This window comes from Manis javanica, chromosome 13 (genome assembly GCF_040802235.1).
Source record: "Manis javanica isolate MJ-LG chromosome 13, MJ_LKY, whole genome shotgun sequence".
NCBI lineage: Eukaryota > Metazoa > Chordata > Mammalia > Pholidota > Manidae > Manis > Manis javanica.
In genome coordinates, this window is record NC_133168.1 from 8,448,557 (window position 1) to 8,592,735 (window position 144,179).

Here is a 144,179-nt window from a genome sequence, read left to right on the forward strand (position 1 = left end):
ATAGTCTGGCCCGGCCATGCAATCGGGAGTGGGATGGAGACCAAGTAGCTGCAGGTCCCAGCAGGAGGCAGATCCCAGCAGAAGGGGTTGCTCAGCTTCCTGAGTTCCCAGACAGCAGCCGGTACTAGGGCAGCAGCTGCCAGGTGGGGTCTCAGAGTTGGGGACGCTTAGCACAGGTATGTGGGGAGGGGCTAGCACCGGCCACCTGGTCCAGCTGAAGGGGCGTGGGCTCTGGGCGCCAGCGGAACTGGGGTCTGATCCTGGCTTTGCCACCAACTTGCTGTGTGCTGCTGGTCAAAGCTGCAGGTGCCTGACCTTTGAGTGGGGCTGACCCATCTGGCTCTGGCTGGTGTTAGGGGAGCCTGATGCTGGAACTTCAGATAAATTATATGATGCACGCAGAACAGCAGAGACACAAAGGAACCTTCTTCAATCTCTTCTGCCCCAGCTCAGGATTAGACCTGGGAGTGGGGCTGAGCTTGCAAGGGGAGAGCCCATGGTCCCAGCCAGGGGACCCACTGTGCTGAGGCTGAACGCCAGCCTGGGTATCCCACTGTTGGTAGGAATTTGAGAAAAATATAAATGACTTTTTCTTGCTTTCTTGTCTCGTGGCTTCTCTTTGGAAACTCCAGGACTTTGATCTGATCTGATCAACATCTGAGATGGTTAAAAAACAATGGGGGTGGGGTGGTCTGAAGAGCACCTGAAATTGGACTTGTGGAGAGAATTCCAAGATGCAGTGAAAATTCTTGCAGAGAAATAGAATTATGCATGTTTATTTGTGATGAACAGTGACTGTAATGGGGTATGTGGTGGGGACTTGATAATGTGGGGAGTCTAGTAACCATAATGTTGCTCATGTAACTGCACATCAATGATACCAAAATTAAAATAAATTATGCATATTTGTTGAGAGAGACAATAAAAACGTAAATATTATTGCTCATCTGACACATTGTTTCCAATTTTAGTTAAAGGCAGTCAGTATAGGCCTGTCGTTATACGTTTAGAACCTTTGGAAACAATCTTAAAAGATGTACTGAGGTCAATATTTTTTTCATTAGTTTATAAAATGACTACTACTGTAGCCCTTTCCACTAAAAGTTTCAGTTAAAAATTCCAGCTTTTCTATAGTCATGACATAATGCCCACTGTGATACTCAATGAAAATATAGAACTGATGCTAACTCCTTAAGACCCTCTTAACCTAGTGCTACCATCCTCTTAGCAGGCCCCTAATAAAGTGATGTTGAGCTGAACTGAATGATAAACAGCATTTTATTTTACAGGTTTATTGAAGTATAACTGATGTACAAAAACCTGCACCTATTCCATGTATTCAATTTGAGGAGTTTGGACATATATGTCCAGCTATGATGCCATAGCCACAGTCAAGGTCATACACACATCCACCACCTTCAGAAGTTTACTGCTAAACAACATTTTTCATGGAATGTGCTCCATGCAAAGAAAACCCAAAGAACACCGAGATTTACCAAACCTGATACAAATACTCACACAGAACATACATAAGATGGTGGTGGTGGTTTGGAGGTGAGCAAAGTTAAAATTCATACTACAAATGGTTTCTTATTTTACATAGTAAAAATGCCTTTCAAGAGAAAGTTCCTGGGTTGAATTAAAAATAAGGTTTAGGTTTGGGAAATTCCATCTTTACATCCCTCTTTAGGGACATGCTAGTTTCATGAACTAAGGAACATAGATACTTCCTTTTCTATTAAAGTCATTTTAAAAGAAGGTCGATTTTCCTGGAGGTGTCAGGGAACGTGTGGTTCTGGCCTCCCCAATTCTGCTGTGGACCTAAAACCTAAATTCCCAAGGCTGAGATTCTAGGCCCTTCTCCAGCTCACCCAGTGAAGAGCCTCAAACACACGGGGGGAGCAACAGTCGTGGACACGAAGCCCCGGGACAGTAGGTGTCCATGTTTCCGAGTCCCGTGGCCTCCAGCACTGGCCACTGTGGGAGCCGGGGTTCCTCTCTGCAGAGAACTCCATGTCTCTGTGGGTTCTCAGACCATGGGGAGAGATTCTAGTTTCAGAGCTCCCAGGGGGCAGAGGTCAGACCTCCATAAAAAGGTGATACACCCAGAAGAGACAATTCCTGAAATATAAGTCATGAAGTGGGTTATTTACTGTCCGGTCCTGAGAGTCAACCTGTCTTGCATTGCCCTGAAGTAGTCACTTACCAAGGCCGAGAACCACGCCACTGAACCTTTGAAGCCTCTTTTGTGGGTTCTGAAGAGCGACCTCAGTTCACCAGCAGGTGCATTTCACAGTCAGTACTGGAGGCCACGCACAGACCCAGTGTTAGCCATGAAGGCAAAGTGCATCAGTCTGAGCCTCTCTTTCGGCCAAGTAGTTGGCCATTGGGACAGAATAAGGTTCTCTATGCAGGGATGGAGTGTTTTAAATGACATCTACATTTCTAAAATTGTTTCAAACTATCCTATGTACAGAGAGAGACCCTAGAGCAGGTTATTAATCCAGCTCTCTCAGACCTGCCCTGCTTTTCTCCCAGCCCCACCTTGTGGATCCTGAGGCCCAGCTTTGCTGAGTTAGTCACTCTTCCCTTTGGACTCCTTGTGGTTATTTGCCTCCGTGCCTTTGCTGTGCTTCTCCTTCACCTGAAATTCTCCTCCCTCCATAAGCTGAACCCTATCTTTCCTTTAAGACCCTGCTACAGACTGAATATTTGTGAGGCCCCCAAATTCATATGTTGAAATCTAATCTGTGAGGAGGTGGGGCCTTTGAGAAGTGATGAGGTCATAGGCGGCATGAGTGTGATTAGTGACCTCATAAAAGAGGTTGGTCAGAGCTGGCTGGTCCTTCCCATGAGGATGCAGCCAGAAGATGGTCTCTGTCGGCCAGGAAGTGGGCTCTCACTGGACACCCAGTCTGCTGATGTCTTGATCTTGAACTTCTCAGCCCCCAGAACCGTGAGAAATAACTGTTTGTTGCTTATAAACCACCCAGTTTATGGAATCTTTGTGAGAGCGGCCCAGATGGACTAGGACAGAGCCTGCTCAAGTACTGACTCTCCGTGCAGACTTGTAGTGCAGGCTGCATGCCCCACCCACAGCCTCTCTGCCCCTCCGGAGGACCGACAGGCTGATGGGTGAGCGCTGGAGCTTCCTGCCCGCACTCTGGAGAGCATTCCCTGGTCACTGTCTGGGGTGTGGGCTGCCAGGCACGGGGAGTTAACACCCCAGAAGCTCCCCCCATCCTGAGAGGTGGGAGCTGTGGGATAAACCCTCCAGCGTCTTCCCCCATGCTGCGGGATTCTGAGGTGGGCCAGGTCACCAGAGCCTCCCCAGGTGCTCATGTGTCCTGCTCACCAAAGGGTCCTTTTTTGGTTTTGCTCCCTTTGCAGCCTCGGCTTCCATCCCTTGTGCTTCTGGAGATCTTCTCCCTCTGAAATAAGCTACTTGCCCTCAAATCCTTGTTTCAGGCCCTGCTTTTGGGGAAGCCCGCTCCCGACAACTTCCCCAATACTCCGAATGCTGGTAATGTCTCCCCATTCGGGAGGCACCTGCCACTCTACTTGTACTTCTCTCTGCATCTGTTATGTTTTATCTTAGAGAAATAATATTGGTGACCTATCTCCTCTATTATAGTATAAGCTTTTTGAGAGCAGGTTACCTGGTGAGTTCCTTTCTTTTCCACATTGCCTAATGCAGCACTTTTCCCAGAGTAAATTGTCAATATCTAGCTAACGAGTAGTGAATAAGTGAATGATGAATGAAGAAATGAATGACAAAGCGCCTTTCACTTTCTGCTTTGCCAGGGCAGGGTAGGCAGAACACATTCCAGATGCTTTGTATCCCCAGTCTTTGCATACAGGAGGAGTGGAAATGCCATTAGGGGTGTGAAAGAAAAGCATATTTCGTTGAAACAAAGCAATCCACAGAAGGGGCCAGAGTTTTCTACCAGACCCATGTCTAATCCACAGTGACTCGGTCCCAGGGTGTTTAAGAAGCCTGTGTGTTCTGCTGACCTTAGAGGCTGGTGGCAGCCAAACGCAGTTTGCTGGGACCTCGTAGCAACAGCCAACACAGTCTGTCAGGCTGGGCTCTGTCCCCGTCTCAGTGAATGCACCTCAGGACTGGCCAGCAGCAAGAGGGAGGCCCGCATCCCTGACAGCTGGCAGCTGCCCACGGATGGTAGGCAACCAGCTCACGGTGCAGCCTGCAAAACTCAGGGTGCTCTGAACCACTGAGGGGAATCCTTAAAACCCCTCTGATAGTGCCTTAGGGGCTGATCTCAGCCTGAAGAAACCGCTGGCGGGCTTGGGCTTGGCTGGACCCCCTGAGATGGTTGAGCGGGGGAGCCCAGAAAATTCTGTGAGTTTGGGACTGTTGAGGAGTCAGTGAGGCCCCAAGCCAAAATCTCAGCTGCTTGAAGTATTTTTATGCTGGTGACAGTGTTGCTACCCCAGGATCCAGGGTGACAGAAGAGGTGGCACCTACTTCCTGCCTCAAGGAAATTGCTTAGTGTGTCCCACACCAAAGATGAGGGGTGGCGGGAAGGGCACCAACATGTGCGAAGCGTAACCACTTGCAAGGAGTGTACTTGGAAGTTGAAATCACTGAGGGACAGTAGCAAAGGACAGATGGATCTCTGATGCTTGTCAGGCCTGGGCCCTGTGCAAGTTGCACGGCCACGTTTAGGCACAGCTACCTTGCTGTGACTGGATCAACAATGAGAAGGACAATTAGGAGGATGTGAGAGACGAGGTTTGGAAAGTGCCTGGGCTGGTTTGGGAGCACAGCAGAGACACACAGGAGCGTGTCGTTTCTGGTCACTTGTCAAGAGCAGCTCTAGGGGAGGCGCTTTTTCAGATTCTCCTCCCAGCCTGTCCCTGTCTCAGGCTTTCGGTGCCACCCCCTCCGCCTGCCCCTGGGCCTTTGCTTGCGCTGGTGGTGACTGGACTCTCCCAGCCCCGCCTGAGAGGCGCCTGGGGAAGCGAGGCTCTCAGGTGCATCCAGGTCGTCCGAGGGAGGCCCCTTAGCTGGGCTTGGGAGTTTAGTTTCCCAAAGTGGAAAAATTCAGCAGCGGTCCAGCAGATGGAGAGAGTGTTGTCCATTCCTGCCTTCGGAAAGGAAGCAGACAGAAATCCTTCGTTAAAAAACAGAGACAGGCCTCCCCTGTGAATGCCACACAACGCAGAAGAGACATGAAAGACGTCATCATTTTCAGTGTTAAAGAAGCATATAATCTAAGTATATACTAGATAACAGGGAAACAGAAATGTTGCTCAGATAATGAACTTTAACACTTTATTTTTGGGAGGCTGGGAACAATGAGGGGAAAGTAAAAACTGGTAAGCCAAACCTGTTTGTGAAAGAGAGAAAACAAGTTTTTAAAATCTCTTAAAACAGGTATGTGAGAACTCCCGTCACAGCTCTGTTTGAAACGTCAGTAGCTATAATTTCTATTACTTTATTGACTGATTTATCTACCCATCCTTTTTAAAGGATTCATGTTTCAGCAGAACAACAAAGGGCATTGATGTGTCTTTCTATAGATCTCTGCCAATTTATACTGAGGTAAAATACATTTTGATATAAAGGTAGTATTTACAGCTCTGTACACATCGATTGATGAAAAGTGTGCTTAGACTTGTGTATTTACTACCATACAGTTCCAGTCCAAATCACTGTGTTGACATTCCAAATACTCTTTTCTTACTTCTGGACAGTGGAATGACCTTATAATGCTTCCATGTAAGGAACTGAGGTGCCCAGAGAAAAACATTATCCCATGTTCTCCAGCCTTGTGTCTGTGAATTCAGCGGGTGCTTTAAGCTATCCAGCCCTCTGAGTGGGAGGTGTGAACCTGTTGTCGCCCTAGGGCTTCAGTTGGCCATGGTGGGGGGCTGCGAGGGGCTGGGTGGGCCCACAGATGGGCAGGGGCAGGGGAGACATTCCATTGGAAAGTCATCAGAGGGTCAGGCTGACAGGGGGGACACTTATGTCTCCACTGATGTTACAGAAGCAAAGATTAGTGTGGCCTCATAGAGGAGGAGGGGTGGAGGGTCCAATCTCATCACATGGTCCTTAAGCGTGGAGAACCTTTCCAGGCCATGACCAGAGGGCAGTGTGACTCAGAAAAATGGTTAGAATGCAGCCTCTCAGATACCTTGATTTTAACCCAGTAAGAGACTTCTGACCTACAAAGTTGTTAAGACAATGCGTTTGTGTTGTTCTGAGCCCCCAGTTCGCAGTGGTTTGTTACAGCAGCAGGAAGCTGACACAGCAGGAGAGAACCAGACCGACGACTGATCTCTGCCAGGGCGTCCACTTCTGGGATTCCTTAACCCAAACTGGCTTATTAAATACCTCCTCTGATAGGAATGATTCCCCATTCGCTGTCACATCCTTCCAGAAATGTGACAGCACAAAATATTTAAGTCATGACAGACTTAATGAGTTGCTTATCTTGGTTTTTATAAGCATTCTCTCATTGATCAAAGACAGCCTTTTTTTTTGTCTGTTCACTCAGAATAGTCCAGTTCAAACATACATCTCTTGAGATGAGTTCATATATGTATCTCTTGCTCACTGCCAGGGTTTTGTGCTTTAGGAAATTAACTTTTACATGTTAGCTTTTGGCTGCCAAGACAGGCTGTGGACATCTTAACAGACAAGACTTCAGTTAACGCTTACACAAAAATGTGCCTACTTGCTACCAAGAGCGAACCAGTCCTGGCTGGACGGGGCTCAGGACAGCTGATTCTGAGGGCCAGTTAGTGAGAGGACAGAACTCAGCTGCCAGGGGGCAGGAGGGCACCCTGATCCCAGCCTCACTATTCTGCAAACACCACAGGATTGCTCTTTGATGAGATCTCCCTTCCAAAGCAGCCATTAGGCAAACACCCGAAAATGATTGTTTTTAAGGATTAAAATGAGTATTTCCATTCAAAAGACTAAACCATTTTGAAAAGGTCATGGGCTCTTACTCCTTCCTAGAGTGTTCTTGCTTGCCCTGTTTTGCAGCTCAGAAAGGAAAAGAAAGTGCAGAGACGGAAAGGAATCCAGTTTCCAAAGATAAAAAATTAAATTTCCACTTTTTAGCAGGTGAGGCTCACAGCCACTGAATTACAAATCTTGTCAAACTGCTGTTGCCTGGACCACTTTTTACCTCAAAGCTTTCTGGAATTTAGATAAATCTAAGGCATACCGTTCCATTGTGTTTTATTCCATTCCACTGAATTAAATTCATGTTAGTTGAGCATCTATTATCATTCAGGCATTATATCAAGAGTTGAGAAAACAGTAAGATACAATTTTTATGATCAGAGGACCCGCTGTTGAGCAGGGGAAAAATGCTAACAAATTTCAGTTGAGGGGTTAATGCTCCATTAGGGGTAAATATAAAGTGTAGAGGGAGCAAAGGAGGAAGGGATTAATCAAGGAGGCAAAGAGGATATCCAGGAAGGCTTCCCGGAGGAGGTGATACTGTATTGGAATTTCAATTATGATTGGTATTTAACAAGCAGCAAGGGGGAAAGAGTTTTACAGGTGGAGGAAAGAGCTTTGCAGGTGCCTTTCCCCCACCTCCCACCTGTCTGAGTGGCTGACTGGAGCCCTTCAAGGGAGATTGGTGGCTGAAGGGTGGTAATTATATTGATCAGAGACTTTGTTTTCCAGAAGGGCCTGCTTGTGAGTCTTGCCACCAACTTCTTGTGTGACCTTTAAAAAGTTACTTAACCTTCTGAAGCCTCAGATTCCTTTTCAGTGAAATGGAGGTACTGACAGTGCCTATGTTATAAAGCTGTTCTGAGGATTAAAGGAGCTAAAGGCTTTGCACATTGCTTGGCGACTAGTAGGGTTATTTTTGTTGCTGCCTCCATGTGATCCTCCAGGCATCCGAGGGTCGCCCTTTCTATGACTACAAGTCTGGCTGGGTCACTCTCATGCCATGGCGATTAACCTCATTTTCTGCCAAGAGTCAGAGTTGATCGGGCATGAGCAGGGGTGCAACCAGATGGCACTTGTGCATGAAGCAGTGAAGGTGACAGGCAGAGCTGGCTATGTGGGCACGCGACCAGTGTCGCCGCACAGTGCCTCGCACTTGGTTCCTGCTGTCGCTGTCTTGGAATTCTTAATAGTTTCTGGATTTTTGAACAAGTGCGTTTTCATTTTGCACTAGACTCTGCAAGTCATGCATCAAAACGGGGTTGTCTTGAGGTGGCCTGTTCCTGCTGTGCCGAGCTCCCCCCTGCTCAGGTTCACACCCCTTCTTCAGGTCCTTCCTGGGGACGGGCTGTGGCATCTCTCCCTGTGGATCCCCCAGGTGTCCTGGTGCAGTGTCGAGGATGGCCTGCTGCTCTGGCCCTATTCTGGGGCCTTCACGAAGGGGAGTTCTGCACAGCCTCTGCCTCGGAGAAGCTCCCCTTCTAGAAGGTGGAGCTAAGTGCATACATATAAGTAACTACAGACTGATATAGCCATTGCTGGAAGCAGGATGTAGATGGTCTGGGAGCACAGGGAGGGTGTGCAGGGGTCACACATACCGATCATTTATAACCTTCATGAGTGGTCTCTTTCTTTAGGTTCTCTCCGCAGAAAGAGTCATGTTTTTCCTGATTTTATTTCCCTAATTGGGGGCACAGGGAAGGGAAGATTTGATGGTATGATTCTTAAAACTCAGAAAGTCCCCAAACTTTTGTAGACATGCTTGGACAGAAACCTTCTGCCCTGAGGTTGGACAGCAGGTTCCAGAAGCTCCGCCTCACCAGGTGGTGGGAACGGCTGCAGGTCACTCCACAGTCTGGCAAACAGGCTCCTGAAGCTGATGGGGCTTTCGTCCTAAGGTCCTTTAATGTATTTTCTGGTGACTTTTCTCTGGGTAATCTTATATTGTTTATAAGAAGTAGGTCTCTCTCTCCACTTGGAAATGCCTTGAGTGTGAACTTTGCTGGATGTGAAATGAGTCTGAGAAGGAATCTTCATTCAATCCTCTGTTACAAAATGTTTTCATTGGTCATCCAGAGATGATGTGGGGGAGATCTAGGCTATTTTTTTCCCCTTCTCACACAAAAGAAGTATAAACAAATGTCTAGCCTGGAAGGCAACTCCCAATGGTAGAACTTGTCTCTTCCTACTGAGCTCCATAAAGGCAGGCTCCTGACCTGCTGATCTTTGTCTCTGCTGTGCCCAGCACAGGGCCTGACACCTGACAAGTGCTCAAACACCAGCTGCTGAGATTGAGTGATATTATAGCGGGAGTGCCTGCTCTTTGGAATATGAGCACCTAAAAGCAATTTTGAAAAGTATAATGGAACTTCTACAGCTTCAGCTGCTGAAAAATAGCAAACTGTGGCAAACTCCTGGTCCATTCAGCGCCCTGGAGTGTATCTACTTCCGAATGCCAAGGTCACACCTCTTTGATGCCAAGCAATTGGATTAACTGATTCTGGCTCTCCCTGGATCAGCCCGGTGTGTGCAGCTCTTGTGCAGAGAGGTGCAGAGCCCAGCGCTCCAGTTTCTCTTCAGTCACATACAGGGAGGCCTGAGCCCCACCCCAGAATATTTCCCAGCTGGGTTAACTCCGTGTGCTGCATTACTCTATTTAACCATATACCCATTTCAAGCAGAAACAACACACCTGGGCTCACAGCCACGGCACGAATATGCACATATTTAATAGGGCACAGTGTTCTTTCTGCGCAGAATCCCACTTTAGGAGGTTGACATTGCTCCTTTGGCATCACCGGGAGCTGAGAGCCCCTCTCCACAGATGTCAGTCTGGCCTTTTGATTCCAGTCACGCTCTCCAGTAGTGGAGGAAAAGCATTTGAGGTGAGCAGGAGCTGAACTTCTGTTACTTATTTCCTTATGAGAAGATCTAGGGCTTCTCATAACACCCAGCATTGTTACTTGATGGGGAGAGAGGAAGAAAGAAATATCAAGTAAAACAGAAAATATTAAAATAGAATAACTTTGTAGTTGAAGATCTGAGGTCAGACTTTGGCCCTCGATGTCTTTTCTCGACGTTCGTGTAGGAATGGCAGCTTGCTGTTGATCTGCTGACCGCTGTCGCCATTATTGTTACTTACAACAGCCACGCAGCCCTCGGTACGTGCAAAGTGACTCACAATCATGCTTATGGTTTATGAAAGGGAAAAATAATTCTTTGGGGTGAATTGACTTTTTCATCTGGGGAACATTTGTCTCCTGATCTCCGGTTCACTTAACTCAAGCTTTGCAATTGAACACTTTGGTGAAAAGTAAAAGCCAGATAGTTTTTGTGGAACTTTTTTATCCTTTCATAACACTCTCCTTCCTGCAGTACTTGTAATGTCGGTAGTTATAATGAATTTAAATGAGGAAAAGAGAATAGGTTAGAAGAAAGAAGACTTCCCTTATGTTTGTTGAAGCGAATGTTGTCACCTCGGCTGCCGCGATCCAAACCCTGGCCGTGATCGCACCTTAGTGTAGGCGACTAGAATGGCTCAGTCTGTGTCCGCCGTCCACAGTTCAACACCCACAGTTCAGGGGTCCATAGAGGTGAACATGTCACCCCTTGCTTGACCTTGTAGATGGCTTTCCATTGTTACCTAGTGTCTGACACAATGGTAAACACAAAACAACGTTAGTTGGATTTGTTTGTTGAAATGCTCATTTACGATACCCCTAGGCCACTGGGAAAGAGGAAGGAGACTTTTCACTGATTACTAAGGAGTTGGAATTGTTATCCTTATGTTTATTGAACTTCTGTGTATCTCTGTGTGCATGTCTATGAACTCCTGTTAATGTCTCTTATCTATTTTTCTGAGGTGGTAGGTATACTTTTCTTTCTTGGTCTCAACATATACTATTTAAGCAATTTCTTGTACAATGTGATGGGCCAGCTCTTAGTTCTCTTGGACACACACACACACACACCCACACACCCACCTCTACCCACGATTATGCTCTGTACTTCTCTACATCTTCCACCCCTTATCCAGGCAAGGGCATCTTTATCTCATCTTGGGGGAGGGCACATGGGGGAAGCCTTGCTCTTATATTGCATCTGTCTGTCAGGACTGAGGTGTTTGAATCAAGAACTGACTCGTGTTTTCTACTTCATGCTGAGTCATTTCATCCTTGAGGTAATGACCACCACATCAGAAAGAGTAGGAGTAATAAGAAATGCTAGCAAAAAATCCTAATTATTCAGTATATGAGACAACTTTGGGGTGGTAGTGTATCCTGCAGTTTTACTTAAAATTACATTTGCACCAGTTTCCTGTCTCATTGTTTTTCTAAAACATGATTTTTAATGATGGCATCACTTGTTTAACTACCTTTCTATTTTTGGAATTCCTCATGTCTTAGTCTGTTAGGGCTCCTGCAGCAAAAGCCCACTGACTGAGCAGCAGAAATTCCTCGCTCACAGTCCTGGAGGCTGCGAGTCTGAGATCAGGATGCCCACATGGTCAGGGAGGGGCCTCTTTTTGGGTTGGAGACTTTCCATTGTAGCCTCAGCTGATAGAAGGAGGCTAGGGAACTATGCGGAGCGTCTGTTATTAAGCACCGATCGCATTCACGAGGGCTCCATCCTCAGGACCTAATCACCTCCCAATCCCACCTACTAAAACTATTGCTTTTGGGGGTCTGGATTTCAACGTATGAAGTCTGGGGACCATAGCACGTTGTTTGCAAGATTTTTTTTTTCACTTTCAAATAACTTGATGAAAAACATTGCACATAAGTCTTTGACTCTATTTCTCCTTATTTCCTTAATATGTGCTCCGAAAGAGAATGTACTGGGTCAAAGCACACAAACATTTAAAGGACTCTTGAGAGTTGTGTCCAAATTGCTCTCCAGCTAAGTTGTTCCAAGCACTCCAAACTGTGGCGTCTATTTATTGATACTGTCAGCAGCCTCACTATCCTGAGCGTCATCAGTTCTGGTATCTTTTCCATTTTGAGATTCCGATCTTTCTGTGTAGTTGTAAGCTGAGTGTCTTTATCTGTAGTGAGGTTGAATACCCTCCCCCAGAAGTGGGACTGGTGTGGATTTGTGAGGGAAGAGGGGAAGGACTTTGGTAGACGTGGGAAGGGATTACCACCTGTGCTCAGGAAGGCAGGTGGGAGTGGGGATGGGGATGAGGGATGGGAAAGCGAGAGCTAGGGCAGGCCGGGAGGGTGGGGGGCATCCCTGGGAGGAGGGCTGGAGTCAGGACCTTCAGGTGCCACCTGAACCTTCAACTACTCAGGAATCTTACTGTAGTCACACTCACTTTTATTTTGCTGCTACCATATTCAAAAAGAAAACCTCCCTCTTTTTTTTCTAAGTAGACTAGAAGACAGGGAAACTGTAAGGCTGACACAGAGCACATTCAAGTGGTACCCGTTTGCTGGCTAAGCAGTAGATCCGCACAAATTACGAGCATTTAGACATGTGTTAACCTACTAATTGAAGGTGGGGAGACACTGGATGGTGCACTTTCCCTCAGTGCCCTTGATCTTCCCCCTCCTGATTCCTGAAACACCAATTAACACCCTCAGTCAATACGGAAAACATATGGCGAGAATAAATACTACGCCATAAAGACTCTCACCCCTGCTCGCCACAGGACATTAACCCACCCATCCTGCACCCCTCAGGAGGTGGCAGCCGCAAATTGCAATGGAAAAGTTAACTATTTTCGTATTTAAGTTTCTATTTGAGAAAAAGATCCTTTGGCTGTCTAAGAACAATGTAAGAAAGTTTCATGTCTGTGTGTGTGTGTGTTGGGTCTTAGAGTCTGTCTCATTCTCATTCTCACATGTGATGATCTGGCCGTTTGGCTTTGGTATAAGGGCAGCTGCTTGCCAGGGTGGCTAGAGGAGTGATGTATTTGAAGAGGTCGTCCAAATGAAGTGTGAATTGCCTGCAGAGAGCATCGCCCCATTACCTCAGAAGTGACTGATGCCGGGGTTCTTGTTTGTGGAGTTGAAGAGTGAACTTAGCAAACACTCAAGGTAGGAGAGCCAGGGAGACTTTTACTGAGAGAGACAGTGAGAGGACAGAGGTCCTGGAGTGAGCCAGGAGGGGACAAGAGAGCCCGTGGTGGTGCGTTGTCTAGGGGTTTTATAGGCAGCCGAGGATTTTTGGGAACTGGATAAAAGGCTTAGGGGTGTGGACTTGTTAAGTGGTCCCTGAATATGAAAAATTAACAACACAAGAAATTTACTGCTCTGATTTCTCCCTGGGATACCAGGCATCTTGGTCTGGGAGCATATCAAAAGGCTGCCTGCCCAGCCCCCAAGGTGGGCTGAGGTATTGTCTGTTTGCTAAAGAGTAAGTCAAGAATCTTACTTCTTAAACTTCCTGGGTGTTAACATGCAATCTTATCTTTAAGGTGGAATCCTTCCTGCCTTTTACTATGCTGTCTACAGCTGGGTCTGCAGGCTATATTAGTTGCCCAGTTTGCAAAATCACCTCATCAGATCTGAAGGAGGAAAGACAGCACATAGGCCTGGGCCTTTAGCATGCTAAGGTGAATCTTATACATGATTACAAATGATTAGCATAATAAAAACATGTGCTATTCTTCTTTATCTGGGGAATATTAACTGATCTCACTGAAGAATGACCCTAGAGCTTCAGGTTTAACACAGAGTTTTGGTAGGGGGTTTCCTTGCATGTAGTTACATTGCTCTGACTGCAAATATCCTGCCCTGCTTTTTCCAGAGGCCCTCACCCTGCTCTAAGTCCAGGGTCCCTGTCTCATGACTCTGTTGTGGGAAGATGTGAGAAGTCCCACTGCCTGGAGCAGTTCATCATTTCATGTTCTTCCCTGTGTGGAGAGGTGGGGTACTCCAGCAGCGTGCTGGGGTGGACAGCAGAGCTGGCCCTTTGATCATGGGCTCTGTGGGCAGTGTTGTGTAGTCTGTGGTCCTTCCCTGTTCCATCCCGGGCCAACACCTCCCAGGCCTTTGGGACTTGGCCACCCCTGCTCTGCCTGCCTGTGGTAGGTGGAAGAATGGTCCACAGAGCCATCCAAGTCCTAATCTCTGGAACCTGTGAGTTTGTTCGGTTAAGTGGCAAAGGAAATCAAGGTTGAAGATGGAATTAAGATTGCTAATTAGTGGACCTTGTAATGGGAGGATTATACTGGATTACCCAGAACATTTCTAAGCCAGGCTAACTGGGTTGATGAGGAGATGGCAAAGCTACAGTGATGAGTCTTTGAGGCCTGAAACAATTTTCAACTCATAAGTGATACCTCTGTGGTTCTGCCTTAAATCATTAAGATCTACTGTCCACTTGAAATCCCCCTTGTGCTCTTGTTTGGCTGAGGCCTTTGCTCCAGCAGGTTGTGTTATTAGAAACATGAAAACTCTTGCAAAGAGGTTTTTGTCTTCAAAGCATTGTGCTGACTATAACCATGGAGTCATTCATTGACCTGCAAATGAACTTCCGGTTTCAGTGACAGGGGGCCTGAGGATACATATCTCCTGCTCAGGAAGGGCAAACCTTCTAGCTGAGGAACCAAGACAAGTTAAAAATAAAACAAAACAACTGAATCTATTACAAGGGAGAGCATTGGCCTTTCTCCCAGAGAGGTATTAAAAGGGGGAAAATGTGAGATCAGAGGGTCAGGGATTGAATGGATGTGTTGGGACATTGGAAACGGTCTTTAAACGGGACAGATCATCTACTGCGAAGGTTCCTCCTGCTCTGAAAGGAATTTAGTATTCAGGGCAAGTTCAGTCTGAGAAACAAAACTCTCAGTGCAAGCCACAGGCTCAGACCAGCATTTCCTCGTAGGGCCGGAAGAGCCAAACACATTTTAAAACACGGGTTTACACTTTTCAGATTTCACGATAATGATGCAAGTGTACAACAGCAGCACACTGCCCTGGAACAAAGGCGTGGTGCTATAAATATCCACGGCGAGAGTGTAAGGATGTGCTAAGGATGCGGACCATGGGACGGCAACTCCCCAGTGCTTAAACTTGAGGTGCTTTGTTGCCTAAGCTGAGTAATGAGCCAAGCAAGTATCTGTGAGTCATTCTACTTCCGTTTCCAAAACAGACTCACTGCCCTGATTTAAGAGGCATTAAAAGGGACGAAGTTGACATTTGCAAATATATTTAACTTAGTTGTCTTGGAGGCAGAGAACCCGTTAGGACAACTTTCACCTGCATTGTGGGTGGTCCAGGAGTTTGATCTCTTTATGCTTTCTTTCACTCAAATAAAAGCTTTGAAGTACCGTGCAATAATGAATACAGGAGCCGCCTGTTGTAATGGGCTGTATGAAAATGATTTGACTCTAGCAAGGGTCAACTCTTGTTTCCTGATGAAACCCTCACGCGCTGTAAAAAAGAGTATTTTGCCTCCCAGCAACCTAAGAGGAGAGTGTTAGCCATACATCCTGCTTCAGCCCAGGGAGGGGTATTTGCCATTGTAAGTTTCTCCCTTAAGCCCCTCATTCCATAGGGAATCTGGGCTGGAATGGTGGTCACGTTGGCCAGTGCAAGTGGACGTGACGTGATTTCCATGCATCGACCTCTGGGTGATTTTTATTTTGTTTTCAGTTGTAAATGAACTTTGTGACTGATAGTGGTGATTTTGACATGATGCTTTTTTTAAGGACTATTCCACTGATCAGGAAAACCAAAGTAAACTTGTAACAGTTTCTTGGATTGTATCATTCATAGATCACAGCCAGGTTTAGTTTGACTTTATCTGACACTTCAGAGCACATAAGAAAACAAATCTTGTGTCTGATCAGCTGAGAATCCCTTTGAGTTCTCTGCCCTGGCTTTTCAAATTGGACCGAAGAATCGGGAGCTCCATAGGCCCTGAAGTCCTATGTTTGCTGGGTCTTGGGACTCACAGTCAAGAGTGTGTGAAGTGGGGGAAACTCCTAGCCAGTCCTCGGGGGCTAGAACAAGGTTGTCAAGCATATTTGTGATCCCACCAAGGGAGATGATTTTCATTTTCTTCCTTCCCTGTTCCCTGCCACACTCCAGTCCTTCCCTATGTCCCAGGCTTGTGGCTGTGTGGCATTACTGTCTCAGAAGTGGAGATGGGTGCCTGGCAGCCAAGCCCTCATGCCTCCACATTTGTGCCCCCTTTCTCGGAGCCAGCTCTGTGTGGGATGCAGGACTTAGCCTGGGTGTTGCCAAATCCTTGCCAACCTTTTGTGAAACCCTTATGCAGTGGGATGGGTCATGAGCACCCACTGGATTTTGCATGTTCTGGGTGTGGTGAATTCTCTAGAGCTGGGGGCTGTGCTAAGAGGGTAGAAGCCAAGGGGTGGGCCTACGTAAGGCACCTTGCTGGGTGTTGGGGAGGCAGTGTCCTTACACCTTAGGGAGTGTGGCTGCAGACTTAAACAGGGAGGACTGGGATTCCAGCAGTGAGACGCTAGTATTTAATCAACTCCAGATAACCTCCTCTCAGACTGTCTTTCACTTCAGGAAAAATCAGCCTGTGGCCTGAAATCCATTCATGGTGCTTCTCTGATGAGAAAAAGAGTGACCTGGGAGGAGGGAGGTCTGTTTGGAGCACAAATAGCTATTATTACAATTTTAGATAACCCAGTCTCACAGAAGGGCATGCGATTGAAAGGACAGGTGATAAAATCTCAATATGAGTACAGCCTGAGACTACTACCCTCTTTCTTCCAGGGCTGATTGTCTCCCTGTGTTTGCTACCTAGCCCTGTAATTAGGTCGGCATTCAGAGAATACGAGGGAAGTTGGTATTCTTTTCAGAACCCCCCCAAATCCTTGCATTGCTGCATGAAACTTTTGGCTTCGGCTTTTCCCTGTTCATTAACCATGCCAAAATTTTTAATCTAACACCACTGTTAAAGAGTGGCAGGCTTCCAGGGAAATATATCAGCCAGGCTTATTAATTTCATGCCAAGTGCTGGAGGCGTGAATGTAGAGAACGCTGTTTGACTTTGGATAATAGGAATCAGGCAGCTTAAAGGCAGGGGATAGAGATCAGAAGCCCCGTGTCTCAGGAGGAGGAGCAGGTGCGGGCTTCAAGCAAGGCCTTCAGGCCCAGGGGGGCCGCCCATGCTTAAAACAATCTGCAGTGCATTTTTTTTTTTTTTTAATTTGGCGTGTGTCTCTCCCAGCTTAGCAGACCGCTGCTCCACAAAGAGGGGTAAACAGAGAAAGGGAAATTAAAAAGGGAAGTCCCCAGGTAGACAAAAACAAATTAGGGCAAACAAATTACACAGAGTCAACAAATAAACAAGAGAACATCTGTGAATATATTTTGTGGATTTTCTGATTCTGAATGCAACCTGAGAAATGGTAGAGGGGAGTGAGCGGTTCCATCTAGAGCGAAGTCTTGTTTGGACTGAATGAGCAACAGGAACATAAAAGGAGTGTGGCTGTAGCCTTAAGGGTACCTACCTGGAGGTCTGCCTCCTCAGCAGGGTGCTACGGGCGGAGGGCAGAAATGCCCCCGGGGGGTGTCTGAGCAGACCAACGTGGTAGCCCAACGTGGTCTCCTTGTTTTCTCAAATTTTCCCTCGAAGGGCAGTTGCTGCCATGGTGTCTGCTGACCTTCAGATACAAAGGGTTAGAGAAACGGAAGAGGTGGCAGGCCGCTCACATTAACAACGCAGCATTTCAACAGCCTATGTGGGTTCCCCTTAAACTCGCTTTCACATCCATTCCTAGTGGGCACACTTCACTCGTCCTACCACTAGATGCTGGCCAGGTGTGGACTGGGTACTGGGAAATATTTGAGCTGCTCCTTCTGGTAATTTGGTTGCCACAGACGCACGTTTCCTGGTGAGATGGGTTCAAGGTTTTAAAGGAAGTTCAGCATCTTGCATACAGTTAAACTAAAGGCAGAAACAGAATTACCAGCACTAAATTTAGGAACTGACTTGTCTTTATCTGGAAAGTTGGAACTGGTTTATACCATCTCCCATGGGTGCTGTCCTGGGAGAGCAGGCAATTATAATATGAGTGAAGAAATGATAAATATGTGGTTTATTCATTACATAAACTTAAATGATACTCATGTAATTTCTAAAACATCTCCTTTTAGATTTTTCTAAGCCTCATGAAGTATGTGGCTGTTTAGGATCTAAACTACTCTTTCAAATCTTATTGTTGTGCTAAATGCCCTATTTGCCTATCTTCTCTTTGCCTTCATCACGGAGGTGATAATAACCTACCAAAAACATTCAACAGGGTGGAAATTTTTTTTTTTGCAAATGCAAGAATGATATGAGCCTCCAATTCTCCCACTCCTCATTTGTATAATTTCGCTTTGTTGTTTATTCCTAAATGGGACACAGTGGATGAGCTGTGCATTAGGAGCATCATACTAGATTTTGGGGGGCAAGGGGAGTGGCCAAGGTGCTGGCATAGGAAGACCCTGAGCTCTCTCCTTCCCATGGATACAGCAAATCTACAGCTACACACGGGTCGGTTCCCTCTGAAAAAGAGCTGAAGTGCTCTTTACAACAAAGGATTAAAGGACCTTATGAGGATACTTAGGAGAGGAAGAGACCAGGTGCCACAAAAGTCCTACCCCTGGTGACCAACAGGAGGGAGAGCTCTGGCCTGACTAGTGCTTCTTGAGGAGGACTGAGGGGTTGGTGCCCTGGCCCCCAGGATCTGCACTGGAAAGATAAGCCCCTGGAATGTCTGGCTTGGAAAACCACCCAGGCTGATGTCCGGAGGTCCTCAAATGCTGTAGGAAACCGAGTCTTCTCTCAGAGGACTTGCATGTGGTCTTGTTCACTCGGGCCTAGTGAAAAAAATAGCCCTTTGAAAAGCACTGGATTATATGTGAGGAGGATTCCTTTGCTGACCTGGGGCATTGGCTGGAGGGATGGGGGACAGCTGAGATGCTCCCAGGAGACACAGGCACTGGTGGGGACTGCTGTCACGCTCCCCACATAGCCCGCTAGCACGGGCAGGCAGGCTCAGGTGCGGCACCCTCCCACTACCGTGCTGGGATAGGTGGGGCCACACAGCGACCGTGCTCTGTAGGACTGGAGCACGTGGGCAGTTGCTGCACTTCCCAGCTCCCTGGCAGGGAGAGGGATGGGGGAAAGTGTGAATGGGCATGGAGTTCTCCCATTCCATAGCCAGAGTTTGTGAGAGAGGGTGGTTGTGATACTCTCCCCCCTCATGGCCAGGGCTGGAGGTCAGGGAGTCAGTGCCTCCTGCTTCTAGCCTAATGCCAGCACATCTGCACAAACAGGGCATTTTGTGGCCTCTCTGGCTGCATTGCTCAAATCCTGCACTTGGGCAGACTAGACGTTTTCCTTACTGAGGCTGGAGAGCCTGTCTGCCTATTACACCCAGTAGCTGTCTTGTTACAACCAGTGGGTATGCGCCATCCACACAGGGGATGTCCCTTGATTGCCTGGCCCAGATAGGCAAGAGGGCTGGCATTCCAGAGCTCCCTGGGATCGTAACAATCAGAAAGACAGCTCTTAGCAGGGCACTGCCCACAGGGTGCTGTACAGACAGCCAACTGAAACATAACCTCAGTTTTTTTGTGCAAAAGGCCTATTTGATTAGCTTGGAGCTTTAGCCTGAGAGACAGTCTTCAGGTTCCCCACACATCTAGAGCTAAAGAGGTGCTCCCAGGGAACACAAGCTGGGAGACACCACCCATGCCCACCTCCTTGGTCTCGCTGCAGGTTGATGAGATTTCCCCAAAAGGAACTTGTATGCTCTTCTGGAGCCCTGATTTTTGCAGTTGTCTCTCAGGGGATACCTTCAGATCTCTGGATCTTGAGGCCAGCAGGGACTGTATATCTTTGCATACTTTAAAAGCTGCTGCCTAAGGGTCTGACTTCCAATCAGCCTGAACCTAGGTGCCAAGTGAAATTCCTCCCCCTGGGTCAACCATAGGTCTTGGCACGCCCTCAACAATGGGGACATATGAAGAACAATAAATTGGGTGGTTTAGAGAATCACAAAGGTTCAACAGACAACCAAGAGCTGGGGCAAGGTTGAATGGAAAGGATCGTCATGTACCCAAGGCACTCCTTCAAGACGGAGACAGGTAGCTCTTTTGCCTAATACGTAGAAACAAATACAGAGAGTCAAGCAAAATGAGGAAACAGAGAAGTGTGTTCCAAATGAAAGAATAAGATAAAACCTCTGAAAAAGACCTTGTTGATATAGAGATAGGTAATCTACCTAATAAAGAGTTCAAAATAATGGTCATAAAGATACTCACTGAACTTAGGAGAAGATGCATGAACACAGAACTTCAAGAAAGGGACAGAAAACATAAGAAAGTACCAAACAGAAGTCACAGAGCTAACGAATGCAATAACTGAACTGAAAAATACAGTAGAGAAGCCCAACAGCAGACTGGATGAAATAGGAGTATAGATTAGTGAGCTGGAAGATAAAGCAATAGAATTCACCAAGACGGAGGAGCAAAATGAATAAAAGAGTTTATAAAGAGTAAGATAACTTGAGGGGCCTCTGAGACAGCATCAAATGGAATAATACTTGCATTGTCGGGGTCCCAGAAGAAGAGAGTGAGAGAGAGGCAAAAACTTACTTGAAAAAATAATGGTTGGAAACTTAACTATCCTAGGGAAGGAAACAGACACCCAGATCTAGAAAGCCCATAGACCTCCAAATAAGATGAACACAAAGAGACCCATACCAAGACACATTATAATGAAAACCTTAAAAGAATCAAGAGAAAGAAATTGTTATGTCCAAAGGAAAATTCATAAAATCCATGAAGTTGTCTGCAGATTTCTCAGCAGAAATTTTGCAAGCTTGAAAGAGCGGCATGACATATTTAAAGTGCCAAAAGGAAAAAAAAAAAAAACTTCCAACCAAGAATACTCTACCTGGCAAGGTTATTGTTTAGATTTGAAAGAGAGAAAAAGGTTTTCAGACAAGCAAAAGCTAAAGGTATTCATCACTACCAAACTGAACTTACAAGAAATATTAAAGGGACTTCTTTAAGATGAAAGGAGATGGCACTAATTATAATAAGAAAAAAACATACAAAAATAAAAATTTTACTGGGTAAGATAAATATATAGTAAAGATAGTGGATTAAGCACTTATAAAGCTAGTAAGGAGGTCTAAAGGCAAAAGTATATTTAGAACTAATTAAGATATATATAAAAAATATACATAAAATGAAAATATATATAAAAAGTGATATCAAAAACAGTTTGGTGGGGGTGTTGTAAAAATGTAGAGTTATGGAATGTGTTCAAATTTAAGTTGCTAGCAACTTAAAATAGACTCATATATATAGGATGATATATGTGGACCTCATGGACCCACAAAGCAAAAACTTATAGCAAATACGCAAAAGAAAATGAGAAAGGAATCTGAACATAACAATAAATACAGTCATCAAGCCACAAGGGGAGAGAGAAAGAGAAGAAGAGGAAACACAAAACAGCCAGAAAACAATTACCAAAATGGCAATATGTACATACTTATCAATAATTACTATAAATGGACCAAATTCTCTAATCAAAAGATGTAGAATGACTCAATGGATAAAAAAAAGAAAATGAACCTTACCATTTGAAACAACATGGATGGAGCTAGAGGGTATTATGCTCAGTGAAATAAGCCAGGCAGAGAGAGACAAGTACCAAATGATTTCACCCATTTGTGGACTATAATGATGAAGCAAAACTGAAGGAGCAAAACAGCAGCAGATTCACAGACTCCCAAGAAGGAACTAGTGGTAACCAAAGGGGAAGGGTTGGGGAGGACAGGTGGGGAGGGAGGGAGAAGGGGATTGAGGGGTATTATGATTAGTACACATGGTGTGGGGGGTCATGGGAAGACAATGTAGCACAGAGAAGATGAGTAGTGACTCTGTGGCATCTTACTTCACTGATGGACAGTGACTGCAGTGGGGTACGGGGGGGACTTGGTGATATGGGCGAATGTAGTAACCACATTGTTTTCATGTGAAACCTTCATAAGAGTGTATATCAATGCTTTGCAAACATCTAAAAAAAAAGAGACGTATTTATATACTGACTATAAGAGACTCACTTCAGACCTAAAGACACACTGACAGACTAAAGACAGACTGAAAATGAAGAGATGGAAAAAGATATTCCATGCAAGTGGAAACGGAAAGAAATCTGGTTCAGCTATACTGTATCAGACAAAACAGACTTTAATACAAAAACTATAATAAAAGGCAAAGAGAAGCACTGCATGATGATGAAAGGGTCTATTAAGCAAGATGTAACATTTATAAATATAAATGCACCCAACACAGGAGCACCTAAATATATAAAGCAAATATTAACACACCTAAAGGGAGAAATTGACAACAATACAACACTAGTAGGGCATTTTAACGCCCCACTGACATCAGTGGATAGATCATCCAGACAGAAAATCAATAGGGAAACATTAGTCTTAAATGACACATTGGACAGAGGAACTTAATAGATATTTACGGAACATTCTTATCCAAAAGAGGCAGAATACACATTCTTCTCCAGTGCATATGGAACATTCTTCAGCATAGAACACATGTTCACAAAACAAGTCTCAATAAACTCAAGAAGGTTGAAATAATCTTTCCAACTGAAATGGTCTGAAACTAAAAACCAATTACAGGAAGAAAACTGGAAAAATTACAAATACATATAAATTAAACATGTTATTGAACAACTAGTGAGTCATAGAATAAATCAAAGGAGAAAAAAATACCTAGAGACAAGTGAAAACAGGAATATGACAGTATAAAATCTATGGGACGAAACAAAAGCAGTTCTAAAAGGGAAGTTTATAGCAGAATAGGTATACTTCAAGAAACAAGAGAAATCTCAAACAACTTAACTTCACACCTAAGCAAACTAGAAAAAGAACAAATGAAGTTCAAAGTTAGTAGAAGGAAGGAAATAAACATCAGAGCAGAAATAAGTGAAACAGACTAAAAAGACAATAGAGAAGATCAATGAAATGAGCTGGGTCTTTGAAAAAATAAGCAAAATCAACAAACCTTTGACTATACTCATCAAGAAAAAAGGGCTCAAATAAGAAATGAAAGAGAAGTTACAACTGATATCGCAAAAATAGAGAGGATCACAAGAGACTATTATGAACAATTATCCACCAACAATTTGGATAACCTAGAAGAAGTGCTTAAATTCCTAGAAACTTATCATCATCCAAGACTGAATAATAAAAAAAATAAAATCTGAATAGACTGATAACTAGAAAGGAAGTTGAATTAATGATAAAAAATCTTCCAACAAACAAGTCCAGGATAGAGGGCTTCACTGGCAAGTTCTACCAAACATTCAAAGATTTAATACCTATTCTTGTCAAACTTCCACAATATTGAAGAAGAGAGAAAGGTTACAAACACATTTTATGAGGTCAGCATTTCTAAAACTAGACAAAGATAATAATACCAAAAAAAAAAAGTTACAGGCCAATATCCTTGGTGAACATAGATGTAAAATCCTCCACAAAATATCGACGAACTAAATTCAGCATATCTTGAAAGGATCATACACAATCAAGTAAGATTTATTCCAGGGATTCAAGAATGGATCAACATCCATAAAGCAATGTAATCCACTACATTAACAAAGCAAAAATCATATGATCATCTCAATATATGCAGAAAAAGCATTTGACAAAATTCAACAGCATTTTTGAATTCAATAATAAATTGAATAAAGGGGATATATCTCTCAATAAAGTGGGGATAAAGGGGATATATCTCAACATAGTAAAGGCCATATATAAAAAATCTGAGCTAATATACTCCATGTTGAAAAGCTGAAAGTGTTTCATTTAATATCAGGAACAAGATGAGGATGCCCATCCCACCGCTTTTATTCAGCAAAGTATTGGAAATCCTAGCCACAGCAATTAGGCAAGAAGAAGAAATAAAAGCCATCCAAACTGGAAAGGAAGAAGTGAAACTGTCACTATTTGAAGATGACATGATACAATATATAGAAAACCCTAAAGACTCCACTACAACACTGTTAGAACATTTTTCCAAAGAAGACATATGGATGGCAAACAGCAGCAGAAAAAGATGGTCAACATCACTAATCAGCAAGGAAATAGAAATCAAGTAAGATAGCCCCATATACCTGTCAGTAAGGCTGTTATCAAAAGGACAAGAAATATCAGGTGTTGGTGAGGATATTGAAGAAAAGGGAACCCTCAAGCTCTGGTGGTGGGAATCTAAATTGGCAAAGCCACTATGGAAAACGGTGTGGAGGGTCCTCAAAAAATTAAAATATAGCTACCATATGACTGAGCAATTCCACTACTGGGTATCTATCCAAGGAAAATGACAACAGTAATTTGAAAAGGTACATGAACTCATATGTTCATTGCAGCATTATTTGCAATAGCCAAGATATGGAAACAACCTGTGTCCATAGATGGGAGAATGGATAAAGATATAGTATATATATACAATGGAATATTACTTAGTCATTAAAGAAAATGTGATATATTGCCATTTACAACAAAATGGATGGACCTTGAGGATATTAGGCTGTGTGAAAGAAGTCATACAAAGATAAATGCCACATGATTTTACGTATATGTGGAATCTAAAAAACAACACAAAATAAAGTCCAGACTGATAGACACAGAGGATGGAGTAATGGTTGGAGGAGATGAAATTGGTGAAGAAGATTAAGAAATATAAAGTTTCCCTTATAAAATAAATAAGTCATGGAGATATAAAGTACGGTGCGGGGAATACAGTCAATCACATTGTTTTAAGTTTTAAGGTGACAGATGGTAACTAGACTTATTGTAGTGGCTATCCTGCAATGTATATAAATGTCAAATCACTATGTTGTACACCTGAAACTAATATATGTCAACTATCCTTCAATAAAAAAAATTATACTAGATGTGGTCAATTTACAAACATAAAAATGGTACCACTATAGAGAGATAAGGGTGGGGAAAAAGAAAGGGGACATACAGCATGTATAGTGCGTGGGGGGCACGGGGAGGGCTGTGTAACACAGAGAAGACAAGTAGTGATTTTACAGCATCTTACTGATGGGCAGTGACTGTGAAGGGGTATGTGGGGTGGACTTGGTGAAGGGGGGAGCCTAGTAAACATAATGTCCTTCATGTAATTGTAGATTAATGATACCAAAAAAAAATGGTACCACTATATTAGAAACAGTTAAGTAGTCAGGATTTGGTCTATGAAATAAACAATGTAGGAATAATAGTAAGCAAAAAGTCAATATTATTCAACCATTCATAGGTTGATAGTGGGGATACCCAGGTACTTTTTCTAGCTGAGGTGGGCATGTTATGTGACCTTTGTTGAATTTTAGACTTGGGTGTGCACTCTGATTTGTAGACTGGGCATAGATGTATTTATTTCTTCCTAGTCTTTCATAAAAAGGAAACAAGTCCAGCCAGTCCCTATGAAATACTTTTAATTCTGGACAGAAATTGGTTATAAAAAATGTTAGCCTCCATTTATTATTAATTCTCAAGTCACAGGGCTGCAAGGGGCCTTGTGAGGTCAACCTATTCTTATCCAGTTTGTGGAGCTTGTTATTTGGAATCTTGGAGAAGTGCAGTGATGGATTATTCCAAATTCCTTTGTGTCAAGATATTAAGATGAGTTACCCAATTACTATCAAAGCCCCAGTAAAACCACACTGTAGGATGCGAGAAATCAATATCATCAAATATTTATTGGTTGTCCATTAGGTGCTTCATGTTTCATTTGTAACTATTTGCTATGATTTAGAGTTCAGGTCTGCAGGCTCTTAATTGCTAATTTCATAACTTTTCTTCCCATTCTGTAATTTTCCCTAGTCTAGATTTTCTTTTATGAGCTGAATATGTTCTCTGGAAACAACTTGTAAGAAATCCCAGTTTAATATCAGTTCTGGAGAAAAGGCATGGAGAAAAATTTGACTTCGTAAAACAAAATATTACTCAAAGGCTACTGCTACAGTAGACCTAAAAGGAAAAGCAATATATGGTTTGTAATATTGTTAGGGTTTCCCTACATGAGAAATCTAATTCTAAATTAACCTGTGGGATTCTTTGTCCAGTAAGTCCTATAGAAAATTATTTCACTGTAATGATGTTTTTTAAAACATAATTTTGAGTAGTGGTGGTGCCAAGTGTGCTCTGCTTGATGAAATGTCCAAACCAGCGCTTTGTACATGCTACATACTTTCCAAATTCCTTCAGGGCACTAGAGGTTATGGGGAGTGACATATTTAATATGAATCATAGTGTAATTATGGGGGGTCGATTTCCTGGGGTTTCAAACCACCTCAATGATTTTGGCAACCAGCATGTTTAGTACTTGTTTTTATCTAATTTTTCTGGAACCTTAGGTACTTGGGAACTTAAGTTATTTTATTCCATTATTCCAATTCTAAATTTACAAATTGGAGCCAGAGGGAACTAGTAATGGTCCTTTGTTAATGTGTAGAAATGCTTTGAAATCCTTGGAAGAATTGTGCTATGGAAATTCAAGGTGGTTATTAGTCTAATTAACCAAATAATTTAATGAACCAATTAGGTCTTGACTTTGTATTGCTTGTAGCCTATTAAAAAGTGATTATAACTCCTGCTTTCGATTAAGATTGAGTACCGAGTACCAGACCAACCTTCCTGCTAAGAGCAAGTATAAAAAGATGTTTGAAAGCAACAAAGGGAAATCAAGGCAGCCGAGATCTGACAGGCCAAAATCCCAAGGAGAAGAAAAATGTGTAATGAACCCTATGTCCACTATCAACTTTTCCATAGGGGGCATTTGCCAACTGAAGGATAGAGCATAGAGTCTGGACAGAAATCCTGTAGCAAGTGTGCTCACTGGGAGTCAGATCTTAGTGTTCAGGTGTCCCAAGGCAGCTGGGACTTGAGAAGTAAGATCCTAGAGGACAGGTTGCTATAGAATAATGAGCCGGGTATTCTGCCTACAATTTCTCCTTGAGTCATTTGTCACATCCTGGGGAGTACATGCTTGGAATAAGCAAGATAAACTAAGCAGAAAGTGGCTTCATAGAGCTACAACAGCCATTTAAAAGCTAAGCAGTGAGGGTTGTATCACAGCGCTAAGGAGACTGAAATTGAATTCAGGAAGAGGGGCTCTGGTGAGCAGCCAAGGCTTCCTGCTAGAACTCTGGACGGGCCAAGCCCCGCAACAAAGAGAGCCAGAGGCGGATTCACTCCTGGCCAGTGCAACGAGACAAGAAAATGAAACAGAAGACGTACATATTGTGTATGAAGAAATAAAACTTTTTTTGTTTGCAGATGATAGGATCGTGCACATAGAAGTTCTAAAAGAATCTACAAATGAACTATTAGAATTAATGATAGTTAATTTAGCAAGGCTGCTGTATACAACAGTCAATATATAGAAATCAATTGTATTTTTATATACAAGCCACACCAAATTAGAAAATGAGTTTGCAAAATGATGCAATTTTTACTAGCATCAAAAAATATTAAATAGGAAAAATCTAATATAGGTAAAGCCTGTACACAAAAAACTAGAAAATATTAGTGGCAGAAGGTAAAGATCTAAATAAATGGAGAACCATAACATGTTCATGGATTGGAAGGCTCAATTTTGAAAAGATGCCAGTTCTCCCAAAATTCATTTACAGGATGTAGACTTTTCAGATATCAAGACTTCTTATAAAGCCACAGTAATTAACACTGTTTCATTGGCCAGAGGACAAACAAGTTGACTAAAGGATAGAATAGAAAGTCCAGAAATGGACCCACATATATCGCTGGCCACTTGATTTTTGACAAAGATGTCACAGCAGTACAGTGCTGAAGGTTGTTTTTCTTTCTTCAATAAATGGTGTTGGATAAATTGGATATAAATATGGGGGGAATAGATTTTGTCCCTTATCTCACACTATTTATAAAAATAATTTCTTTGTGGATCAGAGAAACTTAAATATTTGAGAGCAGAACGTTGGAGAATGTATTTAAAACTTGGGGATATACGAAGATTCCTTGAATAGGACACAAAAGAGCTAACAATAAAATGAAAGATTGATAAACTGACTTCATTAAAATCAAGAGTCTCTTCTCATACCATTAAGGAGAGTGAAAAGACAAGCAACAGAGGGAGATATTTACATTAAACAGAGAAGATACTTACATCACAAATATCAGACAAGGGACTAGCCTCTAGAATTTATTTTTAAAACCCTACTCATTGATAAGAAAAGGCAAAAATCTAATTAAAAATGGACAGAAGGCTAAAACCAGCCCTTATCAAAAGGGAATATCTCAGTAGCCAGTAAACATACAAAAGAATACTCAACATCTATAACCATGAAAGAAAAGTGAATTAATATCACAAGGAATTATTGCCAACTGTCCATGAGAATGCTTAAAGTTTTGTAAGTTGCCCATACTAAGTGTTGTAGAAGATGTGGAGGGCTGGAACTTTTATGTATGGTTGGTGGGAGTGTAAATTGATAAACATCAGTTTGGGAAACTGGCAATATCCTCTAATGCTAAACATATGCATATCTGTTGCTGCAGCAATTCCAGTCCTGTGTACAAACCCAACAGAAATTGATAAATGCATGTTTCAAAAGACATGCTTAAGAATTTTATAGCAGCATTATTTATAACTACTAAAACTAGAAGCAATCCAGATGTCTATCATTAGTGGAATGGCTAAATAAATTGTGGTATATCCACACATTAGAATACTATACAGCAATATAAGTGAATGAATTGATGATATCTACTATAACATAGAATCATCTCATGGACATAATATGTAGCAAAGGAGCCAGACATAAAAAGTGCATGTGGTATGATTCCATTTATATAAAGTTCAAAACCAGGCAAAGCTCATCTATGGTAATAGAAGTCAGAAGTGTAGTTACATTTGACTGAGTTAATGGAAAGAGCTATGGATAGAAATACTAGTAACACCTTATACCTTGATTTGGATGCTAGTCACACAGGGTGTTCGGTTTGTAAAAACTCAGAGGTGTCATATTAAAATCTGTGCACATTGATGTAATTATGAATCAATCAAAATTTACAAAAATAATCACTATGCAGTAATGTGACAGACCATGAGTTGTTCTTCCCGGGTTGGAGAAGTACTTTCGTAGAGCTGCGTCATGTCAGGTTCCTAACTGCAGCCTTCTAAGAGTGGAGATTGTTCTCAGGTCCCTCCTATCCCTTGCTCAGTGGCATTTACCTGGGGATTAGACTGTGATGCTAAAAACAAGGGATGACTTTTTAAATTTAATCCAGTCAGGCTGATGAGTGAGTCTGGTTCAATGACATAGGGTTGTTTAAAGAATCCTGAGACAAAAACCACACTGGGATTAACAAACTCTTTTTATGACCTTCTTTCTGGAAGGAGGGGCTGAGGCTGAATTACCTTTTCTTTCGTTTGAACTTTAGAACAATTACTTCCAACCTGGCATCTTTTGGGGCAAAACAAAAGGAGATGTGGGTAAGGCGGAAGCTGGGAACGTGGGACTGTGGAGCACGGATGGGAAAGACCCAGAGAGCAGGATTCCGAGCGGCTTGGGAGGGAGGGAAAGCAAGTGTCAGAGGCCGAGAGTTGAGGGACAGCAGAGGAACCCGGAGTGAATCGCCGTGTGTGCATTTGGATATGCAAAGCGCCTAAGGGAGAGGAAAACAGGTGCAATAGGAATGCATTAATGGAATGAAAAATGAGGCTTGACCTATGAATAAATATTCGGAATAAAAGCATTTAAAAATGTACCTTGGTTTTAGGGCACTTGCTCTCTGTCTGGCAGCTAATTCAAAGTCTTCGCGGTCACACACATTCACGCGGGCTGTCGGCCTCGCATCGGCCTGAGACTCACCGACGGAGGGTCCCGGAGTCCGTGTGTCTCCTCCTCATTCTTTTTCTAGCCAAGGCTTATTATTTTTTTTAAACAACAGAGTCTGCCTCAATTGTATAAGGGCACACTGAATTTCTTCCATGCTTTGGAATAAAATCAACTTCAGAGCTGGGGAGGGTGGAATATGCAGCTGGGGGCAGGAGGCTCAGGAGATGGGAGTGGGGAGAATGGAGCCCGTGGGGGAGGGCCGGGCTTTGGGGGCCGTTACCCCCCGGCTCGGTATTTGGAAGTGTTAATGTGAGGTGAGTGCAAAGATGTGAGTGTCGGTTCCCCCTCTGGTGTGTCCCATGGGAGAAGGTCCTTTTTATGGCAATGCCTTGAAGATGCTGTTAATAATTTTTATTTTCTTCCCTGCTGTTATTTAGAAATGTCTCTTGTTGATATTATTAACAGTAATAACAAACACATGTATTAAATCATTAATGTTTACAATAACTCTGTGAAGTAGGAACTAGTAGCTCCATCTCACAGAAGAGGAGGCTGAATTACCGAGAGGTAAGTGACTTGTCCAGGGTCATCAGCTTGTAAGTGGTAGAGCTGGGATTTGAACCCTTGCTCTTAACCACTCTCCTGTTTCTTCATGAAGCATTCTGAGTTTATTTTGATAAACTATAGGCCAGGGATTCAGATGTGGTGTAAATAACCTAGCCACAGAATTTAGAAAGTTTAACTGTCTCCCTCCTATATTGTTGGATTGATTGGTCTATTCATTCATTCATTCATTCATTCATTCGATGAAACGAGAGCCCTCTCTGTGCCAGACATTATACTGGGTGCAGGGAATTTGGAGACATGTAAGAAAGGGAGCCCATCTATGTAGAAGAAGACATTTATTTATAATTACTTACTAAAAACAGTACATACACATGTGAATGAGAAGATAAGTGTAGCTTGCATTTGCATCATTGAGGAAAAGGCAAAGGAAATCCAGTAAGATTGCAGAGTTGACATTTGCCTAAGGCCTAGTAAGAGAACAAAACTGATCAAAAACAACTACTCAAGAGATACAGCTGCTTATCGTACAAACTGTACAGGGTGTATAGAATAAGAAGGGAAAAACTACCCTCCTCCCCGAGGTAGATATTAAAAGTTTAGTCTGTATTTTTCCAATTTTCTATGTATTTACTTAAACATACACATATACTAATACAGAGTTAGAACTAAAACAAAATGGATGCATATTACACTTCCTGTACATTGTTGCCCAACTTATTGATAATCTCTTAGGGACTTTCCCGTGTCATATCTTATGGGTCCCTCTCATTCTTTTAACTGTTGAGTAATAATTGATTAAATGGTTATGGCACAATTTATTTCTCATCATGCTCCTGATGGGCATTTATATTATTATTATTATTTTTTGCTATGATAAACAATGCTGCCATGAAAAGTCTGTGTGTACATATGTCATTGTCACTGTGGGTTTGGCCCACAGTGCGGATATATTATCGCCCTGATGTAGCGTTTCTGTAGTATATATGCTCACTTCTAAATTTGATATACATTGAAAGTGTAGCCCCCATTGAGGCTGTTCCAACTAATATTCCTTCCCTTAGTGGTGAGCACCCAACTTCTCACACACTTGTCCTTATTGGGTGTTAATAATCTCTTAGTATTTGGCCATTCTGATCATTAAAACTCATCCTTCATTATTTAAAATTTTTATTTTCCTGATCCTTCATATGTCTGGCCTTGTACCACCGTGGTTTATGCTTTCAGCTTTTAAATTGTTATTACTATTTGTTTCAGGATTTTGCTGTATAGAGTGTATTTTGTCTGTCTCCTTCAGGGATGTATAGCTCACCACCTGCTTGAAGTTTCACATTGCCTTTCTCTCTCTGTTTTTCAAAAACTTTCCTCTGTTAATATTTCATTCAGGATCAAGGAATTTAAAATTATGTTTTGCCCTGCTACGCTACCAAGTAAGGTGGGTTCTTGAGCATTAGTTTACCATATTCTCCGTTCTCTGCTACTTCTCACCACCTGCTACTCTCGTTTCTTCCTACTGACCTTGGGCATCCAGATTATTGTTGTTAAATTATTGTTCTTTTACTTTTCACATCCTCTCTTAAAAGAAAATTTCTAGATGCATGCATCTGATTTTGTATCCATGTATGCCTATTGTTTTTGCCTCTGAAACTTTTTATAATATTTATTGCTAATCTTTTTATACCATAGCTCCCATCTCTTAACTCTGATGGTCATTTATTTGATTAGAGTAGGTATCACACTAGAGTTATTCTGTATCTTACTTTTTAAAGGATACATTCTCCTTAACCCCTGCACTTCAAAAGAATTGCCAGGATGTGTTGAGATGTGGTTTTAAAACTTATTTTGGATAAACCATTGTGATCTCTTTCAGTTTGTACATTCAAATTTTTTTCAGTTCAGAATTTTTAAAAAATTATGTTTTTGTTTATTGCTTCTGGTCAAATTGTTCTAGTCTTCCACTGGGAATTCTTATAATTTGTAGGGTTGGTCTCATTGTCTGCCAGTTGTTTTTTCTCCTTACTCATGCTTTGATGAGGAGAGATTAATCTAGACTCAGTGTTTATTAACAGACATGTGGATTTTTATTATTCACATGTGCACTCACTGTTAACATCTTTTTTAAGGTCATAACTATGGTTACTATGCTCTTCTCCTAGCCTAATTCTTAGGTTTTCCATGTTTTTATTTTGGACACCTCAGATGTGCTGGAGTGGGACCATTTTTTACTTTCCAGTTCTGTGCTCCCTGACGAATCGAAAGCGGGAGTAAACAAAAACCTCCAAGGTCTCCAGCACCGTCTGTCTCTGGCTCAACCCACCTCATTTACATATGCAGAATAAACTTCCCAGGATGCTTTGCAGGACTCACCTGTTCTCTCCAGTTCCTGCCTTGTTTTCTGGAATTTGCTAACTCAGAATGGATGAGGAAAGATTTGGGAGGGGCAGAGTTTGGAATTAGTACTTTAAACTTCTACATTCCACAAAGATCCTGGCAATAAGCTATCTATAACTTAAATTTTTAGCTTTGGATATTATGAGCTCTCTGGTTCTCTCTTTTTTTTCCTTTTTTTCCTCTCACTCTTTCTCCCCCTCTTTCTCTGTCTTTCTAGCTAATTTAATGGTAACCTAAGAAGGGACAGTTAGCCAGATCCCATTTTCCCTGAATACATTTTTCACTGTTTCAACTCTAAGACACCTTAGCTGTTTCCTTTATGCCTTGGCACTTGGATAAAATTAGTTGTTGTTCTTTTTTTCCTGGCAAAGGCTTGTTGTCCCAAATCAGCACTGATCCCAGCGCTACTTGAACCTCAGAGGTGACTGTTCACTTTGTTTACCTCCCAGTTTAAAGCACCTTTGGGCAGGTACTTAGAGCAGCAGCTCCTCAGGTAGATAAGGGTGGAGCGACTTGGAGCTGGGGTTACCGGTGATGTGGCGTTCTAGGTGGAGGAAAGAAGCATGTGCAGTGGGAAGAAACTGGAAAGACATGGTGCATGTGGCAAGTGTTGAGTTATTGATGAGAGTCTTCTAGTCCTATGAATGCAGGTTTTATTATTATATCAATTCCATTATAACTTTTACAAGTCACCGAAACATTCTTCACTTTGCTCATATGTAAAATGGGGACACTAAGAATAGCTCATGTATATGATTTTGACACAGATTAAATGATATAGTGCATGCATGCTAAGTACTTAGCTCAGAGTAAGGGTCAATGACTGCTAGGTTCTGTTACTGTTCTTATTATCATTCATATTTAACTTTGACCTTAAATGCATTTAGAGCCATAGGTATGGTCAGAAGATGACCTGTGGTCAGAACCATAGGTGTGGTCAGACCGTGGGAAACCACCAAAAAGAGCAAGAACAGTGACATGATGAAATTTGTGTAGCACTGTCTGTCTGCCATGCTTTGAAGGGCAACTTGGGTGCAGACATTAGGGCAGGCAGTGTTGGGCTGGAGTGGGTACTATCAGCTTGTGTGAGCCAACTGTTAGGTTCTCAGGAATTTATTTTCCAAGTATGTTGTTGAATACATGTTCTTACATATTAAAGTATGGAAAGTTACAGTAAAATTGTATTAAAAACAAAGGCAATAAGTACCTAAAGCATATCACTTCCTGTTTTCCTGCATTTACTGTCACCTATGTTGTTGAGGTTACTTACATTTACTACATTGTATAATCTTGTTACATCCATGTAGTAGTGTCCTACTGAGCATCTCTTCCCAACATTGTCATCAGTGATGTCACTTCAGTAGCTTGAAGTGAGCCAGGGCGGGGAGCATTTATACCATGAAAATCAGCAGAGATTCTACAGATCAAAGCTTTTCCCACCCCCCGGAGAGCCAGTTGTTAAACCTTCACTAGCGCACCACTGGGCCAGAGAGACCCATTCAAAAGCTACTGAAGCAGTTCTGTAGAGAGATGAGTGCTTGAATCTTAGCACTTGGAGTGGAGAGGAGACGGATTTGAGAGGCACTTTAGTGTTAGAATCCGTAGGCTGCAGTAACTGACTGCATGTGGGAGAAAAGAAGATGGAGATTGAAGCCTGAAAAGGAGGTAGGCATCTGGCTTGAGGCTCTCTCCCTTGCTGCCTTTGATGAGGCAGGGTGCCACAGTGTAAACAGCCCCATGGGAAGGCCCACACGGCAGGGAACTGAAGGTGGCCTCTGGCTGGCAGCCAGTGAGGAACTGAGGCCCTCGGTCCAGCAGCCCAAAGAGTAGTAATTCTTGACAACAACCTTGTGAGCTTGGACATGATTCCTTTCCAGTCAGGCCTCCAGGTGAGACTCCAGCTCTGACTGGCACCTTGGTCGCAGTATCCTGAGAGACACTAAGTGTCCAAATTCCTGACCCACCAAAACCAGGAGATATTATTTGTGGGGTTTTGATCTGCTAAGTTGGTGGTAATTGTTCTGCAATTCAAGCCTTTACTTGCTTTGCCCTGAGGACCACCGTCCTGCCTTGGGAGTTGAGCTGGCTGGGCTGGCCCTCTAGACCCCTGAGTGGAGTTCCCCTGGGGAACCTGCTGTGGGGGGGTTGTCCCTTTGGGAGACAGGAGGCTAGGTCAGGGCCTGTCCTGCTCGCTCTGCATTTCCTTGGCGCACTGAATGAAGGCTTCAGGAGTCTGGAAAGTGGTCAGCATGGCCCTGCGGGGCAAGGCTGGAGAGGTGATACCTGATGTGGATCCGGCTCTGGCAGGCAGGGCCCAGCCACGGATCCACACCGGCCACGGGAAATTCTTCTCTGGTGGGGGAGCCACGAAGCTCCCTCTGTGCATAACCTCTAGGGGGGACTGGAATTAATTTCAGAAAAGCTTTGCTCATTTTCCAGAGGTGGGAAGGGCCCTTAAGACAAAACAGGTCATTTTTTACCATTATTGACATGAGAAAGACCACATCTGTTTTCTTGTTTTTGAGCAGAAGAACACCGAAAACATTTTCATAAAGACTTTGTTTATTTAAATTATGGGACATAGGGGAGCACAGAGGAGACACATTTTGAGATGATTCAGGTCATGAAAGGAGCTCTGAGAGGGATTTGGAAACTAACTTTGGGCAAATGTGTGGGTCAGCATCTTGCTCCTAGTCCTTCAGGCTGAAAAGAACTCCTTGCATTTTGACTTCGTGCCCCAGACATGGTATTTATGAAAGACCATGGCCAAGAGGGGTCTACGGAAGTCACTTATCTTCCCAGACTCCCATTTAAAAAACGGAAGTCTAATTGCCTATGGGGAATTAAAATAATAAATAATGTCATTTATTTTTAAACCAATTACCAGCATTCAAATGGCTGCTTCTGCAGGATGTCAAGATGAACCCCTCATTTAAACTGACCCTCTAATGACACACTCATTGAAATTTTGCTTGCCTGAAACAGGCTAATTATAAAGCAGCTTTTTTTTTTTTTGTTTAGAGTCGTTAATTTTTTCAACAAATATTTACTGTGTGGCTGCTTGGTGGCAGGTACTATTCTAGGCACTTTCTTCATTTTAGCTAGCGAGGGTGAAAAACAACAAAAAGACAATGTATTATACAATATGATAATATAATATGTTATCAAGAAAATATAAGTAACATACAATATGGCATTAATTTTATTGAATAAAATATTTTTATGAAATACAGTAAAATTAACATATTGGCAATAAAATTTAATACATTTAGTAACAATAGTGTAATTATAGTAATTACATAGCATAATGTCAGGTAGTGATTGATTCATAAATTCATAAGCAACACAAGACCTGAAAAGTTATTCCTTTGCAGCATCATGGTAAAATGGAAAAAAAAAGATAATTTACTCTTCAGAAAAATAAAGACTGTTAAATAAAGGTTCTTTCTTAAAGTAAAAAAAGGATGAAGAAATTTCTAAAGACATTGGTGCCCTGGTATAAGTAGGAATGCATGTGGCTGCACATGACAAGCGTGGCTTATGGTGGCTCACATAACAAAGGGCCAGGGAGGTAGGCAGCTTCTAGAGTTGGCTCAGCAGCTTGACAATGTCCGGGCAAGCTTTCCATCATACTTGTTGCCTCATAGCACAGAATGGCTGCACCAGCATCAGGTATTGCAACTCCCTCTCAAAGCAGAAAGATAGGGGGATGGGGCAAGGCTGATTATATTTACTTTTTTTTATCAGGAAACCAAAAGCTTTCCCAGGACTATCTCACTTCAGCAGATATCTGCAACATCTTCATGTACAGATTTGTGTCATCTGGCTATCTTTATTTAAACAAGAGCCTGGGAAAGTGCATACTTAACCATTCTGTATTCTATAGTGGGAAGGACTAAAGGAGCAAGAAATTGGGTATGGATGTCACAACAGTCAACAGGGGATGTCAGCTAAGTTAGGATCTTCCTCAAATGCATTGGCTTGTTCTCAAAGCTATTTTTATCTGCTATACTACAGTTTCCTCATATTGGGGAAAAACAGAAGTGGTTTTGGTAACAACCTCAAGGATGAATTATGTATTTATTTTAGTGAAGGGTTTTGGGAAAATGGATGAATCAAAATGATGGCATAAATTGAGAGCTTTTGGGTTAAAATGATCAACATGGTAGGGAATTGAAAATAATGTCTTGGCTACACGCTTAGGGTGAGGAAGTCATGGATTCATGGGATTGTAAGAAACAAAACAAAATTGCTACTTCTTGGCAGGTAGAGTGGTGGGAGGGATAATACTTTTAAGGGAAGTCCAAATATAGCAGAGGTAGTCCAAGTAAAACAATAGGTTGTAAATGACCCAGAAATCTGATATGGACTAGAGAATCCAGTATTGTGGGAACCAATAGGTTGAAAGGATCCTAATGTTAGATTGAAGCTGGGACTGTATGGATATTGACAGCTCACGGAAATAAAACAGGAGAGGAGCATGGGAAGATCACCTGCTTGAATACCAGGCCAGGAAGCATAGATGAAAAGGCAAAAAGCAAAAGGCACTAGAGGGTGTGCCGTTCACTTCCCATCTGCCTTTAGAAACAATGGAAGTGGGGCAAATCCATTATTGTTTTTGGTGGAGGTGGATCTATTCTGGTTCACTGCATGCTCATGGAACTAGTTTGAAGTAAACCTGACTCAATGGCAAGGTCTGACACATAGGGATGAGTCTGTCGTGTTTGCATAAGGATGATCTTTGTCATGCAGTTATCATCTTTACTGATTAGTTGCAGAAGCATCTGTCATGTTAAAGGAATTCCATCAAAACTCTATAGAGTGAGGTTTACAACTTGACATATAAGAATGGTGAACATTGATCAATGACTGGTATGCACAGATACATTGTTTGGGAAGCAGGTGCCTCCTTTGGCCAGATTACAGGTATCGGGCTCAGTTTATAAGGATGAAATATGACTATCATTAGGAAATTCAATCTCCAAGATTGAGAAGTAGAATTTTAGGGCACTTTTTAAAGTATTATTTTAAGGAATAAGTGTTCTGAAGTGTTAGAACAACTTTGGATACATTTGAGTATGACCGGAACCCATGTGACTTGCCTTGTATTTTAAGAAACAGTCCGGCAACCGTAGGAAAAAGTAATTTCAATCTTTGCTTTTATCTTTTGAAGGATTAAAGAGAGATTAAATTTATAATTTTTATACTCTTTATCAAGATATCCTTGAAAATTTATGAATCTCTAAATTTCTAAATCTTCCTCCATCATGATTTTCTCCAACACTCAGTATATTTTATTTTTCTGTCTTTCTCATTTCCTGAGTTCCTCAGAACATATTAGGCAGACAAACTTGTGTGCTTTTTCTTTTTTTTTACCACCATGAACTCCTTTCCTAGATTTTCTACAATATAGGAAAGGCCAGGGACTTTTAAGTTTACATCCCTCTGCCCCTGGAAATTTAGAATATTTCAAACCATATGGTATATAATGATGAGGAGGGGACACACTCAGAAATATTGCCTTAAGGCAGTGTCTTTTGGTGACTTTATATGTCAGAAAATCGTACAAGAGTCTTAAAAGATGTTCTAGCTTTGAACCATTTGGCAGAAGCAATCATGTCTTATACTGGTGAAATGGGGAAGGGGAGCAGGGAGAGGGGAGCAGAATTTGGTAGTTTATCAAGGTCAAGGCAAAAGAAAAAACACTTGGCTTTATTTACTTAATTTGAACAGGGAAAGATTAGTAATGAATTAGTAATTTTTTTCTAGTTTTTTTAAATTGAAGTGTTGTTAATATACAATCTTATGTTGGTTTCAAATGTACATCACAGTGGTTTAGTAGTCCCTGATATCAACTTATACTGTGATTGAGATTTATTGTGTCTCTTTATACCCCTCTCCCTCCCTGTACCTGTTCCACCCCCTCCCCCTTGGTAACCTCTAGTCACTTCTTGGTGTCTGTGAGTCTACTGCTGTTTTGTTACTGCTGTTTTGCTTTGTTTTTATATTCCATAAATAAGTGAGATCATATGGTATTTGTCTTTCTCTGCCTGGCTTATTTCACTGAGCATAGTACCCTCTAGATCCACCTATGTTGCTGCAAATGGCTTTTCTTTTTATGGCTGAATAATATTCCATTGTGCATATGTACCACCTCATCTTTATCCATTCATCTATTGATGGACACTTAGGCTGCTTCCATATCTTGGCTATTGTAAATAGTGCTGCAATAAACATAGGGGTGCATATATCTTTTTGAATCAGGGATTTTGTTTTCTTTGGGTAAATTCCTAGGTGTGGAATTCCTGGGTCAAATGGTATTTCTATTTCTAGTTTTTTGAGGAACCTCCATATTGCTTTCCACATGGTTGCACTAATTTACATTCCCACCAGCAGTGTAGGAGGGTTCCTATTTCTCTGCATCCTCGCCAGCATTTGTTGTTCCTTATCTTTTGGATAGTGGCATCCTAAATGGTGTGAGGTGATATCTCATTGTGGTTTTAATTTGCATTTCTTTGATGATTAGTAATGTGGAGCATCTTTTCACGTGCCTATTGGCCATTTGTGCTTCTTCTTTGGAGAACAAAGTTGGGGGAATTACTCTCCCTGTCTTTAAACTCTACTACAAAGCTACACTAATCAAAACAGTTTGGTACTGGCACAAGAACAGACTCATGGATACAGAATAGGGAGCCCAGATATAAACCCATTAATATATGGTCAATTAGTATATGATAAAGGAGCCATGAATATATAATGGAGAAAAGACTGCCTCTTGAACAGCTGGTGTTGGCAAAACTGGACAGCTACATGCAAGAGAATGAAACTGGATTACTGTCTAACTCCATACACTAAAGTAAACTTGAAATAGATCAAAGACCTGAATGTAAGTCATGAAACTATAAAACTCTCAGAAGAAAACATAGGCAAAACTCTCTTGAATATAAGCATGAATAATTTTTTCCTGGACACATCTCCTTGGACATGGGAAACAAAGTAAAAAACAAACAAGTGGGACTACATTAAACTAAAAAGTTTCTGTACAGCAAAGGACACCATCAGCAGAACAAAAAGACACCCTACAGTATGGGAGAATATATTTATAAATGACTCATTTGATAAGGGGTTAACATCCAAACTATATGAAGAACTCATACACCTCAACACCCAAGAAACAAATAACCCAATTAAGGAATGGGTGAAGGAACGGAATTATTAGTTTTAATAGGGGATTGGAGCAATGAGCGATTACCTAATGTACAGAGAACCTAATGACTGTGGGAATAGCAAGTATAAGGAGCAGCTCTCACTCCTCTTCTAGGCTGGATAGGGCGCCAGAGGAATAACCATCGCCCTCATCCTGAGACCCCAGGACTTAGTTCAGGAACTTTGAGGAGAGGTGGATGGTGGGGCAGTTGCTGAGATGCTGTGCCATCGGAGCATGTTAGAAATATGTCTTTTGGAATGCCGAGGAAAGGACCCACAGGGAAGTGTAGCAACTCCAACCTCGTTGAGAAGCCACTGGAGGGTATCCTGGGGGAGTCCACAGAAGCCGTGTGTGCTGCCCCCCCTTTTCTTTGTCCACCAAGAAAGTACTCTAAGTATGAGTGCAATGGTTTGTGAATCTCAATGTCTCCCTTGTTAAATAATCAAGCAGCTACTTTTTGCTAAGTAACTTTGGAGTCTGCAGAGAATTAGCAAAAAACCATTACAAATTGTTTGCATATGTTCACATCCATGGGAATTTCCCTTCAGCTTGAGGTTTTGGCCTCTGTTGAAATGCAATGCCATATAGAAGAAATGGCGTTTAGAGCTGTTACCAGTCATTTGTACCCTAGTGTACATGAGGGGACTGTCCAGCTGGCAGGGTTTGGTGTGTTAGTCGGGGGTGGGGGGAGATGACATGATGCTGGGCAGCTGAGGGCATGGGATGCTCCCAATCTGGACAGCAGAGATTGGGACCCTGAGGTGCCAGCCATGACCGAACCAACCTCACAGTTTTGGAGAGTGCTGTCCTGACCGAGTCCCATCAAAACATCAAATCCAAAACCACTTTCTTTGTAGACCATTTCCTTTCTGTTTCTTCTCTTTTCTCACTTGCTTCGGGGAGGTTCATGGTTTGAAAAATTAAAGTGTGGATCTGTTTTCATTACCAAAGGATTTGCAGAACTGAGCTGGGCCTGTCTGAGCTCACATTTGCATTTGCCATCCCTTAAGCTGATTTTCAGTGCTGAGCAGCAATTTTAAATGTTTTCAAGAGCTTCCTTTTTAACTCTTTTCTTTACTCGTCATCTATTTCCACAGTTAAAACAATTCCATTGCTGATTCTTGGTGGAAAATTCCAATACCAGGTGCCAACTTCAATTTGAATTTTTGCTCAGGGAATGACTGGGCAGTTAGAGCACATATCCAAGGGGCGGCTTACCTGGAGAAGGTGGGCTGGAGGCGGGCGGTAGGAGCTGATTTGGAGTCCCACAGGATCAGATGACTTCAGAGTTTCTTTAGGGCTGGAACAGTGATACCGTGGTTGGCCCAGAGTTGGTACTCAGGAAGTATTTGTTGAATACATGAATGGGCTAAAAAGAAAAAAAAAATGCTGGGCAAATGAGGAATTATCCCTTGTTCAGTAATGCTAGGTGAATGGCTAATTGGCCACCTGTGTCCTCCAGGTCAGACCGTGAGGTCCACCGTGAGGTCCTCCGCGAGCATGAGCCTCTGTAACATGGCACTTGCTTGCCTGTCCAGCCAGGCCCTCCCTGCATTCCCTTCTGGGCTTGGACCGGGAAAGCTGTGGAGGCTTCCTAGTGAGACCTGCCCTCCCTGTCCTGCGGCGGGGCTCCTCTGGCCTCCCACTACACTTTGTACATCCCCCAGTACGGTAATGGTCATCCTGGTTTAGTACTATAATTTAGTTTGCCTCTCTGTCTCCCCACTAGACTAAACATGTGTTGCTTCCAGGCACCAGGTCTTCCTATTGAAGCCCTTTTGTTAAGTGTTTGTTAAGTGACTAACTAAACCATGACAATATACACAGATAGGCAGAGATGCTTCTAAGTAGCCAGAAGAGCTTAGGGCTTTGAGTTGGCCCCTGGGGCACTGAGTGGTAAGGCCTGGTGGTGATGAGGCCAGCAGGGAGAACTATGTGTCAGAAGGCCAGCCCCATGTGGGTTCCGGGACCAATCGGTAGCCCCAGTCTAAGTGTCTGTGAGAATGCCATGCTGGTGGTTGACTTACTGCATTTTGTTTGTGTAAATTCATTTCTTTTTCAAGCCTTTTTTTTTTCTTTTGGGGTAGTAAATATTGAAAGCTTTATTTATATGAACATGTACTGGGGAACCCAACCCTAAGAGAGAAAAAGTGGAAGGCCTCTGGTCAAAGTGGGAGAAGGGGCTGGTGGGGCAGTTGCCAAGATGCTGTGCCATCAGAGTGTGTTAGAAATCTGTCCTTTGGAATGCCGAGGAAAGGACCCACAGGGAGGTGTAGCAACTCAAACCTCATTGAGAAGCCACCGGAGGGGATCCTGGGGTAGTATGAACCCCAACCTGGTCCCCCTTCACTTCTGTGGGCAGTAGACCCTGAGTCTCAGAGGAGCACACTTTGAAAATCATTGATTTGGATTAAGGAATAACGTGAATGCAAGGGGATAAATATTTCCCTGATAGATTAAGTAGAAACCCTTTGGCAACCAGGTTACATATTTACCAAGTCTTTCAGAACATTCTTAAGTTCTGTAACTCCAAATCAGGTTTTACAGCTTAACAACTGGTATTGAAATAGTTACTTAGGTTTAATTTTAGAAAACTCGGGTCAATCAGTATGTATGACTTTTAAGTTTAATCCTTCCTTTGGGGATCACGGAAGCTCCTCTCAGCTCCAGGGCTCTTTGATTTTCTGATTGTGAAGGGCAAGGTGGGAAAGAAATAAACAAGGTGACTAGGTGGCAAGGGCTCGCTTTCTTGGCATGAATGAGTAATTGGAAAGCCAGCATAATCTAAGTAATTGCATCCATCATGTACAGAAAGGGAAATAGAATTCAGGTTATTAAGGTTGCAGGAAACTGCTTTTTGAATATATGTACATATTTCTTCCTAGGGGCTAGATAACGGTTCCCATGTTTATTTCTAAAAGGAGTTATGGAAAAAGACAACTGAAAATAATACAGGCGCTGTGGTCTCAGAGCAAAACTAGAATAATTTATTAAAGAAAAGGGACAGGCTTTAGGTTTTTCTTGGAAAAGAACAAGCTCATGGGAAACCAGAACATGGGTTTTAGCCCCTGAGGGGCCCAGGCTGTGAGTCAGCAGTGGCTTGGGGGCTTCTGCCCAGGGTAGGGGCCGCCCTCAGAGGCCAACAGGGGGCTGAGCTTGCAGCTCGGCAGACTGTCGCTCTGGAGGAAGGAACCGCGTAACTTGCTTTCGGGCTGAACAGTTACAGAGGCGTGTGACCTTTTGGAGTTTGGGGAAAGCAAAGTGGGGGAATGGAGGACAAGAGACCCTCTAGCTGAGGTAAGAGAGATGGAGATGAGCGGGGAAGGCATCTCCTTCCCCGAAGAAGAGACTCACACTGCTGACAGGATGAAGGGAGGGGAGCTCCTGGGAGGTGACCGGCAGGAAAGGTCCCCATCCGGACTCAGTGTCAAAGAGGGCAATTTCCCATGGGGTAGATTTAAAAAAAAAATCTAGGTTGACTTTCACTCACGGGACTTTGGAGCTCAAGTATAGCCAAAGCTTTGTTTACCTCATTCTTTTTAAAAATTGTGAGATGGAGAATATTTTTTCCCAATGGGCACAAAAGTTTCAGAATTGTAGGAACTTTGTCTCGTCTGTTCGCAGCTGTGTCTCTAGCATCTAAAGCAGTCGTAGGCACTCAATAAAACATTCTTGAGTAAACGGATAATGAGCAATGATCTTTATTCTGTTTTTCCCCCCCTCTTAATCTCCCTCCCTCCTTCCCTTCTTTCTCTCCCTTGCTTCCTTTTGTTTTAAGTGACTGAAGTAGAGAAAGGACACTCCTGGGAGTGATGGTGCGTCGGGGGCTGTCGGGGTGGGTGGGGGGTAAGGGTGTGGCTGTATTTTTCCCAGCATCAGGTGGGCCCTGCTCGCCGATTCTTTGGTGTTCTGCCTCACCCATCATTATTAGCAGTTACTTCTCTCTGTTACCAGACTGTCTAACTAGAGAAGCCCCCCCTGCTCTTTACTCCTGTTTACTATTCCAAATTTGCTGCTTTCTGGAATGTAGGAAGAAGTATAGATAGTCTAGAGAACCCGAACGCCTAGTTGAATCATTAACCTCATCTCCTATGCATTTCTAAGTCACGGCCACGGGCAAAGAAGGTCTTTGGCCAACAGGAGAAGACAGCCATCAGGGTCCTCTCACACACAGGAAGCCCCACACTCCAGGACCAGTTCCCCCTCCAGACTGTTCTGGTAGCGCCCTTCAAAGCCCAAGAGCAGGAATTCCATGAAGTCCTTCCCAATTATTCTCATTTTAATTTTCTTTCTCTACAGCCCTGATATTAATTTATTACTTAATCATGAATTATGGAATGTAATTCCCTAATTGATGTTTGTGGATTTTTTTTCCCCAGCTATTTTTTAATTTCCTTGAGGACAGACGCCTTGCTCATGTAGTGTTAAAATAACCATCTCCCACAGCTCCTAACACAGGGCTCTGTGTATAGATGCTACACGCTGGTTTGCCAGTTTGTTCCTTACTCCCAGGGATCTTACACGGAGTTTACACAGAGCAAGGAAAGGACAGATGAGATTCTCTGGCTGCGAGAAACCAGTATGTGCTCCCAGCCTCCACAGCTTCTTATGTGTGTAGGTTTCTGATGAGAAAGGTGAGCAGGAGAGACGTTTCTTCTTGAGAAGCAGACCACATGTGTGGAGTCATGTAACCTTCCAGCCTGGGACTTAAAATTAGGTCCTAAGTCAAATGACCTTCCCTTCATTTAACTTGTGCTTTGAGTTTTCTGTGAAACAGTCACTTGGAGTAGAAAAACAACTGTGGGATCCAATACATTGCATTACCTTGTTTAACGGTTGTTATTAATAACCATGTATTTTGCATCTGTCCCTTGAGGGCTGAAATGAACCCTATGTATCTTAATTACATATAATGCCACTCTCCCTAACCCATCACATTCCGCAGGGGCCCTAAACCCTATTTAACGAGACTGTTTCTGGCTTCTATATCTTTCTTCTTCCATCCTCACGTTATATCTGGGTTTGTAAAAACAGAGAACTTAAACAGCACATGAGAGAAAAATGACAAGAAGAGAGAGACTTGGCATTATTTCTAAAGACTGACAAGCTTTATTCGATATTCAGTTTTTACAACAAAAGTTTCAGGTTCCCTGGGACTTTATGATTAAGATTCTGAGGGTTCATGCATGATGACATAAAGAGGGCATGGCCAAAATATAATCGTATTTGAAATATTTGTTTAGCTTGTCTCCTCACTTTTCTAAACTATAAGCCTTAAAGTTATGCAAAAATACCATGACTTTAATTTTTCTTGTTAATGTTTTCCTCTTTAGTTATAGATTAAATTTCAATATGGAAAATCTGGGGTTTTCTTTTTACTGAATTTGGACTAGAGTATTTATGGGGAAATTAGCTTTTACTCATCTGGCATAAGATACATTGAAAACAACGAACTTTCAGAGCTCTAAGTGGTTCTGGTGGCATGTCTGCTCACCTGGAGATGTTTTTAACAATATGGATACAATCCCAGAGAGTCTATCCCAGTGGATCTGTGGTGCAGCTCAGAAAGCTGGGATTCTGATACACCGGGTCTACCTGCAGTTTGGAAACACCAGTTTAGAATTTATTTTGTGCGGTCCAAAAAATGGTATGAGTTACTGATCAGAAAGAACCAGGTTTTCCCCCTGGATGGGTCTAAGTGACCTCTTGGTTTTAACTTCAGCGGTTTTGGGACTTCCATGAATGACTTCAAACAAATATGATGTACTCTGAAACAATTATGATATACTCTAAATACACAAAAGTGCTCTCATCTGGCTATTGTTAAAAATCATCACAGCCCCTGAAGGTGTTTTTCAATATTCAACCAAAGGTTAGCTAGCTGTTATGCGGAGAGAATCATATTTAAATTTTCTTTTTGTTGTATTTCAACAGAAGTAGTCGATCCGCTCTAGATAAAATAGACCTGATTTTGCCCATGAGAGAAGTGTGAATTGTTTAGGTTTTCCGATAACCTTGATATTTAAAAGAAAGTTCTCTTAAAGGGCTCTCCAAAGGACACCTTCAAGGGAACAAATCTCTCTGAGTAGCTGAGTTTCCCAGACAGCTGAGGGTTGTCCGAGACTGTCACCATTCCTGGCTCCTTTATGTCTTTGTGCCTGGCACCTAGCTGCTCCTCAAGAAATGCTTTTTAAAAAATAAATGCAACAAGTCATAAGTCTCCTCTTACTGTTATTGCATACTGTGAATGTCTCTGCTTTTTTAGACTATACCAAATGTAATTTAACTTTTAAGCTGGTTTAGACTATCATGCTGAGCTCTAGTGTCCTCAGGGGCCCACTGTCATATGTAGAATGCTTTTATTCTGCGCTAAATGATCCTAAACTGCTGCGATTTTTGCTTTTTTGTTCGTCGTCTATGGTTACTTTTTCCCGTTTCCATCCTTGCTGTTAAGCCATCAGCTGTCATGCATTGCTGTTATTGATGGATCTCGCCTAGTTCTCTTCTTTTAAATTGCTGCTCTTACTGGGCTGTTTATTTGGCAACCGCATCACCAAGGTTGTTAGTGTTCCTGAAGAGGAAGACGAGGCCCCGAGTCAGGACCCCAGGAAATCCTTTCTGGTAAAGTCCGTCAACAAGGGTGGCCTCCGTGGCATAGATGTTGACTGCCCGCAGGTCCCTTCTGTTTCCTGCTTCTCGGAGGTGTCAAAGCAAATCAAGTAAGCAAAGTGACAGTGTGTTTTGACAGGCAAGCGGGATTCCCTTCCTTCTCATTCCACGTCCTTATGCCTCTTGGCAACTAGAGATGGTCAGCAAGCCGTGTTGCCTCCAGGCTTCTCCTTTGAGAAAGGAATTAGCCTGAGGTCATGGGGAACCCTGCAAAGCAGTTCAGGGCAACTTTGGTGTGCTAACTGAGGTTGAGATCCAGTCTTGTAGGCCCAAGAATGTGAAAAGGGTTAGACCCTCTGTAGTCAAGCCTTTATGAAACAGCGTGCCAGGGCCACTGGAGCCCCATGTCAAACTTCTGCCAACACTAACTTCCACCCATCTTACAGTTGCCTTGCCTTGCGGGCATTCTCAGCTCTCCTCTCGAGGGTTGGCATTCAAGACCAGTGAGCATCATGCCCGCTAGGACTTCCCCTCTCCTGGGACTTACAGGAAAAACCTGCTTCGTTCTCTAGCCCCTCAGCCTTCTCCTGTCTAGTCCAAGGCAAACTCCACCTCCCTTCTGCCATCTGAACACGGATGCACCCTTGAGCTTCATCCTTGATTGTAACTCTGGGGAAAGGAAATCCTGGGGCAAAATACATCTAAAACTGAAATCAGTCAAAGGGAGAAATAAAGTTTAAAACCTGTTAATTGCTTACAAACTGCAGTCTGGGGCCGTCTCTTTTCCTGCTTGGGCAGAAGCAAGCAAGAGCTCCCCCTAACCTCTCAGGTTCTGATAAGCCCTCGGTTGCCCAGGTAATTAATTACCCAACTGATATGGAGATGGTCTACAACTCTTCACCCCTGAGGAATGCCTGCTGATATGCAGATGCACTAAAGCCAGGCGAGGTATTCTGGAAATATTACAATTTTACCTACATTGATCTTTCTTTTCTCTTTATATTTTCCTGGGGGTCACCTCTTCACCATTGACCTCCCCGATTTGATTTGCTTCTTAGAAAGGATGGTGACAATTCAAAACAAAACCCTTTAGCAGTTACACAAGCTCCCCCGATCCCCGTGAGACCTGCCGGCAGCTTCCTGAGGCCCCTTTCCCCTCTGCCCACTTCCATCCTCTGTGCTTGCTGGACCATGGCTGCTGTGGTCACCCTGCCCACTTTGGGCTCCAGCCTTTGGCTCCCATTTTCATCTGGCTCTTTAGATTGGGACACTAGAGTTTTTCTTGTTCACCCAGAACTGAACCTTGGCTTAACTTTGGCCTCTCGCCCTTATAACCTAGTGCATCGTAGACATGGCCACCTGAATGCCTTACAGACATAGCAAGCTCAGTGCTCCCAGAATAAATCTGTTGATCTATCATCCCAAGCCAGGAACTTCCAAGTCATCCTTATACCCCCATCAACTCAACCTCCTTCCTGGCAGTCTTCTCTCCTGAATATACTACTTTTTGGTCTCCTGCTACTATATCCATATTTTTAAAAATATTGCTGCCTACATATTACCCCAAATTTAGAAGCTTAAGACAAGACACATTTATTATCTCCCTGTTTACATGGGTCAACATGCTGGGCACAGCTTGATGGCTCCTAGCACATGGAGGTGCCCACAGGGCCTCGCCCTGTGACCTTCTCATAAGCCCTTTCCTGACAGAGTGGCTTGTTTCTTCAAGGCCAGGAGGAGGACCTCCCTGCTGGTTCCAGTCTCTGACTTTTAAGACTCTTTGAAGGGTTTGCCTGCTTAGCTTGGGTCCATCTAGGATAATCTCTTGATTAACTCACAGTGAACTGATTAGGGACTTCATTCACATCTACAAAATTCTTCCACCTTTGCCATATTACAAGAGCGAAACCCATTATGTTTACAGGACCCCGTGCATTCAAGGGGAGGGAGTTACTCAGGGCATGTGCCCCAGGGGGCAGGAATCTTGGAGGCGTCTGGGCACTCTGCGCCACGCTATCTCATACCACCTGCCTGAGTAGTACAGTCCCTTCCATGTAGATCTTCCTGCCTTTCCCATTCTAGTGATCTAAGTGATTAGTACAGTGATCTTTCAAATGGATAAACATGATCAAATAATTATCCAACCCAATTCCTCATGGGTTTGCCAAAAAAATCCCACAAAACCACAAGACACAAAACCAAGATAAATTCTTGTATGGGGCAATAAGACTCCTTAGGAGCAAACCCTCACTACTGCCCAGTCTCACCTCGTACTTCTTCCTTCCCAACACTTCGGCAAACAAACAGGTTATTTCCCTGAAGACACGGTACTTTTCCATTCCCCTAAGCCTTTGAAGTGGCTGCTCCTCTCCTTTTGTGCCCCTCCCTCCTCCAGCAGGCACAAGATGGTCTAATAAAGTCCGACTTCTCTTCCTCCTCTGACCTCCTCGGTGATGGTTTGCAGATTCCGCAGCCTTTTCTGGGCTCCAGCTTCCCACACATCTCCATTGCTGTTGCCCTCGCTGGAGCTAAACAAGGGGTTGCATATGTCAAGTCACGGCTGTGATCTGGTGGAAAGACCTTGCAGGACTGTGTTGGCATTCAGACTAAGAAGCCTGGGAAAAGAAGCTGAGCTCTGTCTTCTCTCCAGTTTTGGGCAGGTCTGGGGATGTCTGCAGAGCCAGAGGGCTGCCTTGGCTTGAGGCTTTTCCAAGAAGTCAAGGAACTTCTTGGGAGACTTCTATTTGTCTCCTGGGCATACTCACGCTGGCCTCATTTTGATGGGTCTGAATCTGATGGGTGTGTAAGGAAAGGGTGCAAATGCTACTTCACTAAATTCTGCAGAATGTCTTTACAGCATGCAACACGGTAAAACATGAACAGGAGAGGGTTGTACGCTTCCCTGGCCCAGGCTGTAGACTGGCTTTGGTACCAAGAGGATTCTGGGTGGAGGAAATGGGGTGAGGGAAGCGGAGGCATGGTGTGCCCTGGTATGCCACAGCGCAGCTCTGCTGCACCCAGGGGAGAAGGTTCCCAGAGGCGGAGCGGTGGCCGCAGCTGTGCCTGGTGGGGGCTGGGGGTGTGCGGACTGCACAGGGTTCCATGGAATAGCTGGAGGACCCTCTTTCAGTGCTGAAACAGGCAGATGGTCAGGCCAGGAGGAATTCTGTTACAGATCAATTCTCCATAACTTAAACTGTTAGAAAATTCAAATGCTGTTTGTCTCTTCACTAGATGGCATGTTTCTGGAGGTAGACACTGAGTACCCTCTGCTTGGCATACCTGAGATTTGGCAAACACTGGGAGGAATGGCCAAATGTCTTTTTGCCATATGAGACTAAACTCTTTTTACTGTTAGAGGCAGAGTGCATGGAGGACTTTGAAGACAGATGGGGCATTGTATTGAGCCTTAGGTGGAAGCCTTTGAGAGCTCTCTTATGTTGTCTACTGCAAAATTTAAAAGTTGTCATACAGAAGTGTGTATTGATGGGTTCCTGAGAAAATGATAATTTGTATCTGTTTCAGAGATATTAAACCCTATTTGTCTACCCTTATCCGGTGGGGCCTTTCTCTTCTTCTCTTCCTGGCCCACAGGAGATGAGAAGAGTGGACAATGTGGTGAATAGTTTCAAAGTGGTTCTAAACGACTGGCGCAGATAATCTCCAGGATCGTCTTTCTGCTTCGTATGCCCCTGGCAGCTGTATCAAACTGATCCTATCTGACCATCAGACACGGAGCACTTGGAATCACCAGCTTCTTCCATTCCTACTCAAGGGGGGGAAAAACAAACAAAAGGGAAAAGATTTCTCTTCTTGGACTCAAAGTTTGGCAGGGTTACAGATGTGAGCAGGAGCTCAGGACTGGATGTGCAGAGACATTGGTCAGCAAAATTGTATATGATTAAATGGCTGCTTCCAGTGAAATTCCATTAGCCTCATTTTTTTGTAGGAACAATTAGAAAATTCAAATGCTATATTTGTAAATTGCATTTGGGACTTAATGGTGATATTTTCTCCCCAACTGGAGTGCCTCTGTGAGTTGCCCTCTAATTCCCATTTATTTTTCCTTGATGCTTGAGTGTAATTCACATGTGGATCAGAGTAAAAGCACTTGGTGCAGTTTTTTAACTGTTAAGTTTGTCATCCATTGAGGTCTTGCAGTCCCAACAGAATGCCACTCTTTTGACTGCTAATGTTAAAAAAGGCGTTTTTAGGAAATGTGGCGAATGGCTCAGTTGAATGTAGCTGCTCTTTTTAAAAATATATATTGCAGTGATAATCATCTTGCTATTGACATAGGCTATTTATTTTTTAATCTTGAATGGAAACTTCCAGTAACTTTCTGGAAGCAAATCATATTTCTCATGTGAGTTTGTACAAAAACAGCATCATTTTCTAAATCAGATGAATTAGATACAAAGGCATGGGAAACTTCACTTACAAAGCAAAAGGTGCAGTTGGGTGTTTGGATGTAGAATTATTTACCCCTTTTCCTACTGTATAGTCAATAGGTAATGGTTTTTTATTTTGGTCAGAAGTTATCGGAACTAACCATGCTTAAGAGAGGTTATTTTTATTTTATTTTTTACCATATTTCTTTGTCAGAACAATTGAATTGGTTGCAGGTGTTCATTAGGTACTTGTTCGGTTCATTTCAGAAATAGGTGTTGGCTAAACCAGGAAGCTTTTCAGAATGGAAGTCTAGCCAGGGTAAATATGTGAAATAACCGAGAGGAAGTAGGTGGTAAAGTCCGCATGATCGAGAGTAACACTTAGTTGCTAATTATGTACTATAAAGAAATACTCCAGTTAAGAATTTGTTGAGAATTCATGTCAGGCACTGAGGAGATATATATATATTCCCCTCTTTCAAGAATCCAAAATATGCTGAAATTTGCATTTTCACAAGGCTATATGCCATATATGAATGTAACCACCTCCCCATCCATACGTACATCAATGAAAAGAGCATGGACGGCCCTTGGAATTACACAAGTAGGGACTCCAGTCCTGACTTGGCTATTGATTATGAATTACCTTTGTTAAGTCATTTAATCAAGATGAGACTCCTGAAACTATTGTTTTCCTTATTTGAATTGAATTGAAATATGAGGTCAATACCTACCTAACCCGACTGTTGTAAGGGTTCGAGGTAATGTGCTAAAGTACCTTGTATAGGGCCCGATCTTTATGGACACAATGACTGATCACAATACACGACTATGTTTCCAGTGGGGCTGCACCGTTTCAAATCGGCTGAGAACACGGATTTACACAGTTTCTGAGAGCTGATGCCCTCAGAGCCACTGGCTTCAATCACACACCTCAGTGAAAACTTTCAGCCACAACGTTTTTACAAAAGCGACAGCACAGCCAATCAAGGCCTCCTTAGATGATGACCCTTCATGCTGCGAAAGACGAGTAGTTGTGGCTCCTTGAGATGCCAAACATTCATGTAGTTGTGTTCTTGAGACTCTGTGCTCTGATAACCAGAACCTGCCGCACACCAGCCTTGCCGGGGAGGAAGCGGTGCGGCTGCTGTCCAGGAGGCCAGCCCGGCAGCATCTCTCCAAAGGCTTGTGTTTCTTGGGAAGGAGCAGAGGACGTTTTCCCAATCCTTTTTGTCAACACAGTGGGAGTTATCTGAATTTCATTTGGGTATTAACTGCCGTGTGAGTTGGGTTTCTCTGTGTTAGAGGATTGCTGTTACTGGATTAAAACCACAGTGGTTGGGAAGCACTTAAGACCCCGTGGGGGATTTCTCTATCAAGTTAGTAGGGTCAGAGTTCTGTTTTTCTTTTTTTAGTAACCCCACTCACCGGAGATTCCTGGTTTTGAGGTAACTATACTCCTTCGCTGGAGACCAAGGGAAGCGGAGTTTCTTTCTTATCACTAAGGTGCCAGACGATTCAAGCATGGGAGTCATCCAGAGCTTGATTTGGCCCTCGGCGATGGGACTGGAACCACAGCCTGGCTGGGGACGCAGAATTCAGGGCAGGGGAGAATTTCATAGGCAACAGTCGCCAAGTAAAGCCGCACTTTCTTATGTTTGGTAAAAAGGCCATCTTGTGAATTTTAACTTGCTTCCAGATTTTCCCATGTTTAGACTCACTGTGGATTTTACCTTTCATACAGTCCCTGGCAGGGCTGGCATTTACCAGAGCGGTGGTGTGCTGTAGGTGAAAGCTAGAGGCTGCTGCCAGAGCCACTGGCACATGTAGGCTGGTACCTGCTGCCCCATTGGGCCGAGAAACCAAAAGTCTGGGTTCTAACCCCAGACGGGTTGTCTGCCAGCGCTCAGCCAACAAATCTATCTGGTAAAGAGAAATGTAGTCAGACGCCTTGAAAGTTTAGCATCTGCTTCTCGTTGGCTCCTGCTGCTTTAGAAAAACACTGGGAAGTTTCTATTCGATTTGGATGAGACAGAGATGGCATATTTTCCGCATCTCCAGAAGCCTACGCTCTGTGCTCAGGGAGCCTCATTTACATGCACAATGGATGCCGTCTGACGGCCTCGGACTGTACCTCTGAGCAGATCCGATGGGATCCCCACATGCATGTAAATGAAGCTCCCTTCGCCGGAGCGTTGCTCCAAAGAGGCAAAGAGCAGGCTCCTCTTGAAACTGGTTAGCGCGACAATCTCCAACCAGACGCCACAATAAGGGATACTTTTCCTTGCTTCTATGCGTGCCAGGAGGCTGCCACGGAACTTGGTTTTCCAGACCGAGGTAATTTATTTAAACATGGATTATTTGAAAAAAAATGGGAAGGGATACAGGGCTTGATTTTAATCCCTGCTAACACAGAGAAAAGAATGCTCGTGTCACAACTCAGTGAGTGTAAAAATTAAAAAAGGCTGAGACTATTGTTTGAAAACAGGCAAAATAATTAAAATTATTATGGCATAATCACATATCACACAACAACCTCCCACTCTTATGAGCAACAAGCCAAAACAGCTCGTCCAAAGCGGGCCCAAGGGCAGAGGTTCTGTATATCATTCAGAGACCATCTGTCGTGCAATTCCTGTAGTGCCCTTGCGCTATTCTGAGGGCAGGCTGAAACTGAGTCCTGGCACTTCTCTTTGCATTTGCTAACAAACAGCCGTGATGGCAGATAAATATGGCAAACAATAGGCGTTTGTAATGAACTGGAAAGGGATGGGGTGTTTTGGAACCGGCACCGCTGTCAGAAGTTTTGGGTCCTGTGCTGGGCTCCTGTGCCCCCTAGGACCAGTGCTTGCCATGTGGCAGCTTGGACAGACATCTGCAGGCTGAGCGAGGCCTCTGTGCTCGGCCAACCTAAGGGCCTGATTTAAATCAAGTTCTTTTTTCTCACAAAAAAAAAAAAAAGAAAATTAGTAATTACAAAGACTCAAAGCTAAGTTTGTTTGTTTTTTGTTCCAGGAAAATCAAACATTGCAAAGAGTTCTGAAGCTGGCTTGTCCATTTGTAATGTTTACTTTTATTCGGAGGCCACATCTTCATCCTCCGGAACGCCCCTCACTCCTGCGTTCTTGCACCCCGTCTCATCTCATGGGGTCACAGAGCCTACTAGAGCAGAATCTGGAGAATTATGCTCCGTGTAGTATTTATTTTCCTAGTGTTGGAGGTATAAATGTGAGAGTTGATTCTTTGATGTTGAATCAAGGGGACCGAGATATTATATCCATCTTCAGTAAGCAGAGCTGTCATGCACAAATTAGAAATACCTGAGGAACTCTACATTCAAGTTGTTTTGACTGTTTGGAGCAATTGAGGCTTCTGACAAATCAAACCGTCTTTTAAAATCATTTGTGGGTCACTTCTCTGTGAACTAGATCTATTTACACAGGCTCACAGGATCTTATACCCAGCTCTCCATATCCTTTCTACCCTCTGTCCTCTCCAATCCCTGATCTCCGCCCCTCTACACACACACACACCCACACACACACACACACACACCCAGAATTCATTTGCCAGAAATCTCTGGAAGACTTCACAACAGGTTCAGGAATGGATCATATAATGAATAGAACTGCATTATTTGCAATAGGCACAGGACTGACTTTTTAATAATTTTAATTTCTCTTTGGAGATACAAAAGGGTTATTCCAGCTCATCTTACAAAATGAGCGCTTCATGTCAAGGACACTTGTTTGCACCGGTAATGGTCATGTGGACTGTAAACAGCAAGGCCGTCCTGGCTATGTCACATGCATTCTGGGGAGGGGTGGCATGGGGGCAGCCCTCGGTTTAGGCCGTTATCAGGGGCTGCAGCGGGTGGGAGTGGAGAGGCACAGGGGCAAATTTCAGTCCTCACTGCTGAAATTATTAAGAGCAGGGTGCTGATATGGGGTGCACTTTCTGCACTACCTGCCCGCTTTGGTTCCCACGACAGTTCTGCCCAAGTGGTGTGCTCAGCTCCAGTGCTAAAAAAAAGCCTAATGATGCTCATGTGGTATTCCAGCAGGTTTCCTGTTTCCACCAGTACTTTGCAGTGAGCATAGCTTTAAACTCAAAACAACTGAAGTGATTAAAAAAAAAAATTCCACTTAGAAGCATAGCCTTTTAGAGCCATATCAGACTTGAGGAGATTCTTCATAGATGAGGCAAGCTGAAATTTAGGAAAGTCACATGATTTTCCCAAAGTCGTTCAGCAGAGGAGCAAGGATGATATCTGGGGTTTTCCAATTCTAGGTCAGTGCTTTTTGTCACATCACACTGTCCCTTTAGGTCTTGGCAGTGATTTAAAATAGTGTGCTAGCAGAAATTGTGGAATCATGGGATTGGAAGTTTGAAACCCTCCCCTTTAGACCGATACATGCCAATATTACAGCATTAAGGTGGACAACTGGGCCTTCCCTTTAGTCTTCGTGCACTGCTTGTCAAAGCCTTACTGTGTCTCCATTTACTCTGAGCTTGTGTCATTTAGTGGGTTCTGCATGTTATTGATCTATTTACCTGTCAGTTAGTATGGGATAATAGTGTCACAGGTGATTTCTTCCCTCGCCGGTTTTGTGCTGGTCCCAGCCTATAGCAGTTAATGAGAACCAATTTTTGTCAGGAATTTTGCAAGTCCATTTTTAAATTCCTGGCAGCTTTAAAATTGACTGCAGTGAAGTATTTACACCACAGAAATTGGCAAGCATTACAAACCAGGGCACATCCTCCCCAGAGAGCTGGTTGTTCATCTACCAGCACACTTCGCTGTTCCTGTCCTTGTCTTCCTGTCTTTCCTAAGAGTAATAGGTGCATGAAAAGAAAGATTAGAATTCAATACTTCTCTGGCGGGTGAATGCCCAGGGAGACAAAGACAGACAAGTCGATGGCAGATCTATGCTAATGAAACAATTGTCTGACAACATTATTGTCATCATTACCGATCCTACTAGCAGTGATTAAATTGGAGATGTATAGAAATGCTTATTTCTAGATCTTTCTGGAACCGTCTGATGCAGACCAAGGAGAAGCTGATTTTCTTTCTTATCACTAAGGTGCCAGACTATTCAAGCAACATTTGATGATATCTGAAGTTTTTCTCTGTGTGCTACCAGAAGGAAGTTCACTCAGACTGTTGACTAAATTCACCACATCTCCACACGATGTCTGTGGGTTCTTGCTCTCTTCTTCTGTCCAACCGATTCAACATGCACTTATCAAGGGCCTATTATATTTAAGGCACTGAACTCTTCAAGCCCAACTGAATGAACAATATCACGAATAGTGTCCTAATTTTTTTCAAATTCAAAACAAATCTGTGTGCATTTCTTTCCTTCACCATAAGGGCTGAGCCCGCTGGCTCTCGGCTCACAGGCTCTTGGTTGTAATGATTTTCTCTCCTCTCTGCTCTTCAGAATCTTCACAACAATCTAGAGAGGAAAGAATCTATGAGAGTCTATGCTCTCAGGCCAGAACAGAGACGATCAAACAGCAGCAGCGGGCAGCTGGTCAGTTTACCAGACAGTGCTAATGTGGAGATGTTCCTAAAAAGAGAGCGGAGATTTCCCATTCCGTCCTGGGACCTGGGCCATCCTTCCAGGGCAAGTGCAGGCTTCGACTCCGCCAGGCCCAGGTAAAAGTGGAATGCGTGATACTGTCAGACAGCAAGCGGGGAATCGGGCTACCCCAGAACCTTCTGGGTGGTGATGTCTAGACACTGCATAGAGACTTTCAAAATGCTCGGGCAACTTCAAAGTCTCCAAACATGGTTAGAGAATTTGCCAGTCCTTAAAACACACGTGTGCTTCGCTGGATTGCATGTTAGCTCAGGAAGCATCCTCTTCTGCCCTCCATTTCAATTTAAGTGACTAGAGTGGGTTATCTGAGCTTTCCCTGAAAGACATCAAGGGTGAAATTTCTTTCCCTGTCACAAGGAGGGACAACCCTAACTTGTGGTAGCGTTTTGCTGTGGAAAGCATAGAGTTAGAATAGAGAGAACTGAACTGTGGTTCTGGTTCTGTCGCTGATGGACCAGCCCCGTGACACTGGGCAAATGACATAATGACTTAGAGTCTCAGTTAACTCTCCCCTAAATGAGGTTAAAACTAGACGATCTGTGTATGTGACAGGCTGGTAATTCTTTACTATGATCACTTGGGATCCCCTTTTTTCCCTGCTACCCACATTGTCTCCAAGGAACTCTTTCATTTTTACTTTTTCTCACACCCCTGTGAATATTCTAAAGGAAGTGCTATTTCTTTATACGCATGGTTCTTACAGAGTCGTGTCCAGACCAGCAACACCAGCATCATTTAGGAACATGTCAGAAGTGCAGCTCTTGTTTGCCCAAGTAAAGAGTCTGATATTATTATTGCTAGTAGTAAAAGCAATAACATGTGTATAGTACTTTTTATGTTTCAGTATTTTTAACTCATTTTCTCATTTGAGGCTTGGACGTGGCAGCTAAAGTGGGGAGGAGAGGCTGTGGGCCTCTGAGTGGGGGCCTAGCAACTGAGACTAATTTCCATTCACGGAGAAAGGTGTGTGGTGATGGGCAGAACTCCACCAGGGCCACCTAGAGATTCTGCTACTCTCTCAGATTTGGATAAGTGACCTTTTCTGCAGAATTGTGGATCTGGCAGACCAATAATGACAAACCTCAACCCATGACAGATAACACCAGGGAGATACAGTTTGTGTTTAAGTCCCCCAAGCCAGTGACTAAAGAACTTTCAAGTGTGGATGGAAACACTCTCATCTCTGCAGCTCATGGGCTGAAGAGCCTGCTGAGTGGGGATTACTGACACCGAAAGTCAGAAGGGGCTGCAGAATTGTGTCACATACGGTCCTCGGGTCTCTCACTTCTGTGATTGGCAGGTCACACTCTCTGGTTTTTTGACTAAGGCCTGTCACAGTTGAAAAGCCAGCTAGTGAAATGGTTTTCACTTCACTGAGGGCTATGCCACAGGTCACCCAATGCTGCCATCCTAACAGGGATATGCTACAGTGAGTCTCGGTTAAGGATAATGCTTGGGACGGTCCCACTCGGCTGTGTGTTGCTGCTGGAGGAGGTGGTTGCCAAAGGGACTCAGGGAAAGAAGAGGAAATACTGTAACGTACACATACTTGCTAAAGCGGACAAGACAGTGTATTGTTTATTAATGTGCTTATACAAACATTAGAATCACAATTTAGTAAATGTAAGAAGTGAGCATGTCCACAATAGTTTATTTTGGGCAAGAATTAAGAAACAAGAAAAGTACCTCTTTAACATCCTGATTAGGTAGGAAATTTTTAAGGAAGATCTAGAAAATTCAGAGTGTCTTTCAGGGGATAGATCCCATTTGATATGTTGGAATCTGAAGTACATTTTTTGGCAAGCCTCTGCAGAGCTTCTCTGGCTTGTAGATATCACACAAGAGCATACATTCATTGATGCAAATACATATTGTCCTTAAAATGAAATCCTATGGCACTTAGAAACGAATAAATGTGCATCTTTGGGACTGACTGTTCCTGGTGACCTCTCTCTACGGTTTTGTGGTGGGGGTGGGGTCTTGATTCTCCTCAGTGATGGTCTTCTGCTGGGAGAGGCATGTGGATTCTTCTGGCAGATATGTCAGTGTTACTTACCATTTGATGTTGGAGTGGTAGGGAGCTTGCTACCATGTTCTGCATGTGCATTTTTCTTAAGCAATGTCCCCTTTCTGTTTTTCTCTTTTCTTTCTTTAAAGCAGTTTTCATCTTGAATTGGCCCTCAAATCCGTGGGGTTAGAAGACCAGAAAATAGCATCAGCTCTAATGATGTTGGTGAAACAGGCCTTTACAGGTGTTTAAAAAAAAATCTAAAACCACATAAGTGTAAGTATCTAGCTTTAAAATCTTCATTTCACCCTCATTGATTTGTGAGCATTGCCCGGCTGTTGAGATGAGGAGATGCTGCCCAGGTGGTTCATTATGGAAAGGAAGCTTCACAGGCTGGCTAAAGAGCAAATTGCACTGAGGAAACAGTATATTCTGTCAAAGTATAATTCTGGATCTCTCCCTTTGTCTTGCTTTGTCTGTGTTTTTTTTTTTTAATTTTCAACTCTTTAATTTTTCTTTCTCCCAACTGCTGACAGGAAAAAAATTAAGCCTTGACTTTGATGTTCTAAACTTTCTGAGCGAGTTGATTGTATAAGTCATAATTAAAGGCCAAGCACTGGCTCATGTCCACTCAGTAAAAAAAACCAGTGGCAATTAAACAGGGTGCTTTTTATTCTATATAATCACAGTGAGTTGGTTATTTGTGCTTATATTACTCCAGTGGAAACAATTCATTTAGGATTTCCATGAAGGCTCGAAATGAATTCCTATTGTACTTAACAAAAGGGATCCAGGCTCAGTCAGCAGTTTCTTGTCAAGAGGCGATTTTTTAACTTACAGTCACAAACGACCATCCTTCATGTTAAAGGTTTAAACAAATTCCACGGTTTGCGAATGGTTATTTCCTGAGGTGGATCTGATTCTCTAGTGTTCTCCATGTGCATGTTTGTCTGCCCGTATCTGCTCATTTGTAGGATTCGTTGCTGAAATCCACTCCCCTCCCTTTAGTCAAATGGGTGGTCCTTGTTCAGGATGTCCTCTGCTTGCTGTCTGCCCTCTGGCCTCTTATGAGCTGCTTTCCCTGGTGCCTATGCTGAGCTACGTTTTCTCAGGCATTTTGGTTTGGCTGTGTGCATGTGACATCAAATGACAAAAAAGTTAAAAGTATTGCTATCGAATAAGCAAATGCCTCCACTGGCTTGCTGAGTACATTTGAGTTTTTTAACACGCTGAATTCTCTCGGAGTAGTTGAGCAAATGGATACAGCCTGTAGGACACTGGAGAGAAGAAGGGTCTATAATTCCAAGAGAGACCTTTCACCTTATGATCATGCAAGTTGTGGCTTGCTCTGTCCTTCAACCATGAAACCAGCTGTCTTCCACAAGTGGGCAGGCAGGGGTAGGTGGAGAGTTCCACCATCTGCCCTTTGGTTTTCATTCAGTTAGCAGCAGTTAGGCCACTTCAGCAATGCCCTTTTCTCCAGTAGAGTTCTCAGGGAAGAGCAGATGTTCACTTTAAAGGGTCTTAGTTGTGTACATGACACTCTAGTTTTTTACACTCCCACATCTTTAATTCTGAATTTCTAAGCAAATTGGAATAAGTTGAATAGCTTTGCTTTAGTGGATAGTGTTAAATGATAACTATTAGTTATTTCTGATTTGTATTGATTTTAAATATCAAAAACTCTGTAAGCCTTTCTGGTTATATTGAACTATTCTATCATTTTTGGTGATTAATGTGCTAGTCTTTCAAATTCTGACCTAGTTCCCAAGGTAGCTAATGTCTTTTTTCCCCTTGAAGCATGTTTTTGAAGAAACCTTATATGAACTGTGCATCTTAAAATATTTTTCTTACTACAGAATTAAAGTTTATTGCAGAAGACATAGATTAGCAGAAAGAAGACAATAAAAGTACCTTTAATTTCACCATCTACAGATACACACTCTAAGCAGTTTGAGAGATTTAATTCTAGACATTTTCTCCTATGTCTATAAAAAAATAAATGTTATTTTCTTATCAGGGCTTAAGGGGTTAAAAGGGAAGGAGGATTATTTCACTTCTTGCTTACATTTTCAGTTCCCTCAAGGTCCTCTCTTTAACAGACTGTCTCTGGAGTGATTCAGGATGCTGAAGCAGTTGATCACTGAATAAATCTTCCCTGAGTCTGAAAATGTTACAGTATTATGCAGCGCACACAACGAGGGACGCTGCTGGGCTGCTCTGCGGCCAGAGATGATCTCTGGGTAAAGAAACTGCCTGGAATTACCCAGGGGAGTTTGCATTTTCCGTAGCAAAATAGTGAGCACATAAATGGAATTGAGAGACTTGCTCAAGATTTTGGCTATATAAACACTAAGCAGGGGTGGAGGTGAGGGTGTAAGATACAAAAGAAATCTCAGGATCTTTTGAATCACGGAAGAGAAGGACAGCTTATAAATGTCACTCATGAGAGAGACTCAGAAATGGGCCGTTTGAAATACATCATCAAACGGCTGGCAGAATGGAATGTCCTGGGAGCCCCATTTCTGTCGGAGCTGGCCTGAACAAGGAAGCCATGTAGCATGAGGTAACGTCTGCTCCAGGAAGCTGCAGACCTTCAGGTGTCGGCCTGTCCTCTGTGTCTGTCCTGGGAGGTGGGAGATGATGGGGGGAATACTTCAAAATAGATTGTCCTAGAGATCTGTTTCCTCAGCACTTGGACAGTGAGAAATCCGTTTTTACAACCTGAATTTAAAGGACTATGTTCACGGCATTCCGACCTTCAGCATCATTTTGAGACATGTCCCTCCAAACTGCAAGCCAGTTGTCTTTTTCAGTTGTATATTTCCAGTGCCTAGGCAAGTGCCTAAAACATACTAGGTGCTCAATGAAGATTTACTGAACAAGGAAATGGGTGAATGTGTCTATTTAACAACGATTTAGGATTAGCTGTAATGTGTGAGGGGCATGGCCGTACACAGCAGACACTGTGGTTGTGTGCCATTTCTGCTTCCTGTACCAACAAAAGTAAACTCTTAAGATATGGGCAATATGGCATATTGAGGTTGCAAACTGTCAGCCTCAATTCAGGACACAGATGTGTTTTCCAGGGGTGGCTGAGGTGGCTTATAGTATCAAAAAATATTCTTAGTGTAAATGCCTTTGAATGGAATGTTTATTTTCTCATACACACCTGTTCAAGAACATTGTCCTATTCACATATTTACTGGCCTTGCTTGTGAAGGCATTTGAACTTGAGATCCTTGGTGTGGTACAAATCCAAATATATCCCCAGAGACCAAATATATTGCATGTGATGCTCCAGGGGGAGAGAAGTCAGGACTTTATAATTTTAAAAAGCTCTCCAGGTGATTTGGGTACAGGTGGGCTGCACACAGGCATTTGGGATCCAGTGGTAGAGGAGGAAGGGGTAATATGCCTTTTCCATTTTTCTATAATTTATGGAACCATTTAGTCTTAATGTCCAATTACTATGCAGGGCCATAACAATTACCACATGTATGTTGTTAAATGTGTGCCTGATTAACTTTATTACAGGTTGTATCTGAAATTGCAGTAACTGTACCTACATGGGGTCTCAGTCTTCAGGGGTTTTATGAGCAGAATATTAGAAACATTAGAGGGAACACAGTTGAGGGGCCAAACTTTGGCATTATGGCTTTGTAAGTTTTTATGTGTGTATCTGTGTGAAAAGGTGAACTGTAAATCATTTGTCATCTGTTAAAATTATTTTTTAATCTGGTACAATATTATCTCTCATGGATTTTCATTTCCTTCATGATGGCTTTGGGAGAAAGGTAAAAGATGACCTAAAATTATGCAGAAGAGCAAAATTCTGTTGTTATGATGCCATCTCCCCTTTTCTGGGATGTTGATCTAATATCAGGACACACATAGGTGCCCATCAACTTACCTGGTGATGTTGTGCATGGTCAAGGAAGCTTCAACCGGAGTCCACGGAGAGAAAGAACATTTTGTTCACGACAGACACTACAAATGACCAATGCACCCCTCTTCTCCCACAGACCCTTTACTACACCAGACATGGTTGGGCACCACTTGTTTACAGCACACACAACACCAAATATGAACCTTTCTGACAATTGTCTTGAAGTTACATTTTAGCAAAGTACCACCATCTTGTCCCATTCCAGGAAACAAAGAAAAAAAGAAGGCAAGATGAAAGGGTAGTATTGATAAAATAAGTACAGTGCAAAGCAAATTTTTGGAGACATATCTTTTTTACTAACATATCATTGATAAACAATCTTATATTGGTTTCAAGTATATAACGCAGTGATTCAAGTTACCCACATTATTAAATCCTCACCCCCACAACACACACACATACACACACACACACACACACACATACACTCATACACACAAGTGTAGTTACTCTCTGTGAGCATGGGAAGATGTTATAGAACCATTGGCTTTGTTGTTCATGCTGCATTTCCATCCCCGTGACCAGCTTATATTATGACTGAGAATTCTTGTGTCTTTTTATCCCCCTTCTGCTCTGCCCCCCACACCCCCAACTCCCTCCCCATGGTAACCACCACTCACTTCTCAGTGTTGATGATTCTATTGCTATTTTGTTTATTTTGTTTTGTTTTTATATTCCACAAATAAGTGAGGTCATATGGTATTTGTCTTTCTCTGCCTGGCTTATTTCACTGAGCATAATACCCTCTAGGTCCAACCATATTGTCACAAATGGCAGGATTTCTTTTTTGTGGCTGAATAATATTCCACTGCATATATGTACCACCTTTTCTTAATCCATTCATCTATTGATAGACACTTTGGTTGCTTCCATGTCTTGGCTATTGTAGATAATGCAGCAATAAACATAGGGGTGCATATATCTTTCTGAATCAGGGATCTTATTTTCTTCAGATAAATTCCTAGAGGTGGAATTACTGGGTTGAAAGGTATTTCTATTTTTAGTTTTTTGAGGAAGCTCCATACTGCTTTCCACAGGGGCTGCACCAAATGATATTCCCACCAACAGTGTAGGAGGGTTCCCTTTTCTCCACATCCTTGCCAATGCTGGTTACTTCTTGTCCTTTGGTCAGGGGCCATTCTGACTGGTGTGAGATGATTATCTCATTTTGGTTTTGATTTTGCATTTTGCTCACGATTATCAATGTGAAGCATCTTTTCATGTGCCTGTTGGCCATTTGAATTTCTTTGGAAAAATGTCTGTTCGGGTTCTCTGCCCATTTTTTAATTGGTTATTTTATTTCATTTTTGGTGTTAGGGCCTATGAGTTCTTTACATATTTTGGCTGTTAACCCCTTATCACATAAATGACAATGCATTATTTTATATAACTAATGCTGGTGGTGGATAAACAAGTGTCACAGGGGACGGAGCAAGGACCTGTGAGGGCTCACGACTGGTCAGGCTCCCCCTGGGTCCCACCGCCGCTGGCTCTCAGCTGGAACCTCTTCCCGGGTAGCTCAGCGGCGTGTTGACGCCAAGCCCCTTCAGGCTTAGTGAAGGGCAGCCGTTCTGACGGAAGGAGAGTGTCCTTCTCTTGCCTCCTTTGTCTTTGGGTGGCCCGGGGAGGCAGTGACGCCCGAACAGAGCATGGGCTGTGGTGCTCAGGCCTGCCTGGCTTTCTGTTCAGCCTTCACACTGACTTCCGGTGCCCCTTGGGCAAGTTGTTGCAGCCCTCGGCACCTTTGTTTCTAGAGGTGATGAGCAAGCGTGAGGATACCCATTTTGTAGTGCTGTTCGAGGGGGACTTGAGTGTGCCCATCATGTGGTCAGCTTGCACCAGGAGAGGCCGTTTGCCTTCGCTAGGGGCCATGTGGCTACCTCAGAGCCGTCCTGCAGCCAGTCCTGTGCCTGTCTGTGCAGAGGAACCATGGCCCTGTGCCTGTGCAGAGCCATCCCGCAGCCAGTCCTGCCCGTGTGCAGAGCCATCCCGTAGCTAGTCCTGCACGTGTGCAGAGCCGTCCCGCAGCCAGTCCTGCGCGTGTGCAGAGCCGTCCCGCAGCCAGTCCTGCGCCTGTGCAGAGGGACCACGGCTCTCTACAGCGGGCGACCCTCTGCAAGTCAACCCTCTTCCCCTCCTCCCAAGGATACCTGCACACTAATTACCTACAAAGGTAATTTGGGTCTAGGGACCACATCTTACTTCCAGTCGTCTCACAGTTGTGCGCCCCACTGAAGTGGAACGCAGAGGCATGGTGCGAAAGGTGCCCAGCAGGCGCTGGTTGTGAGTGCCGGAAACCGTAGGGGCCGAGGTTACAAGGTGATCTTTGGTTCTTATAAGAACCTGCAATTGTTTACGTAAGTGAATTTAAGGGGAAAAGCAGATTACTTAAAGGTCCTTTAATGCAGTGGGGCTGTCTTTTGAAGGCCTGCTTTCCCCTCCCCTCCCCTCCCCCCCAATCCCCTCAACTCCTTGGTTTAAGTGGGTCTAGTTTAAGCATCAGCGTCCCTGAAGGGCGTCTGGTCTTGCTCTCTGTCTAGTCCGGTGATACCTTGCCCTGCTAGTGATTTGGTGTGATTCTTTGCATTTTCTGTTAGCTACTTCACAGGCTTACTCTGTGTTTGTTCTGAGAGATTGGAAGCTTTTGGAGGGCAGGGAAGAATTTCCCATTTCCTCTGTCATTCTTTCAGATCCTGGTCTGGGGGGCTGTGCAATGCTTGTCAGGGTGGCTGTAAATACCCGTTGCATGAACAAGTGCTCAGGTTTCTAAAAGGCACTTCTTAAAAACTCAAAAAAACCTTCCTAGTAAGTTTTAATGAGAACTATTTCATAGTGTTTTTTTAATTATGTTTTTAAATTTTGTCTTTAAAAAAACTCAATGCTCTAAAGCTGTGAAAGGTGAAGAGACTAAAAGAGAATCTAATATCTAGAATAAATTTTCTTTTCTGGTAAAATTATAGGCCGTATTAGAAATGTTCTGCCTGATTAATTTCCGATTACAACATTCTAATTGGAAAAGTCCTTCATGTAAAATAGGACAAGCTATTGTATAATAGGCTGAGAAGCATGGCTTTATGGACACAGTCAGGCAACAGCATTTAAAACTGCTTGGTGTTGAGTGGTGGGGTGTTGAGTTCAGGGCTGGAGGCTTATTTGGAGACAAAAAATTTTGGTAGATTCTGTTCTCAGAGCATTTACATTCTTATGTAGACTCGTATTTCCTATACAGCATCATATCTATATCTATATTTACCTACCTCTATGTTCATCAACTGAATAAATAAACCCACTCAACCAAACTCTTATTTTAACAAGTATAACATAAAACAGTAGCCTTGAGGTTTCCTATCCAAAATGTTTTTCAAAGTTCTACTTTGAAAATTTTACATTGGCCACTGGAACTCCGTGACTGACATGCACTCATCCAGGGGTGGCAAATCGGAGGCCCACGAGCCCAGCCATATCAGAGTGGTCAGAGAGGAGAAGTGTTTTCAAATATTCTGGATTAATTATCAACATTTAAAAATCTGCTGATTTCTGGTCTACCCAGAATTTTTTCTTAGCTGAAAAACCACACCTTTGCCTTCACATCTTTAAGCTACCTTATGAATATGGATTCCTTTAAAAACCAATTGGAAGAAAAAGAAAACACAGAAAAGACACAAATTATCCTGATTTCTTTTAGGCCCTGGGCCTGAGTTTAATTTCATGCCCATGTCAAAAGTTTGTATTTATTTATGCAGTCTGCTTTGTTTCCAAAAGGATTTAAGGTTACTGTGTGTTCTGCGTTTTTAGTTCTCCAGGGGAACGAATTTAAAGAAATCAACCAGATAGTATAAAGCGGGTCCTGTGTTGAACACGTGGCAAATGGTCACAGTCACTGAGAAGTCAGAGAGTGGCGCAAAGCCTTCCGGAGCTAGAATATTTTCCCTCATTGACCTTCCCATCATCCGATTTCATTAGAATCAATTCTTAGGATTCTTCCAAGGACAGGCATTTCCACTGGGTTAAGATGTTACCTGGGAGAGGTGCCAAATAAACTAATGTGTGTTAATGTGTTATCTATCTGATTAATTCATGGTTGCAAGCACAGCCCCTCAGGGGCCAGGCCAGTACCTTGCAGGAGGCCGACCGCAGGGGAGGGCTGGTGCAACGTGCCTCCCCTTGAGGGCAGCTGTGGCTCAGACCTTGTGAGTAGGTGGGCTTGGTGTCCAGGCCGTTGGTTTGCCTCATTTTTAAAAAGATCAATATGTGGAATATCCTGATTTTTAAATGTTGATAATTAATCCAGAATATTTGAAAACACTGCATGGTCTCCTCTCTGACCACTCTGATATGGCTGGGCTCGTGGGCCTCCGCCACGCCTGGATGAGTGCATTTGTCATGCTGTCTCCTAATAGTGGTTCTGGGAGTGAGTGACTGCTCTGAATTTGCGGGTGGAGGGCTGAGTAGAGTAGAAGTCTGCAGTAGAATTTGGGGTGTGGGGGCCCTGGGGCAGGACCCAGGTCCTGCGGAGCTGACTGGAGTCAGGTCTGAAAGAGGGTGACAGGCAGAGGAAGCTTGGATGGGGGCCACATCCTCATTTCTTCTGGCTGGGATGACACCCTGAATGGGTTGGGGTCTTCTGTCAGCTGCAGTTAGTGGCACTCATGTTCCTTGATGTGGGAGCTTCCGGTGCTGTTCGGAGCCCTCTCTGTGCCCTTTGGTTCTCAAGGACAGAACCAAAAACACCGGGCAGAGCAGACCCCTGGGGCCGGTCCTGTCAGTGGGCAAACAAACCTCCGGCAGGCTGGCTGGCTGCTGCTCAGCCAGAGGATTAGCAACGATTTAGAGAAACGCGGGGGGATGCTTTGAAGAGGGCCTTCTTGGCACTGGCGTCAACCAACAGCTGGCCTTCAGGAGAAATGCAATCCTTTAAATCAGGACCGAAATACACTTTTTCAAACAGCTCCCAAGAGTCCTCCATGACACTCTGGTACTTAGGACAATGTAACACCCTCTAAGCCAGGTTCAGCATGAAGGATCTTCGCTGTGTCACAGTCATGGGCCGTACTTGGGGGGACATGGGTGCCCCACCAGGTGGCATTGACAAGTGGGATTGTAACGTGGAACCTGCTGGTGATGGTAGGGAGACTTGTGCACAGCAGGTGAGGGGGACAAGATGATCTTGAACAAGATGAGCATCTGAGAAGTGGCTGGTTTTGTGTTCCTTCCACGGAAATGTGGGACAATCTAAAGCTTCCGGCTCTCCCCTTCTTCCCTTTGTGGGCCGTTCATCAGGGGGAGCTCAGTGGCTTCCTTGAGCCGCATCTGCAATCTTCAGAGCATTCACAGACCTCATCTTACTCTTTCTCGTGCTCGTCTTTGTCTGACTGATTTCGGATATGATTTCAGGAACCGCTGGGAGAAGGCCCTGGGCGCAACAAAACAGAAGTGGCTGGCGATGGTGTTGGTATTTTGGGACAAGAGGGATTTCTGTTGGAAAAGTAGTGTGTGTGACTATGAGAGAGAGGAAAAGAGAAAAGGGTGGAGGAGGAGGGAGGAAGAGGGGAAGAGAACTTTTTAGTTGTGAGACAGACTCTGTCCATGTGACTTCAGCGAGGCTACAAGGAGCTGCTTTGCTTTGCATTACCTCTTCCCCGTCAGGACCGCTGCTTGTCTTCGTCATGGACACTGATTAGGGTCCCGGGTTACTCACGGTACAGCCGCTGATGGGCTGCCCAGTAGATCGGCTGCAGCTAACGTGAACATCACCAGGCATGTGAGTGTTTTGCTCAACAGCTGACAGGTGAGTCCACAGCCGAGATTTGACGTGGTCCCTTTTGGTTTGTGCTGCGGGCTTCTACGTATTGTTCTAATCCCCAGTCAACATTAAGATCTGGAAACGTAAGTGGGATCTGGGACTGTTCTGCAGCTGCGCACACAGAAACACCCTGCGTGTCGCCTTTGTAATACGGAGGAAGCCGTACCCTGACGGTCTCTCCCCAGTGGCCCTCTTCTGCCTCCTCATCTTCCCGTGTGTGTAGTGGCCTCGCTCCTGCCTATTTTCATTTGCACCAGTTAGGAGGGAATGAGAGAGTGTAAGTAAGTGAGGTCGGCTATGTTCATTTACCAGCTGTTTTTATTAAGCAAATAAACAATGGCAAAAATCTTTGGTCAAAATGATACACAGATCTTGTTCATGGAATTTGATAATCCAGGTAACCCCTCATCTGAATATTTCCTAAATAGCATTATTAGCAAAACTTCACAGGCATTGGGGTGGGAAATAGTATTTCCTTAAAATACTTAGAAGTGAAAGTCATTTCAAAGGACTTTCATTGCCATGGAGGGACTCTACTTGCTACTCACCTTCTTTGGCCTCAAGGTCCCCTTTATATAGACTGTCCGAGGCATGATTTAGGTTTTTGGAAGCAGCTGATGGTGGCATAAATCTGCCCAGACAGGGAGAGTGCTGTGGAGCTGGCAGTCCACTCTGCCAGCCGATGCACCCTAATGGCACAGGAAACACTCCGGAAGGCAGCAAGCAGGGATTGCTGGGCACCGTGGCCAAGGCAGATAGAGAGACAAGGAAAGGAGAAAAAGCTGGTTCATGCGTTAATTTTAGAGAGGTCCAACTCCGGGGTGGTTTTGGTCCAAACAGGGGCTGTGTTAGAGAGGCCTTGGGTGGTGGTCTTGAAAATGGGGTCTTAGGAAGCTGGCCTGTAGTGGGGCTGCAGGGTGTCAGTCTCACTTTTGATCTACTGCATCAGAGCAAGGAAATGTCTGTTTTAAAAAGTGTCCTGGCTTACTCTTTACATGCTAAAATTCAGGACCCATTGCTTTAGTGACCCAGGGCCACTGCTCTGAGAGGTTAACACAAGGAAGCGAGTGTGTGGTCCAACATTTATCCAGTGGCTTTTACAGGCCAGCTGAGGTTCCCAGGCCTTTTCACATGCAACCTCATGGTATCCTCAAGTGAGGGTAATACCAGTGACACTGCAGAAACACAGAGGGGTTAAGCAAATTGTTCAAGGTCACACAGCTGGTTAAGAGGCTGAGGCAGCCCTTGATTTGAAAGTTAGTGTTCTTTTCACTAAACCATGAAATGTAGAAGATATTTAATTTTCTTGTCAGAGTCCCCAGACATCAGTCTTTATAACCAGGCATGAACAGTTTAATTCCCATTCCTTTACATTTGCTCTCCAACCTCCTACGAGGAGAGTCCGGACATCTGCCTGCTGTGGAACCATTCCAGGCTGCCCCCAAGCCCCGCATAGCAGCCACTCTTTCCCTCAGCGCCGCTCTGGAAGCTGGGAGAGAGGAATTTTCATGCGGTGACTCCAGGAGAAATTCAGGCACCACCCTCTTTAAATTTTGTATTCTTTTAGCCAATATGATATAGCTAAATATGATATAGCATGTCTTTATACCAATCTTTGGTTTTCAATCACTTGTTGAGATAGAAATAAAGCCTTCTCTTAGGTGAATTTTAGGTCAAACTATTCTATTTGTCGGATTGGCAAGATTCATTATTTTTCAGAAGATTTTAATTTACAAAAGAAAAGCTCTTTGAAAAGGGGTTTCCCATGAGGATCTGTTGCCAGTCAAGGACCTGGCCTCCTATTTTCTGAGATACTGATTTTAGAGTGCCTCAGAAATAGTTCTTAGTGAAATCTCACCTCGTCTTTCAGATCAAGAGAGGAATCAGCACAACTGGGTGAAGAGATGACAGGCTCTGGGGGAAGCAGAAGCAAGCTAATGGATGGTTCAGCCCCTTATTTTCTCAACCATTAAGTGGGGATAATAAAACCAACCCCCCAGGGAGAAAAAGGGTGCAAAGAGCCAATCCCAGCATCTGGCACATGGACGAAGTCAGATGTAGCTTCCTTGTTTTGAGGAGGTGGAAGAGAGAGGCGATGGGTGGCCGTGAGCTGGGAGCCTGCGGAAGTGGCAGCTGAGGTCAAACAGCAGCCCCCAAGTAGGGCCAAGGGAAGGGCATCAGCTGAGAGACCGGAATGCAGGTATTTCACCTTACAAGGTGCAAACTGTGCCCATTTCAGCTTCTTTGGCTGCAAAGCTACGTTGCCCAGGCAGTACCATCCTTCGCAGTGCATAAAGCTTCCTCAAACCCGCAGTTGACTGCTCGGGTTTGAATCCTAGATCTGCCACTTTGTAGGTGTGGGATTTGGGGCAAGTTTCTTTCTCACTTCCTTCCTCTGTAAAATGGAGACAATCATGGTACTTCTTCAAGGGCTGTGGTGAGAACTGAATGTGAAATGCTTGCACAGGGCCTGGTATGGAGTAAGTGCTCAATAAATGTTACTTCATTGCCTCCCATGCTGTGAAATACCTACTTTTATCATTCACATTGTACGGTTGGAAAAACTGCTTTAACTCACTGAGGTCCTCTTTCTGTCCCTGATTGTGCAAAGTTGGGGGCAAAAGCATCACCCAGTGTTTACAGGTGGAAAAGGACCCGGAAGAGAGCCCCATAGCCTCTTGCTGAGTAACGGACTCCGTCTTTCCAAGTCTTTTTGGTTAAGGCGAAGTTGACTTCCATGTCTCTCTAAAAGTCAACCCCTTCCTGTCTTTGATTCTTTTTTGTAACCGTCTTACTAACAAGATACAGGTTTCTCTCTGGCCAAGTTTTGTATCCTACTTTGTCCACTTCATAAGTATATTGACACCTTCAGCGATGGCAGACTGTTTTATTTTAGCCCATCTCTCCTGGTGAGAATAACCAGTATCTACAACAGGATGACAAATGTTGGTAGTCATTAGTTTGAAGGGTGTGGAGAAGTACTAAGATAGCAAGGGCTTGGGGCACCAAGTCCAGAGAGGTGAAGCTGACGTCAAATGCTGGGCGTTTGCTTCCTGAAAAGTGGCAGCTAGGAGCCAAAAAGCTGGGCAAACTGTATAGCAATCTCTCCCAGGTGTGGGGGGATAGTTGGGGTTCAGGACCCTCCAGAAGGAGGAATTCTGGTAACTCCCTCAGGACACCAGCTGGGTCCCCTAAAGCTCATCTTCATTCTACCTGATGCTCGTCCTTCTAGATATTTCTAAAAAGTTAACCAGATCCTACCTTTTAAGCCCCTGACTTAAGAGCTGAAAAAAAAGCTACTCTGTTGGTGAAGACAGGTTGCTTCCCAGGACCCATAGCCCTTCCTCTCAGCCTAAGTGGCTTCAGCCTCTGGTAAGTCACAAACTCTTTGTCAAATTATCGTGTCAAAAAGAGGTCACATAGAGAGAAATGCAAGATCTTTATTCAGGTCCTATAACGAAGTGAAAGTCTAGATTGAGTTGCCAACCATTGGATGTTTGGGGGCTGTCAGTGAAGAGATATTAAAAGCACTGTTAGTTAAATAAAGGAGCAGTGTATGTCTTAGACTTAACACTTTCAGAATGCCATCTATTGGGTACTTTATTTCTATGTTGGGATACTAGAGTAAGACAGGTACGACCATAATTGGAAATTTCCAAATCTAAAATTGCTTTAGAATCCCAATGTTGAACACGCTATAGCTTAAAGTAGCTGCAGTTCTGTTTTATTGATTTTCTTTCATCCATGAAAATTTGTCAGTACTGGGCATGCCTGCCGCCAATAACTCCTTCATTTGTTAGAAATCGGAGAAGATTTTGAGTACGGGTTGTGTTGGTTCTGGTAGAACAGATAAACTCACAGTAAGGAGGCAACTTACTTGGGTAAAATGTGCCAGTGGATCTTGGTGTAATTTTCCCCTCTTTGAGCATCTATTCAAATAAAATAAGTGATGACGATGCAATCCTGACGTGAAGCCCTTAAATATATGAACAAATCTTTTCACTTGAAAATAATTTCAAACTTACAGAAAACTTGGCAAACATTAGAATAGTACAAAGCGCACCCTGAGGTCTGTAGCCCTCTTTACCTATTGCTATCATTTTACCCATTTGCTGTATGATTTGCATTCTCTTTTTACATATTCATCAATTTATACTCTAAAGTATGATATATATAAATGTGTACCTACTCAGACTAATTTTTCTGAACGCTTTAAGGATAATTTACATATACTATCATCCCTTCTCCCTAAACACGTCCGTGGGTGTTCTTAGCACAGGGATATTTTCTTACATAACCACAGCACAACTATCAGCTTCAGGAAATTTAATGCTGGGACAGTAATTTTTGCCTAAGAGAGTGCCTGTGTTTTAATCTTGCTAATTGGCCCAAAAAGTGGCCTTTATGGCATGTCCCCCCTCAATACAGGACCTCAATCTAGGGTCAGGTATTGCAATTAGTTGTCATATCTTTAGCCTCCTCTAATCTAGAACATTCCACAGACTTTGTCTTTTTAGTCATTGGCCTTTTTGGAGGGTCCAGGCTCCCATCCTATTTTAACAACGTTCCCCATTTTGTCATATGTTTCCCTGTGGCTGGATTCAGGCTCTGCCTTCTCGGCTGCAGGGCTCCCTAGGGTGATAGTGCAGCGTGTCCAGAGGCACACGATGGGCGTCTCCCTTATTGGCGATGTTAATCCTGATTATCAGTGAAGATACTTTCTAGTTTCTCCATTCTGTAATTCCCATATTTTCCCTTGCAACTAATAAGCAGTCTGTGGCTATTTCAAGACCGTGCAAGTATCTTCCCCCACATGGAGATTTTCCCTAGATTTGGCATCCATGGATGATTCTTGCCTCCTCCAATGGACTGGTGATGGGCAGCCCTTTTAATGGTAAAATTGGGCAGTTAAAGGGTCATTCATTTTAGAATGGGTTTAGCTAATAGCCAGTGACAGTTTTGAAAGTGTGAAGTCCTTTTCCCTTTTATTTTTACGCCAGGACACTGAATCTTGCTAAGCTTAAGTCCCCATTTGTCCCGGCTGCACTGTGGTGAGATTCAGATGAACAGATGAACGTGCTAGCCTGTCCCTGGTGCTCAGCCTGTCTTTAGCTGTCTGCCCTTGGGGCTCGGTGAGGTTGGCAATGACCGTGACTCATCACGGAGCTCAGGAGTGAGTTTACTACTAGTTTTTTGTCTTCTCTTTGTGTGATCACAGTGGATTAATCCACACAGGGCTTCTCAGGGTTTCCTTACCTAACTGGTTAACCGGTTTTTCTTCCCGTGACCCCTAACCCTAAGGAAAGGGAGGGGAGCAGAGGTAGGGTGCAGGTGGAGAAACCCCTACTTCTCAAGTATTGACAAAACAGTGTGTAGAGAGAATAAATATATAAGTAAAAGGAGGCAGGCAGCCAACGTGAGGAGCTTGCAGGCCAGCTCCCCTGCCGGGAGTTTGCAAGTGGGGGCCCACAATTCGCACATTACGAGGAGATAAGAAGGAGGAGAGCGGGGGCGCCTCTCCGCCTCGGGGGGCAGCTTGCTTACCCCGTGGCAGAAGCTATCTGCGCTCCCCAGTGAGTCCGGGAACAATCTCCTCATTCCGGTCGCCGCGGGGACCCATCTGCACCATGCTCTCCTCACGTGTGGCCCACATTTTCATCCAGTAAAATCACAGGTTGTTAACTCAATATATACAGCAAAAGCAGCATGAATCATGGAACCTTTAATCCTTATTTCTCAAAATTAGATTTCCACTTTATCCTTCTCTCCTTTCCTCTCTTTTAAAAAAATTCTTCTTAGCACCAGGCAAAAATAGATGCTGTCCAAACTTTAGCCCTAAGCAGATTCCGCGGTATTTCCATTCCATGACCAGGAACCTTTGCACATCCGGTGGCTGGGTGGGCTGATGGCATTTCTTCTCCCGGTCAGTGCACACATGACCATCCCTGTCACAGAGGGAGAGGTGGGCCCGTTGATACTGGGTACAGTTCTGCCAGGGGAATGAAAACTGTGTGACTGATTCAACTTGTATCTGTGATATCAGAGTGTGAAGACAGCCAGAGCCTGTCTCTTCTCTCACTCTTCTTCTCTAACCAGATTTATTAGGTTGGAATTATTTTTAGTATTAAATCAGAAACCAGCAACTCTCAATCAGACATCAAGGGCAGAGTATGTCAAAGACTGGTGTGAGGCATTAAAAGTCCCTTGTTAACATACATAGAATTCTACAGAATACAGACAAATGCACCTAAGGGTTGTACCAAGTATTTTCGGCTTCTTAAATGTTCATTATTCCAGAATTAGGTAACTAAAACCAAATGGACAAGATTTACCCTGGCTGTTGGGATGGTCAACATGCGTAGATTGACAACCTCTTCCTTTTGAAGGTTTAGAAATGGTCACCCACATTTCTTATGTTCCATAAAGCATAGCTCTGAATAGTTGAATATACACACACATATACACATTTGTTTTATTATTGATAACTTGATTCCATGTGTGAATCTACTTCTGGTCCTGACTATTTCTATTTGCTAAAGTAATCTTGGCCAAGTTCCTCATTTCTTCATCTGTAAATTGGAGGTAATTATGAAGTCTACCTTGTAAGTTGGTCCTGAGGCCTGAATGTGTTAATTCACATAAAATGTGAACATGGTGCCAGGCACATACAGCGCTCACAATAAATGTTGTCATTACCAGAGAGGCAGTTTAGGAAAGAGTGAATGAACTGAACTGTGACTCATATGATCCTGATCTGAAACCACAGTCTTGAAAAAAAAAAAAGCTAAGCACTCTAGCTAAAACCAGATTGATCAGCAACAGTCATCAAAGTGGCTAACATAATAGATCAGTTAGCCTGTGATTATTTATTTGATGAATGTAAATCTATCTTAAGAATTTCTATTGAAATACCTTAAGAATCTGTCTCTTTTTTACTGTCATCCCTGGATCTTAAAGAGATGGATGCAATATTTTTTCTCCCAGATGCTTCCCCCTTTGGATGGCTTATTTTTAACGAGTGAAAGCCTTGATTAATGTGTTTGGAGAGATGCAAAGCCTTCATTAATGAAAAGATCTTGGAAAATGTGTTGTAGCTCACTACCTTCCACGATAAGGCCTTCAGAGGTCTGCTGGTAAAGCTGACCACGTACTGTGGTGGCCCCGTGTCTACTGGCTGTCGGCACTTGCTCTCAGCACATGCAGTCGTGTGTACCTTTTTCTCATTTTGGTGATAGAATACCCACATAGCAGACAGAAGTGCATGAGTTGCTCTGGTGCTTGGGGCCAAACAGAACTCCTGAAGCCACCATCGGCTGCTGGAGCAGCAGGCAGCTAGCTACGTCCGGGCTGGTCTGTGTTCTGATCAGTCATCATCAGTGGGTGCCCATTGGCAGATGGACACCTTTACAAGTGGCAGCATTACTTCATTTCCAGTCCATCCAGTTCAGACCCTGCGGTGGACCTAATGACTGGATATGTGATTGCTTTAGCCATATGTCATTTTCTTGAAAATAAATTTGGTTTAAATGAGGCAAAGATTTCATACACTGCCATACCCTGGCACTCCGGTAACACCTGCCCCTTTGCCCTATCAAGGTGCTTTCTGAGCATTCACAAAGTACCTTCCTCAGCAAAGTAGATATTCCTGCTTTCACCTCACAGAGAAGGAGGTAAAGGTGGAAGAATGGAGAAGATCGCCTCGTCTCACTGAATCTACCTGGGCTAGCCTCGGCAGAGGAGCCCGCTTCTCAGAGCAGGGAAGCTGATTTCTGCAGTTTCCTCACCTGGAGGCCTAAGCTTTTCTTAGTTTATGGCCAAGGGATAAAATGACCATGTCCACAAAATACCTCGAAGTACATATGGAGTCTTCTAACTTGTAGTTTCAAAGTCTCCTGTGTGACTCTGTCCTGTGAACAGAATTACTGAAGCATTCAAGACACGCAGGTGTGTGTGTGTGTGTGTGTGTGCAGGTGGCCCTGAGGTCAGACAGCAGGTCCGTTCGTGAAGGTCCAAACCAGAGCAGAGTCGAGAGAGGCCAGAACAGGTCAGAGACAGGGGCGCTTTGTGAAGTTCTGAATTCCCTGGGTCTGATGGCATTATACCATGATCACTCACCTCCGGTGATGTCTTTGTTGTTCTTCAAAGAGGCGGTGACCATAAAGTTAGCCCTGGCCTCCTCATTGGCTTTATTGTCATCATGTATGTTCACTTACCCTCAAGCCCTTCCGCCTTGCATGATGCAAGACAAGACCCTGAGACGGGGAGCCTCACCTCTGTTCCAGAACGGGCCAGGGCTCTGCCGCCTCGCGGAGATCAGGCTCCATCATCACCGGCGGGTGCCCATTAGCAGGTGGCAGCATTACTTCATTTCCAGTCCATCCAGTTCAGACCCTGCTGCTGATTTAATGACTGGCCCTGTGATTGCTTTCAGCAATGTGTCATTTTCTTGAGAACAAATTTGGTTTAACTGAGGCAAAGATTTCAGTAGTTGTGGTCCAGGATCTTGTCAAAGTGTAATTGTCATGAAGCAAGGAAAATGAATAAAATGGGAAATTCATCCCATTTTCATTAATTAGGGATAAGTGCTCTCTCTCTTTCTCTCAGTATAACCTGTTCCTGCCACTAGGGTTGGTTTGTCTGCCTTATAACTCCAAGGCCAGGAGTGAGGTCCATTTAGATGAAGCTGAATAGCATCTGGCATCCCGGTGCTATTTGATTATTCTGCTGACGTCCTGGTTGTGGCTTCCGTGTGGTGAGGATGTAATAGGATCAATTCTTTCCACCTAAGTGCGATCAGGACGGTAGGCCCAAGCTGTGCTGAAATTCAGTTGGTTTCACTTTGGACTTGATCAAACACCTTCATAGTAAAGGACACTTTTCCTTTTATTATGCCTTCACACAAAGCACTTATATTGATGTTGCAAATACAGGTTGGTGCCAGAAAGTCCCAGTGGCTGCATTCAGTGCCTGGTTTGGTGATGAAAAGATGATGTCAGGTGGGTTTGTCAACTGATGTCCATGTGTTGAGTTGATGTACTTGTGGGTGTGGGTATATGAGATGCATTAATTTTGACTCCTCGATGATTTATCCAGCTTTGGTTTTTCATAAAACATGTGCGCTTCCTTTATAAAGCCAGTAGACCCTGTGATGAGTGGTAAGCCTGCTATAAAAAGGTACAGAAAACTGTACCCTTGGTAGGGACGCCTCTGCAGAGTTGTTCTGCAAGATCCAGAGTAAATGAAAGGATATAACGTGGAGGCCAGTGCCTTGCAGTTGTATCCAATCTGCACAGAGTAAAGCAGGGCACTGAATACAGGAAAAGGTCTTTATTTAAGGTCCCTAATTCCTGCTCTGTCCAGCAGGGGGTAGTCTGACACCAGAGTTGTTTAGCAAAGGAGTGGAAAAGAGCTTTGAATCTGTAGTCACTTCGCTGTCTTCACTGGAGGAAAAGCCATCCAAACCAGGACAGATCCTGCTACTTTGATGAATCAGACCTGCCACTCAAACATAACATTAAATGATATTAGCACAAAGGCAACCATTCAGCTATTTTAAACTGTGTCTTAACTGCAGAGAGAAGAAAGATAGCATTTAGTCTCTTGAATGAGCTTTTCATGGTTTGGCCGATCCACACGTTTCTACTTCCCGGGTGTGTGTGTGTGTAGTGCTTTCTCTGCACTCTTTCGAGTCCGTCCTTTAAGGTTGTAAGGTTGGCCCCAGAGCCTCCACAGCTAAATCGTTGCTCTGCTTGACTGCCACCATCACAGTGGAAAGGTTCTCCACGCCTGCCCCCTTCTTAGCAGGCTGCACTCCAGAAGTGTCCAGATGTGTCCTTTTCCTAGATAAAGACAAGGTGGTTTCCAGTGTGGAAAAGTGTGCTTTGGTGTTAGAAACTGGAAGAAACACAGCATCTACTGATTTCTAGAAAACAAACTAGTCTAAACTTGAGTGTTGGAGCCACTAGCCATATGCGACTTGTAAAGTCATAAAAAATCAAATAATTAAACCCCTAGTTCCTTAGTCACACTAGACACATTGCAGCGCATGGTAGCCACATGTGGCGAGTGGCAGATGTGGAATATTTCTGTCATCTCAGGAAGTTCTGTTGAACAGAATCAGTCTGGAGGCAGTGTGTGGATTCTTATTCTGGGTCCTTAAGCAAAACATCCTCAAAGATCCCCCTTCTGCTGCTATTCCCACTAGTCACCCCACCAGGGTAAGTGGGGTGGGGGAGGGATTCCTCCTTTGTGAGAGCATCCAGTCCAACTCTCTCTATAAGGACATAAACTATTGAGAACATGGTGATAAATGTCTGTGTGTACAGGTCAATCCAGTGCCTAAATGCTCCAGGCGTGGTGCCTCTTTAGCCAGGTCAGCTAAACATGGGCAGCAAAGGACATTGTTTTTTTTTAATTGGAAGGAAGAGAGAAAGTAGATTATAAATGAGCCTGTGTAATCTATTCACAGGCAGCATTTCTTCCACCTGAAGTTTTAGAAAGTAAGACTGATCTTAGGAAAGAAAATGGCCGTAAACCTGGTGCACATTTTTGTAGGTACTGAATCCTTCTGTATCTCGTTGTTTTGCTTCTCTCCCAAGTCCTTCATCAAAATGTGAGTTTCTTTTTTTTTTTTTTTAATGCTTGGGCAGTGTGTAAGTGACAATACTTACTTCAAAGACTGTAGAACTTTGATTTCTAGGATAACTGGAAAGAAATGAGAGAGACAATTTGGGTAATTATTAGTGGTGCCTCCTTTCTTAAAAATGTCCAATTTAGGTGATAAATTATATGGTCACCATATATTATATGGTCACATTTGTAATGAATCCTTAATATTTACAGATAGACTCCATTTATGGGTGTCTCCTTGTTTATATTTTAGTCTGAACTCCCCCTGAGGGCAAATGGTCTCACTGCCTCTTTGCTCTGATCAAGAATACACCACCCCAGAGAGTCTCTGATGTCCCTTGAGGTCCTATTTCCAGTCCCTTCTCTGTAAAACTCCAAAAAAGGATTTGGGGATTGTGCTTGGACTTGCACACTCTGGAAAGAACTTCAGTCCCACCATCACAGAACTGTTCCCTTGTCATGATACAGGTTTGCTTTACAACTTTGGCCACTTCTGTGCCTTTGTGCCTTGGTTTTTCCATTCATTAAGTGGGGCTGTCGGTGCTCAAAACTGCCTCTGTGTTGGGGACATGATGGGGAGAGAGGTGGATGTTTTTTTTTTTAAGTGTTCTGAAGTTTCTAGATGAAAGATATTGCCATCATTCAAAGCTTTCGTTATGAAAGATACCCAATTGTTTTACATGTGTATATAGCTTAATATCTTTGGAACACAACTGTTCTGAATAAAATCTGCCCCACCTGCCTTATTATTAATCACCACACCGAGGACTTAGGGAAAGATCAGTGGATACTCATGACTTTCTGAAGAGCCAGGCGTCCTGGTTATAGGCTTTTCCCCTTCCTCCCAAACACGTGCAGATAGAGGAAGAGAGGGGCACGTTTTGTCAGGGTGCAGTAAATGGGGAGCCTCTGACAGAAAGACAGCTGCTGAGAGCCCTGGGTGGGGTGCACACGATTTCATTTGCATTCTGATTTCTGTGATTTCACTGAAGGCACAGGTTGTCCCTGCCAAATATCCCCGACTTACCAAGGGATGCCAGGTAGAACTGCCCAGAGCAGCCTGACTTCTGAGGACCACCGTAGCCAGCGCCTCCCCAAACATTCAGTAATAAAAAATCTGTTGTTCTTTGGTCGCCAGGATTTAACAAGCCTAATCCCTAGGAGAGGCGATAAAAATTCATTAATCTAATTAAATACTTCTTATTGCCAAAGTGACTTTGTAGAGTAGCTTTGCTGAAGGATAAGTGCAAAGTAAAATGGGGTCCCAGCAGAGAAACAAACGTTAGACTTGAGCAACTGGTGCACGCTTCATTAAACTCATAATTATCCTTTGTTCTAAGTAGCTGATAATATTTAATGAGTATCCAAGATAATTTCAAGAAAATGTTTACTAATGAGGTACAAACAGTGCCGGGAAACACAGATACCGAGGGTGCCATAACCGTGTCTTCCTGCTGAATCTTGTTCATTGGACATTTTGGGAGGGCGACTGTGAGCACTGTGACAGGCATTTGCACGGAGTGCAGTGGATTTGGTGGTAAAAATACATCGTTAGAAGCCAGATGTGCAAGAAGTTCTACGAGACAGAGAGAATGCTAAGGAAAGCTGATACTGGAATAGAGAATTGGAAAAAAATAAAATTATTGAGAAAATACCGAAAGCCGTGTTACATGAGAAATAGTTGAAGGGTGTTTCTGATCACTTGAGGAGCTGCCACATGGAAAATAACTAAATTTGCCCTCATTGACAGAGCACGAAATGAGGACCAATGGCTGGAAGCTTCAAGGAGACAGATTTGTAACCAAGCTAAGGAAGAAATTTCTAATACTTAGAAATGACCGAAAGATGAGTTTCTTTAAGGGGTAGGGAGGTCCTAAGCATTGGTCAGATGATTGTTGTAGGGAAATACTAAAGAGAATTTTTGGAATATTTGAAATAATCCATTCTCCTTTCTCTACAGAAGAGTTGCACAACTCTAACTTGTTGAACTCAAGAATGGTCATATGACTTGCTCCAGCCAATGAGGTGCAAATAGAAGGGACCCTCTGCCACTTCCAGGCCAAGTTGTAACAGAAAGGCTTGGTTTGCTATGTCTCTTTTGTTTTCCACAACAACTGTCCATGTGTGGTCAGCCTGGGCCCAGAGCAGAACAGGGTGCAGAGCAGAACCACCGCTGACTCACAATAGGCATGAGCAGAGACAAACCCTTGCAGGTTTTTGAAACTATTGGGACTTGGGGGTTGTGTATTACTGCAGCATAACAGCCTTCCTGGACTGATACCATCTATATTCTGGATGAAATGACCTCTAAAACTACCTTTATAGCTGAGGTGTGATAAATATTTTCGTAAAAAGCCCTCATATGGGTGATACCATCTATGGTATCCTATACTTCTAGCTCTTTAATTCCATTACTTCCTTTGTCACAGATGAGTTGTAACCATCAGAGGTTGTAAAGGACCAGTGCAAAATCATCAACTGTCCAAACTACCCTTGAAAATGATTTTAAACATTCATAAAGAGCAATAAATACAATAGTATATATGCAATCCTATAAGTGTTCTATGTGCATTTATACTGAAGTGGTTGGGCTGTCTTTAAGGATCATGCTGCATGTCCATTCATGTATTTTAGTTACAGAGTTATGTGCACTGTAACCAGACGCTCATGTTGTGACAGGTATCCAGACACCGGGGCTGCACTAGCTGAGGAAATAGGAATTAGTGTCGCCTGTCCTGCCTGCTTAACTGGGCATATGCTCACTAACGACTGGTGGAAACAGCCCCATGTTCTAAGTGTTCTCTCTTTCTCCCTGCCTCTGCCTGGTGCAGTAAATGGGACTCTCCTAAGTCACATGTACTCATGGTGGCAGGTTTATTGTACTTTATTGTAGGGTGAGTGCTGGAAAGCAAAGCTAGATCCTGAATTCAAACTTCAAGTGGCCACAGATTTGAGAAGACTACTGAATTGGACAGTATCCTTTTGTATTTATTTATTGCCAGGGACTTTTTTGGGGTGTGTGTATGTGTGGAGTGTCGGGGGGAGGTGTGGCCTTACATTAGCCCCAAGTAATACTTAACCAATGATCCCCTTGGCCAGGAGTTGGCAGAGCCATGGGTACAAACCACAGGGCAGCAACGTTCTCTTAGCCTGGTTCATCTGGCAATACAGAAAAAAGGAGACAAACAAATGTGGAGCAGACGGTGCCACGCAGGAAAAGAATTTGGTAAAACTAAGTCATTGTAACATACAGGATTCTGTGAACTACGCCTTATTTTTTTGCCTAATCATTTGAAGAGGGAACAAGTCAAATAAAGAGATGAAGCATTTTATTGGCTCCCCTTCTTCTTAGTAATAGCAGCAATTTTGGGGTGTTGGGCCAAGGGAAGGTGTTGAAAGGAGATGAAGGTGAGTGGCAGGATGAAAGGGGAGACAAGGGAAGGCCAGACTCATTCAAGTGTTCTAGTGCCAAGGCACCAAGAAGGCCCAAACTTCTGGGCACAGATTGGAAGGAAATGTTAAAGAAACCAACAGCCTTATACCAGTCGGCAACTGTACCAGTTCTCAAAACCAGTGGCAAATCAAGGATTAGGGTCTTGGGTATGGTTATCAAACCCTAAGGCTTGGAATCTGTGGATAACATCTTGTCTGCAGAAGACTTTTTACACCTTGAGATGTCCTCTTCTACTGAAATGAATGTTCCTGGTTAAACTCTATATGCATGCAAATGTCAGCCTTTTCTAACTCAATGGGAGACTGGTTGCCTACTAGGTGGGAATTGGGGGGTCTGTAAGATGTAATGGTTTGGCTTCTGTTGCTTTGCAAGAGGTGGAATTTTTGCTAATAATGGTAGGCTGGCAACACGCTTCGATGATATTTTCAGAAGATTGCATGTATATACAAAGCTCATCAACAGGGATCAGGTAAGATGGCTTCTCAACAGTATTCACAAGGCTCACAACTGGGGGGTGGTTTTAATGCAGGAAGAGTGTAATTTTAACAGCTGCCTTTCCCGCTTCTGAGAGCGGTTTTGCAGATGTGTTACCTATTGTGAAGCACAAAAGGTGCCAGCATCGTAAGCAGTCATCAATACAAAGTCAGGAGCTGTCTGTTCACATCCTGGAAGTATAAGCACATGATAATGACCTGAATACTTCATCATGTAGACACAGTGAGATTCATAAAACTGTCTTTTAGCCATTTTAGGGTTGAATCGTTCTCACCCTCCAAAGCACTCCTTCAAAAAACGAGCAGGCATTTTACAATTGAGCAGAGAGGCTGGTACTTTTAAAACAGCTTTAAAGGGCATAGTAAATGGAAATAGCTGTCTTAACATCCGACCAGCTGGGGATGCAATCTCTAGTTTATGTAAAATGAAATGCTACCTGGTTAGCTTTATTTTTTAATACTCATCTTTATTATTTTTTCCTGAATTTTATGGAGGCTATAGAGATATTCCACTTATAAAATTATTCTCCCAATGGTAAGTTATGCAGAATGATTGTTTAAAGCTGTTGGCAACTTTCTCATTCTCCGTTCTTTCTTGATTCATTTGTACCCCCTGGTCCCCATCAGTTAATAGTTGGGCCCATATCTAGGCCTGTATCATGAAATAGGGCTGTAAGGCGATGTTCTGGGTAATTGAAAATGCAAAACTTTAATCTACTCAGGAAATACTTTGTTTGGGCTAATTATATAAATTCTGGTTTACTTTAGTTTTTACTTTTCCAGTTAAGGCCTTTTGAACTCTACCTTCCCAAATACTCTGTCCATCTGCCTTCCATCCTACAGATAAAAAAGTACCTGTCCATCCATATCTTACTGTATTGCTCTCCACCGTCCAATGTAACACCTAAATTTTGTGGGGATTTTTTTTTTTTTACCTTTTAAAAAAAATTAAAGTATATTGATAGACAATCTTATGTTGGTTTCAGATAGACAACACAGTGATACCTAGGTTTTTTGCTAAAAGAGATATTGGATTTTGTATTTAGTTTCCTGTATTAGTTTAAGAAAAGCAAATTGCCTCAGAGCTTTTATTTTAAAAAATATTCTCGGAAGAAAACATGTTCTGCGTATGCACTGATAGTTAATATAAAGCATTGGTGGTGATTTTCCCCTTGTTGTTTTAGATAAAAAAAAAAAGTTTGGAAGGCTGGTTCTGAGCTCCCCCAATCTTTATAGATAATGCATTTCTTAAGAAACATGTCTTGGATGGGAACATGTACATGAAAAAGATAGGTGTCAATCCCAGCCGAAACAAATGACTTCCTTGGAAGCCATATGTCGGTGAAGGATGGAGAAGGAAGTGTTGTGCATTTTCCCTCTCCCTTGAGTGAGAGGGTACAGTGCCCCAAGCTGGAAAGAGTAAGAAGAGATTAATTTCTGCAATGTACATGGATTGCAGAGACAAGCTCACACCGTTTAGAAACAGGAAAGAGGTCAGTGTGCCTGTACTACAAGACAAGCTTAACTTTACTGAAAAAGAACTACCACTTCAAAGTATGGATCTATTAGCTTTGTTTTCTGGACATTCAATTCTCCTGAATTACTTGCATTTACATTAGCAGGTCTTTTACCCCAACCTGGGAGAGTCATTTGATTTCCAGCAGATCCTAGAACAACTCCACTCGGCGCCATCAGCACGGACTGAAGTGCAGGCTTCGCACATGCCCTACGATACCTCCAGCTGTGGCATTCTATTTTTGGGATCCTACATTTTGGGTAGTGCACAGGCCACTGGGCAGAGTTTGCATTTCTGGCAGAAATTCTAGGTATAGAGTAAATCTCACCTTAGAAAGGTCATTTTTAAAAAAATCTGGCTCACTTGGATTCATATTTATTATACAGAAATTAGAATAATGCCACAATTCCAGAGCACAGTTTTTGGTGAAGAGCTTAAATTGGTCAATATCTTGAGTCTGATGCTTGTAGACCATGAAATTATAGAATTCCCAGACGAATTAAAAATGCTATCTACTCTCAGTTCCTTTCAAACTGCCTTTGGCTGGACCACATTAAACAGAAAAACTAGGTGTAGCTAGCTTTCCTACATTTAGGCCAGAACTTTTTTGGTCACTAATTTATTTGAGAAGCTGATGAAAGCTATGGATTCCTCCCCTGTTCCTATATTTTTTTCACTGTTGAACAATATTTTAAGAGGTGTATTAACCCTCGGAAACTCACCAGTGAACTTCAATGAATAACCCAGGTGTTAAAGGTATTGAACTGCGAAATGTAAAATAAAAGGAACAATCCATATCCTATACCCAATGGCTCAAAAACTATGATTTATTATTTGAGAGCTCTGGCTTCCTTAGCTTAGCAGACTGTGGGGTGGTAGGGACAGGCCAAAGGATTCTTGCCTCTCTGTTTCAATCACTTACAGCAAAGGAAATGGATATGGCACATTTAGTGAATCGACAAATATGATGTTCTAGCCAAATAATTCGATTTTTGGTGAACAATGTTCTATCTCTCTTGTTTTAAGGAAGATATTGATGACAGTTTCCACTTCCATTGCTGTGATTGATGTTTTTAGCTAATACTGGGTGCTGTGGGCATTTGTGCCATAGAATATGAAGGCTCAGAAGAACAATCTGGAACAATGTATATAGACATTTAGGATTTAGTATTTAAATTGTCTATCAGCTCAACAAATATTTATTGAGGACCCCATTGTGCCAGGCCCAGCTTGTGGCTGGGAACATAGCAATGAACAAAACAGATATGATTTAGAATGAACTTTGTGTGTTTTTAAATAAAAGGAGTGATTTCTCAATGGGTAACAAAATCTGTGAGGAACAAATATATATTTTATCTAATTTTTTATTTAAAAAATATCAGCAGCTGATGTCTGATTTAGAGGAAATGTACTCTAGAAAAACTCTTTTGATGAAACTGGGAGAAGGAGGCCAGTAAGACGTGTTTTAATTACAAAAGGTGTAGTGACTGATGGCAAGAATGGAGAGCCCTCAGGGCAGGGAAGGGCTAAGAGAAGCCCAGATGAAAAAGTGAGGGAAGGGACACGTTCACTAAGTCTGGAAAATTACCTGCTTGAACTGCTCACAATCATAATAAGTTGTAAGGTGAGAAGCTTTCTGAAAGACCCCAGAAAAGTCTAGTGAATCAATTATCCCAACAACCATAAAAGAACCTCCTCCTTTGTGCACAAAGACGAGAACAGCAGTAAATGCACGTAAGGAGCCGACACACCAGCTTCCAATAATATGCCTGTCTGGTTTACGGAAGAGGCTGACTGTAGGTGACAAAGCGGTCAAAGTGGAAAGGACACTGCCAGGACTGCAAAGGGACACACAGGGTGCCAGGGCCTCTGGCTTGCTTTACTTTAAGGAAAAGAAAGATTTAATCATTGCAAGGAGAACAAAATGCCATCAGTTGTGTTTCAATATATAGTAAAAGTATGAGTGGGAAGGCTCTTGTTATTAATGTTGTTTCTGTTTTTTTGCTGATTTCTTCTACCCTCTAGTGTATGGGCAAGCTATCTTTGGAGGTGGGTGAAAAGAAAGTAATGAATTAAAGTGAAAATCAGGATGAAGTTAGGTTTTTAAGCTATCCATTTATTGTGTATTTCAACATCTGCTCACATGTTAGGTTGGAATCCTGGGAAGTTTAAAAATAACCAGTTATGTCGAAGTAAAACATTCTTCCTTATTTGAGGAGTTAAACATTTATATCACCTATAAATTACCATACTGAGCAGTTTGGCACAACAACAGGGTTGCCAGTTTTAGAGGGCAAGAAATCTAGATTGGGAAACATTGTGTACTTCTGTCAGCCATGGTTGCCCAGCATCTTTTGCACACCTTTTGTACATTTTCTTGCTTTCCCATATTGTGAGCATTGTTTTCTCAAGATAGAATCCAAAACCTTTATTTCCCAGCAGTTCTCTTCAGCTGTGGAATAGATAAGTGACTTAGACTTTGTTATTCAGATGCACAAGAGTGAGACTTGCATACAGAAATGAGCAATCCTGTGGTGTCCATTTGAGGGGATCCCCTGGCCAGCATATTGGTGAAGGCATCTGGTTCTCTAGGGGTCTGTGATGGAGTCCCTGGATCCTAAGTTATTATATTGATCCTGAAGTGTGGTTTGGGATCTTGAGCCTTAAGCTAGACAGAATGAATTCTGTTGTTTGCAACCAAGAACACTAACCTGTATAAGAGGTTAAACAAGTGCCTTGAAATTGCCGGGTAAATTACACAGAAACAGCCAGAATTAGAAATCACGGGTCTTATTTTGAAGTTTCAGCTCCTAGATGGAGTTAATACAGCAGGAGATTGCAAGCCTGTGTCCCCATTCTTACCATTTAGCTGAAATGTAGCCTTAGGTCTTTCTCCATTCAGTGCTTTTTACCAGGAGTCATCAGATCATATGTGGCCCACTGCCTGATTTTGTAAATAAAGTTTTATTGGGACACAGGCATGCCTATTTGTTTATGTATCCTCTGTGGTTGCTTTCACACTGTACAGCAGAAGTGAGTATTTCATAGAGACGATATGGCATGTAAAACCTTAAATAGCTACTATCTTGCTACAGAGAAAGTTTGTTGACCCTTGATTGGTAGGGGTCACTCCCAACGAGCAGGACCTGGCAGGTGAAGTGAAGGCAGATTGGCATCCCTGGTCTAACATGTCCTGTTAGCCATTCATTATTGCTTGTGTTAGCAGTGTCACCATTCAGCAGGGTCTCCGACCGGAAGACTGGTGTAGATGAGGGCTGAGCAGACATAAGGGAAGATAGCTGCACATACGTTAGAGGACATAGCCACTGTTCCTTTTCTTGCCTCTACATGACTTTTTATTAAAGTAGATAATTTAGGAAGCTGTGCTTTTCCACTAAGTAGGTATTACCTCTGTAGATGATTAGACCAATAGATTTTTTTCAACTAAAAAAGAGAAGAAAATCAACAAAACCAGATCAAGATTACCTCTTTTCTGGGCTGGCATTTAGTATATGTCTTCGATCACACTGGACATTGGCCACCCTTAGACATGATTGATTCAAGTCTGCAGAGGACTTGAAGACCATCCATAGGTCATAGCTTCAGATTCAGAAGATCAGTATTGCCCTGATGCCAATACCTTGACTTTTGACACAGAGTGGTCCAGATAAAAGAAATTCTCAAAACCTTAGGAGAAGTTGCTGAGTTGGCCTTACCTCCAGTTGCCTTGGCTTTGTAGAATGACAGGCGATTTCCTAACTCTGCCAATCTAATGCTAAGGTTTGGCACGTGCTGCTCACTCTCTCTATGTGGCATGTGCATGCTTCATTGCCTGCTGAGCTCATAGTCCTCTGAGACTCATGCCCAGTTTTCCTGATCCCTGTGCTCAGGGCTTACCTTCCCCGTGGGCTCTTTGTACCATGTCGTGTCCATTTATTTCTCTGCCTCCCACAGTTCAGTGTGCAGGCCCTGGGTCATTTATTTCTGTTTCTGTACACAGCAGAGTGCTTAGCACACAGTAGGTGCTCAAAAGGTGTTTATTAAAAGAAGTGGCATCCTCTTTGTGTTGCAGAGGCAGGGCCTCGTGAGTGGAGCTCAGCTTTCTATTGTGGCTTCTTTTTCAGCCATGGATTAGAGTGTACTGAAACTTTTAATTGAATTCTGAGCCAATCTGTCTATTTATTTTAAAAGGCATGAAGAGAGAAAAAAAAGGAAGAAAATACATCAAAATGCAACGCTATGCAGTTCAAAGTGGTGGGATTCTGAGTGATTTTTTAATTTTGTTTTTATACTTTTTCTGTATTTTCTAAACTTTCTATGTGAGTATGGATTTCTAGTTTTACAAATAGAAAAATAGACATTGATATCAGTTAAAAATGAAATAACTGGAATAAGATGTCAAATAGATCAGGTGCCTTTTATTATACATTTTAAACTTTTTAACAAGCATGTTAGCCAGTTTTAAAATTCTAAATAAAATACTGGTAACCAAGAAACAGGAGTAACCTCAGTCTAATTTTATAGAAGCTATAGAATGATGTTGAAACAGGAGTTTTGGGTATTACAGGCTTTGGTTTGGCCCTGGAATGACTCTAGAGTGGGGTGCTATGTTCAACTTATTTTATCCTTATTTATCATGATGAGCACAGATGGACAGATCTTGAGAATTGTCTTTTTTTTTTATTAAGGTGTCACTGACACACACTCTCATGAAGGTTTCACAAGGAAAACACTGTGGTACTTATATTCACCCATATTATCAAGTCCCCCACCCATACGCCATTGCAGTCACTGTCCATCAGTGTAGTAAGATGCCAGAGTCACTACTTGTCTTCCCTGTGCTACACTGACTTTTCCATGACCCCCCAACGCACACACACCATGTGTGCCAATCATAATACCCCATAATCCCCTTCTTCCTCCCTCCCCACCCCTCCTCTTTGGTAACCGCTAGTCCCTTCTTGGAGTCTGTGAGTCTGCTGCTATTTTGTTCCTTCAGTTTTGCTTCATTGCTATATTCCACAAATGGGTGAAATCATTTGGTACTTGTCTTTTTCTCTGCCTGACTTATTTCACTGAGCATAATACCCTCTAGCTCCATCCATGTTGTTGCAAATGGTAGGATCTGTTTTCTTCTTATGGCTGAATAATATTCCATTGTGTATATGTGCCACATCTGCTTTGTCCATTCACCTACTGATGGACACTTAGGTTGCTTCCATATCTTGGCTAGTGTAAATAGTGCTGCAATACACATAGGGGTGCATCTGTCTTTTTGAATCTGGGATCTTGTTTTCTTTGGGAAAATCCCTAGGAGTGGAATTCCTAGGTCAAATGGTATTTCTATTTTTAGTTTTTTGAAGAACCTCCATATTGCTTTCCACAATGGTTGAACTAGTTTACATTCCTACTCAGTGTAGGAGGGTTCCCCTTTCTCTGCATCCTTGCCAGCATTTGTTGTTCCTTGTCTTTTCGATGTTGGCCATCCTAACTGGTGTGAAGTGATATGTCACTGTGGTTTTAATTTGCATTTTCCTGATAATTAGTGATGTGGAGCATCTTTTCCTGTTGGCCATATGAATTTCTTCTTTGGAGAAGTGTCTGTTCCTATCTTCTGTCCATTTTTTAATCAGTTTATTTGCGTTTTGGTTGTTGAGGTGTGTGAGTTCTTTATATATTTTGGATGTTAACCCCTGTCAGATATGTTACTTATGAATATATTCTCCCATACTGTAGGATGCCTTTTTGTTCTACTGATGGTGTCCTTTGCTGTACAGAAGATTTTTAGTTTGATATAGTCCCATTTGTTCATTTTTGCTTTTGTTTTCTTTGCTCAAGGAGATGTATTCAGGAAAAAGTTGCTCATGTTTATATTGAGAGATTTTTGCCTAAGAGTTTTATGGTTTCATGACTTACATTCAGGTCTTTGATCCATTTTGAGTTGACTTTTGTGTATGGGGTTAGACAATGATCCAGTTTCATTCTCTTACATGTAGCTGTCCAGTGTTGCCAACACCAGTTGTAGAAGAGGCTGTCATTTCCCCATTGTATATCCAGGGCTCCTTTATCATATATTAATTGACCATAGATGCTTGGGTTTATATCTGGGCTCTCTATTCTGTTTCCATTGATCTAGAAGTCTGTTCTTGTACCAGTACCAAATTGCTTGATTACTGTGGCTTTCAAGTCAGGGAGAGTAATCCTCCCAAGAGAACTGTCTTTATTAATAGGTCCTCTGTATCCTGCAGAAGGAATGCCAATGAAAAGTTCCCCAGGAGCTGCAGGAGAAGAAGGCATTGTCACACTGATGGAGGGAAAACACTCACTGCACCCTCAGGCAAGGGCTGTGGATTGCAGCATTTGTAGATTTGTAGGCCCAGCCATCAGCCACAGGGTGAGGTAGTGAGAACAGCCTGGTGTCATAGACAAGGGGTTGGCTAGTCAAGTGCTAAAGTTACCTACAGGCAAACTTAAACCAAAATGCTCAAATGCAAGCCCTTGCTGTGATGAGCATAAATGTAGCACAATGAGGAAAATCTTAAAAGGAAAACTGCTGGATTCTGATCAGGGCCAGATCAGTGCACGCTGTGTGCACGCCTAGAAGCAAACTTGCAGGCACCCACTGAGATAGCTTGGGGTGCTCAGCCAGCAGGTCAAGCTTATGCGCACAGTGTGAATTCATTTATAAAACCCCCGCATCAGGGCACTCAGACCACCAAATTGTTAATGTTTATGTTTATGCCTGAAAATCTTTCAAACTGCCACAAGTTTATAATACTCTCACGTGGGGACTTTAGTGTGTATCTAGGCCTCAGTTTCAAAACAACTAAGATTCCAGGTTGAGATTTTTGAAATTGTATTTACTGTTACATGTTAATTCACAAACAAGAATATCTGAAAGCACAGATTAAAAATATACCCACACCAGGAATTCCTTTAGGTATGAAAGTCAACGCAGGCTATGCCAAAATTTGGGGACAAAGGTATTGTTCCATTTCTCATTACTCAAATCTGAGAACTAAATTTTAAGTGTGTTGGAAAAACCTTTGGTTCACTAATAACATCTGTATTCGTAATAATAATACAGAAATAATGGCAGTTCTGATTATATGATCAAATCGTATAAATATTAAATAATCCCTTTTATACTGAGCAAAACTACATTGTAGAGCTCATGTGCTGTTCCTAATGACTGTCGTTACCATGCCACCCAAACGCGGAGCTTTGGTCACTGTGTCGTGGGCTATTATTATTCTATTCTCCTGCCACACTGTTTCTTCTTTGCTTAGGGCTTTTTGGTTCTGTGAAGTTAGGGTTGATAAGGTAGCTGTGGGCCAACTATCCTCCATGGTGCCCATTCTTCTGCAGATGCCATTTATTCATTCATTCCTCACTCAACAAATATTATGTGCTAGACACTGCCAAAATGATACAATGACCAATGAGAGCAAGAGTTACTGTGCTCAAGGAGCACATTCTAGAGGGAGAGACAAGCAATAACCAAGAGAACAAAGAAGGTAATTTCACCTTGTAATGTACTTTAGGGGAAATGAACGGCAGACTTGATGCAGACTATCCCAGGGGGATGGATCTTTAAATCAGGTTCTCCAGAAAACCATATGAAGGCATTGCTTTCTGCAGGGACACCTGATGAAGGGAAAGCTCAGCCATCCCAGGACCTGGAGAGAGACCAGACCAGGCAGCAGGACCACAGAGATGATCAGAGATGGGGAAGAGTGTGACTTATTTTAGAGTCTGGCAAGGGAGCTGTGCAGCTGGAAAGTAGTGGGTGAGGGGGTGTGGTAGGCAATGGGGTAGGGTCAGACCTTGTCTGGCTTTGTCGGCAACGATGATTCTCAGCTGGAAGACGATGGCACCATTGCACTGGCTCTTTCCAGTGAGCATCTGTCTGCTCGTTTATGCCTCGTGTGAGATATTTAGACTCCCAGTCATAGGCCACATACTATAAAAGAATGTCTCACTATTTCCTGATCATCTTCCCAGGCTGTTAACATTAGGCGAGCTGTCAGGAACCTAGGAGCTGGGCCCCTAGAGAGGAGCCAGTTCACCCCCTGAGGACATGAGCTGGAGGGGAGGGAGCACAGGTTGCCCCTGTTCCTGTTCCGACCTTCCTGTTCATCCACCGTCATCCTGACACACTTGCATTTCCTTTGGCAGTCACAGAGCACTTAACCTTCACCATGCAAATCAGTATTCATCTATCAAGGATTCTAGGCCAGCCTGTTTTTGTCCCCATTAACCTCTGGCTAGCCCTACACTTCTCCAATAAAAAGAACTCCATTTCCTAATCAATGGTCACTTCCCGATGGAAACTCTAATTATGGTGATGCACCATTCAGTTAGCATGCACAGCTTTTATGAGTGTGATTGATAGAAGTGAGGCAGTGAGACTGAGTGGGTCACATGTGCCCGGTTGTGTTGCTCATCTTATTTTGGTGGTTATGGAGGGTGGCCATATACTTTATTGTCCAAATAGGGGCCCTTTTGAGAATGAAAGAGGGCTCTATTAGTAATATTACCATGAAAGCAGGCATAAACTGGGGTGCGTGGTCACCCTAGGTTTTCAGTATTTGGATATCACACACCATTATTATATTTTTTAGGTTTTCTCCATGTAACAATGAGTGATATTCATTCACTCTTTCTTGTCTCTATTACAATCAAATATGTGAAGTCCATATGTTTTATGGGTCTATGGAGAATGTCACAAAATGACCTTGCCAGTAAAAGGTCATTACTGGGGGGCTTATGCCAAGTTTAAGAAGGAAAGAGATAAACAAAAGCTTGTAATGTTGGTCCTGCCATTAGGCACCACGACATGGTTAGGAAAGGGGCAAAGAGGTCTTAAAGATGCTTGCTTCCTTCCTTCCACATTCACCTCCCTGCGTTTGGAAAGCACCTTTGAAAGGGGACGGTTAGAGGTGGCATGGAAGTAATTTGCCTGGTGATCTCTGGTCAGACCACCCGCTAGTGACAGTGAAGGTGGGAAAGGAGTTATTTTCAGGAGAGCAAATAATGTGTCACTGTGGGAACCTGTTGTATGTGCTGATAGGAAGACGACTATCCTAAGGGAAGAATGAATGGGGTGGGCCCAGTTTATTACTCATGGCATTACAGGAAAGCAGAATATTATAACCCTGAATATCCTCAGTTGGCAAGAGTAATTTTTTTTTTATTCTTTAATTTATGAGTAAAATCTTTAAAAAAGAGTCTTGGCTGAATGTTTGTTTGCTTTTGCTTAAGGGACACAAAACCATTGGAGGGATTTAACGTTGTATCCTGTTCTCCTTCCCCAACTCATATTTAAGCTGAAGTCCGCCAGTCAATTTAAAGATGTTCTTCAGTTCCACAAGTCCCCATGAACAGATTGCCTCTCAATTGGGACGGTGTTCTTGAAGTTGCAAATTATTCCTAAACAGGACCTGATGGTTCATTGTTTTTGAGGACAGCTTTTCTTCTTTAATACAAGAACACACTGCAGCCTGCTGTGAAGAGAATATTTAGTTAGATGACTTAGACTAACAAGTATCTCCTACCACAGTTCCCCTCTAGGGTTTAGTAAGCCATTAAACACACTGAGATGCTGTTGGCATTTACAGGGAAGCTCCCCTAATCCTCCGATGATCCCTTCCCTCCTCGTCCCCTTTCCCACTGCTGTTTACTACCTTTTCCCATTGTTTTTCATGTCAGCAAAAGATGAGACTTCTTCCGTTTGGGGACAGCTGTCCCCTCAAATCCTCGTCTGTGCCTTAGTTCAGTGCCGTTCAGCCTAGAAGCAAATATTTTTAGGAAACTGAGATAGAACTTTAAAACTGATAAATAAACAGGGCTGGGGCTGGGGTTTGCTTCATGGGAAACTAACAAGTCACGCTGTGAATCCCATGAGAGCAGGTTTAACAGTGCTTGACCCTACAAGTATTTTGCCCTCTGGACCAGTGTTCAAAAAAAGACAATGTGAGGCACACACGTGATGTAGGCTTTTCCAGTGGTCACATAAAAAAAGCAGGTGAAGTTAATTTTCGTGATTTTATTTAACCCCACATACACAAAACATTTCTGTCTCACCGTGTAATCACGATGGAGTGTATTAATGAAATATTTTACATTTCTTTTCATTCTAAGCCTTTAAAATCTGGAGTGTGTTTCAATCCAAACTCGCCTCATTTCACAAGCTCAGCAGCTTCATGCGGCCTGTGGCTACTGTACCGGAGTAAGTTACTGAGCCTTAAAGAATTTTTAGTTATTAGGCAGGAAGAGGAAACCATACATGGTAAAGCCTAGACATTAGGAAGAACACCAGCCATTTGAAGGCCTAGAAGAAAAGCACGTGGCTGAATCCAAAGAGGGGAAGGACCCGTTCAGAACGATGCCAGGCAGGGGCATAAGGCAACTATATTAAGAATGGGACTTAATTCTAAAGACAGTGCGAAACCGGGGAAGGACTTTACATGGAAATGTGAAATGCTCAGATTTGCCTTTCAAATGTTCACTCTAACTGTAGGTTCAAACTATGGGTCACCTCTTATTTTTTCCCTAAAATTTTTTCTAACATTTTGAACCCTCCTTTAATGTTCCTCTCCACATCAGCTTGGAATTTCAAAACTTGTCAAAAAACCCATTTCCTATAATCTCTCTCCTGCATGCCCTGTTCTTTGGAATGCAGTTTGGGAAATGCTGACTGAAATCGTTCCCTGTGCCTGGCATGCCTCCTTGCCCTGTGGAGATCCTGGGCATCTCACCATACCCAGATCCCACCCATCTTCCTGGTCCTGTCATGGCCTCTCCCACATCCCAACTTCCTTTGTCCCTTAAGCCAAGGCTCCTTCCAGATCTTAAATAACTACAGTTCTAGGATATCAGAGGCCTCTGTCTTTCCTGAAATCCCATAGTGCGTTGCTGATACGCCTCTTGGGCTCATGTCAGCTGACGTTGTGCTGGAGCAGAAGGCGTGTAGGTCTGAATCCCCCTGGAAGGCATGGGTTGGGGTTATTACCTTCTCAGTCTCATACTCTTCCTGCCTTCACCAGAGGGTATTGATGGCTGTTTAATGAATTCTTGCCCCTTGAGAAGCCACCTCCCAGCATTCTCAGCCCCATCCAAATACAGCCTCTTTGTGTTTTCAGAGGCATCAGAGCCCCCCAACCTGGCCTGGTGGTCCCCCAGCACCTGTGCCTGCAGGTGCACAGGAGAGGCGAGCTCTTCCTGCCTCAGCCCTTTGGGGTCCTTAAGGCTCTGCAAACTCCAGTCACCCACCCTGTGTGTTCCTCCCTCCAAGACATCTGGAACACAGAGATGGGGCACGTTCTCCCCACTTAGAGCTTTCTGAGGTTTACAGCTGATGAACCAAGGAAGAGCATGTGTGCTGCCTGTTGTGACTTCAGGTGTTTCTTAGCCTGCGCCTAAGGCTCCCTTTGGTCCCACACGGCATCAGAGCTGCGCTTCCCCACCTGTGACAGCGCGTGTGTGGGGCAGGCAGCGAGGAGTAATGGCTGTTGTCAAGGAGCCCGCCGCCCCCACGTCAGTGCCTGCTCCCCTCGCTGGCTCGTTCCTCTGGCTCCTTGTGGGAAGGTCTGTCAAAGGATGTCAGGGTAAAATTCTCTGCTGCTACGGGTGCCTTTGCTTTCTCTCTCTCCCTCTCCCTTCTCTCTTAGATTTTGTCTTGATGTCATCTCTTCAAAGTATACTACCTGTAAAATATTGATTCGTAGCAGGCTGCATCTGCCAGGATCAGATTTCTCTTCTGCTGGCGGCAGTAATAAACCACCACAGACACCGCAGACCCGGTGCCAGCTTCACCGCCTCCTCGCACGTACCCGTCTGTCTTTTGCCCGACTCTGCATAATGAAGCAGCGTCCAGAGACACCGCAGAAGTAGAGAAACCGAGTAACAACCAGTGGGGACATCAAAGAGCCAGGGAGCCTGCAAATGCAGAGCGTGACAGCATTGCCCCATGTGGCACAGGGCCTGGAAGCTTCCTGGCTTGCTGGGAGCAACTGGAAAAATAGTGAAGCAAAACAGTCTCCCATTTAACCATCCACGTGAGCCCAATTGCAGTGGTCCCCCGGCCTCCTCCTGTCCTTTCTTGTCCCCTCTGCCCCCCATCATCTTGGGCCAGATTGTGGAATTGCACCTTGAAGAGCTGAGTGCTGATAATTTATAAACCCTGCTAGGATGTGAAACCCAGAGGAAGATCTTGTGAAATAGGGATGTGAATTTTGTTCGAGCAGGAAAAAGAGAATTAATGGGAGGTAGTGGGGCAGGGTGGTCAAGTGCTTAGAGCCAGGGCGTAGGCTGGGCACCTGGCTCTGCCACTTACCAGCCAAGCGATTGGGGGCAGGTTAGTAAACTTCTGTCCCAAGTTCCTTCTTGGTATAATGGGATTGTTGTCATGATTAAGTGATTTAATGGTTGTAAGGCATTGAGAAGAATGCCTGGCGCACAGCACTATTGAAATGCTTATTAAATACGTACTTATAAATTCCCTGTTGGGGAGGCTAAAGGCCCAGTTAGTGGGAACAAGGCAGGCATTGTGCTTCCCTTCTGGGGGTGTAGCTTAGCCTCCCGGAGGACCTCCAGAGCAGACAGGCAGCAGGGGACCAAGCAGACCTTCAGGGGGAACTGGAACATCTTCTTCTTGATTTGTCTGCCATTGTGCACTTGTTTGAAGGTGTCCCACTCTCCGAGAAGGTGACTCTTTATTCAGAAACACAGCAGTCGTGGGAAGAGCTTTCTGAATATCAGTGGCGTGTGTGTCTGTCATCGCGTCCTGGCTGGGGGAGGGAAAGTATTAAAAAGAGACGCGGTCATCCGAAGTCAGTAAATCCGTCACCTGAGATGACAGCTGTGGGTTTGCATTCTTGTTTTACTGCGACTTTGAGCAAGTTGGTGAAGGTGGCCGTGGCATCCAGTGCTGGCCTGTGAAGAGTTATGATTTCCCACTGTATTAAGCTACTGAAGGGGACCCTACCACTTAGCACCCTCTGGGGAACCTTCCCTTTTGCAGTATAGGGAAATTTACCCCTTGTGACCAACTGTTAAGCTTCCTTTGAAGCCTCTTTTAATTCAGATTTGGTTCAGTGCATGATGGCTGCAGAGTCAGTGGGGAAAACGTTTACGACATGACAAACTAGCAACCTGTATTTTTTTTCTTTTACGGACTGTTAGAGAAATCATGGGTCTTTTATACTCACATTCTTTTGCTTTTTGTTGGGAGGGATGTCCTTGGAGACCCCTCAGTCCCTCACTTTATATTCTTTCTCCTCTTCCAACCTCAAAGGCTCTCTGCACAGCAGCAGGCTTCCCTTTGATGAGGTGGCTGGAGAAATTTTCATCAGAAGCCTGCCAGAGTCAATGGTCTGTGGTCAAAAGGAAGACTGCCGAGTCAAGGGATGCGTCCACCTCGCCACTGGGGAGTTTAGTTCCCGTGGGAGGAGGGGGCTGATTTCCATTCCTCAAAGGCCGTGAAGGGCACGGCGGTCTCACAGGGCATTGTGCGGGCCCAGTGTACCCGACCTGTCACCCTCACTGTGGCATGCTCCACAGAACTGTCTTGTTCTTCTTAAATTACTGTTTGTATACCCATTTAGATAGAGAGCAGGAGGTTAGCGCGGTGCAAGGTACCTTGGAGCCTCCGAAGGTGGCCCATGGGAGACAGAATATATGAGCACAAAGAGTGGTAAGGGAGGCGTCAGTAAGGAATCAGGAGGGCTAAGTCTGGACCCTGAGCTAAGTTTTGTCAAAGACACAATGTGGAGAGTGAATGTCCCCTACAGAAAAGGGAAGGGGAGGGGCAGCTGCTTGGAAACCACATGCAGGCGGACCACGGCGTGATCAACGTGGGCTTGGGGGAGAATGACTTCACCTCCCTCCAGCTCCTCTTCCAAATGGGTGGTCACAAGAATTGAATGTGATTATCCATGTAAAATGTTTAGCATAGAGACTGGTACATAGGCTCCGATTGGTGTTAATCACATGTTAGCATAAGTAAGTGTTGATAGTAAGGTGTCCTCAGGGTACACCACCACAGTGAGACAATTGTGGGAAAGGCATCTTTAAATAGCCAGTTGATAAAGAATTTAAAAGTCACCCTTGATTTTTTATCCACCAGCAAACATGTCCATATTCTTCTATTTGCAGTCTAGAAGCAGTAGGCATTCAATAAATATTTGTTGAATAAATGAATACTCTTTTGTACTTACACCTGTGAGCTTAGTGACCATCAAGAGCCTAAACAATTTCACCATTGGCTCTACTGATCTGATTACAATTTTGTTGTTCCTTTCAATAAAAAGAAATCTTTTTGTTTCTATTTTGTTCTTTTTCAGGTCTGAAGCTTAAGAGTTTGTGTTAATTTGCACAACCATGTTACCAAATCCACGTTAAATGTCTCCTATGTGCTCCCTGAAGCAATATTTACTGAGACCCTCCCATCTTTCACTAGGTGCTGTGAAGTTTCTACCTTCAGGATCTGAAAGAGAACAAAATAGACTAGAGCAATACTCGGTTATAGGTCTAAGACAGATATAAATAGAAGCTGCTATGGAGACGCAGAGGGAGAGAGCTTCACCCACTTCGTGCACCTGGGGATGGAAGGAGCTCAGGAAGACTTTCTAGAGATGCTGGCATCTAATATTCTGATAGTGATATATTACATTTCAATGAATAAGTGAATACTATGGTGAGAAAAAATGTAGACTGACTAAACATTTAGTGAAATCTACTCTTGTACAAGGGGATAAAAATCCTAGGATGTGGAAGTGTGACTGTCAACATTCAGCCCTGCAACATAGAAAACCAAGAAATGTCCTAGCTGAACTTCCCTACTGTGGGTCTCTCCAACATTCATTAGTTCACTCACTCACTCATTCATTTATTTAGTTTCCAGCTTTACTGACATGTACTTGACGTCTCTGACTTTCAAAAGTGATTTGGTTCGGTGATTATACTACTGGAAGGTCAATGAGAATTTAGAGAACAAACTGATGGTGGAAAATGAGTCTTTTATAACTTACTAAACTAAAATTCTAGCTTCTGTTGGCAGGAACTAACCAAAGAAGGCAAGGGTGTTGTAGAGGACATTTATCTCAGAGTTTCTGTTTCTGAAGAGAGAGAATGAATGAGTTTTATTTTATTTTGACTGACTACTATCTGTCAGAGAAGAACAATGCCAAGAATTGAATAGAAATATCAGTAGATCACTTTTATTAATAACATTGAGACGGGACACATGGCGCCTGCCATATTATCTAGGAAATTGCTTGGGTAACAAAAGCCCTTTTACTTCATGAATAAACACAGACAAGGGTATGTTATTCACAGGGAAGTTAGTTCAGGTAATGGCCTGACATCCGAAATGATACAAAGAAATGATGAAGGGTTGGAAAGCAAAGGGAAAACTCATTTGAAGAGGGGGAATCAATAATGTTAGCTCCATGTTTGCTCATCTGTAAAATGAGGAGTTTGGGGTTGGATGGAGTCCAAGGTTTTTGCTGTCTTTGATGCATCATGGACCTATGGATCCAAAAAGCAGCAGACAGGCAGTACGACTGATGGCTTACTAATTAAAACTTATTATGCTTTTCTTCTAAAGAATGGAAAGTTCTCAACACCATGTTCAAATATAGGACATTTTTAAAAATAAAAATATAAATATAAAAACAGGCAAAAATTTCAGCATACCAATAAAAAAAGTGTCATACTATCAAACTACGGCTTCAATGCACATGTTGTTTTCTCTGCAAGTGAGGTATTTGGAAAATTCATTAAATTTGGGGGATATTGAAGAACACTTAACATACCATTTCTTTGTTGTGTTATAGAGTGTCCCCCAAGTCCTAAGGAGTGGGGAATTTTAAGACATTCCTGAAGTTATAGTCATGGTGCAGCTTTGGTATTGAGGGAATCTGATTCAAAATGAAAAATGAGATCAGTACATGTCGTGCGTTCCTGAAAATTTCTATGTTCAGTCGAACACTTTGGAAGAGAGAGATGGTCACCAAAATGTATGTTCCCCAATCACAGAGTTGTCATTGGAAGATAACCATGCCTTTGCCCAGCCTTTGGCTTTTTGGTAGGATCATGTGACTGTTCTTCTCAGTGGACTCTTAGTAAAAGTGCTATACATCATTTCTTGGCCTAGGATGTTAAGAGCAGAGCCTTCATCACAGTCTGTTTGCCGTTATGACTCGATATAGAGGACTCCCCAGTCCTAGGGATGGCAGAACTCTAGGACGGAGGAAGCCTAGATCACAGAAGCACAGCATGGGAGAAATGTGCCCACCTACCAGAAACCCTGCAGAGTGCTGCTAAATGAACACGAAATAAACTTCTGTTGAACTTTTGGGGTTTATTTATGGTAGCAATTACCTGATTGATACAGGCGCTGAATCCCTTGGTCTTATACAGGAAGGTAAATTAGTGCATGCAAGAAAAGCACAAATGTGATTTATGGGTGATGGAACCTATTGGAAATCCTGGTATGCCCTGTGGTCTAAAGCCATGAGGAAAGAGAAATCAGTAATCTTTTTTGGTGGTGTTAAGTTCTTATACAAGACTTGGAGCGTTCTGGCCTTCTTCTGGTCTAAGTCAAAGTGGGACAATTTGCTTCAGCCATTCAGCAGCATCAAAGAATTACTTCTTGATTTCAGAGAGAAACACAAATTTCTGACTTTTCTTGGGTCATACTTGATGAAAGGAGAAAAGTCTAATTGATATGAAGCAAGCAAGATATATGGTAAGATTCATGAGAGAGCAGAAAATGCCATTTATTTTTATATTTATTCCATGAGCTTAGAAAAATGAGCTAGAGAATCTTTAATGGTCATTGGGCATGTTACATTTTCTATTGCTTGCATTAAAAAAAGAATACCCTGTGCAATAGATGTTTTTGGTCAAAGAAAAGTTCTTAATATATTAGGACTCCATCTCCCTCCTGGTGATGGGCACTCAGTGTCCTCTGCAGCTGCTTGTGGTCAGTACGCATCTTAAGCCCTGAGCAAAGGTAAACCCAAGAGTTAGATGAACAGTCTCATGTAGTCTTGTAGGTAGAACTACACATTCTCAAAGGAATTCCTAGAAATAACACCATGAATAAACATTGATAGAAACTGATCATAACCAAAACCTGGGCAAAGGAAAATTGATCACTATGAAAAAAATTGCGTGGTAAATCAGTTTAATTAGTACGATGATGAGATGAAGGAGAAAAGGTCAGTGATAGCCAGGATTGTTATAGTCATGTCAGCATATTAAATATACCACGTTGCTCTGACAAAACCAAGACCTGTCTCCCGGGGCAGAGATGAATGTTTCCAGAGACTCTTGTGTTTTGAACACCTCAAACAGTCTTTCTCTCTGGGATGACTTTTCTTGTGTCTAATTCACCGAAAGCCCCTATCAGTCAATGCCTACTCCACTCAACTCCCTGTTTATGTGAGGATTAAATATTAAACAGTCATTCTCAAAAAGACTCCAAAGCCACTTAGTACACATTTTAGTAGACATTTAAAATTTTATTTTCATTTTTTTTAATGACTGGGGATTACTTAGAAATCACAAGTTCCACCAGATACAGGACTAGGGTGATGGAGTGAGGTGCCCAGGGCATAAAATTCAAGGAGGCACTCCCCACCCAGTCCCTGTATGATCCTGAGAGGGAGTTCCTCCTTACATTTTGTGTCCAGGCACTTCATTTGACTTACCTTAGTCCCATCCCTGAATGCCACAGATAAATGGGTGTGTAAGGTGTATATCTGAGGTGTGCAGAACCACCTGGAACTGCTTAAACATTGTTTCTAAGTTTGGGTACCCGGTAGTAACTTCTTAATGAGAAATGCAGAGACATGAGCACCAACGTCAAGGTAGAGTTCCTGTTGAGCAAATGACACCAGGAAAGAAAAGCTCCTCTTTTCGTCTTTGCTTGAATAATAATAATAATAAAGACCTATAATTGGATTTCCTTGAAGACTTGGAGAACTCACATCTTTATAACTTTTCAGATTAAAAGGTAATCCTTTTGAATTCTATGAAATTTGCAGCCTACATTTTTTAGAAAGTAAGATTATGCAGCTTTTGAAGGAAGCCAGGAACAATGAAGTGAGCAATATTTGCATTCACAAGTTACTCTGTGTTGGCAGATTGTCCTCTTCTATAGAAATATCACAATTTTTCAAAAGGACCACTTTGAAGATAAAGAATTATATTTAATATGTTTTTTGTTCATAAAACAAAGTCACTTTGAAAGCTTGCTTTGACAATCACAGATCCCGTTACCCTTTAGCATGGTGCCACCCCCTTCAGGTAACCACATCACAGTCCAGGGCGCCATCCCCCTGTCCTCTGGCATTCTGTGAGAACAGGCCGCATTCACACCCCTGCCCCTTAGGGTTCTGAAGTTCCTGTTAGCAGAAGAATGAGAACCCTGTTATCTAGGAAATTTTAGTAGACTGACATCCAAAGAAATGGTAGAGCATAGGTACAATAGAAATGAGTATCTAGCAAATTTCATGATGGATAGAAACACTGTATTTTTCTATTCCTATCTTAGTTTAAAACTCTAAGCTTTAATGACCTTGGAACATGCCAGAAAGAGTTGGCTATACTGGGGTCACTGATGAAAAAGCAGTATCTCAGAAATGGACACCTTCCCTTCTTACTTACAGAAGTTTCAAGGGACCAAGATTGGTAGACTGAATCTTCTCTCAAAAAATTGTGGATTTTCACATCACATGAAAGCTGGTGGCAGTTTCCATACATGGTGGTGTCACCACAAGGGCTTCAGGGCTGATGATAAATGTAACCACTGTGTTGAATGCATGGCTTCCAGGGTTTGATAAAAACACTTCTCTGGGTTTACTTCCACTGCTCCTTTAAAATGTAGGCAGTGGGGGGAATCTTTCTGTGCCCCTGGATGGGAGCTCCCCTGACTTTTATGCTTATTCTTGGTAAAAGATTGGTATATGATTCCTTTGAGCAAAAATCCTTAAGTCTCAATCCAGAAATTAGATTTTCTGGCCCAAATGTTAAACTCTTGCTTTTGTCCTCTTTGAAAGGAAGACTTCTGCCTTAAACCTCACCCCCATGCTAAGACTGCCAGCTGATTTATTTCATTTCCCACTTGCTGGCTGCCTTTCATCTCCAGCAGGGTCAAACGGAGAGTGCGGGAGGTGAGGGGGAGGGCCTCTCCTGCAGGCTGGTGTCCTGGTGCCCCAGAGAGTCCCTTCGCTGGGCCCTCTCTCTGCGCTTTCCCCTTAACGTGGGCCGGCTTGCAGGGGGCTTCTGCCTGGCTCCTGGGCAGGGCTGGATCAGTCCCAGTGCCTCCTGTTGGCATCTGGGACCCAAGGTCATCTCATCCCCTGGAGGCCTCCCTCCGGTGCTGGAGGTACAGACTGACCCAGCAGGTACTGGCTCGGCCACCGTGCTCCCCAGGTGTGCCGGGCATGACTCAGCGGCTGCATGAAAGCAAACAGCCCCACTGGGCTTGAGGTGGAGGAGCCGTACCCACCCTCTAACCCCGCCCCGAGGATCCTCACACTGCCGGCAGGTAGCAGAGGGTAGCTTGCTCCAAGTAAGTCTCTTCCCAGAGTCCTCTCCGCTTTCCTTCTGGCCTGGCTCCGTCACGTCCTTGTATGTGGTGAGTCTCTTACGACCACATACATTAGCACCTGTTACATTAGCCTGTTACATTAGCACCACAGTCAAAACTGAGGCCGCAGGAACCCCATTTTATAGCATGCTTCATAAATGAAACAGTATAATCAAGAGACTTTCTATTAAATAGACATAACTTAATAAAAATGTATAGCAATTCAGTGATTGTTGCCCTCTAATGTGAGCTTTTTGGTGGCGATCCGTAGCTGAAGCCTGTTCTGCCCCAGCCCCGGGCAGCTCACACCCAGCTAGACTATGTGGTGAGGTTCCATCCTCACTAATGCACTCTCACCCAGGCACCCCCCCACTAGCCAGGACACGGGTAGTCCCCCTCGTCATTCATTCCCGGGCCGATTTTAGACAACTATGCCCAGTCCTTCAAAAGAGGGAGGTGCTTTCTAAATGCCTATTTTTTTTTAAGGGCAATAAATATTTCCCCCCATTATACACTCTATTAAATCTATAACTCAAAGAAAAAATTTCATGACCTTCTGGCCTAACACTTTTATACATAATTTAACCTCAGGAAGGGATGTTATCAGGCATCAGGGTCGTAAATACAATTGCTAGGGATTACCGGAAGTTGCTATACACGTTTAGAAAAGTAAAACGCGATTCCACTCTGCCCATCCAGTGGGCAGGAGCTGAAGGCTGCTCCCCTTCTGGGGGTCTGAGGTGCACTAATGTTTGGGAACCTAGAATCAGGCATGTGGCATGGAAGCATTAGAGTGTAGGAAACCTGGAGAGGCCACATTAGTAGCTAACACCTGAAGAGTTTCATTTGTATTTCCCTTTTTCTCCTCTCAGTTCTGGAACAGCATGTTGAAGGGTAGGGCCAGGGAGTATGTTGAGGTTGAGAGAAGCAGCTGGAAGCTGACTGTTCTGGAAGTGCTAACGGGAGGCTTTTAGGAGGCAAGTCGGTGCTCCGTCCAAGGGGGTGTCCTCGGCTCGCCCAGTGGGAAGTTGACAGGTACAAGAAATGCAGGGAGAGAAGGGAGCCTAGCACAGAACCAGATTTTAAAGAAAATTGCAATTCACCACATCAGTATGCAAATCACGGATTTGCTGCTCTTGAAAGCTTTAGTGCAGGCAAAAACCTTACCTCAGCAGATGTGCCTTGGCAGAAGAGTATGAGCAACCCAAATGAAGTAATTCTCCATAATTTTCTGTTCTTAATCACAGACAATTCAGCTCAACACATGTTACTGACTATCTCCTCTATGCTCAGACTGGAGACATGAATGTAAGTGGGCTGGAGACCCTGCCTTCCAGGAACATACAGCAAGGAGCACAGGACCTGGCATTTGACGGTCAACCGTCTACGGCTTTAAACCAGAATTAGTTGTCAGAGCAGCAAGGAAACTTTTTAGTTTTCTAGTATGTGGTGATCATGACAAAGGAAGATGTTTTTAATGTTAATAATTTCTCCTACCCAAAGACCCAGAGGATGTTAATGGCATAGTGGCATGAAACCCAGCGCTGTAGGGGCTGCTGTTTTATTCACGAAAGCAGACTGAAAATTAACCTGAGAATATGCAGGTCCTCTCTTGCCAGGCACCCCTTTTTATTATTATCTTCTAAGGATGCTTCCTGTCTCCGTGATTTAAGCAAGAAGTTATTTCTTAAATCTCATCCTCAGAGTTTATTCCTTCATTTACGTTGCCAACCTAGTTTCATGGTCTGTCGTGCAACCCCACTACCCATTGTGTAACTTGGCATATCGTTTTACTCTCACCTTATCAATCGTAGATGTCCGATGTGGAGCAAATTCATCTTTCTCCCTCGGTGCAGATTTTCTGGAAAGACCGAGCGCCCTTTGTGTTCCAGTTCAGCGAGGTTCTTCCCTATGACACTGCCCGGGGCTTTCCTGCCCCCATGCTTCTGTCTCTCTGCCCTCTTTCCTCTTTCCACCTCCCTTCTCTCAAACTCTTCCCACCTGTCACGTAAAACATGAACGCTGCCCCTCCAGCGGCTCCCAGTTCGTCTCCCCTGACCTCCCAGCCAGAAGCACATCTTTCTGAATGCTTGTAGTCAGTCCCCGGTGCCGCTCACACTCTCTGGCTCTCTCCCCTTGGGGCCGTGTTCTAAGATTGTTCCTCCCTGGCCCTGAGCTCGGACATGGTCGTGGCCACATTTTTAGCCAACAAAATGTGAATGGAGGTATGTGCGTCATCTCCTGTGGACACCTTAAGGGCCACTTTGTGCTCTGCTCTGTTCTCCTCTGCCTCTGCCCTGAGGCTGGTGGCAGTTCAGGTAGTGCCTGCTCCGTGAGCCTGCATCTAGGGTGAGGGTGACTGCGGGGTGGGACTGAGCCCCGTGTCAGTCTGCAGCAGACCTAGCAGGCGAGCGGGATATCAACCTTTGCTGTTCAGGACACGGAGAGTGCGACTCCCTTATTCTGGATGATAACGTGGCTACAGAAATGCTGAGGTCTTTTTTTGTCCAATTCACTTAAAAACCTGTGGACCGATATTCAGGCCAGTTGAGTCGTCTGGTGACTGCAGCCGCTGTGAATGCCTGGCAGACTGCAGGACGGGTTCCTGGGCAGAGCCGAGGAGGAAAACAGAGTTCGGGCTCCCGATTTTCTCCATGGCCATGGGGAGTTCTTTCCGAAGGAGTCTGTGTATGTGGGTTAGAGGCGAGTAGGACAGGGCTTCCTTGGCTCAGCCTGTAACAGCTGGTGTCCCCAAGCAAGCCTCTGCCGTGGCCTCGCCTTTCCTCTGCACATTGGCCCAGAAATATCCCATCCTCACCATCACTTCAGCCACGGGCTCCATGTCTGCGGCTCCCGTGTCTGTATTTCTAGCCCTGGGAAGCTCTGCCCACTGAGGCCCTCCTAACGTTCTGACCTACAGTGTCAGGAGCAAATAAGGTGTCTTTTCATGGCACTAAGTTTTAGAGGAGTTTGCCATGCAGCCACAGCCACAGAGCCATGAGTGACCTTCCCCGCCCTCCTTGGGGCGGGTCCTGCAGCCCAGGGTCTGGCAGCCCCCCTTGCCCTCACCCTGGGAGCCCCCTACCCAGGGCTCCATCCTGACCCTGACCTCCCCTAGCCTCCCCATACTTGGTCAGCTCTCAGGTCCTGATTCAGAGCAGTCCGGATGGCGTCTTGGCTGCAGATGGGCCCCACCCACCATGTGCATTGGCGAAGCTGTTCGCAGGAGTCATGGGCAGCTGCTGTCCCTTTGAAGTTCGGAGTATGAAAAGAGGAGAGCTGTGGGCACAGGGAAGATTCCGTTTATTCTTTGTCTGATTTCCCCTTCATCGTGCTGGTAAAGAACTTCAGAAAAGTCCTTAAGAATCCACATGCTGGTTTCAGTTTGGGCACATGGCAGCATGCCATTCTTCTGGCTAGATCCGCTGGACCTGGAGAGGGTCACTGCAGGTGCACAGCGGGAGGTGACACTGGTAGGACAGGCTGCAGCCAGGATGCGAAGGGCCTGGGAGGCCAGGCTAGAACATTTCAATGTCATCCTGTGGGTGGCTGGAAGAAATGAATGTTTTTTAAGCCTAGGAGGTCTTGATTATGAGAAAGCACAACTGGAGTCAGTGTGCAGGGTGCGGTGGATTCTAAACGTACCAAGAATGAGGTCGGGAGACTATTAACCAGTAGTCCAGGGATCAAGAGAAAGGTGGTGGGAATCTGCAGAAATGCCTGGCACTAGAAGGGAGAAGAAGGCACAGACGTGGGGGACATTGAGGAGGGCTGAGAGGACCTGGCGGTCACCTGCATGACTACATGGGATGGGTAGAGGTGGAGAAGAGGTCCAGCATTGAACCTTACTAATACATATACAAAACTATTTCTTAGGTAAGTGTCTGTGCAGCATGTACCATGTGCTGAGAGCTTTATATAATACTTTTATTAACCTTCACAGAAACCTTGGAGACAGGTACCCTCAGTATTACCATTTTGCAGAAGAAATAATTGAGGCAGAGAAGTTAAAGCCCAAAGTTATACAGCTAAAAACTGCTGGAGCCAGATTTGACCCCAGGCAATTCACCTTCAAAGCGGATGCTTGCTACCACCATTCTTTATCCCCTCTATTTATTTTTAGAACTCTCAGCCTTCTTTCTTTCAGTCTGATCACACTTGGAGGGCTTAATACAACATTCTTTGATGCTGAACCTCATTTTTCAATTGCTAATAAATGACCATCCTTCCCTGACCAAGGAAACAAATCAATTATATTCCAAGTCTACGGAAGCATTTTCTGAAATGGGGGCTGTGCGGGTCAGCCAAGAATGTATTAAGTGGTATAACAATATCATTACCAACTATTTCGCCACTCTGACTCTGTATTGGTAGATATTTGCAACAAAAATTGCTCTATGAAGCCATATGTGAAATTTGCTTTAAAAGAGAGAGTTAGAACTTGGAAAATGTGGCTTCCCTAGTGTTCTTCATATGTAACGCAAACTTACCTTTCAAGGTGACCTACTCCAGTAACAGAAATATCATTCACGGAAAAGATGATCAAAAGTACAACTATAGACAGGAACAGCTTGAAAGTTACATTGTTAAATATGATGCAAGGAAACGCCTTTTTCTTGTTCCCTTAAATTTGTGATATGTAATCCAATGTACTGAAGAACCTTAGGGACTAAAACATGTGCTTTTTTGGGGAGGTACAAACAGATAACAAATTTTGAAAATGATTATAGCTGCTTTACAGGTACAGGGTTCCTTTGCTGCAAGGACCTTCACACACCCCAGGAATGACTTTGACACATTCATCAATCCTCTGAACGTCCTCAGAGAGTATGTGAAAAGTAGACAGTGTTTATCAGTAAGGTTTGTTCTCTTGCAGAGGAAACCCAGCCTGAGCAGCTGAAAGATGGTAGAAGTTGTTGTGACAATCCCTGTAAGCGCATCGGCTATGGATGCAGCTAGAATATCTGGACTGAACTGCCAGGTGCAGATGGACGTTTGAATGAAATGGGAAGCACAAGTCTCCTTCTTTCCTTCCTCCCTCCTTTAACATTTTCTGAAATGGCCAGGATTCCAAGAATTGGAAAGAAACCTAATCCTTGCTTTTTCTCTTTTTCTTCCTTTGTACTTAATATGAAAACACAATTTCATCCTAGCAGTTCCTGATTTACATTTATGCTCCACTGGTGGATGTCTCCCTCAGTGTTCAGCAGCGTCTCACTCCTAATGACTATTTATAGCCTCCCAGGGTTTCTGTGGCCCTAAGTACCACCGTTGAATTGCGCAGAGTTCTTGCCTATCCTGATTGCCTGGGCGCACCTGCTGTGGGATTTATAGCCTTGAAAATAAGTACCAAACACCTAGTGGCTTCTAGACTTTTTTTTTTTTTTAAATCAGTCTTTCGCGATAGGTTGCTTCCCCCCCCCCTCTCTTCGGGAGGTCCACAGTAGCTGTTTCTACATGATGTTGAATCATCCAGATGAAAAGTGAAAATGCTGTCAATCTCCTGTTCTCAGCTGTAGTTTAATGTAAGAGGCATTTGTGTGGTTGTGCAATGAAAACAAGGTTGGGAGGGGGAAGGAGCTACATCCCCGCCTCCCAGGCCCTCAGGCCTCGTCCTGGATCTCTGAGCTCCTTTATCCCACTGCCATCACTTTGAGACTGAAAGAGGTGCTGTCTGCTTTCAAGACCAAATTCTGGGTACCAGCGTCTCCTGTCCCCAAATCTGCCCTTTCTTTCCCTGCCCCATGCACTTGTTGCTGTCACACACCCGCTCTGCAGCTCTTTGCACAAAAACTAAACATATGTTGCATGCATTACTCCCCTTCCATTCACAGAAAATGGGGGTCATCTCAGCCAAGACTGTCTGTGTGTCCATGTTCTGCCGCATCTGTTCATTCAGAACTGGGCACACGTCAAGTATGGGAAACCTCTTATGAGACGTGATGGGTAAATTGTCTAATTTAGGATGGTCTGCTCTGTTTCTAAAGTGAAGAAGTGGGAGACTGAATGCACAAAACCCTCGGGGCGAGGCAGTGAGCAAGGCTCATGTGGCAGTTTGATGGTTATGAGACCAGCTCCGCTTTTCCACAGGACCTGTAACTTGGCCTAGTCAGGTGGCGCTGCTAGAGTGCATTGAGAAAAACTCAGTCGTGCATCTGCTGTGTGACCTTTCAGAGCAGCATAAGCCTGCAATCTTATTCCTAGGAGGGAGGGGAAGGCGACCTCCATGGAGCTGATGTGTGCCCATGAAGGGGCCTCTTCGTTACGCGCAGAGGTGTCCAGAATGCTTGATTTCATGGCTCCCTGCTGTTGGAAGGGGACCCTAAAGCAGTGTGACTCTTGGAAGCTGAAGGTCCCCTCCTCCTGTGGCTCAGGCTAGTGGGGGCCTTCTGTTACACTGAGTAGACATGCCTTGGCCTGTCACCCAGTTTATCTTTGTGTAACAAGCATGGTTTGTCTTAACTAGGTACATATGACACACTTCCTGCCCCCACTGGCCTCTCAGTCGGCAGTCACTCTCATATATTCCTCCGGGCGAGATCTTGCCGTATGGGGCTCATTCCCTGCCTTCAAGGTGCTGCCTGCCCCCAGGGGGTCTAGCCTGGCTCCGGGCACCTGGGGAAGAGAAGGCTTGTCAGTGCTCTTAGCTCAACGGTGGCGAGGCCCTAACTCCACAGTCTGGGATTTCTCTGGCTCTAGTGTCTACGGAAACTCTTCTCCCCACTGTCTACCTTTTCCTGGCTCCAGTCTCCTTTAATGCACCCTGCGAGGCATGCTTTGCTTTCTGTATTTTGTCTGAATTTTTCTACTATACTCAGCTTAACCTATACCCGACTCTTGGTACCCAAGCTAATCCCTCTCGCCACCCCCAACCTTCACCCTCCACGCTGCCCTGCCCGAGCAGTCCTGGCTCCTTGTGCTGTTCCCAGATTCTGCATATAAACTCTCTTGTCCTGTTGTGGACTTCGGAAATGCTGGTGCTGGTGTGCTCGTTCCCCGTGTCCAGCAACCTCCATAGTATCTGTACCGTTCGCTGGTCGTCATCAACGAAGGCATGCGCCCTTACGTGGAAACACAAATATTTGTGGGGGGAGAATTGTCGTTTCATCACAAATCTTTTAAATACTTAGCACCATCGCCAGCCTAAGTCACCACTGAAGACCATCATACCTGTGGAACACATCTGGCACATGGGCTGTAGGCTGTTTTAATGTTGGTTTTCTAACTGAAAATTCGGTGCTGTAAAGTCATAGACGCTGTAAACAAGAGTCCGTCCAAAGCTGCCTGCAGGGTTTGCTTTTGCCCTGTGGGCCAGTCATGGACCCAGGTAACACCAAGGAGGAGGAAAGACTATGCTTTGGACTCACCAAAAAGCCACTTACCGTGATTTCCCTTCTTTTGTCCTAATACAGTAATATTTCTGAAACAGCCCATAACCCATCCCCGTGGCTTATTTTCTGAGACAGCAAACGCCTCCACCCTGGCTTTGTCTTCCCGGCTCTCATGCGTTTCCTGCAAGATCTCAGCGGTGGGAGCAAGCAGGCATTGCCAGCTTCCCATGTCTAGAAGGAGTGGTGAGGTCCGCCATGGAGGGCTCTCTGAATCCTGGTTGGTCTCGTCCCCATGGCCCCTGCCATTCAGCCGGAGTACACAGCTGGAGGCTGTCCCAACACTGATGAGGATGCAAACGTGGTCTCGGAGTTTTTCTCTCCAGGGAATGGGAACTGCAAGAGGACACACTCTTCCCACGGTCCGGGATGGACCAAGTGCTCTCTGTCTCTTCTCTTCTGCTGCCTTCTGTCCCCAAGGCGTCTGGGGTGGATGGGACTGAGGGGCCTTGCAGAGCGTGCGACACATTTTCCAAACCGATGGCCCGGCTGTCTACCCTGTATCCCAAATCAAGTAAAACACATATTAGGGGAGGGAAGGGAAGTTCAGGATTTGTAAGAAAGAAGTATCTAAAAATTCCACAAGACACTCCAGGTGAATATGTGCACACCCTTCTGGACCCTCTGCCTGGAAGGAGCTTCCGCCTCCCCATCACCCTTCAGCTCTCTGCTCGGTGTCACTTTCCCAGAGTCAGATCTCCCAGTTCCAGGCTCCCATGGCACCATGTACCTCTCCCGGGTAGCACTAGCCACAGCTGCGATTTTACTTTGTGTGTTTATTTGCTTAATGGCCCCCAGTAGACTGCAAGCTTCATGAGGCAGGAAGAGGGTCTGTGGCTTCCCCAGGCTTGGCACAGTGCCCGGTACATGGTAGGCTCACTACATATTTGTGCATTTAATGCATGTGGTGGGAGTATATCTTACCCAAAGAAACTGGACGGGAAACCCTTCTTCTGGGCCTTTGCAGAAAATGTTACTGAAAGGCAAAATGTACAGACTGTTTGGTGGGGTCTGGCTCTAGGCAAGGCCCACAGACCTCAGACTGAAGGATCTCCCTGTGCAGTTGCTCAGCCCACGTGTAACTAAATTGACTAGCTCACCGACACTGCTGATGAGGGTGACCTGAGTGGTTATTTGGGTGAGTAGGCCAAATGTTCATTTTGTGTTCGGATGACCATAGTGAACCTTCAGCAGTTCCATGTGCCAACTAATATACTGTTCAATATTTACACTTCTGCTGTTCTAGTTTTTTAGCAAAACACTGGAAGCCCTTGACACATGAAAGATGCTCTGGGCCTCCACATTTCAGCACAATGATTGGGCGATTTGGAATTAATTTCCCATCCTGCATCTCTGTTTTGTTCTATAAAACCAGGCAGGTGGGGATGTTGGGGTGCTTTGTGATCGGGGTTGAAGACAAGCAACATGATACTTTGAACTTTCTGCTCTCCCCAGCAGTTCATTTTTTTCTGCTCTTTCTCCCTTTCACCAAACCTTTCTGCCAAACCCGTCATACCTCCTTTTTGTGACACCCAATTCCCACTCTGTCCTTGAAAGTGTTCTTTGATCCTTCTTTTTGTCAGCATCTCACTTTTGTAGAGTTGCTCAACGAATTACTGCGTGAATCCTCCTTCTCAGAGTCTGAAATCATATCCCTGGAGATCTTTGCCATTCTCTGGTTTCAGTGATTATTCAAATATTTGTCCAAGAAGTCTCTTTCCCACTGCTGAGTAGTTTATTTCTGTCATGTATAACTCAGTTCCAATTATGCCCACCTCTAACACAGAGTCTAATTATTAGTCAGGAGGACACTATTCAGCTGTTAGCTGTTATCTTCATTCACTCATTGAGAGTGTCTCTTACTTCATATGTGATATTCCCACGTAGTAGATGAGCTACTTCAAAGGGTGATTAGAGTACCATGCTGTTCAAGAGGTATGTGTTGAGCCTTCCCATGTGTCAGGCACTTGTTAGTCTCCCTGGGGGGGTAATGTTGATCAGACACAATAAATGCCCACCCTAAGCTCATAGTATAATAGGAGATAGCAAACCAAAGCCAATAATTACACTAATAAATATAAAATTGTATCGATGACAGTTGCTAGAAAGTGGAAGTAGGTGTGGTACGCCGGAAGCCTGTAAGACAGGGTTTGATCTAGCCAAGAATGTAAGAGGAGGTTTCTTCGTAGAAACGATGGTTGAGGTAACATCTGAAAGAAGAATAGTTAACTAAATAGGTGGACAAGGTGCAGAAGAGGATGCGCAAAGGCCCAGGGTTAGGCAAAAATGTGGCACATTTGGTGCCTGAAGAACTGGATAGAATAAAAGACAAAATGTGATTGTGGCAGAGAGAGAGAAAGCCAGGATTTGCAGGACCAGTGTCCAAGAGAGAAGAAAAGTGCACTCTAGCATTTGCTGATCCAAGATGTGGAGGAAAGCAGCTAGGCAGAAGGTGGTGCCAGAAGCCTCCTGCAGTTTCACTGGACTGAAAGGTACAAGCTGGAGGTTAGGGATGTCAAGGTAGCCAAGACTTGGTGGGCTAGGAGAGAGGGCAACTGCAGAGAAGTGACCCAGAAAGTCCTCATGCAGCTTCTCTGAGGAATTTGCCAAATTGTAAGCTGTGAAGCTAGAAGGGGGGATGCCAAGACATTAGACAAAAGGATTCCAGGAAGATAAAGAGCTGAGCAGAGATATGAGCAGTCTCTTGGGTGTGGAAAAACAGAGGGTGGGGTTCAGAGCCACTAAAATGGAGGGACACTGGTAGAAAATCCAAGTTTTCAGTTTAGACCGTAGGAGGGCCACACCCTATGAGTAAGAACACCCTAAGAGCAGAACTAAAACAGAAACATATGAGCCCTGACAAAGCTTGAAACTCCACTTTGACTGGATCAGGGTGGTCTGTCCATACTCTTCCTGCCGGAAGAAAACTAAAACTTTTCTGGAACCTCTATCATTTAGAACCTCTATGATTTTAAAACATATTATCCAAGATGCAGTGAAATCTTACCAGGCATGTCAAGAAACTGGACAAAGTTTCCAAAACCAAAGAGAAGAGTCCTTAGGAAGAGACCTATAGGTGGTCCGTGTATTAGAATGATCAAGTTGGAACTTTGAATTAGTTGTGGTTAATATGTTTGAGAAAGGAGAGACAGAGAACTGACTATATTTTAAAAAACCAAATGGAAATGTACAACTAAAAAATCAAAGAAGTCAAGAACTCCATAGATGGGTGTGTTAGTTTAGGTGCTCTTAGAAGACAACAGCAAGACATTAATAAATGTGCAAGAGGGGTACTTGGAGACCCTCCTCTGCAGGAGGGAGCAAGGAGCAGAAGAAGCTGAAAAGCAGCTTCAAATCACACGCAGGTCTGCTTCCTATGGAAGAAGGGAGGAGGGTCGGTATAGACAAAATCTCAGAATTCAGAACTCTTCCCAGAAAGGTTCAGCCAGGCCGATGGGGCTGACGGGAGTCCTCAGGTCCAAAGTGCTCTTGAGAGGAGGCCTGAATTTTACAAGAATACACGTGCTTTATTACCCATCTGCACTCAGTCACTGGCTGGGAGTTGCCCACAGGAAGTGTTGCTTCTGTGTAAACATAGCGGTAGATTCACAGGAGCAGCAGCCGGGGGGACCGTTCGGTTACAGTATCCACGGCGGGAGGTCTGACCGGTGTGGTCTCATGGCCTTTGTATCCCACCTTTTGTGCCACACAGCTCTCCTCTTCCATGCAGGTGTAGGGAGTAGCTCTTCACGGTCCCATGGGCCTTTTCCTGGAGGGAAAACTCGGATGGGAATTAGTGGGACAGACTACAGACTTCGGTGCTGCAGTTGGTCTTGTGGTGTCACTGGTACGTAGCCCTAATCCTCCTACGCTATCCATTCTGGTCTTTTCAATAAATGGTGTTGGGAAAACTGGATATTCACATGCAAAAGGATGACATTAGACTCCTGCCTTATTATACCACTCAAAAAGATTAACTTGAAAGGGATTAAAAACTTAAACATAAGACCTGACCCATACCAACTCCTAGAAGAAAAGCTCTTTGACATTGATGTCGGCAATGCTTTTTTGGGTATAATACCAAAAGCACAAGCAACAAAAGCAAATCTAAATAAGTGAGACTATATCAAACTAAAAAGCTTCTGCACAGTGAGAGAAATAATCCACAAAATGAAGGAACAACCTGAAGACTACCAGGAAATATTTGCAAACCATGTATCAGATAAGGAGTTCATATCTCAAATATAAAGGGAACCCATACAACTCAATAGCAAAAAAAAAAAAACCCTAAATAATCTGATTAACATACGGGCAAAGGACTGGAAGAGACATTTTCCCAAAGAAGACATACAAGAGACAAATAGATACATGAAAAGATGATCAACATCCCTAATCGTCAGGGAAATGCAGATTAGTACCACAGTGAGGGCACCGCATGCCTGTTAGAATGGCTGTTACCAAAAAGACAACAGGTAACAAGTGTTGGTGATGATACAGAGAAAAGGGAGGCCTGTGCGCTGCTGGCGGGAATGTAAATTGCTACAGCCAAGGTGGAGAACCATGTGGAGGTACCTCAAATAATCAACACAGAACTCTTACGTGATCCAGCAACCCACTTCTGGGAAATTACTATCTCTAAGGGCTGTCTGCATCCCCATGCTCATTGCAGCATTATTCACAATAGATTATACATGGAAACACTCTGTCCATTGATGAAAAAGCCATAAAAAAAGAAGGAAATCTTGCCATTTGTGACAACATGGGTGGACCTTGTGGGCATTACACTAAGTGAATTAAATCAGGTGAGAAAGACAAGTACTCTCTGATCTCTCATACATGGAATCTAAAAAAAGCTGAACTCACAGAAACAGAGAGCAGAATGGTGGCCGTCAGGTGCTGCGGTGGGAGACAGGTGATGGGCAGATACTGATTAAAGGGTACAAACCTCCAATTATGAACTGAATAAATTCTGGGGGTCTAATACACAGGATGATGATCATAGTTAACAATATTATATTACGTACTTGAAAGTTGCTCATAGAGTAGGTCTTAAATGTTCTCACCACACACAAAACATTGTAACTAGGTGAGGTGGTGGGCGCGTTGACCGACCTAATGGCGGTGATCATTCTACAATAGATACATGTCTCAAGTCACCACATTCTGCGACTTAAACTGACACAACGTATGTCAGTTGTATATCAGTGAAGTTGGAAAAAGTTAAAAAATAATTAAGAAAATAGAAAAAGAATGGAAAGGATATAGCATACGAAATTAAACCAAAAGAAAGCTGGCATAACTTTGCTAATATCAATCATGAAATCTGACCTATCTTTTGCCCAGTTCAACGCTCAGAGAAAACTACGTTTTCTAACACCCAAGTGCCAAAATAAGTGAATGCATGATTCAAACGAAAATTATTTTGATGGATTGTTTAAGTAAGAGGCATTTTAACCACTTGAAATGTACTTTGGGTAAATATTGATAATGTTAATAACACTGTTCGACTTCGGAATGTTTTTAAGGCTGGGAGATTTGTGAAAGTTTAAAGATTTACTGTCCAAGTGTGCTAATAAAGGTAAAATTATTATAAAGTATGCTATATAAGTGTTTGCCAAAGCATTTTTAAATTTTAATGATAATGCTGTGTATAGTGAAAACTTGCATTAATTTGAAAAGCAGCAAAAAGCTTTAGAAAGCTCTGTATGAACTAGATTGAGGCTATATAATACTATCTTTATTAAAGAACAATAGTCCATTTAATTGGATGGGAAATAGGAATTGCTTAAATTACCCTGTGTGTTAACAACCCATTATCAAAGTACCAAGGTGCAACTTACTTTATATGGTGATTAAGCAATCAGTGCTGGTATTTCAGAATTAGTTTCAAAAGCGAATGAGGGTTAATGAATATGACAAAGGAGGTCAGGTCAATGTTAGCTTGAGATGACCCCCAACTTGAAAGTGTTGTGCCAGACGCCAGGATATTGGCACATTTTACACATTATAAACCTTGTGTGAAGACTATTTTCTGTCACGAAATAGTCTTCCTTTAAGTAAAATAGGCAAGAGGCACAAATGCTTACGGTATGCATTGTCTTCATTTGCAAAGAGAAACACAAATAAGTGAGAAATGGAGCTTTGTCACCAGCGCTTTAGAATTTATTAATCAGACCATAAGACCACATATATAAAGTGGCTAAGAGGATTGGCTCTGGAGTCAGACTGCTTGGCCTCAAATCCCTGTTCTGCTACTTTGCTAGGTGGCCTTGGGTCAGTGCCTTAACCTCTGCTTTGGTTTCCTCATTGGAGAACAGCAATGATCGCTGTAACCAATCCTTTCACCCATCAAGTCCTTGGACAGGGTTCTTAAAACAGTGTGTGGCATTTAGGAAATGTTCAGTGAAGCATTAGTTCAGTGTTATAAATACCTGGCACATAGCAGACCATTAAATATATATATATATGTATATATATATATATATATATATCTATCTACACACACATACACTCATATATATATATATATATACTTATATGTGTAAAGATATTAATCAATATATTAATGTATTGATCCATATATTAACGTCTAGTTAATATAGCAAATCATACTTTATTTATATTATATAATATCTATATATTATATGTGATAATGTATTACATTAGATTCCGTATCCAGGTGCCTTTAATTTATTGCAAAAACATAAACAGCCCAAGGATATCGACCTTTGACAGCCTCTTCCTTTCTAAGCTTTGCCCTATTTGAGGATAGATTTATTCCAATAGTTTCTTATACTATTTTCTACAAATCCCTGTAAATCTCTACTAAGGAAAACTCAATTTTCCTACGAAATTCACATTTGTTCAAGAGTCCCTGCATCACGGAAAGAAAACAAAGCCACCTGTGCTCATATCAAAGTGTGAGCCACAGGCGACGGTCACCGAAATCTCGGGGTAGTTCCAGGGGAAAAAAGAGGTGGTCTCAAGTACACATAATGAGAATTACACAGGAAACTGCTTCCTATCAAATGTTTCTTATCAAAGATTTTTTATCAAACGTTGACTAAAGGCCCTTTCTAAAAACTTCCATGATTCCAGACCAGGTGGCCATTTAAATTTAAATAGTGCTTTTGCTGTAGAGATTCTCCTGCAGTGACGTTTCTGACTGTAATGCGGCCTCACTGCGCAGTTAACAGGACCAAGAGCACATTGGCCCGAGCTCTCCTCTGGGACTTCACTTGGAGAAGCTTCTCATTCCAACTCCTGCTGGTGCAGGAGTGCCGAGGAGAGAAACGGTTCCTCAGTACTATGGGTAATTAAGGTTTTATTAAAAAAACGTAAATGAGCAATGCATCTTCTGTGGTATATACCTGTAGAAAGGAGGGTTTCCCCTGACGGAAATGAAACTGGCCTGATAGACACAGACTCTTAGAGCCGTCCGTCTCTAATTGCACGTTACAAAATGCCTGGCACACAGTAAGCGCTAAATAAGTGGGTCAGAGCTCTGGGATTAGAAGTATCAAAAACAGCCTTCTCATCACATTTTAAAATTCTCCCTCTAGCTCAGTGCTTGGCCAATTTATCTGATGAATCAATTCAAGCAAGTATCCTAATGATTGACAATTCATTTTTTTTCTTTCTTAAATGGTATTTGTATGGCTGCAGGAGGTAAGATAGGATGGTGGTAAGGTAGGAAGTCAGATAGGATGGTGCTGAAAATTCTAAGCTCTGGAGTCCAGTTCAGACTCTTACCAGTGCCATGAATTTGAGTTAAGGCACTTAGTCTCAGGTTCCTCAACCATAAAATGGGGATAGTGATATCACCCCAAAGTGAGATAACTCATTTAGGGCACTTAGCTGCAGCATCATGACCAGTGGAAAATGTGTGAATTGTGGAGATTCAGAAATTCAAAAATTTGGAGATATTTAGGAGCAGTGGAACATTTTTAGACTCCACAAATCATGCCTCTTGAAAGAGTTATGCTGTAATATATGCCTCCCACCCGGTTCTCCATTGTGACTGTGCTGGAGATGAAAAAGTCTGACATTCATTCACCAATATTTATTTAGCATTTATTGTGTGTCAAGCATTTTGTAAGGTACTAACTAGAGACATAAAAATGAATAAGACAAGGACCAGGTAATTTGCAATGCAGTGTGATTAATGCTCTGGGATCCCACATCCTCTTTCTGCTTAACCAGCTTTATTCACTAAGAACGTCTCCTGGAACAATTTACTTGGTCTCATGTAGACTTTTTTTTCCCCTGTAGTTCCTTTAGGGCTGAATTTACCTTTCAAAAAATCTAGATGCATTTCTTTTCATCTTTCCAAAGTGGCAAAAGCTTTTTCTCGTCTATTCCCAGGGTACCGCCAGGGTCCGACCTCTCACCACCCTGCGGGGACCCCTAATGAGGGCCGAATTGGCCATGTCTCATTCCAATGAGTAATGGGCCTCGTCGCCCCTCAGTGCCCTCCAGATTTACTCATAGGTCCCTGGGGACTTCGCTAGCAAATAAATCTCCTGACCTGCGGCAGGATTGCTTTCTCCCACTGAAGCCCTTCCTGCAGTTCCTCGCCACTCCTTAGCCAGGCTGCCTCAGCCCCATCCAAACTGAATGTCAAACCCAGAGTACCCTCAGTCCCCCAGACGCATGTCTGCACCAGCCAGATCTCGAGATGCTCAGGTCTGTTGTTGGCAGAGCCACTGCCCGGTGAGCCTCCCCTTTCAACATCAGCGTGTCCTCAGTCTGGAATATTTGTTTGTCAACCTGCAGGAACACGTGGAGTCCCCTCCCGGCTCTGTCTTCCCTCTAACCTGTGCTCAGTGTAGTCAGCTGCGTCTGCAGCCACAGTGTGATCAGCTGAGTCCTGGGCTCCTCTGAAAGCAGTCAGTCAGTGTCGACCCTGAGCTGCTCCTCTGCTTCCAGACATAGCCTTGGGTTGGGTGTGAAATGGGAGGGAAACTGAATAAATGACGGCAGCTCGGCTGATGAATGGTTTTCTCCTTGCCGCTCTTTTCCTTGGTAGCTCTGTGAAGATGGGCTGATGCCAAACTCTGCCCCTGCTGCTTTGGAGCCTCTTGAGAGTCACTTTTTATCTTAGGTCTTTGGAAGAACACTTTTGCATTCAGAGCAGAAGTCTACTGCCTAAACCAGAGGTACCCAAAAGAAATCACATCAGGTGGCTTGCTAGGTTTGCTAGTTTTTCTGTGGTGCATCACCCCACACCCCTTATGGATGATCTGAGAGTGAGCTTTGGCTTTTGGGGCAGTAAAACCAAAGAAATGCCCGTCAAACGTTGCCTCTAATGCCTTTAGACAGTTCAAGCTTCCGTAACGCCCAGTGTTTCAATTTAACATTGACTGCCTTGTGTAAATAGATGCATTTGAGACTTAAGCCTGTTATACTGGGGGATTGACAACGTGCAGAAGGGGAAGGAAGATTTCTACCAAAATTTTTGGTGGCCAGCTGCCAGCTGCATATTTCCTGCTCGTCCTCCTGGGTAACCACTGGGCACCAGCTTCCATTCATTTCCTTCTGCTCCACGCCCAGAAGCCCATGTTAGCAGTGACTACCGACTGGATATTATCTAAACTCTCAGTGAATCACAGCCGACAGTGCTATTTCTAAGCCACAGAATCACTCTTTGAACAAAACGCAAGCACTGTGTCTTTTCAACCTGTTCCTGAGCAGCGGAAGCCGCAGGATGCCAGCACTGTATAATAACTGTCGGAAACAATTTCTGCTCTGTAAGTGAGGTGAAGCAAAATGTCAAAATATTTGAATACATTTCATTGAGGATATCTTCTTTTAAATTAGTGAAGGCTAGAGAAGAAGAATCCCATTCTCTCGCATAATAAATATGCATAGAACCGAGGAGCCACGTGCATTCTAATAAAACCGAGTCCTGGCTTGTTAAGGGCGCTGTAGGTCCCCAACAATAAAAAACACAATAATTACTAGTTAAAGAGATGCCAGTGTTGGCCTTTGACCAACATCCCTGGACATATAATTCATAATAAGGTTAGGAAGGCTGAAGTTGGCCTGTTAACTAATCTATTTTCTGCAATGACTGGGATGGGACAAGCAGCTGTGCAACCCAAGGGGACGCCCCTGGTGTGCGCATATCCCTGGAGACCGCACTCTCCCAGGTGGACCTCATGAGCGTCTTACTGCAGGACCTTGCTTGGGTTAATACAGGGAGGAGAGTTTGGGGGGAATGGTAAGGGGATATCTTCCTGTGCAACGACTGTATGAAAACAAAGCAATTGCAGCAGTGTCCACACTGACTGGCGGGTTTAGGCAATTTTTTTAAGCCAACCCTTTAGTGCAGGAAAGCTGAGGACAGAGTCTTAGAGCCCTACGGGGCTGGATCAGGACGGTGGACAGAGGACATAGGTTAACCTTTTATTTTACTCAAAACCCATTAAAATGACAGAAAAGATGTAAATGTGCTACCATGCCGGTAAACAGAAAAGGACTTCATTTTCTGCCCCAAATTAAGAAATTTCTGGACTATAGAAAACAGAAGGGATAGGAAGGGCCAGAGTAGAGCACGCCACCATCTCCCACAAATCGAGGAGGAGACTACCCTGAACTCATATTTTTCTGCATCTGTGCTTACCAGCCAGTAAACTAGCAGGGGGAGGAGCAAGGTCCTGGGCAATTACCAGGATTGGTTTTTCCCTTTTTGGAAAAGCTGCCTTAGAACACTGAGGCTGGCCCTCCCCACCCCTCATTCGTTCACCCTGAACGACAGGTGGCAAAGGAGCATTGCTCTGAGCTGCAGACTAAGAGCTGCAGCCTAAGGAGAGCCAGGATGCTGCCTAGGGAGTGTTCCAAGTCAGGTGTAGGACCTGAGGGAGCACCAATCGCCTGGACAGATGATGGGTGGGAGGCAAAGACATCAGTGTCCTCAAATATATAATATACTTCCTATTTTCCCAACATGGAGACCTGTGGGTATGAAGCAGGCAGGCTGACAGTGACTCCTCTCCCCCTTAAAGGCAGGAGAGAGGCATGGGGGAAAAACAGAGGAAACCCACCCCAGGTCTATGCATTCATTCACCTTGTTCATTCTTCATACAATGAATGGACAACCAAGAATCACCAGACATGATGAACACTAACAGTATGAAAGAGAACCAAGTGTATTAGTAAAATGGTTGGAAACAGATCAGAGAATGAAAGAAAACATTGTATCAGTCCTAGTTAGTAACCTCAGTGAAATTCAAAGGACTATTGAGCCATAAAAGTGGAATATGCTGTTTTGCAGAAGAAGCAATCAGACAATGAAGAATTCTTAGAAATCGTAAATTTGATCACTGGAATTTAAACATTAGCAGACGGGCTCAGAAATAGAAAGGACAAAGATAAAAAAGACATTACAAAACTGGAAAATAAAATGGAGGAAATCTTTTAGAATGTAAAGGGCATTAAAGCCAAAATATTTTAAGAACTGAATTTAGACATACGGGGGATCCATACCTGAAGTCCAACTACCAACTAATTGGTTTCTCGGTAGGGAAGGGTCAGTGAGAAGTAAAGAAACAACAGGAATAGAAAAAAAGAAATTCCCGCAAGGAAATCACAAACTTGGGGTTGAAAAAGTCTATTGAATTGTAAGGAAATTGAATGGGAAAAGGCCCATTAATCATATTCAAATGAAATATCTGAGCAAGGATATTTCAACATTAAGACATGTGTTAATGAAATTTACTGCTTGAATAGTTTAAAAATTAAAAGCTGTGTTAGTAGGATAATATTTTGTACATACTCACCATTGCTATTCACATTGTATCAGGTGGTTAAGACAGGAAAAGCAAATTCCTAGATAAAAATATCAGTAAGTAAGTACAGGAAGGGTTCAGCCTTCCTATCAGTGGGGAAAGGAAATTAAAATGATTCAATATGAATGGATGTTCTTCCGATAAGCATTTTGAGGTTCAAGAATGGGGAAACAGGCCATCTCAGATGCTGGGATTGTACAATGGAAAAGCTTTTAGAAAGGGGAATTTGGTGTATTTATCCAAACTTCAAACTCAAATGATTTTTAGGGATGAAGCGTCCTTGTAGGTATCTATTGCAGAGAAAAGACTTGCGGCTGTACATGAATCCCCATGTGGAGGACGTTTATTGTCATGTATCAGAAGAAGGAATGGGCTGCAACCCCAAAGTTAAAAGTGGAGAAATGGATAAAAGAAATGATGAGAAATAGGATATAGTTGTGAAGAAACAAATAGAAATGCAGTTCTTTGAAATTCTCAGAAGGAAAACGGTGTGATGTTTGGAAAGGAGGTAGAGAAACACTGGGGATGAGGGCGGCTGGAGCCGGCCTTCCAGCACCTTCGTGTCCTGGAGCTGACCTGCGCTGACCCGCAGAGCCCCTGCACCGCAACAAGCCAGGATTTTGCTTTGCTTCTCCACAGCTGCTCATCTCCCCAGGTCTGGGCACAGACAGAGGGCCCTGGGACAGCATCCTTTTCCTGGTACAACTTTTCTTTTTAATTCATTAGCCTTGGAAACCAAAACTCTACAGAAAGAAGCATTTTTTTTTCATAATTTCCTTTTCTCAGAGAAACTAAAGCTAACAGAATTGAGATGCATCGACATTTTCTATAGAAAATATGCATTTTAAAGATTGATGCTCTAAATCTGTCCAGTGCCTTAGTAATTTCTATCTACAGGTACCCTTTCCCACCCTGTCTGGTCCTGTGTCATTGCTGCTGCCCGCAGGGAGCACTTCAGACCAAGTCTGTGTTGACGGTGGCCCACTGGGTCGCAGTGAGTGTCCTTTAGGCACCCTGCCCAGCCTCCTAGTGTAAGCAAGCCCCAGGGGGCACAGACACTTCTTTCTACTTCCCCGCAGCAAGGCCCACTCATAACCTCTGCTGAGAGAATCTCACATCCCCACTGACCGGTTTTGGGGTGGGCCTGGCGGACTGCCCGTGCTTCAGGCTGATTTCTATGTCATGCTCCAGCGCCAGATGACCCGACGGGAGAGTCCAGGGGGTGTCTTTCCTTGGTCCTTCCAGGCAGGCCACGCCATGTCCCTGCTTCCCTTCTCTTCCTCTGGCAACAGGAGATACAGGGCAGGTTCTGCCTGAGAGCAAACACCAAATGAGATGCAGATGCTGTTTTCTTTATTCAGAGTCCCCCAAATTCAGAACTTCCAGAGAAATTCTCTTGTGCTCCTCATCCTTCAACAGCCCCCACCAAATCTCCCTCGAAGAAGGCACATCACAAGTTCCTCCTCAAATTGTGTGCCCCATTTTCTTCTGTCCCCCTTCAGCTCTCTCATACCACCACGCAGCCTGGGTGTGGGAACGGGACTGGGGAGTGTGCTTCCTCAAGCTTAGAACCTAGAGGCGTCTAAATTCTCATCAGTTTTGCAACTATGAGCTGTCTCCACAGTAACCTCTGCTCTTCCCGTTTACATAATAGATAGAGGAAGGTGCTGTTGGCAGTCTAGAACAACAGGACGTGGCACCTGTAGTTAATTATTTATATCATCTCTGCATGGAAGCAATACTAAAAAGAATTCAGTGAATGAGAAATTAAGAAAACAATTGAGAGAGAGGATGAGCAGTTTGCATTGTTAAGGAGCTGCTCCTAAATAAGATGCTATAGGAATCTGTATTTTTGCACCTCCCCTGTGTAAGTCCCTTGGTAAGCCAGGCGTGGGACGCCCCTCCAGGTGATGGTGTTCCGCTGGGCAGGAGAGCGATAAGAAATGGAGCGATGACATGCGCACTACTGAGCCCAGGGCGTCTGTGAGCGTCTGGCCTTTGGGCGGCTGCTGCTCAAGAGTAAGAGAAGCAGAAAGGAAAAGATGCTAGAGAGAGGCTCACGGAGGAGCTGACGAAGCCCACTGCTGTCTGAACTAGCCTGCCTTCTTTTGGAGTCTGGCTGTACTTACTGAAATTGATCTCCAAACCTTTACAATGAGCCCACTGTCCTTCTTTTTATTACTATTATTACTATTATTATTATTATTATTTTATTTTGGTATCATTAATGTAGAATTACATGAGCAACATTATGGTTACTAGACTCCCCCCATCACCAAGTCCCCCCCACAAACCCCAATGCAGTCACTGTCCGTCAGCGTAGTAAGATGCTATAGAATCACTACTTGTCTTCCCTGTGCGGTGCAGCCTGTCCTCCTTTTCTTTTAGGAGAATGGCTGTCTGAGCCTGAATCTCCCCAAAGGGGTGAAAGTTGGTTCTTGAGAAGGGAGTAAAGCATCTTAGCTATTACAGTGGCTTATGGCCCACCAAAATTTGAGTGCATTCTTATTCCTTAGTATTCAATTCTTCTCATGAGGAGAAATCTAATCTAATCCAAATTTTAATTAATTAATGAAAATAATGTAATTCAAACTCATTGATTAAAATAAACTTTCTCCTTAGGAGAAAGGAATGCATCCAATATAACCTGACTGAGGCATGCACACCTTTCCCCAAATATTTCAAAAACAAACAAACAAAACAACCTAAAACCAGAACACAAAAGGGTGACAGCAATGAAATGCTTTCCTTCAAAGTTCTGAAGATTCTTTCGTAGTATCCACCAAAGTATTCAACTGGCTTCTATGAATCCAGTCCATTCTTAGACAGGCAAAAGTAACACATGCTCTTTTCATCCAGAGAAAGAGAGCTTAGAATTGTCTGAAGTCCAATGAAGAATGAGCCATCTAGCATAGATGCCATCCAAATATTTATCTCTACTTCTTTATTTTGCACCAAAATGCCAGAAGATCAGCAAGCTGATATGAGAAGAAATAAAATTTGGCTATAAATGAATAAGCCAATCACATAACTATTTTATAGCTTCTTTTTTTTGGTTAGGAAAAATAATACCTTATTCCCAATACTGATAAAACTTTGGAAAAGGGACTTACTTTGTCCCTGTGCTACCATCATTCTATGTCACTCTCCCTTGAACTCAGAAAAAATTCTCTGCAGGAGCTTGGAGGTTCTGTGAGTGTGTTGTGTTGCTTTAGGCTAATACAGCCTTTTAAAAAAAACCAAGCATGTACTACCTATGGAAGAAGACAAAAGAAAATTCATAGAATTGAAAAACTCTCTTCTGTGCATTACAGTACTACCCACAAGAATCATTTGACTTGGAAAACAGTCCAGGCAATGGAAGCCATTTTTCTACGTTATTAAAAATCTCCACCACTTGAAAGTGCATTGGTCCAACATACTTCTATATAATCTTAATTAGTTGATTGTTATGCCAGTAAAATTGTTGCCCTCTTACTCATTTCAGTAGCTGTGGTACTTTCCTGATGATATAAATGAGACTATGTGGATCCTCATACGTATCTGAATGGTTTTAATTCTAAAGTATAGCGTGGCCTCTTGGCTATGTCGTTAAGAGACTCTTTCCCCTTCCGCTCACCTTTTTAAATATTACCTTGAGTTCTGAGGCAGTATGTGATCTTTCAATTAACCTTGTTCACTCCTCTTGAAAAAAACTAAATATTTTCCTAAAAGAAACCTGGAATATGAGATATTTTGAATTTTGTAGGGGGACCCAGTGGGAGCACTAATAGCAGGTAGATTTTGTGATTCAGTGGGTCAGCCTATTTATCCAAAATAAAAATATCTGACTAACTTTTAAAACTTTCACTTGATCATAGCGTAAAATCTGAGTCCCATGTGTACTCATCTATATTGGGTAACATACATGTAACAGATATTCACTTATAAATCAACGGGAACTGTTACCAGCTTAAGACAAAAAAAAAAAAAAGAAATCATGGTTGAATAGCAGAAGAGATAAGAGCATTTAGGGGCTTTCACTGACGTGACAGATCAAGGATTGCAATTATTATTCATCACCTATGCCATAGGTAGGCATCATTTTTGTTCATAATATTCCCTTCTCAATAATAAGACAAACTAAATACGGAGAGCATAGCTCATTCCCCTCTGGCTGGAAGGGTCTCCTTCGGATGTAAGTAACAGAAGATGCCGAGTGCAAGGAGGCTTTACTGGCTCTTGCAAAGCCAAGGGGTAGAACTGGCTTCCAGGTCCAGTGTTCACAGGGGGAAACTGTTCTTTTTCTCTCACCTTGGCTCTCCTCTCCTCTGTGAGCTGTCCTCTTTTTCAGGCTCTGTTCTGTGGCAAGAAGACTGGGAAAAATATTCCAATCTATGCCTTCCTGGGTGTATAGGAGCTGTTCTCTGTTCCTCCTGGACTTACCTTGACCCTGAGCAATGTGACATAATGCTATGCCTGTTCAGACTCGCATTACCATCCAGGCCTGCTTAGCTGGAACCCTAGACTATTTCTTCTTGACGAACTTATTTTATTGCCTTCTAGACATCAGGGCAATATTCTCTGAGCACGGAACACATGGTTGTTTTATTTTTGTAAGGCTCTGTGGCTCTTGATCCTGACTGCATAGGTGAACATCCGGGGAGCATTTAAAATCTACCATTGCCCAGGGAACACCCCAGAGCACATACTTTTTATAGGCATGTAAAGAGAATTCTAGGAATGGGCCCCAGGTGTTGTTATATTTAAAAGCTCCCTAATAATTCTAGTATGTACCCATAGTTGGTGGTGCTGGTAAATGTTAACAACCAGCCCTCTGGAGTGCAGAGGTGAGGAGGAAGACACCCTGTTTTGGGGCGTTTGCTGATTTCCATGGTGTAAATGCTCCCACCATGGCTAATTCAAGCGTCAAACATGACATCATGAAGAGATGCCCGCAACTGGCCCTGGTGAGCTGCGACTCGTCTCTAGCACGTGATGCGCGCTGGTAGAATCATAGGCTGGATGCTCAGTAGCTACTTCTCTGCAGCACTTGGCACTGTTGACTAATCTCTCTTTCCCAGAAAGCTGTCTCCTCTTGGTGTCTGGGATGCAACAAACATTTTCCTACTTTTCCTCCTGTCTCCCTAAAGGTTCTTTCTCCAAGCTCCTTTTCAGACCTACCTACTTTTAACTGAATCAACATGTTGAAGCTCCTGAATTCTTGGTTTTAGGCTCTGTTCTTACCCTAAGTTCTCTCTTACCCTTCAGGTCTCATATCTGCCCTTGTCCCCATTATTGGCCACGTAAATAATGACTCTGAATATTATGCCTTCAGCAGTGACCTTTCTCCTGGGCAAAATGCCAATATCCAACTGCCTACTCCTCACATGTTTGTCTCATGTGTACCTCAAATTTCAACCTGATAAAAATGGCGCCTATGGTTCTTCCTTCATCCTCCTAAACCCCCTGCCTTCTAGTCTGTCACTCAGTGAATGGGACCAGCAGTCACACTGTTGGACAAGCCAGAATCCAGGGAGTCACTGGCACCTGCTCATTTTCAACCACCACATCCTGCAGATCTTTACTCCTTAGACTGTTCTTGAAACCGTCTACTGTTCCTATTATCAGTGCTGAAATAAGCCCTAGAGGAAAGAGATGCTAACTTCCCTGGAAGGTGCATTTGAAGTGACACTTGAAGGTGAGGAGGAGATTCCTGAAGATGGGGAGGGAGGTATTTGGGGCAGAGAAGGCCACCTTCTTACCTTAACCATGACAGATGCATAGATGCCATTTTATATCTCTACCTGCCTGTCCGGTAGGCATCTCAAATTTAATACAGGTATAACAGAAACTCGATTCTGCCCACCTCTTTATATTTTGCATTATTCTAACCTGTCTCCGGAAGTGGTCCACCTATTCAGTCACCAGTTGCCAAAAGCAAACATCCTAGGAATCATTATTTTTTCATGCCCACATGTAGCTCCTCAGCAAGTTTTATCTGCTTTACCTAAAAACACACCCTGACTCTATCCGCTTTTCCCTATCTCCACTGCTTGAATGGTAGCAATGCCCCCCTGAGTGGCCTCCCTCAAATCCTTCCTAAGCAAAGCTGGATGGTTTTCATAAAAATAATCAGATTCTATTTCTCCCTTGCTTTAAGTCTTCCAGTTGCTTCCAGTGCACTTAGACTAGATTCTGCTTCCAAGCCCTGGCCTATGTCTCAGCGTGACCTGTGCCTGACCATCCTTCCTACCACACTCACTACCAACCGCAGTCCAATTCCACCAGTACCAGCTTTCTTTTTGTTTTGCAGACACACTAAGCTCTCTTTCCCCTCACCATTTCCCCTTCTCCTGGAACTATCTGACCACAAATCTTCATCTCTTCAAGAAAGCCTTCCTGCCCATATAGACTTAATGAGCCATTGCCCCAGCCTGTGTACTCCTTACTGGGCACCATACCACTCTGATCCATTTTCTCCATAGAACCTCTCAGTATCTGAACATTTATCCCCATCTCTTCACTGCAGCCTTCTACTAGCACATGTTCCCCTCTCCTACCTGTAATAAAAGCCTGCATGAGTGCTGGGATCCCTCATTTCCGAGCATCTAGGATTATGCCTGAAATGTAGTAAGTGCTCAGTAAATACTTACTATTAATAAATATTTACTGCTGAAAATGTTTTCAAAGACTAGGACAAGGTGTTATTTATATATGTCTCGTTCAAACAACTTATGTGACCTCTAATCGATTAGATCTCCTCTTTATTTGGTTGGCCTTACTCTGTACATTTCCTATATATTTGCTAATATGAATATGAAGGGTTTAACAGTGTCCTGAGAATATGAAGTATTTTTGTAGCATATATATAAATATATATATTAATTAAATATGTGGCTGGGACACCAACTAAGAAAGCACAGCCATATATACTCCTCTCCCCACCAGCTTCTAGGAAGCCCAAGTCTTGGCATGATCCCATAAACCAGAGTAAGGGCTGAGGAGGAAATTGAAGAGCAGAGGAGGCTAATGGGATGTATACTGCAGATAGAGAGTATCACTTATGCAACAACAACAAAAAAAGGCCAGAAAAAGAGAGTGAAAGGAGAAGGATGAGCTGGAAAGACTGCTTTGGCTGGACCGGAGGGCTGGTTTTGAAGAGTAGGGGGCAAGGGAAAAGCAACGGGACTCGGTGGGCACCGAGAAGCCGCGTGTGGGAAGGCGGGGGCAGGGCTGTGGGTAGGGAAAGAGGATTATGGAGAGATTTGTTGTGGTTTATGAGCCCTGTTCTGGAATTTCCAGGGGATGGCAGTAAAGACTTAATTTGCTTTTTAATTAATTTTTGGCTGCCAGTTTGTTTTCTTTACTGCAAACCCATAGCCCTTTTCTGGGACTGGCCTTGGGGAGAGAGCAAGCAGGTCTGGCTTTGGGAGGATGACAAAGGGAGATGTGACTGTCGCTGGCCAGCCCCTGACCATCTTCCATATGACACTTCCTATAGACTTAAGTGGAAATTGTGTCTCAAATGCAGCAACTCTAATTGGTCAAGTTCTCCAGTGTGGAAGGCAGTGGGCTAGGAGCTTGGGGAGGTTTATTAACTTGCTCAAGGTTATACAGCTGAGCCAGGATTTTGCTGGGCTCTGTCTGGCTCCAGAAATGCCTTAGGACACAAGGCCTCCCAGTAACAGTTGAAGTTAAAAAATCTGGGTCTTGGCGCTGGAGAGCTGGGTGATGGATTTGGCTCCGGCTCTTACCGCCATATAACTATGGGAACAACGTGGAACCATATCCTCATTTCTGAAATGAAATGTTGAACCAGCTCAGTGGCTTTCAGATCCTAGGGCGAGAGTCAGTGTCAGTCTGAGAGGAAGTTTTCACTGGTCAGTGACAAATTAAACAGAAATAAGAGAATATTGTATCTATATCATTATATATTTGTTACTGGAAGATTGCTAAGTGGCTTTTTATGGAAATGGCTGTTCTATTTTTAATTGTAAAAATGACTTGATATCACAGTGATATAGATAATAGTTACTTTTGAAGAAAAACAATTAGCTTATGGATATAAAAAGTTGACAATCCTTTGTTGGCCTACCAAAGTGTGTGAATTTGACTATTTCTGGTATCTCTTCTAGCTTTGAAAATTTCAACTAGGGAAAAGAGCTGCATGCACAGATTCTTGATGGGTTTGTTAAATAGTTGAGCAGTGAATAAGGCTGCGTGTAAGATGGCAGGCACTAAGGTGGTTATAACAATCCAACTGCTGGGATTTTAAAATCCAAACTGCCTTTTTAAAAATCTTGCTCATCTCAAACAAATAATTGCCAAATAAAGGTGTCTGTGGCTGGCATGTGACTGCTGGCGGCCACTTTGCAAATCCTACTCTGTTCATTTCTAAGTTTTCTTGCAGTTCTAATAGCCTGGGTTTTTGTTTTGACTCCCCCACTGAAACATTGAAGCAGATAATTCTTTTTACAAGGTCATTCATTAGCCAGCATGGTAACAGAATTATATTATCTTGGGGCCTATAAGTGTCGCACATCATTACAGAGACTGGCAACGAGAACGTGCCTTTCTGTGTGATTATACGCAGGCTTTTTACGTGAGGAAAAATGTGGAGTCAGAACCTGTCTGGAAGGTTTGAAAAAAATTTAAGTTGATCTTGTGTATCAGTGATGTCACAGCATATGGCTGAACAGTAGATCTACAAGTTCTCATTCTTTACATTTTTATTTTATTGTTTCTTCATGAATGTGATAATCGTGTGAATGTGATAATAGGCTATCTTGTCTGCATCATAAAATCTCAAACGCAAGACTTGGAGCTACTCTGACAATTCTCTATTATCAGAAATAACCACACAGGCTTTTTACCATTTTCCAAAAGTTCTACTTTTGTGGATTTTCAACTTTATGAACTATTGGAAAGTATCCCAATCTGTAATGTAACTTTAAGGCATCTTCCTTTCTCAGGGGGAAAGGCAAGAATCAACTAGAAAAAGAGCCGGTCGCCTGGAGGTACGTAGGATGAGAAGACCCACCGTTGATCTGTCTAAATCTTTGTTTTGATACATGATTGTAGATGGGGCTATAGAGGGGGGCTTCCAGGTGTGATCACTGTCCAGCCGTGTTGGTGTCAGTTCCCTGGGGAGCTTCCAGGCGTGATTAGCGTCCAACCCTGTTGGTGTCGGTTCTCTGGGGAGCTTCCAGGCGTGATCAGCGTCCAGCCATGTTGGTGTCGGTTCCCTGGGGAGCTTCCAGGCATGATCAGCGTCCAGCCGTGTTGGTGTCAGTTCCCTGAAAAGCCCAGGGAGGAAAGTAGAAAGTGTGATGGGTCTGAGCATGAGTGGAAGTAACACTGAGAATCAAGAACTGGAGGCTCTGAGAGAGGAACAACCCCATGTCTCTTGTTTAGGGGGGAGGCCCTCCCTGGCTAGACGACCACTACAGGCCCCACACCTCCCTGGCACGCTAGTGTTCTTTCTACTACTCCAGATTAACCACTACATTGTGGTGCTTAACCATTTAGCAGGTCTCAGCCTCTTCTAGACTTTGGTCTCCTTTGCATAGTTACAATTGGCAGTGGCGTCCACTGATTTTTGTATATTTTGGGATTCTCAGTTCTGAACCAACTGTCCTTTTGAAGTCTCAAGGCCTGGGGATCCTTCCTGATTTTTCTCTGACCTTTCAGAGGCCAAGTGTATTGACACTTTGGGCTACGTTTCCCAAAGTGAGGTCCACACAAAAATGGAGCTCTACAGGCCCTGCTAAGGTGGGGATCACGTTGACATACGGGGCATTCATTAAGGTGTTAATGCTCCGTGGGCATTCCATGAGCATCTGTTAAGGGGAGGGTGGGTAACAAAAGGATGCCATGATTGAATACAGCTCAGAAATACTGATTCACATCATTTCAGACACTCTTTTTGGGGTAACTTCGCAGAACACGAGTTTCCAAAAGGGTGCATAGTAGGCTTTCTGGTACCCATTTTACTTTGGAATCCTTTTTTATTCAAGGAATTGACTTAGGAAAGTTCTAGCCTTATAACAATGATAGTCCAATACTAGTACATAGAGAATAACCTCAGAAGCTTAGCAAATATTCGGATTTATAGGCCTCATCTTCACGGTGATGATCCAGCAGTTCTGGGGAACTCCGGGATCGGCATTGTACGAAACCCCCTAGAGCAGCGCCTCCCAAATTCGAACTTGAATGGGAATTACCTGGGATTTTGTTAAAATGCTGATTGTGATTCTAGGGGCCTGTGTTGGAGCTCTAGATTCTGCATTTCTAGCCGTTCCCAGGTGGAGCTGCTCCTCCTGGTCTGAAGCCTACACACAGGCCACAATGATTCTACCATCCAATGTTTTCCACTTCCGTTAGTCTCGCAAATGTCACTGTCTTCCAAGGTTTCTGTCAGTTTTGTTTCAAGACCAAGTGCTGCCTTACTGGTCATAATGAAGTTCAGAGTTGTAATTTCCCTCATTAATTATTCTACCGTCTGAGAGGGAGAACAGTTAGCAAATATGTTAAGTTGTATTAGTTGTATCAGATGCTCTTGTTCTAATCTGACATGATGTCTGGGGAGTTGCAGTCTCCAAAACTCAGTATTCCATCATTAATTTGTGCCAGGCTTTTCATCTGACTCAGTTACTGCCATCCAGGCCTCTGCTCTCACCAACCATCTTTACCACTTGCTTTTTTGTTATTGTTGTATATTTATATTTGACTTCTACATATGTTATAAACCTAATATGCTATAAACATCATTAGTGTTTTGCAAACAGTAAATAGGTTTTCTTTTAATTAAGCAGAGAAAAATAATCCTTTATATGTGCTCATACATTTACTGTTTCCGGCCTTCTTTCCTCCTTTGTGCTGATTCATATTCCCATGGGGGTCACATTTCCTTTCCCCCTGAAGAATCGTCTTTTGCATTTCTTTTAGGATAGATGTGCTGCTGCAAAATTCTTTCAGTTTTCATTTACGTCAAAATGTCTTCATTGCACCTTCCATTTTTTTGCCTCTCAAAATAGTTACAGATTCACAGGAAGTTCCAAAAAATGTATACAAGGCAGTCTTGTGCATCCTCCCCTAAAATTCATCTCCATTTTGAAGTTCATGGGTTTTTCTTCTCTTCTGCCATGTCCAATCTGCTAACCTATCTAATGATTTTTTTTAAAAATTCCAGATATTGTACTTTTCAATTCTAAAGTTCTCTACAGGCATTTTAAAAATGGTTAGTTTCTCCTGAAATAAATCTTAGCTTTTTCCATGCTGTCTTTTCCTGTAAATTCTATAGCGTATTTATAATTATTGTTTGAATGTTTTCTGCTAATTTCCAGTTGCTGTTTTTATTGGCTGTGTTTCCTTTAATGTAGTTCACATTTTCCTGTTGATTCTCAGGTCTCCTCAGTTTGACCTGTTCTCTGAACATTGTGTATAATAAAGAGTGGAGACTGAAGAAAAAGTTTTTTGTTTTGATTTTTTTTTTTTTGCTTATTTCCCAGAACATTTAAACCCTTCCCTCCACCTGGCTGTTAGGCTGAGGCTGGCTCATTCAGATTTCTCCCCGAGTGGAGTTGAACCAGAGCCAGGCTACAACTTTAATTAGATTGAGCTCACCAGTGATTAGCCCTAAACTCCCCTGCCACCACTGTGGTCTAGATCTTGTCAGTATTTAAGCAGGGAGGGAGTTAGGCTGCAGTTTCAGATATTTTGGGCAGGGCCCAAGAATCCATGTGCAAGAATGTGATTTCTCTCTGATTTCTAGGTGCATCTTCATCAGATTTCTTTGCATAATTCAGGGTAGGGTTAGGTAAGGATGGGAAGAGAATTGTCAGGCTATTTGTACCAGGGGCTCTTCCAGATTCTAAGCCATTTTGCCAACCCAGACTGTCAGAATATCCCTGCAAAGTATTTTCATCTATGATGAGTCCACAACGACTTCCCACCTATCATCTGCAGATGAGGCATCTGCGCCTGGAGATAGAAACGTCTACCATTCTCTTCTCACCTATGACGTATTTGTTTCTCTCTGGAATTCAGTTTATCAAGGCTTCCCCGCATTCTTTGTTCTTTGCTAGCCCCATTGACACGTGTAATTTTTAATTTTTCCAGATTTTTTTGTTGTTGTTACAATGGGAACAAAAGTCATTATGTCCTTCTTCATCCTGACCATTTAAAATAATCACAAAATAAGCAAATACTCTTCCCCCTTTTTATGTGAAATAGGTAAACCCAGAGCACATTTAATTGTTCAGTAAATAATTCTTACTAGCAAACTTTTGGAATAAAGTCCCAAGACGAGGCACGGGCTGATGGTTATCATCCAACTTCACTTGATTTCTGGTTAACAGTTGAAATTCTTCTCGAAGCATGTGAAGTCCCCCCTGCCTGCATCAGGTGTCTAGGGCCATTGTTGACCCTGTGTGTGCTGATAGATGCTGCAGTTGGTTTAGCTTCTGTCAAGGTCGTCTTAGCAGCTTAGCAAGGGAAGAGGTCCCTTGAGTGTTTTTCCCTTACATCATTCTTCCTTTACTTTTTCTATAGAACCTTAGTAAAAAGAGAAATTATTTTACTTAAGACAGAATCTCACCCAATTCAACCTCCCATGACTATCAGAAAGCCTTTAATTCCTTCTTGACTTATGGAGAAAAAGGAAAACATCTCTCTTCCCCTCAGTTTTCCAGCTGGAATTGACTATCAATATCATTCAAATCCACTTATAATTGCCCTCTTGGCATTTCTTTCACAGTCAATCAGCTTCAAACGGAAACTTCCATGGCTGTTTTCTGAAGGAATTTGTGACTCTGCTAAAGTACACCTTGAATGAAATTTAAACCTATGTTCAAAAAGTTATTTAAATGGCTTTATGGCATTGCTGTTTGAATCATATTCATCATTGTTATCTTACATTTAAATTGACTGTTTATGTTAATATCTTTAATTTCTGCATAATAGGAAAAGGGATTTCAAATGGAAAGCAGACCTAGGGAAATATATTGATGACTGTGGCTACAAATAGTAAACTCCACGAGCTCTCCTTGACCATGAGATGACTAGGCCTTGTCTTCCTTTCCCTTCTCTCTCCTCTCCGGATTGTTGAACAATACTTGCAATCATTGCCGCGTGTATTTTTCTACATCTATGTCTCACTGTGGGCTGAAGAAAAGGCGAAAAGGAGGAGGACCAGGACGGAGGGGAACAAAGGTTTTGTGGCTGCCTGGTCTTTGGAGTCAGGGGATAATCGGCAAATTCTCTCTTTCGTTTTCTCCTCCATACTTTTTCCATCCAAATCTCTCCTTTCCCAAGCATTTTCTGTCCTCACTGCCTTCCAAGATAGAGTCATACATTTACACAAGTGGTATTACACCAGGGATATTGTGACCCTGAGCTTATTTCTTCTCTCAGCTTACTGCTTTTACATGCACTTCACCATTTGTCATTTTTTGCAAGAAAACCGTCCTGCTTCTGACAGTTCTAGAGAATGTTAAAAGGAACTTGAGTTACTAAAAATATATAGCCACTATCCCATTTCTAAGAAGACTATCAAATGTATGATAAACTCTATGTGTGTTTAGTATAAACCAGGCTTGGTTATTAGTATCTCGGTTACAAGATTACAAGGATTTTCATACAAAGCAAGAAACTTCTCCTCCAAACAAATTGTTATATATGCTTTGACTATGTGGCTTTATACAGCTTTCTTCATTGGCAAGGCCATTCTTTCTGTCCACTGAATTTGTCATGCACTGAAGCAAGATCCTGGTACGGCAAGAATAATTAATAATCTCTGCCAGTATTGGTGGGTATGACCCTGTATCTCTTAAGAGTAACACTAATCAGTTAGTAACTGGAGAAGGAGTAAAACTATTAAAGGAAACCAGAATAAAACAGTGGCTTCAATAAGATAGAAGTTTATTTCTCTCACACCAAAAAGTATTCTGGGAGTCAGGCAGCTAAGTCTTGGTGTGGAAGGTCCATGGTAGGACCCAAGGTTTTGGACCTTTCTGTTTTTCTATCCTAAGGCATGACTTCCAACCGCAAGATAACCTCATAGTCCAAGAAGGCTGGTGGGACCCCACCGTCATTATTGGAAATAGGAGAAGGAAAGAATAAAAGGGATATTCCTGCCAGCTGACTCAACCCCCATTAAGCTGGATGTTCCCCAGAACACTCCCAATTACACCCCACTAGCCAGAATGTAGGTATAGTGCCACAACTAGCTGCAAAGGAGGTCAGGAAACACAGTTTTCTATTTGGTCCTAATGCTGCCTTCTGTCGCTAAAGGAAGAGAGAAAAGATGGGACTGTGGAAGGGGGACTAGCAATCTCTGCCACATCTACTCAGGCCTAAAAATAGGAGAGGGTCCTTTGGATCATGTTAGACATCAGTTGAAATCATGCAACATTTGAAACATATGAAAATATACAACATCTCCATAACTCTACCTTTGACCTTAAAGTGTCTAAAGACGAACTACCAGGGAATGTCCAGAGAAGGGTCAATAGGAAGTGGGGAATGTAGAAGCATATGTTTTGAATAATAGTAATTTTTAGCTGTTATCATGTACATAGAAAGCTCTAGCCTGAAAGGGGAGTCAGACCTATTTTCTGGGCATCAGGAGCAGTTTTCATTTGAACTGAACCTGCCCAACAGTGAACACGTGTCTCAGGGTGTATGAATTTTCCCATCACTGGAAATGTTCAAAAAGAAGCTGAACTTCTAGGAACTTTGTCAAAGTAATAACTGGAAAAGTTTGCAAAGATACATGATCACAAGTCCAATGTTTAAAACATCAGGACCGTGGAATAACATATTTACCTAACAATAAGGGATTAGTGGAATAAATTAGGGTAGATCCACACATGAATACAGGCTCTAAAGTGACTGCATAAACTCTTATTTATGGACAAAGAGGTTTATGATAGTGAGTAAACAACTGAGTTACAGAACAAACCTTATACTATGGTTTTATGTGTCCATAAATAGCTGTGAACTAAAGGTTCATCTAGATTGTAAGGACTTTTTTTCTTCTTTAAGAACATGCTATATATAAAAAAGATGGTCTAAATCTTTGGCAATGAATATGGTAGTAATAGCTAATGTATTTAAGGAGGAAACAAGCTGACTCATTTTTCAGGGACAAGGCAGGCGAGGTTGCTTACAAGGTTAGGCTGGCTGACCTTTAAGGTTTCTTCCAACTCTAAGATTAGATACCAACATCCATGTTTATGACTCCAGTGCCTTGATGATCGCCAGAATGAGTGATCCAGACACCCACAGGTGATCAGGAGAGGTCCCGTGGGTATTACTGGTGGAGCTCAGGAGGGCTCACTACCTCATATGTGAGCCCATTCCAGCCCATGATCTTGGGTGACTGGCTTTCTACCTTCTTTACGTTCACCCTAAATTCGTCAACACCATGAATTCAACTGACAGTTGTTTTCTAAGAAAACAATCTACCTTGACCTATATTATTTGTGCCCTGTTTGCTTTCTTCCTTCAAAAGCTAAAAACATACTGGCTAGAAACTAACATCTTAAAATAGCTCCCTTAGCCACAGCTGAGGGGAGGCTTGGCAGAGGACATGGCTGTCTACACCCTATTTGGCTCTGGGGACAGAACAACAGTAATAAGAAACAAACAGAAAAACCAAAAAACTCCTGGAGGATGGACCAATACAGTGATTTTGGAAAATGTAATACTCTAGAAAATTTAGCAGTTATAATGACAAAGTGTAACTTATTTCCTCCTTGAAAGGGCAAACAAGTCAATCCCAGGCACCCTGAGGTTCCTGCCCCAGGAGTGGTTGTGCGTTTCCAAAGATCGATTCACTCATACTCTCTGACCTAGAGTTCTGCTCCTGACACGTGAGCAAAATGACTAGTTGGGCAAAAACCTATGTACACACATACTTACAGAAACGATTCGTGCTGATTCCATCTCAGTATCTCACCCACCATCTTGGGTAATAAATCAAGATTCTTGATAGCAGATAAGATTGTGCTTTGAATCCACACACACACACCATAGATAAAATTGGTAAACATCTAAGAAAATACAGGAAAAGGCTAGTGAGAATATTTTAGCAAGGATTATTTTAAATGTAAGCTTACTAGCGTAACTGGCTCTGAAGTCAAAGTATGGATATCACATGGAACTATTTTGAGAAGGGGACAGTTGTTATATTATTGAGGAATTTTAATGAATAGTGAGCCCATTTGTTATTTATTTTCTTCCAAATGTTAATAAACAGCCCCAGTTATAATTGCTGATTTTCTATATTTATGGAAAACTGGCATTTCATAAATATCAAATTGTGATATCATCTACTTGTATGCTGGTTTTCTATGAATATATAAATGCAGTAATTACCTCTAGAAGTGTGAGTTAATATTTTGTGTGTGAATAAATCAGGAAGGAGAATGGCAAATCTGTTAAAATGGTAGAATCTGAAACCGTCTTTTCATTGTTCTTTTCAAGAATTTATCTGAAATGATGTCATGGAGTGGCAGAGGAAAATCTAGGATACACGATTTTCTATTAAAGCCATTGAGATGCTCATCAGGACCAAGTCAATATGCAGGCATTTGACAGGGACAGTGCTTAGAGCTTTCTCAAAAGACCAAAAGGTTAGGGAGACTTTATAGGTCCCAAATAATCAATGTTTAAAGGAAAACAATTGCATAGAGGTTATTAATTCAAACCAGTGAAGGATTTCTTCTTAAAAGGAAGTTTTAGTTTATTTTAATTCCAGGGAGAAGAAATTCTCACTTGATGTGCTTACTATTATAATGTATTCTCTTGGATAGCATTGGCAGAAATTCCCCATTAATATTTATCTTTAGAACTTTGCTCCATTTCATGGCTCAGTAGAGAATTAATATTTAGCAAATGTGTGATCAGCCTTTTTTTGTCTTATGGCTCAAATTCACTCAAGTCCTTCATACACTGGATTTGTTTTTATTATGAGTTTTATAATGAGTATGTATTTTACTCCACACTGTGGTAAAATCCTTTTTTATGGGCTGCAACCTTTCTGTCAAAGTTAAGTCACATCAAAATGGAATGTTTTAGTAGCTAAGGGGAAAAGATGAGTCTTTGGCTAAAAGAAGACTGACCTCCCATTTATGGGTTTGATGTCCTAAAATACATGAGACTGGCCAATACTGAAATAATATCCCAAATCATGATAACATCTTTCAGAAGGTTTAAAAGAAACTAGACCCTAATTTGAGCAGTATCAAAATTTTCAGTAATAGGTGGATATTGTATCTCATCAGGCCCCAATTTTAAAGTGGTCTTTAAATCCATCTGGACACTGACACCTGTGTTATGAAAGATAGGTCTGATGGTGGTGCAGGACCACCGCAGTAAGTTCTGCCTGTTAACAGAGAGACCACTAATATGGCAGGGAACATGCAGTCATGAATCCCGGAAGTAACTTCAAGATCAAAATCTCCCTTCATCAGAGGAATATAGCTTCATTGCAAATGGTTCAAAGTAACCTGGATGAGACCCATTTACGATCCAGGTAACAGAGCTGACATTGCCCCCCACAGGCATCTGCATCAGCAGGCGGGGAGCACAGGCGTGTTTAACACCCTCCCCAGGTAGAGTTAGAGCCCCATCCCAGACAGCCGGACAGAAGAGGCATCCACCCTGAGCTGATCTAATCATCATCACAAGCGTCGTGTTTTTTCTAATCAGGGAATTGCCAACAATTATTTGTGTATTTAAATAAAACCACATAGGACCCAAGTGAAATTTGGAATGCTTCAGAAGATACGGTTTCTGGGTCCAGTTTTCTGTGGCAAGAAACGTATCAAAACACTAGCCATGGCTTTGCTTTTCAGAGTTTTTAAAACAAGTCAGTTAAGTGGCTTCCTGAGATATGGATGAACGTAAGGTGAACATGGAACATGCCTCTGAGGACCCCTGCCTAATACTTCACCATCTCTGTGTTTTCAGTAGCAAGCAAGTTCAGTTTCTAGAATGTGTACTGAACACAGCCGAGTCAAACCTCTGACACTTCCTAGTGTGCTTGGGCTCAGGGCAGGTACAGAATTTTTCTTAAGTGGCCTCCGGAATCCTAACCCATGTGTTTCTACAGGTTTTCTTTTCATTTCCATTTGCTTAAAATTTTCAAGTTGCAACCTGCTTTTTTCAATTCCTTCTTTGTTTTAGAATTCCTGTCTTTTACTTTCTCCTTCACCTTGGCTTTGATTTTTGTTTGTGGGCTTCTCTGAGAGCTTCACAGTTCCATGAAATGGTAATGAAATGTCCAAACTTCGAAACATGCACAGAAGCTGTTTGTTAAAATTTTGTTGTAGGAACTCTCTTTCTGTACAGAAAAACCACAGTGAATGCTTTTCCATAGAATGTAAAATTCTCCAATCATTATTTTAATCACCCTATTTCTGTGGGCATCTCCAAGATCCTACAGAGGTGGGCTTGGTTTGGTAAAAATCATCTCAGCCTTTAATAAACATCTCCTTTGTTGAACATTGTCTTCACAGCCAATAATTAACTGGTACAATAACTGCCTCGCTGAGGCTACTGGGCCCTCCTTAGGGGGCCACTTTACCAGGCTTCACAATGGCTAAAGCAGTGACTCCCTAATTGGCATTCTGATGCGAATTCACAAAACTTCTCGAGGTAATGATGCTGCTTTTTTAACCCCGAAAATTCATGGGCTGCACATAAGTGAGATATCAACTTTTGAACCTATATTCATGTATGGATTTTTAGCTCCACTTGCTCTTAAAACTGAATAGCATGAGATAAACCAGACTATTGACTGCATCTAAATGACAAGTAAGTTTTCAGGAAGAGATATTGGGCTCATTTCTCTTTATTGACTAAATCGACGTGGGGACCGTGAGTGTGCAGGATCCTGAATGACACCAGCAATAATAGTAACTACTAACACTTATCCAGGACTCATAGATCAGTGTTAATCTCCAACCAACAATTAATACTCCTTTTGGAGATGAGAAAAATATTATTTGTGGAGGTAAAGAAACTTGTCCTAGTCCCAGGTCAGGGGTGGGTCTGCCATTTAAACCCAGGTGGTGGGATACCAGAACCCAGGCTATTAAACACTCTGCCTTCTTAACACTTAAATCTTATTGTGAAATGAGTTTTGTCTCTCTGGTCCAGAGGCCCTCAGAGTCACCCACCCACGTGAACTAAAGGAACATTTATTTTGTGTCTTTCCTGCCAGTACTAGACAGGAAGTGGGGTCAGCAGGATCTTTCTCTTAGGGTCAGAAGGAAGGATGAGGGTTGCTGAATTCCACTTTCAAACACTGAGGCAGAAAAAAGGGGTCTCCAGTTGCCATCTGTTTGGCCCGGTATGAGGCACTGTACTATCTGAACTTTCTAAGATTTCTGAAATTCTATAATTTTCCATGTTTCTTGTTTTTAGCATTTTCTGTTTTGAAAGAGAGCCTGTATACTGTTATTTGGAGACCTCAGGAAATTAGGGCTCTGGGAAGTAGGGTTCTAGTCCTCAACTAGTCTTGCAGAGAGAATAACTCTAAAGGATTGTGTGGCTGAGGAGCAGCTCTATAAAGAAAAGATATAGATGAAAAGATTAAAAAACATAGTATTGATTGAAAAAGAAGAACATGCAAAATGACATCCACAAAATTATTCCACTTATTCGAAGGTAAATCTGTAACATGGCACTCTAGAATATTTGTGGAAGGAACAAAAATGGAGTGGAAAGATATACAATAGATTCATAACAGTGGTTGCTTCTGGGAAGGCGGAAAGGGGGCTTTAGTTATAGTTGCAATATTTAATTTTTTTGTAACAGAAGGAAATGTGGTGAATGTTATTTTGGGGTGACAGAATGGGGTGATATATTTTTTGAACTTTTCCATAATTTAAAAATTTCTCAAAATGAACTAACTTAAAAAAAATAAAAGGGCGCAAAAAATAGAGGGAAAGGACAAAGTCCTTGGGCACTTCAAACGAAGATAGGAATGGGAGCAAAAGTCTGGGTTTGACAATGGGTTGTGCTGTTTATTGAACCTGACTCCAGTCAACTTAAATGACTATGAAAATTCCCAGGTATGTTTCATATTATTTTGGAGGTTAAAAATGTAGGACTCTTATTTGTGTGTATGTGGTGGGCGGTGCTTTTTTTGATGGGGAAGGATATTTTTTGGTGGAGGGGCTGGGTCATATGCACACATACAGCGTTACTAACAAGCCAAGTCTTTACTCTTGAAATAGAAAAGTCAAAAAGCAGTAGTCTGATCAATGTTTGATTTCAATATGAACATTCTTATCTCCTTTGATTTTTTTTTTCACAACCTCTTTTTTTAAAAAAATGACAAACAGTATATTCCCCAGGGGTTCACTGTGGGCTGGAGGATAGTAAGTTCCCTGAGAGCAAGTTGATTCAACGAATGCCATGAATTGCCTTGAGTCCTGCTTCTGTGGATTTTATACAATTCCTACTCTGTTTCTATATTCATGCAAAATGCTTTGCCCTTTCATTTTAATCCCAATGAAAGAGCCAGCAGACTCCCAGGAAAGGTCAGGCTGGAAAAATTAGGAATGGCATCAGAGAACAGTGTGATCAAATAAATCATACAGAACATTGCATTTTCATACCAGCTCTTAATTCTGTAGCATGAACACTAAGGTTTTTTAAAATCTTTTTCTTCAGTGTCTTCTATAAATATACAACAAAAAGCCCCCCAAACCGGCCAAATAAATAACAGTAAGGAATCCCAAGTTCTGACATACACAATGAGAGAATATTCTCTAATCTGCAACATGTTATGTATACAGGGTCCTGCCTAGAAAGAAGAAGCCATCTCAGGGTTTACACTTTTTAAGACTTTCATCCTGAATATTATAATCCAAGTGAGATGGCCTTACAATCTTTCAGAGCATTGCAGGAAGCCATCAGGTAACATTTCCTAGCTTTTTGATGTCTGTGTCAATGGCAAATGTAAGGCAGAGAATCCAGGGGTGATCTGGACTCTCAAAGGAGTA

General features: G+C 43.2%; 1 long non-coding RNA gene across 2 annotated transcripts; it reads left to right on the forward strand.

The window, feature by feature from the left end:
* Positions 1 to 2,828: 2,828 nt before the first annotated feature.
* LOC140845825 (uncharacterized) lies at positions 2,829 to 82,252 on the forward strand. Of its 2 annotated transcripts, XR_012124726.1 has the most exons (4): positions 2,829 to 2,956; positions 58,705 to 58,828; positions 81,827 to 81,907; positions 82,033 to 82,252. It is a non-coding gene; the product is annotated as an uncharacterized lncRNA (long non-coding RNA). The 2 variants fall into 2 exon arrangements; XR_012124727.1 differs by lacking the exon at positions 58,705 to 58,828 and having other exon boundaries at positions 2,840 to 2,956.
* The last annotated feature ends 61,927 nt before the right edge of the window (positions 82,253 to 144,179 follow it).